Source organism: Marmota flaviventris, chromosome 8 (genome assembly GCF_047511675.1).
Source record: "Marmota flaviventris isolate mMarFla1 chromosome 8, mMarFla1.hap1, whole genome shotgun sequence".
Lineage (NCBI taxonomy): Eukaryota > Metazoa > Chordata > Mammalia > Rodentia > Sciuridae > Marmota > Marmota flaviventris.
In genome coordinates, this window is record NC_092505.1 from 58495050 (window position 1) to 58600630 (window position 105581).

At 41.2% G+C, this 105581-nt stretch overlaps 2 protein-coding genes across 2 annotated transcripts; one reads left to right on the plus strand and one right to left on the minus strand.

Annotated features, from left to right (window-relative positions):
• Window positions 1-24022: 24022 nt before the first annotated feature.
• On the plus strand, window positions 24023-79797 carry Fstl1 (follistatin like 1). Its single transcript, XM_027936141.2, has 11 exons — window positions 24023-24164; window positions 24309-24365; window positions 57842-57946; window positions 60547-60676; window positions 61483-61515; window positions 63075-63205; window positions 67244-67362; window positions 68648-68760; window positions 69060-69170; window positions 71738-71814; window positions 77161-79797. The coding sequence occupies exons 1-11, from the start codon at window positions 24162-24164 to the stop codon at window positions 77203-77205; spliced, it is 924 nt and encodes a 307-aa protein (XP_027791942.1). The 5' UTR covers window positions 24023-24161; the 3' UTR covers window positions 77206-79797.
• Window positions 79798-86820: 7023 nt separating this feature from the next.
• Window positions 86821-99935, minus strand: LOC117794764 (V-set domain-containing T-cell activation inhibitor 1-like). The gene is made up of 4 exons (XM_034636168.2): window positions 99884-99935; window positions 94475-94879; window positions 93274-93558; window positions 86821-86909 (listed from the first exon to the last, which is right to left on the minus strand). The coding sequence occupies exons 1-4, from the start codon at window positions 99933-99935 to the stop codon at window positions 86875-86877; spliced, it is 777 nt and encodes a 258-aa protein (XP_034492059.1). The 3' UTR covers window positions 86821-86874.
• Between the last annotated feature and the right edge of the window lie 5646 nt (window positions 99936-105581).

Here is a 105581-nt window from a genome sequence, read left to right on the forward strand (position 1 = left end):
TATGGCATAATGTTGGCCTGAGTTTCTTTACAATGTTGAGGTAAATTCCCTCTATCCCTATTTTTTCTAGAGTTTTAAACATGAATGGCTACTGTATTTTGTCAATTTTTTTCTTCACCTACTGAGATGATTATGTGATTTCACATAACTCTATTAATGTGGTAAATTACACGTAATTCTGTTTATGTGGTAAATTATATTTATTGATTTCTGTATGTTAAACCAAACTTTTATCCCTGGGATGAGACCTACTTGATCATGGTGCACTATTTAATGTGCTTTTGTATGCAGTTCACCAGTATTTTATTACAATTTTTTTCATCTATGTTAATCAAGAATATTGGCCTGAAGTTTTTTTTTTTTTTTCCTTAATGTGTCTTTGTCTGGTTTTAGTATCAGAGTGATACTGGTTTTAAACTTGGCAGTGTTCCTTCCTTTTCTAATTCAAGGAATAGTTTGAGGAGGATTAGGACTAGAATGCCCAGTCCAAGCATGATAGCCCTACAAGGCAGAAGCAGTGAGCTGATGCTGCACAATAAGCAATAATGCCTTCCTCCCTGACTTGTCAGGTGCCCACCTTGACCATCTGCTCCCACCTGTCCTGCCTTGGCATTCACAGAATCATCTACCTTTATTACTCCTCGTTGGAACAATGTGATTAGTTCTTTCTCTTAAATCAGAATCTATTCATGTTCTTTAACCACCTTCCCATCTACTCCATCCTACCCAAAAGGAACCTAGTTTCTGCTTCCCCCATAAAAGAGGACTATTAATCTGCTTATGTTTTCCTGTCTGTGTTTATTGCAACTTATTACTACAAAATTATTGGCTTAAAAATGCACGAATTTATTATCTTAAAATTCTGAAGTTCAAAAATCTAAAATTGATTTTAGATTTTTCTACATTGATTTCTTTCAGAACAATATATAAGAAGGGATGTTTTCCTGTTAAAGATTCTACTCAGATTCTATTCTCTGCCTTTTTCAGCTTCAAAAAACTGCCTGCATTCCTTGACTTGTGGCCCCTTCTGCCATCTCCAAGTCAACAGTGTAGTGTTTTCTGATCTCTCTCTCTTCTCTCTCTCCCCCTACCCTTTCCAACCTCTGCTTTCAGTGTCACATCTTCTACACTAATTTGGACACTACTGCCTTCCTCTTATAAGGACCTTGTGATTACATTAGGCTGATTGAGGAAAAAAAAAAACAGAATAATCTCATTTCAAGGTCCTTAATTTAATTATATCTGAAAATCCTTTTTTGCCATGTAACTTAACATACTCATAGGTGCTATAGTTTGAATATGGATAATGTCCCCCATAGGTCTGTGTATTTGTTAAGGGTTTGGTCACACAGGTAGCACTGGTGGGATGTGCTGTGGATCTAGAAGGTGGATCCTTATAAAAGGTCCTTAGGACACTGGGGTGTGCTCTTGAAAGGGATTGTGGGATCCTAGTCACTCTGCTTCCTTGCTATGATGTAAGCTATGTAATCTGCCATATTCTCCTATCAGGATGTGCCACCATTATCAGAGGCCCAAAGAATGGGCCACCCAGTGTATTAAGAATTGCAATGCAAAAAAATAATAATGTTACCTTAGATTAGGTAGAGGGAAGTGAAAGGAGAGGAAGTCAGGGGATGTGGGGATAAGAAAAATAGTAGAATGAAACAGACATTATTACTGTATGTATGTACGTGGCTGTATGACCAATGTGATTCTACAATATGTACACTCAGAAAAATGAGAAATTATATCCCATCTATGTATGATACATCAAAGTATATAAATGCATTCCAGCATTCCATTCTATTGTCATGTATACCTAATTAAAACAAATTAAGAAGAAAGAATAAAAAGTGTAAAAAAAAAAAAAAGAATGGGCCACCCAATCTTGGACTGTAAACACAGAACTAGAGGTTAAAATATCCCTTTTATCTTTCTAAGTTAATTGTCCTGGGTATTTCATCATGTAAAGCAGACTAATACAACAGGTTTGGGGAGTTAGGACATGGACATCTTTGGCAGAATATTATTTAGTCTACCAACCCCACTTTGTCATCTGTCAGTATTAAAATATCTAGAGGTTCTGAGATCCCTAGAATATGGGGACATTGTAATACTGGACTTTCTGGACTTTCATTTCCAATAAAATGAGGTTGGTTTAGGCCACCACAGTAGGTAACAGTGGTGATGATAGTGTGACTTTATATGACCACCCTTCCCCCAGTATATTTGACAATGTATAGAGACATATTAGTTGTCTCAAGTGGTAGTAATGATAGAGTACTACAGTGGGTAGAGGCCAGCGATGCTATCAAATATCTGAAAATGCACAGAACAATCCCCCGCACACACACAACAAGGTATTATCTGGCCCAAAATGTCACTAGTGCCTAGGCTGAGAAGCACTGAAGCAGACTGACAGGTGTTCAACAGACATGAGCAATGGGAATATGAGATTGGGGGGGATAGTTATGTAGACTGGGCCTACTGTGATGCAATCCTGAAATCAGTCAAAAGTCAAGAGGAAGACTTGGGTGGGACTCTCTAGAAACTTCCTTTGGACCCCCAATAAAACAAATGGACAGGTGGAGCATGCTGTCCCTTTCCTCTCTTTACACAGACCAGATTCCAGTGCTCAGGGAGACAGGATAGAAGCAAAGTCTCCCAACCATAAAATCTGTTAAGAATAAATTCCAGTCAGAACCAGTCAGTGTGGGTCAAGGTGACTCAGAGTTGCCTTGAATCTTTAGCATGTAATTATAATAGTAAAATCTTCCTTCCATAAAATAAGACCATGTGCAGAGGGGTCTTGAAAGTCTGATGAAATCCTGAAATCAGTCAAAAGTCAAGAGGAAGACTTGGTGGGACTCTCTAGAAACTTCCTTTGGACCCCCAATAAAACAAGTGGACAGGTGGAGCATCCTGTCCCTTTCCTCTCTGAGAGGACCTATTCTCTCTCTCTCTTTTTGTGAGTGTTCCCTTTTTCCTTTTCTTATCCTTCCTAATAAACTCATGCCTACTACTCTAAGCAACTTACTTGAAATCCTTTCAGTGTGATTGAAAAGAACTGGTGACTGAGTCACTTTGGTTCTGTGGATGGCCTTGCTCTGCAACAAGACCAACCCTACTCAAAGTGTGGCCCATCAAACAGCAGCCATGGCATGACCCAGAAGCAATTTACAGATTCAGAATCTCAGACTCCAGCCCAGAGCTACCGATAAGAGGATGCATTTTAACAAGATCCCCAGGCAATTCACATACATATTAATGTTTAAAATGAACCAGAGCAATGATTTTCAACCCAGGCTGCACCTTAGAATCACCTGAGGTGCTTTAAAAAAGACAGTAATGCCTGAGTTCTACCATAGACCAATTAAATCAGAACCTTGAGTGTTGGAAACCAGGCATTAACATCTGTTAAAAGCTTTCCAGATGATTCTATTATGCAACCAGGATTGAGAATCTCTGCCCTGTGATCTCCAAAGCTTTTCTACTCAAAATGTGGTTGATGGACAGACATATCAGAATCACCTAAAGATTTTTTAGAACTGCAGAATCAATCTTAAGTCCCACCCAAAACCCCCTGAACCAGAATCTGCATTTAACAAGATCCCCACGTGACTTATATTAAAGTTCAAGAAGCACTGCAGCTGAAAGTTATATTCATGCTTTAAAAATATCCCATTTCTTTTCAAAATATAAATGCAGGTTTTACTGAGGTCATTCACCATACCGTACATGGTGTAAACTATTCAAAACCTTTTCAAACAATGATCTTCTGTTCCTAAATACTGCATATTGCATGACTATATTTAGTAGTGCTTCTCATCGGTAAATCATTATACTCTAAGCATCTCACAACTTGTCAGTTTCCAAGAACAAGGCTTTCTAAACAAAATAACGTGGAAAAGCCACTCTCTCCTGAAAGGCAGGAGTATGGTTAGCAGTTAGAAATTCGTCCAAGACTTGCTTGGGAAAGTGGGTTCTGCCAAAGGAAAGGGAGAAATAAGTTACTGAACAAAGAGGCACGTCAGGAGGAAGCCTCAGTGGTACTATTTGAGGTAGACTGTGTTAACCCACCCTGGTCTTGTACCCTGGATGGTCTAGCTTAACTTTTACCCCACCCTAACTTGCTTATCTTTGAGGGACTGATGCCTATAGGACAGGAGTGCTCTTCTGGTGGGCTGGTAGAAACTGGTTGTATCTAAGATGGTTGCCAGAATGACCAGACAACCTACCTCTAACTTCACTGTAATGATGAATACACGAATATTCCTCCTGGTATTAGCCTATCCTTCCACCTTCCTTTTTTAACCCTATATCTAGAACCTCCTGACTCCCAATGGGTGGTAAGTTAGTTGTGAGTTTATCTCCCACTTCTCCTATACTTGGCCAAAAATAAAAAGTTTCTGCTGCTCAGTCTGTGCTGGGTCTTGTTATTGATTCCACAATTCTGCAGAACCAATATCCAGCTTTGGGGGTCAAACCCCCAGCATTGGGAAGTCAAAACTGGTAAAGGTTGCAGAAAGCTTGGAATGGAGGTATGGATTTCCACTGATCATCAATAAAACCCTTGTCAGTTAAGTCTCAGAGTATTGTAAGAAAACTCTATCCTTTCATCTAAACAGAGTAAAGAAAATAGAATGAACCAGGGGAAAAGGAGGAAATCCTGGTTCTATTTTCTCCTAAGAAATTTTTTTAAAAAGAGAGAGAAACAGAGAATTGGGCTTTCTATGTATTATCTAATTTAATATATGAAGTAATTTAATTACTATCAGCATTTTGTAGTATGAGGCTAAAAATTGAGGTTTTGAGAGATAAGCTACTTACTCAAGGAAACAGAGCTAGAAGTGGGTGACTAAAATTCAGTTTAATGTGTATTCATGATGGGTTGAATTATGCCCTACCCTACCACCACCAGCCCCCCCACCACCAGGGTTTATGTTGAAGTCCTAAGCTCTTGCATCTCAGAATGTGACTTTATTTGGAGATAGGGTCTTTACAGAATCAATCAAGTTGAAGTGAGATTGTTAGGGTGATCTCTGGAAGATTTTCTATTCAAAATGTGGTTGATGGACAGACATATCAGAATTGCCTAAAAAATTTTTAGAACTGCAGAATCAATCTTATGAAAAGGGGAAATTTGTAGAGAGACAGGTATAAAGGGAAGATAGCATGAAGAGACGAAGGGAGAAGATAGCCATTTACAAGACCCTCCCTCACAGCCCTCAGAAGGAGCCAACCCTGTGGACACCTTCATTTCAGACTTCTGGCCTCCAGAAACACCCGACAGCAAATGTCTGTCCAGGTAAAAGTGGAGGACTGAGGTAACACACGGAAGCAGCTGCCATCCCCAGAGCTAGGGAAGCCAAGAGAAGAGACCAGGCTTGTCAGCATCTGGGGGTTTAAAGGAGAGGGCCCTGCTGAGCAGGCACCCAGACTGGAGGGCTGCCTGTCTCCAAAGGGACACTCTGAGGTTGGCTCAGAGACATGGAAAAAATGGAAACCAGAACCACTTGTCATCACAGGAAGCTTTCCTGGATAACACTGAGAGGAAAGGAATGCAAAACAGTCCCCAAATCTCCTGCAGCCTTCCTGTTTCCTTTTCACATCCCCCATGGTCACAGCATCACAGGGAAGCAGCTGGCCAAGGAGAAATGAGGTTTGGTGCAATCCCTTTCTATAAAGGCCTAGGGGGTCTTCCTTTGAGAAGACCCTGTGCAAAACTCCTTCAGCTCCACTGCCAGTAGCCCTAGCATCTGACAAAGCTTACTTGAACCATCAGGTGTATTATTATTTCTTAAAATCTCACCACATTACTCTTCTTCTGAAAACCTTTAGTAACTCACAGTTGTCCACTTGTCCCCATTTTCTCTCACCCTTGGCCATGCCCTCAGCCCTGACCAGCCAGGATTCATGCCCTTCTCACTCTCCACGTTAGCAGGTCCACATACCCTTCTTAAGTCCTTTCTTCTGCCTGTCCCTTAATCTCAGCAGTTCAGATCATTTCCCCCAAGAAAACAGTCAGAATTCATCATCTCCTCTCCCCTCTTCTTCTAAATTTACCTCCATGACCCTAACTCTCCGCCTGCCCTGGGGAATAGTTTTCAGTCCTCTTGGTCAAGGCTAACTTCCCCCCTGTGTGTGCCTCAAACCTGATCCCTCCTGCTTCTTCTACTCAGCCTTGGGAGGTCTCCGGAGGATGGGAGAGGGTGGCGGATGCCAAGCAAGCCACGCTAGACGCGGGGTTGGAAGGTCCGGGATCAAGGGTGGCCTCTCCGCACCTGTTGGAGGAGACCTTACCCCATCCCACAGCCAGAACAGAGCCAGAGGACGGTGGCCATTAGCGCTGGCCCACAGCGCTAGATTTAGATTTAGATTCCTCTAAATTCCCTATGAGCTCTAAGAAACTGTGATCAATGCCAGATCTGCATATAGGAACAAGTGAGAAATTTAAGACACATTCTATTTATGCTAAAGTCTCTAAGCAGCATTGATGCTTTAAAAGTTCGTACTTGGGGGCATAGCTTAGTTGGTAGAGTGCTTGCCTTGCATGCACAAGGCCCTAGGTTCAATCCCCAGCACCACCAAAACATAAAGATAAAAAATAAATAAATAAAAGTTTGCACTTGATCTTTGTTATATTTCTGATTCCTTCATTGCAAGCATGTGATCACCAGTTTTTCTTTTTGCAATATGCAGCCAGATTCTTTTGACACTAACTCCACACTAGCCCAAAAATTGAACATTGAGGTGTTTTGTAAATAAATACAAACAGGCTTTATTCGAAAACTCAAAGGGCTCGCCTATGAATGAACTTTTGGTGTATGGTCTTTGCCATATCTGTTTTAGTGGATTGTAGATATCACTTGCTACCTCATATCCCTAAACTGTACTTGGATTTTGAGGTTGCTCCACCCAGTAGTTTCAAATAGATGAGATGTTACTATCCAGTAGTATCTTGGCAAGGGAAAACCGCCTACCTTTCCATGCCATGGGAAATTCTGGGATCTCTTTAAATCTCCAAATTAATGAACAACTCACTGACATATGTTGACCTCCATAGCTGTGGGTTCCACATACATGGATTCAACCAAAATTAGATCAAAAATCTAATTAGGGCTAAGCAGGAAGATCACATGTTCAAAGCCAGCCTGAGCAAATTAGTCCCAAAAAATAAAGTAAAAAGAGCTGGGAATGTAGTTCAGTGGTAGAGTGCTTGCTTAGCACTGGTTCAATCCCCAGTACTACAAAAAAGAAAAAAAAAATGTAGTTAGGCCTGTGATGGCTGTGTCTGTCCTGAACATATACAAACACTTTATTATTATTTCCTAAATAATAAAGTACAACAACTATTTACCTGGCAGTTACATTGCATTAGATATTGCTAAGCCATCTAGAATGTTTTAAAGTATACAGGAGGGTGTATGTAGGATATAATACAACTACTGTGCCTTTTTATGTAAAGGACTGGAGCATCCACGGATTTTGGTGTCCGTGGGAGTCCTGGAACTGATCCCCTGAGGATATGAAGGAACAACCTTGGAGTGGGAAAATATCCTCCATTGTGTTCTCCCCCTGCCCACTCTCGAGACCCCATATTTCATTTTACCTTTTGATTAATCTCTGACCTAGACCTGAGGTTGTCATTGCCTCAGGATAGTTCCTTTACAACAAAATGCAGATAAAAAAGAAGTTAGCTCTTTGCTTTTGGATTTCAAAATAAGCTTTGCAAGAAATAAAAGGATTTTGATACCCAAAAGCTGGCTTTGGATATCAAAGGCTAATACTCAAAAAGACTCAGGGCATAAAATCATGCTGTACTATACATTATTAAATTGTGAATCCTATGTTTCTAAAAGGGCCATATAGAAAGTCTCTTTTGTCGGGGTTTTTAGTCCTCATTCCCTCCCGACCTGCAGGAGAGATAGGGAGAACTCGCCCAGGGCCAGGACGAGCCAAAAAAGGAGAGGGCCCACTGACCTCCAGCACCCAGCCCTCCCTCACCGGAGGACAATCAGACACGTCAGGGAGACCAGTCAAGGCTGGAGCTCTTTATTGAGGAAGCACACACAGCTAATATAAGGCACAGGAGCCAATCAGGATAAGGGTCAGCAGGGTGAGGAGAGTTCACGTGAACACCCATTCTACAGGCAGTAAGGGGAGACATGAGCTGTCCACGAGGGCGGAAGGGTTCTGAGCCTATTCTAGAGGTGGTCCCAGGTACCGCCTTCTGGCTGATCGCCAGGCGCCATCTTAGCCATGTGTGGCCCCAAGACCAGGAAGTGAACATCTGCAAATTAGGTTTCCTTTTCTCCATTATAGGTTTCTATTTCTCTGATGTGACGCGCCCTACATCTTTGCTGGTTCTGGTTATTTTGTAATTTAAACAAACAAACAAACACAAACAAAAAAAGATGGGGCTGGGGTTGTGGCTCAGCAGTAGAGCACTTGCCTAGCATATTTGGGGCCCTGGGTTCGATCCTCAGCACCACATAAAAATAAAATAAAGGTATTTGTCCAACTACAACTAAAACAAAAAATTTTTTTTAAAAGATGTATTTATGGGCAGGTACTCTAATAAGTTTAAAAAGCTGTTTTAAAAATAACTGTGCTACAAATAGTAATTGAAAATTCTAAAAGATCTGTGATTCCAGGGCTGTGCAGGAGGAAAAGAAAAAAAAAAATAGTCACATGGGTCACTTGTGAAAGATCTTTGGCCCCTTTCCCCTCAAGCTGAGTTCAGCAAAGAGAGTGAATAGAAGCACTCTCAGAATTGTGTTGGGGAAATCTGAGCTCAGAGAGTGATAAGACTCCACCGCTATTGAATGACCTGGCCCCAGAGGAGGTACGGGCAGGGAGGCCAGAGGCTGCCTCAGAGCTTCCTGAATGCCTGGGCAGGTGGGCCAGGAGAGGCTCATGTTGAGAGCGAGAAGGACCAAAATGTGAGAGAGACATCTCTGCAGATTCTAAATATATTCACTGATGACTATCCAGGATTAGAGCTCATCCTCTCCACGGTACCCACTGAACCTTACCTCCAAAGGCAGGAAAACACTGAAGCCAGCAAGCAAACCTGGATTCTGTTAGCAGAAGGAAAGAATGCTGTGCCCTCACCCCACCCTCACCCCTCACCCCCCACCCTGTCCCGAACACAAGTCTATGGCCTGAGGAATATGTTCCCATGCTCCTAAGGTTGACCCCTTGAAAGCTATAAAATAAATTAAAAGTGATTCTTTCAGTTCACCTGTACTCCATGTGGCATACACACCAGTGATCAGTAGAAGCCCACAGTCTTTCACACTCTCTAGATAAGTCATTCATCCAATGTTATGGTTGGGCTCTAGAAGTGTTCCCTGAAAAGCTCGTGTTTGGGAAGCATCATCCCTAATACAGCAAGACTCAGGGGGAAAGATTTTGGATAATAGTAAGAGCTGAAATGTCATCAGTGGATTAATCCATTTGAAGGATTACTAACTGCAAGTAAGTAGTTTGTGGCTGAAGGAAGTAGGTTACTGGGGGTGTACCCTTGCTCCTGGATCCTCGAAATTTCTGTTTCCTGGCTGCCATGGGCTGAACAACTTTCATCTGCCATGTTCTTCTGCCATGACGTTCTGCCTTACTCAGGCCCAGAGCAATTGAGTCCACCAATCATGAACCGAAGCTGTGAACCAAAATAAAGTTGTTATTGTCAAGTATTTTGGTTACAGTGATGAAAAGCAGACTAATGCATCTACCACCCATACTTCACCAACTGAGGAGAAGGGTCCACTGTGTGCCTCAGTGCACGTGTAACAACAGGTTGGCAAGAATGTACTCAGAGCCCACTAGTTCCCAAGGACCTGAACTTGAGTGCAAGCTATCTTACGCAAAAATAATAATAATTAAAGAATGCATTAGAAGGATATCAGGGTATCTAATGGAACTCAAAAGTAGAAAGATGATTAAGAATCAACCCTGCTCTTCTCCCCAGGGGTCTTCAGCTCCCTCTCCTCTGCTGGTCTCTGTAGGGCTGCTTCTCCTATTTGTGTATCTGGCCAGTCCCACCACAGATTCACATACGGTTTCTCAGCTCGAAGTCGAGATGACTAGTGGCTGTGGAGCAAATTTCTAACTAAAAAAAAAAACCCAAAAAAACTATTTTTAAAATGATATTTCATTTTCCATTAAAAACTTTTCCCAACTTTAAAGTTTGTAAGCCAAAGAAAAGCTAAAAACCAGTACAATGGCTGGGAGTGTTGACACACACCTGTAATCCCAGTGTCTCGGGAGGCTGAGGCAGGAGGATTGCAAGTTCGTTGCCAGCCTCAGCAAAAGCGAGGCACTAAGCAACTCATTGAGACTCTGTCTCTAAATAAAATACAAAATAGGGCTGGGGATGTGGCTTAATGGCTGAGTGCTCCTGAGTTCAATCCCCTGTACTCCCCCCACAACACACACACAAACACACACACACACAAACACACACACACACAAAGTACAATGAACATTTGTACATCCTTTAGTTAGATTTATCAGTTAACACTCTTATGTTTCCTTTGTCTCTCTCTCTCTATCCTCTCTCTCCTTCTCTATATACTATATGGAGAGACATAGACATTTTTTCTAAACCATTTTAAAATAAAGTATAGATATCATGATATGTTATCTCCAATTTCTTCTTCCTATATCTCCTGAAAGCAAGAAAAATCCAGGAGAGAAAATTGGGCTGCCTCAAATACCAAAATGACTCTCCCTGGGTCAGGTATCCCTGGTCCAATGAGGGCGGTCAATCTCTCTGAGCAGAGGGCAGTTTTCAGAGAATAGCATAGCCTCCCAGGTTCTTGAAATGATGCTACTACTCCCTGACTATTTTTTTTTATCCCTTTTAGATTAAAAAGATATATACTGTACCATGTCAGGGACACTTGAGGTTGTCTATAAATAACTAAAATTGCAAAATTGAAACCCACAAATGTCAAAAGCTTACTATATTTTTAAAATGATCCAAATCTATTCCTGCTGAACATTTGTGAAACTTTCTGCTCTTGACCACTTTGAGTGGTGGTGTTCTGATCTTGGAAAGTTCAGGAATAAAATAAGCACATGAATAATTCAATACCCTTGAACAACTAAAATGATTAAATAGATAGTAGTAATTGAGTATTCAGTCTATGCTGAGCACTATACTAATTATTTTCATACATTATCCGATTCTCACAAAAACTCCTGTGTGATATTATTATTCTTGTTGTTTACATTGTGCAGAAGAAACTAAGGAGCAAAGAGCTTAGGTTGATGACCTAAGCACTTAGCACATTGCAAGGCTCTAGCAATCTTAAGCAAGATCCAGTATTCAAAAGCATAAACATGCCCTGATATGTAAGGAAGGTTTGCTTTCCTTTGCGGCTACACTAGGGAAGAAAACCTGAGCTCAGAACAACAAAGGATGGAAATGGCTCCAATACTATAACTGAATAGTCTCAGAAAACCCTTATCTCTTACCACAGGAAGCTCACTGGAGACTAATCATCACAGAGTAAGTACTCTTGTGCCATTGAGCACTATCTCTAAACAGTCCCAAGATACTGCAGGTTCAACTAAAAGGTCACAGGCCAGATTAAAAAAAAAAAAGAAGAAGCTCTCCTTTCCTGTGGGTGTCAGAGTCCAGGAGGGATGTTCTCACACACCCATTGTGTGTCCTGAGGGTCCTTTTACAGTGACACCCTGAGCTAAGCAGTACCCATCAAATACACTTTTAATTATCCTCACCCCTGCAGAGTCACAGAATATTGGCTCTTGAGTTATATTTAATCTTTTACTCTATAAATTTATATATAGCCAAACTCAGATTTTGCTTTGTGTTCTTGCACAGAGACAGGATTTGAATCTTGGTTCCCAGCGAGCCCTGCAGGATACTTCAGCTCAGTGCTTGAGTCTGGTTCAGGGCTTTTGGGATTCAAATTCTCAAAGGGTCTCTCAATTTCACAGTCCCTGCTGGCAGCTTCTTTAAGAGGAACCTTTGTTCCAGACCATGCTGGGTTCATCCCTCCTCAGGGTTGTATATGGAAAGGATGCCAGAGCCACATGGGAGGAGAGCATTACTCTTTTTCCTGATATCCACTTCATAGGAAGGGAAATGGTTCCAACATATTGAGCTTTTCCCATTGCCACTCCTAACATCCAATCACACATCTGTGTGATTTTTAAGGCTTTTCTTATACCTGCTTATGTTTTCTATTCCTTACAGGAGAGAATGTGTTCCAAACTTTCTTTTTGCAGTGTAAGATGTCACTTCCTCTGATCCTTCTCAACTATGTTCTTTCAAGTTTCCTTGGACGTCCTCTAGTACACCTATTCTCATTTTGGTTGCCAAGTCTCTTTGTGAAGGGAACATCTACCCCTATATTAGAAGGCTCTTTCAGGCTACTTGGAAAACACACTCCCATATTAGTGCAGGAAATGCATTCATTTCAAGGAATCCTGAAAATGTGAACCAGGTGGCATCATTTCTGTCTTAACCATAGCCTTCCAAAATTAAAGATCACAATGGTTTTCACAGGGACAATGATGAAATACTGTTCTCATTCAGCCTATCTCTGGTCTTCAACTTTAATTTTATTATATTGCAGTTTATTCTTCCAAAACAGTGGAATGGGTCAGCTTATCACCATCCTGTGGCACTCCCCTTATTGGTCTGACTTGGTGACTCTTGATCTCCATCTCCTACACCTATCAGTTTTTGACTCAAGAAGAAATTCCTTGGTCCTCACCTATGGCAAGATAAGCACACAGTATATGAATTCCACTCAGAAGACAGCTGGAGGCACAAGAGACGTTTAAGTCTTCAGAGTCCATCTCCTAATTAATATGTTGTAAATTCTGGTCTAAAATTTCAGAGTTGCTGTTAAAAAGAATGCCATGGCCACTGGTAAATTGTGAAGATAAAAATTCGAAAAGTTCCACTGTCACAGTGTGCAGAAAAGAGTTGACATAGCAGGCTCAAGACTGCTATGCTTAGAAAGCCCTGATTGCATTGTTAGCTTATGGTTAGGCTCAGGAAAATTGGATTTCAAGAGGGTTCCCATAATCCCAAGAACTGTTTGTGCAAATGCTATAGTTATGCTAACACTTGTTTTGCCTTGGGGAGTCTGGAATTTCTGGTCCATGGTGAAGGTGCCTTGAGCCCTGAGTCTCTCACAAGCTTTCCAGATAGTTGACACTTCATACATGGCCAACTTGTTGCTAGAGGAGTGAAGAGCATCCTGAGAGCCTGCAACGGGAGAAGACTCCAGAAGCTTGCATTTGGTTTCCTCTGGTCTTCCTCCCACTGCTTTTATCCCTCACAGATTTTGCTTTGTGTTCTTGCACTATAATAAGTTATAGCTAAGAGCACACCTATATACTGAATCCTATGAATCCTGATAGTGAACCACTTGTAGATGTGGTCTGGGGACCCCCAACACAGAGCCTATCAGATCCATAGATTTTTCATTCACATTAGGGTAGCATATTTCCTCAAATTAAAAAGCTATGGGTCTCTCCCCTGCAGAGATATTACCCCACCTTTTGCATACATTTTTTATAGCTATACATCATTATAGCTATTTAAGTCAGTAAGGTGAAAGAGCCAGCTTTCCTTGGAAGTAGCTATAAGTGACTAAAAATGTAATGAGGACAAAGAAGAGACAGGGGAGAGGGCAGAGCCAGGGGGAGGAGGCTGCCATCTGAAGGGCTTACTCTGAGTGGTGATTCAGCAGCTTAGTGGCAGGCTTTCTATATATCATGAAAAGCTGGTAAAAATGAGCTTTTTCTGCCACATCCACACATTTAATGAACCAAATCCTCCTACTGTATGACCTTTGTGTGCAGGTCAGTTCCTTGGAGCAGCTGCATTTATTCTCATCCATTTTTAGGTTTCACTGATGAATTAAAAATAATACCTGAGGATTTGAAAGAAGCCCTGTCATTGCTCAAAAGTGCTTGATTTACTCCCAGGGAGTTATCTCAGACCCCGAAAGAATCTCAGCCAGTGAGGATTTATGATAAATGTCAGCGATTATACTGATAATGGAGTGTTCCCCCGAAAGTAGGCAAGGGAAAGCATGTTCTTTTCAGTGGAGAAAAAGAGCATCAACTGCTTTCGACAAAGCCCAATGCTGGTACATCAGCGTCCTGCTTCTTCTCTGCAGAGTAGGAGCCGGGCAAAAGAAGAAAGGTTTTGGAGGGAGGGAGACTACATGGGGGAAAGAGAGGGAAACAAAACTGCCGGAGAATGAGGCAAAGCTTCCTTCAGCTGTGGGCCTCTGACCATGGAAACCCTGTCCCCAGGGGTCTTCTCAAGAGCCACAACCTAATGCTGCCAGTTATACTTCAGGGTGCCACTGAGGCCACCCTCTCAGCTGACCTGGGCCAGGCCCACTCTGGCAGGAACTTATAGAAGCTCCATCCTTGTGATCAAACAAGCAGCTTTTGCAACCCCCACATAAATTCCAAAGGCAATTGTTTACTCTTACATCTGAGTCTAGAGGAGGCAATAGTCAATGTCCTATGCTCAAGGACAAGTCTGTTATTCTTTTGCCCACAATCTTACATGTTCTCATGGTGTTCCAAATCTGGAAAAAAGCCCAAGACTCTGGCCTACTGCCTTGCTGTGGACATTGGTAGTGTCCGTCTACCCAGTGTCCCTTCTTGGAGAATTTCAAAACTACTGATGAGTATGCAGCTTGCTATGGGATGGTGTTATGACCCAAACACAGCTAACCACAGGACAATATGCTTTGTCCAAGGGTGGGCACACAACACAAGCAGGACCAATTAGAACCCTTCCCTGGAATGGACCCATGGGCCTCAGGAGAATAGAATCTCTCTTCTTGCTGGAGTTCCCAAGTCTAGAGGATGTAATTTGAGACTTGCACCAGTCATCTTCTCAGTCATATGGAGAAACAAAACAGCAGAATAAGCTTGAGAGTCGCGCGTGTGTGTGTGTGTGTGTGTGTGTGTGTGCGTGTGCGCGCACACGCACGTCAAAGAAACACTGACAGACTGATAGACAGACAGACAGCATTACCCTGCATTAGTTTCCTAGGGTTGCCACGACCTTGATGGCTTAAAACAACAGAAATTCATTTTCTCATTGTGCTGGAGGCCAGAAGCCAGATACCAAGGTTTCAGCAGGGCAGCACTCCCTCTGGAAGCTCCAGGGAGAATTCCTTCCTTGTCTGTTCCAGTTTCTGGTAGCTGCCCAAATTCCAGAGCTTTCCTTGGCTTGTGGCTGCGTCATCAAATCTCCAACTCCATCTTCACAGCCCCTTCTCCTCTGGGTGTCTCCTCTCCAGTTCTATCTGCATATAACCCCACTTTGCCTCTTTTGCTTTTAGGGCCCACCTGGATAATCCAGGAGAAGCTCCTCCACTGAAGAATCTTTAATTAATCACACCTTGGCTGTATTTACTCTTTTTCCATATAAGTTAATATATTTATAAGCTCCAGGAAGTGAGTATATCTTGGTGGGTGGTTTGGGGGGTTTGTTTGTGTGGGGGGGGTTGTTTCTTTGTTTGTTTTTGGCATCAGGGATTGAACTCATCCCCAGCCCTATTTCTTTATATATTTTATTTAGAGACAGGGTCTCACTGGGTTGCTGAAGGCCTCACTAAGTTGTTGAGGCTGGCTTTGAACTTGCAGTCCTCCTCCTCAGCCTCCCAAGCCACTAGATTACAGGTGTGCGCCACCATGCCTGGCTTGGTGGGCATTTTTTTAAGTCTACTACCAATCCCATTCGAGTTTTACTGAGCTCCTGCAGCTCCTCCTTCAGCCCCAGGAGCTGCCCCAGTCTCCTCACTAGTCAATAAATTTCCTCCTGGCGTAGGCTAGCATGCATTGACTCAGGGATGCATATTAAAGATGTCTTAAATATTACATGTTCCCATGTCTGCAGCAGGCTGGGCAATGGAAGAAAGAACATGGACAGAACATCTCCTCTTCTGCAACTGTTTGAGAAAATCACTTCCCCTTTCCAGCTCTGCTTTTTCAGAACCTTTACAAATATTTTTTTTAAAATATTTATTTATTTATTTATTTTAAGTGTAGATGGACACAACGCAATGCCTTTTATTTTTATGTGGTGCTGAGGATCGGATGAACCCGGGGCCCCGCCCATGCCCTACTGCTGAGCCACAATCCCAGCCCCACCTTTACAAATATTAAGTTTAAGGGATTAGTGCATTTGTTTATACTTCTTGTTTTAAACACTGTATAACAATATTTATTGCCTGATGATCCATTGAGATTGTGTCAAAAAAAAAAAAAACTAAGAGAACTAAAAAAACTAGGGCTAGATCAGGTTCAGCATGAGTTGAGGCTCTAATAATAATCCTGGTCTCCATCTTCTGGCTCTGCCTCTTCCAGTGTGGCATAATTCAGTCCCTGGGAGGAGGCCCCTTGCAGCTTCAGATTTATGTCATCTAGCACCCAGTACCAGAGAGGGTCAGCTTCCCTGATGGGTAGGACAAAAGTCTTGGAAGTGTATTTTATTAGCCCTTTTGGGCTGACTTCAATCAAATGCCTCCTCTGAACTAAGAATCACTGTGCCAAGGGATGAAATGCACTGATTGATTTATCCCGAGTCACTTCTTTACCTCTAGAATAGGGTAAAATACATGGACAAAGAGTAGAAGAGGAATGGTATTCTCAAAGGAAACTAGTGTCATTACCTGAAATGCAGGAAAGAATTCTGGACGAAAAAGGAATTGGTGTACTGCATATCATGACATTAAAAAATGCTATGAAGTCCGGGCTGGGAGTGTTATCAGTCAATGGCAAAGATGCATGCTTTGCATGTGCAAAGCCCTGGGTTCAATTCCAACACAAAAACAACAATAACAACAACAAACCTATAAAGTCCTTTTTCTATCAAGCTCATGATAAGTAGAGAGAGTAACATAAATCATAGTGTATGAATATAATGTGAAAGTTTATACTATCAATTTACAGAATTTTCTAAAATTAACTTTTAGGATATTGTGTGGGTCTAGGACCTTTAGCTAACAGAATAGGCTACATTAAGTTGCTCTAGCTACATCAATCAATTAATAAATATTTAGTAAATATTTCCCCAAGTAGCTGATGAAAGCATCTTGCCACAGATCTTCTCAATGATTAGTCAATATGTCATAATGAATGATTAATTAGCCATAATAAATACTGTAGACATCGTTTTCTGCCACAGTAATTTTCACGGTAACTTCCACTAAGAACAATAGATTAATATATCCATTACAAAACATAAAAAAACATGAAATAAACAGGATGTGGTGCCTCATGCCTGTAAGTCCAGTGACTATGAAGGCTGAGGCAGGAGGATCACAAGTTCAAGACTAGCCTGGACAACTTAGTAAGACCCTGCTCAAAATAAAAACTAAAAAGCACTGAGAATGTAACTCAGTGGTAGAATGCCTCCAGAGGCATTCAATCTCCAGGATGCTAAATTTTTTAAATTACAAAATTTTTTAAAAAGAAAATGAGGGCTGGGGATATGGCTCAGTTGGTAGAGTGCTTGCCTCGCATGCACAAGGCCCTGGGATCAAGCCCCAGCACCCCTGCCTGCCCCCTACAAAAGATGAATTAAAGATAAAATAATCAATGTTTTTAAAATACTTCTTTATTTTACTTATTAATGGTCCAAAAACTTGTTTATCTCATAGGAAAGATAAATTTAGTGAGTGTGATGGCATTACTTCATTTAGAAATTATTTGCTTAAAATTTGTGATAGAATATTGAGAGTCTGATTCTAGGTCCAGTTCATTTTGATATTTGGGTTTTTTTAATATTTATTTTTTAGTTTTCGGCGGACACAACATCTTTGTTTGTATGTGGTGCTGAGGATGGAACCCGGGCCACACGCATGCCAGGCGAGCGCGCAACCACTTGAGCCACATCCCCAGCCCTTGGTTTTATATATTTAAGAGCTTAATAAAAATAACTAATTGTTAGAGACTGCATTGCATGCCTCAAAAATTCGTACTTTGAAGCCCTAACTCCCAATGTTACTGTATTTGAGGACAGGAGGTAATTAAAGCTAAATTAAGTTGTAAGGATAGGGTCCTTATCAGGTAAGACCTGTGTTCTTATAAGAAGAGGAAGAGACATCCAAGAAAAAGCCACATGATGACCCAGAAGAGAGTCATGTGAGCCGAGGAGAGAGGTCTCAAGAAACTTAGTCTCTTGCTGGCACCTTGGTCTCCAGAACTGTGAACTAATAAATATGTTGTTTAAACCACCAGTCTAGGGTATTCTGTTAGGCAGCTCTGGAAGATGAATGCACTCACAAGCGCACACAGGTCTTGCTGGAAGATGTGTGCTATGGGTTCACTCAGAAAATTATGACCTCATTTTTCAGTCTCATTTTTTGGTCCTAGAAACCAGTTTTGCAAAGGTTTTGTTGAAATCTGACTAGTAAATTTACATCTGCCTTGTAAATCACTTATTCATCAATTTAAAGTTGTTGCATTTTTATATTTTAAAAAACGAGTAAATAAACCATTAGAACTCTTAGTTGGAAGATTTTTAAACAGGTTAGAATATTGTGCTGTTTTTCAAATGCGCATATATGAAAGGTTTATAGGTGCTACGCTTTTATTATTTTGAATAATAAAATCACTTAATGATAAAACAGTCCAAATTATCCAATTTCAAAATATTTTATCCACAACATTCTTGTCTTAACGAGCAATTATTTTATTATTCCTTAGTTTCATCACATTTCATCTTGAAGTGACAGATTGTGTGTGAATTTATTTTAATCTGATAGGAAGCATTCTGCTTGTTGTCACATAAAAAAGATAACAAATTGGGGACAGCTGTCTTTAGGTCAAACAATGATGCATATTTTCAAGTTTAGCAACATTTAAGACCTCTGTCTCAAAATCATCTTTGAGTCTTAATGAAATATAAAATATTTTGATTGTCATGCCCACATCATTATTAAGTATTACAAATATTCTGCTATATTTTAACTTATAAAACTTATTAACCACATCAATGACTTTCTGTAACATTATGTGCCCTCTGACCCCAGTGCCTTTGCTGCAGCAGTTCCTCCATGGATGGTGCAGTGAAGATTTCACATGTGAGCCTCACTGTGGAACCTTGCCCAAATCCTTCCACTCCTACGTGGCTTTACTTGCACCGTTCTTCCAGAAAATATTGTTTTCATTAAAGATGCAATGTATTATTAAGAATGTTTCTCTCTCAGTATACCCTTCCTAGGTTGCACACACACACACACACACACACACACACACACACAAAGCAATTCTTTGTGCATTTCATTATTGAAACAGAATTTAGCCAATATAATAATCTAAGGAACATTTAAGACATCTATATATTTATTCTATATACAGCAATCTCCCACATGGTGTCATTTGCTCTGGTACTTGTTTTATTTCATTTTCTGCTAATCTACAGCAATATATATAGTCATCCCTTGAAATCCTCAGTGATCGTTTCCAGGACACCCCTGAAGGTAACAAAATCCAAAGATGCTCAACTCCCATGTGTAAAATAGTGCAATATTTGCATATAACCTATTGTTATTATACTCCCCCCAAACACTTCAAATTATATCTAGATTACTTATAATACCCAATACAATGCAAATGCTATGTAAATAGTTGTTATGCTGTATTACTTAGGGAACAATGGCAAGGGGAAAAGTCTGTACATGCTTATAAAACACACAATTTTTTCCTGAATATTTTCTATTTGTGCTTAGCTGAATCCATGGATACAAAACACAAAATGTGTACCCACATTCTGCCATCATATTGTTCTTCATATACTATTTCCTATTAAAGCAGGAAAACAAATAGTTCCTCAACAGTATGTCTTTTGTCATTAAGAAACCTAAAATAAAGTCTCTAAACATTTAGTATTAAACTAAGTGAAATTTTCTAAAGTACTAAACTGAGTATTACATATACTCACCAAAAAGAAAAAAAAAAAGCAGGATTTGTCTTTATGTTCAGATACCTGGTTTTTAAAGGTTGTGGTTTTAACCAGTATTTCAAGGCATACAAGGGATTAAGCCATAACAATGACTGTGAATCTATGTTTTAAATAGTCATAATGTTACTTTTGAATTTTTTAATTGACTATGGTCAGATTTAATTGTCAATTGCTTTTATCATGTTAATGGAGCAGATGGTAAACTCTTTTCTGAAGTAGGAAATGTGTTAGTTAGCCCTTTCCTTACTATTAGAAAAAAGCTTTATCCTCAGTTATGGTTTTATAACTGAACTATTTTAAATCTAATTTAAAATAGATAGTATCATGTGTAAATCCACTGAAATGGGCACACTACAGCACACCACACCACAGTCTGTTAAAAGGACTAGCTGCTGTCATTCACTTTGTATGGAAGAATACCCACTCTCTCCTCATGGTGTTAGGAGAATGAGGTTTAACTCATGGCTGACATAGAAACCAAATATGAACACTGGAGTCAACTCATATTTGCAAAGCCAATTTCTACTTTTAGATAGGAAATAAGTAAAAATAGAAGTTCTAACTTTCTTTTCCCATGGCTTCTGGGGGCCCTTTACCCATCTTTGGAGAAGAATGAATTCACAGTAGAGGTTGTAGTGGACATTGGCTTCTTTTAGCATCCATTCCCTGCTTCTCCTGCCAACATCAGACTGAACTTCTTTTGGATGTTCCAAGGGTGGGTCCTCATTGGCTTAAGCCAGCCAATTGCTCCACCACAGTGATCAGTTTGGAGATGTCAAGAAACTCAATTTGGCCTTTTAAAATGCATACCTTGGCTAGCACTGACACATGCTTGGAATCCCAGGGACTCAGAGGTTGAAACAGGAGGATAGCTAGTTGGAAGCCAGTCTGGGCAATTTATTCAGACCCTGTTTCAAAATACAAAATAAAAAGGGTTAGGGATATAGCTCAATGGTGTTCAGTCCCCAATAGGGCAAAAGGAAAAAAAAAAAAAGTGTGTCTTATGACATTTGTAGCAGCTCCAGAAAAAGGCTCTTTCTCTCACCCAGATGAGACTAGTCTTGCTGTCAGTTACCACAATGAGAGAATAGACTTGGGATTGCAGGAACCACCCTGTAGAACTCAGGAATGCAATAACACTGCTGAAAGGTGGAAGCAAGAGATGGCAAGAAAGTGATCTCTGGTGACCTTATTTGAACTCCCAGATAAAGGCTTACCTAAATCCAGTCTTATCTCTGGACTGCTCAGCTACATGGGTCAATAAATTCTATTTGATCTCAGAGCCATTTATTGAAATTGGCTTCTCTGTCTGTCACTTGCAACCAAAGCTTCCCACTGATAACCCTACTCTGAATCAAGAACTATGTAAACAAGTGTTAAACATTGTACAACAGTATGCAATAAAAATGCCAAGCTGAAAAGCTGGATAACCAAATGTATAACCTTGCAAAAGTATCTAAATTTTTCAGAGCTTCAGTTCTCTTATTTGAAAATGGAACTAATAAAAAAAAAACCTTTTAGTTTATTGTGACAAATAAAATAAGACATGTTGAATGATTCTCAAGTACCTGGCACATATACAAACTGCTATTTAGATGCAAAAGAACAATGAAAAAATAATGGTCATCATTTACAGAGGCCTGCTACCCGCCTGGCATTTTTTATAATGTGTCTATTTAAATTTCACAATCCCTGAAGGGCGTTATCACTGCCATTTGTCACATGCAGAAAGCTAGGTTCTTAAGGAATTTGATGAAGGTCACCCAGCTAGCAAATGGCAGTGATAGGACTGAAAGTCAGGTTAGTTTGACTTCAAACCTTACATACTTTACACTTTGCCAAGTTTTGTCGAAAAAGGTGCTAGAGAGCAAAGAATTTGACTTGGGCTCTGAAAATAACAATAACAAAAGAGAATTTTAATATACAGAAAGAAGAATGCCAGTTTTTTTTCTTAAATTTTTAGTTATAGATGAACACAATACTTTTATTTTAATGTGGTACTGAGGATTGAATCCAGTGCCTCATACATTCTGGGCAAGTACTCTACCACTGAGCTATAACCCCAAACCAAGAATGCCAATTTTGAGGGGGAACAGTGCTAAATGAAGGGTGCAAAGTATTGTGATTGACAGAGGACAGAAACAAAACTTTATATACCATACTTCCCTCCTTTGATCCTAGCACAAGGATTAGGACAGTATATCTAGTGGGGATACATCTATTTCTTGCTCCTCTTATTTCCATGAGGAGTGAGCAGGAGGAAGTTTTCTGACTGGTGAAATCCAAAGTAGTCACGCATCCTCTATACTCTAAGTTTAGGAAGCAGGCCTGCCCCAGGAAGCAGTGTTTTCTGTTTTTTCATGCTGTGGGTTTAATACAAGTAGGCTTTCCAACTCTGCTTGTAACTCTGGGGTGAAGTACTAGTAGGCCTGTTGTCCCTGAAGCTCTATAGCCACCATTCCAACTTTCACCAGGAACAAAGCTGATATTTGCTCTCCAGTCAGTGTGACTCCTATAGCCATTGATGGATTTTGAATTTGCACGGGGAATCTGGGCATTATTTTGAAGCCTCCTAAATCCTCAACAGTAGGTACTCAGCAAACCTGGGTCAAAGAATATAAATTCAGAGGACAATGTAAAGACTAGACTAATTTGAGAAGAGGGAACATGTTGAAGTAGATGAAGAGAGGGTTAGGGTATACCAGGTAATGGGGGGTTCACAAGGAAAGAAGAAGTTTGGATCTGATGTAGGGTAAGAGTGCTTGCTGTAGGTTTTTAGTAAAGGAAAAACATGAGAAAGAGAATTTAAGCCAAGTAATGAGAAACTATGGCAATGTGTTGCAATGGAACTAGAAGAGTGGGTTGTTGGGGAGCAGCTGGAGCCAGAGGGCAACCAGAAGTGGTTTCTAGAATTTCTCAATAAGGGAAGATGAAGGTCTGGCCTAGGAAAGTGGGCATGTGGAAATAGGGAGTGGAGGGATGCATATGCGATCTCAATGGGAAAATTGCCAGGCTATGGTGACAACCAAGCTCTGGAATAAGGAGATATGTTTAGAAGGCAACCACTGAAGGAGGTAGATGAGCAGGCTCCAGAGCTGGTGGGAAGAGGGATTCAGCCTTGGGCAAGTTAAATCTGAGATGCCAAGTAGATTAGTTCTCCGCACTAGCCACGGGGACTCATGGCAGGAAAAGAAGCAGATTTAAGCGAGTGGGGAACACCTTCAAAGAGGTAAGAAACCTTTGAAGGCTGCTAGGAAGAAATTGGTGGATATCCAAGGCATGAGCAGGACAGTTATCTGTAATGACAGAAGGACAGGGACACAGGTGAGGCATGGGCTGAGAAGAGGAAGCAGACACGGCTCTTGGACCTGAGGGAAGGGCAGGAAAAGACTATCAGCAGATGCTGGACTCAGGATCTTTTCAGCAAAGCAGGGGACTGCACCCTCACCCTGCGATTGAACCCAGACCAGCCTTCCCTGCGCCGGCTGGTCTTTGGCCTCTGTACTCACTTCCTGATGCTCTGGCTACAGCGGCACCCTAGTCCCTGGGCTGAGGGGGCTCCTTTGTACCCCAATCCTCTCCCTTTCAGCAGTAGGGAGGCTCAGACTGCCTAGGCTGCAGGGCATCTTCTCCCCGGGGTTCCAGTCCGGGCCTAGACCGGGGCCCCCAACGGTACCGCCCACCTGGCCACCTCTGCAGCTCACGCCGCCGGCTGCGGCCCGGACTGCTGCAGGCCAGCCGCCCCTCCCGGGGGAGGGGTTTTGGCTCTCCTCGCCCCCCCTCCACCCCCCACCCTTTTCCCCTCTCGGCCTTTGTTGCAGCGTCCCTCGGGACAGCCCCCACTGCCTTCGCTTCAGCGTCCTGGGGGTCGGAGGGATGCCTGGCGAAGGGCCGTGCGGTGAGAAGGGTTTAGGCTGAGCCAGGACGCACGAGGGCTCCCCGCAGCCGGGGACGAGGGAAGGGAGGGGAGCTGGAGCCGCGGGGCCCGCTGCTGCAGAAGTGGGAGGAGAATGGGAGGAGCTGGGGGGCAGGCAGTCGGGGAAGGAGGGGTCTTAAGGGGCGGCGAGCCCAGGTCGAATTTCCTCGGAGGCTGCTGATCCGCGAAGCTCCCACCTTCGCTTTGAGCTCGTTGCAGCCGTTCTGTCCCGCGCCCTCCGGAGCCCCGGACCGGACCATGGTGAGCACGGAGTGCGGTGGCTCGACCCCTCCGGACGGCCTGGGGTGCCCGGGCGGAGGGGACGAGCCTGCGGGACCTGAAGAAGTTTCCCGGGTCGGCGCGGGGCCCGGCGCCTTCAGTCTCGCTCTCTTCTCTCTTCCTCAGATGTGGAAACACTGGCTTGCGCTCGCGTTCGTGGCCGTCGCCTGGGTCCACGCCGAGGTAGGTGAGGGGTCCAGGAGGTCGGAACGCGGGCCTCAGGCCAAGGGGCTCTGCGCGCCTGGCGGCCGGCGTGAGTCCTGGGATGCTGGCGGGGTGGGACTGGGAGTTTCCACACTTGCGGTGGAGTGGGGTGGGGCGAGGCTCCGGGGGCGCTCGGAGCAGAAATGCTACTCGCCAAACTTCAGTCTCAAAATCAGGATAAGTTTGGGCCATAAGCGAGAGCCCCACCGCGCCTAATATGGAGGGAGGGTGGGGTGGGGGAGAGAGCACGACTGGGCGGACTGGGACCGACGCGGCGACAGCAGCAGTCGAGTTCAAAAAGGCGCCCTGAGTTCTTCCCTTCACTTTAGAGGAAATTAAGAATAGTTCAGGACTTTTCCTTTCCAAGTCTGTCTTCCCCGGGGGGTGGGGGTCGGGGAATCAAAAGATTCCTCTTTCGGGGCAAAATAAATTTCTCTTTCTTCTTTATAAAGTGAAATTATGATTCCCTGAAAATTTATTTTTTTTCTTTTCAAAATGCCCTGGGATTTTGTTGTTGTTGTTGTTGTTATTATCTAGGCCATATAAGGGCATTTGAAAAATCTAAATTATTCTTTAAACTTACATTGCGCAAGTGTGAGAGATCCATGGCTCTGCCCTTTGGGGGCTCTGCGTTTCCAGTTAAGGCATTTCAGCTTTCTTTCTTTTTTTTTTTTTCCTGGTAATGTTTTCTTTTCAACTCCAGTGACCTTCCTGAGACACTACAAACAAACCAACAACGCTTCGCTCACAAGCCCCTCCATTAACTCAAAGGTTTATGGACAGAAAATAAACAATTCTAAATTCCCTGGGCTCTAGTCTCCAGAAAAGTGAGGTCAGAAACTAAACATTTGATAATTATGGCAGGAAATGTGGAAGGAATTAAAAAGCATGAGGGAGAAGAAATGGAATGCACATTACAAAAGAAATAGCTCCCTGGTGGGTGGTTTATACTCCCTTTTAGTTTTTTTTTCTTCATATTACAGTTTAACCCCACCCTTAGCATCACAGCCTGACTCTACTGCAGAATTCATAAATGCGTACAAAGTCTTCACGATTTAAAAAAAAATACACATTACTCTGAAGTCTCACTTAATTCACTACATTATTGGTTGATGTAGAAATACAAGCTGTTTTTACTCCCAATGAAACAAGAGTAGCTAATAATTATTAGATATCTACTATGAGTTGTAATAAAATTCCATTTTCATGGTATAGAAAGTGATTCAGGGAAGTTTACCTAATGCATCAGATGCCCTTGACTATTAATGCTAGCAATAGGATTTGAACCCAAGCTCCAGACCCACTTCCAAACATGAAGTCTTAGCATTTACCAAGTATTTTGTATACCAGACATTGGCTGTGTGTATTACTGCATCATTTCTTTTAGTTCCCCAAACCCTGTAAGATAGGTTTTGTTATTCCCATTTTACAGAGGAGGGAACATATTTAAGGAGACTTGCCCAGGGTCATATAACTGAGTAATAAAGAAGAAGGATCTGAACCCAGTTCCCTCTGCCTCTGGAGCCCACCTTCAACTCCTGGCCTGCTTCTCTTCCATTTCATTTTCCAGAGTTTAAATTTGAGGAATTATCCCTCTTCACTGGTAGATTTAGTCCTGATTAAAAAACACTCCTCCATCCCTTGCTGTAGCCCTCAAAGGACAGCCATAGTTCCGTGATGGATGAGGTGAATCCTGGGTTAGTTTTCCAGCAGGCTTAAGAATTGCCAGCTAGTGTGTGAAATGGCTCTGTGAACTGGAATGCAAATACGAGATGTGAGGAAGCTCTGAGTTCAGTCACCACAAGGCTGTGAGGCCCAAGGTCTGGGATCTATTCTAGGCAGCCTGTACTGTACACCCGCCTCCCCACCCCTCTGCAATGCAGAGAAAAGCTTAGCCCTGGTAGGAAGTTCCCCCAGCAGCAATTTCCTGCTGGAAGTAGAAGAGCATCCAGTATTCTCAGAATTCCTGGGCAAAATCTACAGGGAAAGAGGCAAAATGAGAAGTGCTGAGGCATGGAAATCGAAGGAGTTGGTACAGAAAGTTACAGTGAAGAATGAGGGGTTACATTTCATGACTCCAGTTTTTTAAGGATCATTACCTTTTAATCGAGTCAACCTTTGGTGCATGGCCCTAAAAGCTATATATGGCAAATTTTTAATCCATGTGTTCATAATGTACCTTTAATTATTAATGAAAAGGTAAATTAACCCTCTCCATAGAAGACTTTTACCTCAAATATATTTTAAGAATTATGTCTTGTAGTTAATGTGCTTACAGTAGAATTTTTTTCCCTTTAAGGACATTCAGCAAACACACTCAAGTATGGGATTTATAGACTTATTGGCAAGAATCCATTTTGGTAAACTTTAGATTAGTTAAAATTGTGCAAATATTGTTCAACTTTTTAAAAATGAAATTTAGAAAATAAAGTGAGGTTTCTCATTGCTTTTTGCACCAGGATTTAATACAAAGATTTAATTCAGCCTTTGAAAAAATAATATATTTATCTACAAATAATGTTTCTATTTGAAGAAGCCAAAGTTGTTGGAGTAATCCTTCAAAATTGGAGGTGTTCCAAGCTTGGGAAAAGGTGACTGTCATCGTTGTTAATATCTGGCTATGTAAATTCCATTTGGTTAGATTTGAGAAACTATTAACAGAGCACTTTAAGGAAAGAGTTACATTCTTCCCAGTGTTTTCCATTGTCTTTTTAAAATTATTTATTTATTTATTTATTTATTTTAGTTGTAGTTGGACACAATACCTTTATTCCATTTATTATTTATTTTTATGTAGTACTGAGGACTGAACCCAGGGCCCCGTGCGTGCTAGGCAGGCGCTCTACCACTGAGCCACAATCCCAGCCCCTTCCATTTTCTTTTACTTGGCATTTCCAAGTTGCTTTTTGATTGCTTCCTTTCTTACCTACTCTATCACCAGCATATTCCTTCAGCCAGCTGCCATCTGAATTCTGCCCCATTCACATGAGCAAACACCAATGTACTCTATAGAGTCCCTGCAAAAAAGACAGTGTTGAGTATGGCACATATCTCTAGATGTATATAATATTGCCATCTGGCCAGGGCAGGACATGGGGTGGAGGCCATGGCAGAGTGAGGGCTTCTATTAGCAACTACACAAAGCCTGTTCATTTTCTCTCTTCTATTCCCTTCCACTGGGTGTGACTACAGTTCCTTGAGAAGTGTTGGAGATGCAGGCATGGCAGGGAGAATCCGGATATTGGTTTGCCTACTCCATGAGTTGATGATCTCTGTCACTCTAGCATGGCAAGTTGAAGGAGACTCTGTGGCCCAACAAGACCATAAGGAGGACAGCCTTGGCAAGTGCCCAGGTGTTCCCCCACTTGCTGTTAGAGGTGGCCTCTGCTAGCATTGATTCCCAACATTTCAGGTCTAGAAATTCTTTATTGTGAACCATGCATCAAGGGAATAGATTTACAAATCAGATTGCTAATTCCAGTGAGAGACCCACATTTGACCTGGGAACTGTGAGTATATTACCTAAGAGAACAGTAAGGAGATGCAAGAACAATTCTACAGACAGATTAACTTCACTTAGTTCTTGACTGACCCCATTACAATACCATTAGGGTACTGTCCCTCAGAAGCCACACTTAACTTTCATTTATACCCTATTTGCATATAGCTAACCACTAGGGTTTTTTGTTGGTTGATGTGGGAGCTCCTCTACATTCTTAGATAGTCTCAGGTAGACCTAGAGTGTAACCTCCATCTACTGACTGCTACTTCTTGAAGCTTCAGCCAGTGTATTTGCTACTAAAATGATCTCTTCTTTACCTTTGGCAAATAAAGTTGTTGTAATGCTGAAGACCATCATTGGAAATTGGAATGTTAAAAACAGAACAGGTATACAACTAAAAAGCAAAAACAGAAGGGAAGTGCCCAGCAAATCAAGGCCCTGGCCATTGAGAATGTCTTTAAAAGGTGGACATATTGCCAGGCATGGTGGCGCAGGTCTGTAATCCCAGTGACTCAAGAGCTGAGGCAGGATTGCAAGTTTGAGGCTAGCCTCAGCAATTTAGTGAAACCCTAGCTCAAATTTTTTAAAAAGGCTGGGGATATAGCTCAATGGTAAAGCACCCCTGGGTTAAATCCCCAGTACCTCCACCCTCCAAAAGTGGACGTGTTACAATTCCTGTAAACATTTCTGGATTTGGTAACAGAAAGCAGGCTCCAGTTCCCAGTCTCCCAGGAGCAAGTTGGGGAAGAATTGTAAGGGGGAGAAATTAGAGGGTATGGGCTGCGGTGGACATAATGACTCCAGAGGAAATGTCCCAAAGAAGTCTGTTAGGCAGAACAACACATGCTTGCAAAAGAACAAAAAGTAAAGGACGAATAACAGTGGTCACATATGAGAATGGTTTCTTTTTCTTAATTGTCTTCAAATAACTGGACATCCAACAGAGCATTCCTAGCAGACATAGTGACACACTCCTGTACTCCCAGCTACTTAGGAGACTGAGGGGGGAGGATCATTTGAGCGATACCAACCTGGACAACACAATTAGCTTCTGTCTCAAACTAATACCAGATATTATAAGACTTAAAAAAATGAAATTAATATAGCTCATTTTGTAAGCCAGATGATTATTATCCTTGGAGGTCAAATGAATACTTTTTCCCAGTGTACGTGTTTCTGACCCTGGCTTTGGCAATTGTGCCTTCTCCAAGAGTGAGCCATGAACAGCACCGATCGTCCCTTCACTTTGCCCATCAGTTAGCGTTTCCTGCCACAGGCTGAGCATGCTATGCACACATGGTCTCTACCTGCGTGTTGCTTACAGTCTAGCAGTGGGCCAGGTTCTTTAAATGGTGGCAGCTACTGTGTCTATTACAAGGATATGGTGAATAAATATCCTTGTAATTCTTGTTGTTACATTAATGTAGAACTTCCCTTGATATTGGAAATTCTTTTACAGTTGTAAAACGGACACAAATCTTTAGGGTGTAGTTTGATGAACTTCTACATCTGCATATACCCAGGTGGTAGCCATCACCCAGTCAAGACAGAGGTAGCATTATCTTTATCAGCCCAGTCTCTTAATGTCTCAACACTTAGTCACACTTGGCAAGTTTTTAATCCATGCTTTAGCAATAGTGATCCTTTAATAATTGATGAAAAGGTAACTTAACCCTTTCTATGTGACTTGCAGTTTGCATTTTATTTTAAGCATTTAACTTGTAGTTAACCGTGCTTATAGTAGAAAATTGTTTTCTTTGTTAAGTACCAGGACAGACAGCAAATAGTTAAATGCAGTCTTCATTGATATGAATTTGATTTAGTAAACCTTAGGTCAGTTCTGGGGGAGCTTACTTGACTGATTTGTGAATGGATATGCTAGGGCTACTATAATCTACACTTAGAAACTAAGTTAAGGAAAGAAAGTCAAATCTTTCTATTTGACCGGTTTGCCCTGGTCATTATTACATTTAAGGAGACTGTACATAAGATATTAGTGATGTGATGTATGACAGCAAAAAACTTAGTACTGACTAAATATCCAGTGGGAGAGGGTGAAATAAACCATGGCATAGCCATGCGTGCCACTAAAAGTTGTGTTTACAAAATAGTATCTGTAGGGTTGGGATTATTCTTTGCTCTCATCTTTTCTATGTTCTCTTTTTATGGGTATACTTTATTTTCATGTTTTATCAGAAAATAACAACTTTTTATTTAAATAAAAGATTAGAGGGATAAATTCCTCTTAAAAAGAAAGGGATTCACAGAAATTCCCGTATTGTCAAGATACTGAATGAAATATCCAAAGAATAAAACTTCTAAGGATCGTTTTAGGAGAAGGGAGGGAGTGAGGTTTCATAATTAGCCACTATTGGTTCTAGAAGGGGGACCTTCTAGAGAAATGGATCAAGTCCATCAACAGAAGTATTCAATGAACTTATTGGATACTGTAGAAAATAAAAATAAATATCTCCGAATTCTATGACATGGCATAAACATAACATACACATCAACATTACCTCTCCCTTATCCATGACAGACAGTTCTAATCAATCATGAAGTTCTTTCCTACTGAACCTGGAACAGGTTTGAAAATCATACTCAGTAATGTTCGAGGTAGTTATAAGCAATCAGAGTCTGTCTGTGAAATAAAAGTTTTTTTGCCATTCCTGCTGGAAAAAAATCAGTCCATTGGACAAACATTGACAAATATTTAGCCAAAATTAGGATAATTAGAAGGCAGAATTCAGGTCTGTGTGAAACTGACAAAGACAACATGGGGTAATAGGTGACAGAATGCAGATTGGAAATGGATGAAAATCCCAGGAAAACTCTGCTTGCCAGTTTCTGGTCCAAGCTTCTGAGTTCTTTAGATGAATCTGAACACTTTGAATTAAGCCAAAACTTCTAATATTGGCCATCAACAAAAATAGGATAATGATAATTTTCTTGGCCGTTCCAGTGAAGGTTTGAACAGTCGCTGTTGCTAAGGCTTTGTAAGAGCTGCTGCTGTCATAGATAACAGCTCTGCATTAGCAGAGTCTGGCATTAACTTGCTAATAGGATGCTTTTGGGGTAGTTGAAATACAAAATATATCCCATAAATTTGCATTTTTTTGCTGTGGTTGAAGGATTTTCATGTAATTTCTTAATAGACTTTCTATATCCTCATTTGGAAGCCATCACCATTAAGCTATTCCCAGGATTACGACTAAATTTATGACCCCTAATGTGTCCCCTGAATAATCCCAGACACTATTTGTGACCAGTCAAGCTGTTGCCAGACAAGTCATAAGATACATGGAAGAAGCTGTGGTCTGTTTCAGGCCCAGATGTGTGTGTGTGTTTTCATGGGTTATTGGCTTGAGTTGATGTAGGGAGAGAGTCTGTCTTTCTCTACTCCTTGTTGTTTTCCAGATTTAAATCCTGTGTCTGAAGCAATATCTGTCTTTTCCCCAGTCTTTTATTCTACCCACAACAGTCGTTATTAAGTATAATTTATTAATCTCCTACAGAAGCATCTGACGTTATGCAAGTCGCTTTGCACATATCCTACCACTGGAATATTGTGGGATTAAAGGGCAATAACTTATGGTCCCTGTACTGCAGGAGCTGCCACCACTATAGCTACTGTACAGCTCAAATGGTTCCAGCCATTAAGGAACCAAATCTATGGCTTTGGTAGAAATTACTACTCCATTTTCCTCCTCTTTCTACTGGTTCAGGAAATCCTGAAATGCAGCGGTGGGATGGGTGATCCCTGACTTCTCAAAATTTCTGAGGCTCCACTTGGGCAGCTGGGGCCATTTTCAACCTCCACTTTGTTCACCCCATCAGTATATCCAGTAGGTGGCAGCTTTTTGCATGGGACTTTACCTGAAATTTTATCTGTCCCTAGGGTCTGATGTTTTTCCCTTGCTTCCCATTTTCATGACACTCAAACCTTCCTCTGAGTTCCTACCTTCATTATCTCGTTCTCACATCTGGATGTCTCAAAAAAAAAATTTTTTTTTTCTGTGCCAGTGTTTGAACCCAAGGTTTTGCACATGCTAGGCAAGTGCTCTACCACTGAGCTAAACCCCAGCCCCAAGTCTTTTATATGAACTTTGTTACTGAAAATTTCTATTATTAACTGCAATTAATTGTAAAGAATGAAAAAGTTCTTGACTTAGAAGTCCTGCTCTTACCCTTTCTGATGTCACCATTTTAAAATTACCTGATGTCTCTCAGACTTGTCCGGACATGAGACCTTGTGCAAAGTGACTTATCTTCCATGAGCTCACATTCCTCATCTATAAAATGGGAATGGTGCTGTTCTCTGCCTGTCTCTTCAGTTAGGTAATGGAAAGGGCTCCTTGACTGATGGTACATAAATCAACACCAAAAACAAAGTCCTGCTAGAGAGACAAAGTGCCTGTTGCCATTCCCTACTAGGCATCAAGGAAGAGTATTTTTTGGCTCTATAATGTCAACAAGAAAATTCTCACTTTACACAGAAATATCCATGAGTCATTACCTCTTATTGTACAGAGTATGCACTGGCTCAGGTTATTACTCCACTTACCTACTTATCCTTGAGAAGATGTAACATGTGATGGTTCAGCACTCAGACCTTGAAGCTAGAGAATCCTTGGGTTTAAATCCTAGTGCTGCCCTCACTGTCCATGCAGTATTGGGGAAGTTACTTAAAATCTCTGGCCTGTTTCACAGTCTATAAAATGGGATTAATACAAAGTATCTACCCCACAGATTAGTCATGAGAATCAAATAGCTGCTACATATAAAGCAGTTAAAAGTGAGTTTGGCCCATAGCCTGTTAGTTACTCCCATTCTGTAGCATCTCTACTAATAAGAACTCCAAAAGCCATTGGATGTGGGTGTATGAGAGAGCGAGCCATAGTATAAGGAATTCTCCTGCCTCTTTGATTTGCTCTCTCCAGGAGTTTAAGTATCTGTCTCCTTCTTTGTTAATCAAAGTTTTCAACTCTGCAGATATAATTATGTCAAAGTTATCACAAATGGCATATTTGTTGCTCAATTTAAGTTTTCATACGTTTTCCACATCTGGGACAATGGGACAAAATGGGTTAAAAAGAAAACTGGGCCATCAGGCATGGTGGCACATACCTGAAATCCCAGCAGCTCACGAATTTGAGGCAGGAGAATCACAAGTTCAAAGCCAGCCTGGGTAATTTAGTAAGCCCCTGTCTCAAAATAAGATTTAAAAATACTGATCTTGTTGTTCATGGTAGAGTGTTTGCCTAGTATGGTTCAGGCCCTGGATGTGATCCCCAGCACCACAAAAATAAATAAATAAAAAATAAATAGAAAATGGGGTATTTATTTCAGGGGACATTTTGATGTTCAATATTCATATAAGAAATGTTGCTTCTACTGAGACAGTCTTTTACCGAAACTTCTATGTAGTGTTTCCTCTGTAAGACCACAACTCTGTCCTTCCTCTAAGGAGAGGATTTCACCTCCATTGAGCATCTCCTATAGGCCATGGGACAAGACCCAGCATAGGTTCTCCCTGAGGCAGTAAATGAAGGGAAGGAACCAGAATGAGAAGAGGGAGAAAGGCGAAAGGAGAGGCATAAAACGCCTCTGGGATTTTTCCACATAGAGTTCTCTCTCCTGGGTTTCTCCTTACGTGTGGAGGTGACCACCAGATGTTGTAGATGGCCGTTTTCATATAGTCTTGCTGTAATCCCCACAGCATGGCCTGTTAGCTGGTGATAAGTCTTAAATTTTGGTTTTGGAAAATATGATCACACAAAGAAACAGGGCCCCTTGTTTTAACTGTCTCAAAATAAATACCAGCTACTCTTAAAGACAGAGTGGAAAGTATTCTGGAGCAGGCTGGGATTTGTTCCTTTAAGAATCAAGACTGTACCTTCTAGTGCTTTGTATACAAACCTGGAATCCTAATGGAAAGGCCCTGCCAGGGTGCAGCCAGTCCTGTCTCCAGCCTCTGGTGCCCACACCTCTCATCCCCAGGCCCTGGGTGATTCTCTTTGTTCTCCTCTTCATCTTTCTCCTTTTCCTTGGCTGCCCTTTTCTTTCTCATCTTCCTCTTCCTGCCTTTATAGAGAGGTTATCCTGAAGTGTCTGGGCTGCATTAGGAGCTGCCAAAATACCTATGAACCACCATGTTCACATTTATATAGAGACAGAATTGCACAAAGCCTTGCTTGATACTCTAGTTTGCATTAATCATCTGGGACAAAGTATATTTTCTCAAGATCTGCTCAGAAGAGCAAAGTGGAAGGTCTCACAGATCTGTTCTCTATCACTGAATTTATGCCAGTGACTAAGTCCTGAGCCTGTCCCCAAGGAGCTTTCAATTCAGTGGGATGCCAGATAGGGACACAGGCTCAGAGTGGTCTAAGTGAACAGTGTGAGAGCACAGAGCTGAGCACAGAAAGTCCTCCCAGAGGAATTGGCTATCAAACTGAGCTCTGAAAAATGACTAGTACTTAGCCAGACAGCAGGTAGAGAGAAAAAGCCATATCTTATTTTCTTCTTACATCCCGTTAAGTAGTTATTGCAATCTTAATTTTACCCATGAGGAAATAAATCGTGGCTCAGAGAATTCAATTAGTTACCCCAAATCAACTGCCTAGTAAGTGGCCTACTTAAAATTCCAAGATAAAAGCTCAGTGATTTAGGGCCACTGTACCTTATTTCTGAAAGTGACTTTGAAAATAAACCAAAAACTCTTGCTAGTAACATGGACTCTGGCCTTCAAGTTACATCAGTTGTTAAATGGCTTGAGTGCCGTGATTGAGAGTCAGGCCTGGTCATTCTGGCCACATGGATGTTGGTTCTCTCCATTTGGACTCACCTTTAGCTACTTCTCTGATGTATACTGGAGAGTAGTTGTTATGTCAGAGCATTTGCAGCTAATGGTCAGTGACTCAGGGGATGTTTTAAGGCAGTTTCTTTGTTCTTCAGATGTATTTACAACTGTTTCACATTAAATAAGACCAAATTGCAAAATGGCTCTAAAACTCCAGCCTAATTATTTAAAGTGTGATTGTAGACATTGTTTACTGCACATGTGTACAGTCAGCCCCACTCACCAGTGGAGGGGGTGAGTGGGGCTGACTCTGTCCTGCACTGGGCTCAGCAAGCCACATGCCCTAGTACAGGGCTTATCTGTCCAATCAGAGGAAAGGAGCCCCTTTTTCTAACTGATGTGCATAGCTCCTCAAACATTGAGTCATGTGATGCTTGCTGGACTCTAATGACCCTTTCTACAACTGTGTATTTTATAAATTGATATCATATATAGTGTTGGGGCTTCCATCAAAAGCCTATTCTTGGGGCTGGGCTTGTGGCTCAGTGGTAGAGCGCTTGCCTAGCCTGTGTGAGGCACTAGGTTCGATTCTCAGCACCACATATAAATAAATAAGATAAATCCATTGATAACTAAAAAATATCTTAAAAAAAGAAAGAAAAAAGAAAAAGCCTTCTCTTGGTATTTGTGACTCTTCTTTGTGGATAAGCCAGGATGATACAAATGGAAATTTTAAAATTGTGTTCTTTTAGCCCCACAGTGTGCTACTCTTGGCTGTTGCCCAGCTCAGTCTAGTTTGAGAACTGTGATTCCCCAGGAATGAAGAAAAGAGTTTCCAGCTCCCCTCTGATTTCTGGATTAGCAGAACTTCCCTTAGCACATAACTGAATTCCAGCCCCTGGGAAGAAATGTCTTAGACAGAGTGAACCCCCAGCCTGGAGCCTGTCGGAGGTTGTGTCATGTGTTTGCATTAGTTGAACAAAAAGTGAGCAAGCTTTCCGCCCTGGCCTCCCCTCCTCCCTGCTCGCCTCTCTGCTGGGAGAGGCCGGTTAACGTCTAGACAGTGTCTACTTGGCACTGTGCCTTTCTAGCACAATCTGCACAGAGCTGCTGCTCTGACTTTGCCTCTGCTGCTCTGACTTTGATTGCTTCTCCTCACTCATTTTCCTAGTTTTCTTGGTCAACCTTCAACTGTCTCAGAGGACTGGCATGAGGAAGTAGGAGAGGGAATTGATGAGCCTGCCAGGATTCAGCTGCCTTGAGATGTTTAGAGTCAAGAAGCAAGAGCAGTGTTGGCTGATGCCAGGGCTGAGATTAGATCCCTGATGGGAGCTGGCTTCAGACCGTTACTACTTATTGGCCAGAGAAGGACTGGGGCAAATAACCCAGGGCAGGCAGCAGCACCCCCAGCTACAAGCCTCATGCCATGCCGACTTGGGCAAGTCACCTGATCCTGTCTCAGAATAAAGGGTTAGAGTGGGTCTGAAACACAGCTTAGAAATCCTGCCCATCTGAAAGAAGGCAGACATTCTAGGCTATATTGTCAGAATATTCTACTTAATGGAATTAGGATATTTGATTAGCTCTTGTCTTAAATTACAGCCTAGGATGTAATAGTTGGAAAGAGAAGCTGGCCCAGGAATGAGAAAACAGAATGAATGAAAGCAGGCGGCCCTTCGGGTCCCTTACTTCCTCTGCGTGTACTGAGTGCAGTATAAACAGTACAGCATGTGGCACCTGAACACCAGGAATCCCAAATGCTGTTTACACTACAGAAAGGAATCACTTGATTTTCCACTTCAAAAGCCAGCTGCACAACACTGGGCAAGACGTGAGGGATGCTGGGTCCCCCTGGGTTGAGTGAAAGACAACCCAAAATCCAAAGTGTGCAATTCAAGATTTATTGAACTTATTCAAAAAACAAAAATTCCTTCCAACTTCAAATGTTCACGTTTTGTTTTAAAAATAATGATGCATTATTGCAAATACCTTACAAAAATAGCTGTCTGAAAATACTGAGTGAACTGTAATTTTGTTTTCTGGAATCCTCCTGGCTTCTTACCATGTTGCCTGACCAGGGTCTCCTACATGGTCTTCTGAACAGGTGTTGATAAAGTTCCTGTCTTGGTCCTCCCCTGGCCCTGATTTCCAAATCAGTTATAAGCTCTAATTACTATCCATGAGAACTGGTCTTGGCTTCTGATATCCACAGTTTAAATCAAGTGACTTGCTGGGGTGAACTCAGTAAGGAAGCAGAAACCAATACAGATGTTTTAGTCTTGTTGAACTGTTTGGTAGTTGCCTATGCTCCTGTTCCCAAATTCCACTAGATAATCCCAGGGTGCATGCCAACCATTGTTCCTGAATGGGAGTGGGGGGAACCCAGTTTTGCATATGTCTTTCCTAATAAGGGTATTTGTACAGATTAGAATTGATTCAAATTGGCTGTGTCCCAGAGTAGACTCTACCTGTGTGTGCATGTGTGTGTGTGATTACATACAAGGGAACGTACACATGCACGCACCCACACTGACTTAATCTTCACTGCTTGGAGAACTGGGCCATCTACCTATCTCTTCTCTAGTGGGTTGTCCTTCAAAACAAATTCTTAAGGACACTAGTGAGGAGAAGCGTGTGTATTATTAAATTTCTTTTAACTGTTCTATTTTAATTTAGTTTTGTTTATGTGTGAATTCTCTTAGACTGCCTGGATATCTTCCTAAGTTTAGACACACAGACCAGTGCTTGTTTTTATGATTTTTAAAGTTTGACTGTTAGTGAACTTAAAATGTATATTATTCATTTATTTTCTACCTCATTCCAAAAATAAAAACTATGTTTTCCCTCTTAAATCCCATGGTCAGACTCTCTTATTAGTCCTGTAAGGATAAGGCTAATTAAGTATATTTTCAGGAAGAAGGACCAAAGTTTGTGGCATAACATTTGTGACAGAGAAAAAGGAAATGGATGAGGAACTCCAAGACAGTCCTAAAGAATTCCTGATTGCTCTCACAGGGTACTTGGCTCATTGAAACTTTAGTGTGAAATTGATACATATGGAACTTCTATAGGAGCAGAAATAATCTAATCTAATCTAATAAAACAGAAATACAGATAGATGCCCCTCGGAGCACAGACTCAGACATACCCAAGTGCACTTTACTGCCAGAGCCCCAGTCTGGAGGGCCTAGGGTAGCTTCCTGTGGCTTCTTGGTAGCTCAGCCCAATTCACAAAAGCTACTTTGAGACAGAGGCAAGTGTATGCATACCATTCATTCACAAATGGTCAGAATACTGGCTCTCTTCTCTGAGGGCATCTTCACCCTGAATCTTTGCTATATGCTATAATTATGATATTCTAATTGGTGGGATGTTGGCTGCAAACAGAAGCAGAAAATTTGCCTGGTTCTAAGAACCTTTCGGGAATGTGTCCATTTGTGCTTTGCTCCTCTCTCCTCTAGTCTTTCCTCCTTGGTGTTTTCTGTTTTCTTTCCTTTTTTATCCTGTGTGGCCACGGCCTTGACCTTGCCCACAGCTGCATACAGAAAAGCAGATTTCCTGGTTTAGGTATTTAAGGGTAAAGCCTTCATTTTGTGCATTACTTGGTGTCTGCAAGAAGAGTAATTTTCTGAGTATTAAACAGAAGAGTAATTTTCTACTTGGCATCAAAAACTGGATAATGATCAAAGAAAACCCGAGCATGAGGAACACTCCAGGTGTGAGCTCGCTTTGGGTTTCCCAGTTTCCTTTCTTGGAGGATAGGCCTAGGAGAGGAGTGAGACTGGGAAGTGTTGAATAGAGGCCAGTCAAGCCTTTGCTAAAGGTTGAGTATAATACATCCAGTAGTCACTGCAGACTTGTTTCTTAATAAAATTCCCTAAACTACTCATGGGCCATGTTGTTTAAAGGACAGTTACAAAGTTAGCAGCTTTCTCATAGCAGAACAATTGAAAAAGTTTTCATGTTCATTTTCTACCATAACTTAATCTGGATAAGGTATACAAAAGTTAAATTACCATCCCACCTTTAGGCTGTTGGGTATCAAACTCAAGTATCCAAAGTTGAGGGTTGTTGTTTTGTTTATGCCCTATTTTAGGTGCTTTTCCCCCATTATCTCAATTACATTTTTCCCCCATTTTTGCTGGTACATTATCGTTGTACATACTGACAGGATTTGTTGTTCCATACTTGTACATCTACACGATACATAACATAACTTTATAATTTGGTTTTGGTAATTTTTTAAAATACAAAAATAAAGAAACCATGATGTGATATAAAATCCTCTAGGAACAACCAATGCTTGAGGTTCTTAACCCTACTGTGTTGGTCATTTTACAGCTTAGAACATCTCATTTTCCCTTGAAATTCCCCTTAGACATTTGATCAAACAGAAAGCTCTTTATTTCCTGCCTACTGAATTACAGTGTGGCTTAGAGAGAAGCCAGCTTCCTCCCCAGTGGCTGTGTCAGTTGGCTGATTGGGTTATTTTTCCAGGTAATGCTATCATTTTGCCCAGTATACATGACATTGTCATTGACCATAATTACTCATGTTACACTGTCCAAGGATGTAAAGACCTTCTCATTCCCTGGTGACTTGTTTAACCCCAGGAAAAAGTCTTCTCTCTGCCTGTGCTAGTAAGAGTGGTGAAATGAGTGTGTCTGTGCCTCTGTGTGTATGTGCGTGTGTGTTTGGCTGTTAGCTAGCTGAGTGCTGTTTTAGGCTCTAGACTGCCAGTCTATGGGTTCAGATGCGAAAGTAGACACATTCAGAACATCATGCTGTTCTCTTTAAAGGAAAAGCATAAATTAGGGATTTCTAAGGCTGAGAGTATTCAAAACATGAGTGATCACAAAGTGGTTCTTGCCCTAGAAATGGGTGAAATTAATAGGAGGCAGGAAAATAGCGCTGATGAGGACTTGTAGGAGGGAGGCCCTAATGCAGGTAGGAAACTCACTGTTAATTGTAGCAAGTTAAGCAAATGCAGATGAGATGATAAAGTTAAGAACGATTGATCTTAAATGCTTCCTGAGGATATACTTGAGTGAACACTGCTGAAGGGTATGAGCTAAAAAGATATATAACTGTTTGCAAAGTGAATAATATATGATTTATAAGTAAACTCACAAGAGAAATGATAATGTAAAGGCTGTAAATTAGAATAGCACCAATATATAGTCTGTCACCAGGAAGATGATGTATACAAAGAGCTCAGTTAATGGTAGTTACTATTCTTCTTGCTACTGCTTGAGTTCCAGGCAACAGTAGAACTACAGGAGAGAATAAAGAACCTAGACTGGTGTTGTGTATTGAGTGGTATTCATGTACATGCTGGGTTAAATGTTTTTTTCTGCAGGACTTTTCAGAGCCTTATAATATTCATGTACATTATTTTTGACTCTCTGGGAGGAAAGTTCAGTAAGCAATGTTTCCCAACCATTTCACCATGGAACACATTTAAAAATATAAATATTTCAATTCTGATCTTCTGTGTACCAGTAAGGACAGATTCCATAAGCAGAGTCTATTTACATCTGATCCTAGGCCTTGCTGAGCTCACTTCCTGAACTAATCCCATTTCATCATTTCATCAGGCATGCGGTTCATCCAGAGCCCAAGGCCATCCTGAGAGGAGAGCCTTCTGGGCCTGACTCCAGTTTGGGCCATCAGCATGACTCTGTCCATACCTGCCTACAGGCTGTTGAGTTTCAAACTCAAGTATCCAGGATTTCTTCTTTGACATTTCACTTTCCCTTCCCATACCCCAGTCCCTCAGCAAGTCTTGTGGGCATTAGTCTTAGATATGTCATCTCTCCATTGATTGCTGTCTGTCTCCATTACCCAAATACTCTAGTCCAAGCCACCATCGTGTCAGGCTGTTGCGGTAGCACCCTAGCTGTGTTTCCTTTTTCCCTCTTGTCTGTCTGCTCTCTGTTTCTCTACACAGTGGCCTGGGTAGTCTTGTAAAACACATCTGTTCCCTGGGTAAAACCCTCTCATGTTCCCTGTTGCACTAAGGATGAAGTACCACCTTCTCGGTACCGATGAGGCCCTGCACGCTCTGGTCCTTGCCCGCTTCTCCCAGCTAACCCCACACCTCTCTCCCCAGCAGACCTCAAGCCACAGCCACACTGGTGTTTTCCCTGTTCTTGGAACATAACAAATTTTACCCTGCTTCAGAATCTTTGCACTTTTCTTCTCTCTGTGACTGCTGTCATGCACTGGGGTTCAGCTCAAGAGCATTCCCTGACTACTCAACCTATAAAGATGCCTTGCTCCAAGATTTCTTCCATTTGTACTGTTTCCCTCCAAACTTTGCATAGTCTGCAGTGAACTTGGTTTTTTGTTTGTTTTTCACTGTTTTCTCTCTAGAATATATACTCCTTCAAAAAAAAGACCTTGTCTGTCTTCTTCACCCATAGGTCCCCAGCGTCTAGAACCTAGAACTGTGCTTAGTAAATATCTGTTGAATAAATTCACAGGCTAAATGGATTAATAATGAAGTCAGATGTCTCATATGAGAAGATGTGTAGTGCCTTATGCCTGCAGTCCATGTATCCTAGTCATCAGTCTGTATGCCAGATTCTGCAATTATAATGTATACTTGGGAAGATGGGTGACAACACTAGACTGTCAACATTTTGCTTAACCTTGGATATGGTAGTAATGCTGGGATTGCTTAATCAGACGCCTGAATCTTAATTCTTTCAGGTCTGGGTGAAATTGAATTTAAGATGGGGTTAACGGAGCCAGGCACAATGGTGCATGCCTGTAATCCCAGTGACTCAGGAAGCTGGAGGATAGCAAGTTCAAGGCCAGCCTCAGCAACTTAACAAGGCCCTCAGCAATTTAGTGAGACCTGCCTCAAAATAAAAAGGACTGGGGTTATAGCTCAGTGATAAAACACTCCTGGGTCATATCCCCCATACAAAAAAAAAAAGAGAGACAGACAGACAGACAGAAAAGGCAAGTTGAATGGTAAATATTTTTATTCTTCCCTTCCATGATCAGCAATTCTGATAAAACTGGGCACCATTCCCAGAGGGAAAATGTCCTAAGGAATACAAAGTAAAGCATTAAATTTTGTCGATGGTGATTCTTTGCCCAGAGCCACAACTCACTTTGTCTAATGACCTTTCCATTTGCTGAGAACCTTATTTTTTTTGGATCCTTCCTGTTCTTGCTGTCTTTCCCGTGTCATTTTAATAGCAACTATGGTGTCTCCAATGTGGGTAAGGAAAAAAATAAAAAGACATTTAATGTTGCTGAATTCATTCAATCAAATCTCAGAGAAATAACTTATTCCTAGGTAAGTTCCACAGTATAAAACAGTGATCAGTTTTCGGTAGAGTCCCTGAGAGCATACCACCCCACTCACCTGCCACATTAACTCTCCAAACTTTCTTACACTTGACCCATAGACCAAGTTCCCTGATTTACTTACTACAGCACATTGCTCTACTTTTCAGTGGAGTTGGGGGTCCCCATGGATAAAAGTAATTAAATATGTGGCACTTCTCCAGTGTTTAGTTAGTTTAAAAAAAAAGGATAGCAGTTTGAGAACTCTGTCACATAGTACTTGGGAGTATTTTTGCCACAAATGATAATCTGTTCATAGCAACTAAACTAGTAGATTTGGGAATAGAGTTTTCTGTTACCTTTTTGAACAGAAAAGGAGGTCTTTGTGCATTGTTGGTGCAGCTTGAGGGTCTCATGTGATTTTAATCTCTTCAAAAATAGGGGGTTTTGCTGCTGTGGAACAGAATACTTGGCAGTTGCTTATTGGTGGGCTTCCTGTCAGCTAAAGCCTGATTGGCCTGTACAACTAGGTTTTATAGCTTCTTTTCCAACACCCCCTCCCCCAGCTATAACATAACATCCCAAGGGCTCTAAGCAAAGAATGCATGGCAGGAATGTCTCAGGAAGAATAGAATGTGCATGTTTTCATTGACTTGAATCTCAAGGCACTAAATGTGAATGTGTAATGTTGAAAGCTGGCAGCAGCAAGAGAGTTAAAGTAGTTGAACCAAGAAAATGGGGGGGGAAAAACCCAAGTTTTTGAGAAAATATAGCCACCTCATTGCCAAATTAATCCATGGATATTTGTGCCAAATAAATAAATAAATAAAGTTAAGAGGCAGCACAAATATGTTCGGTTTAATTAACCCTTTGTCCTTGTTTCTGAGTTAACCCATGAAAAGTTGTAAAGGCAGGAAATGGCAAACACTTTTATCTTATAGAGACCAGAAGGTTGAAGTGTCTTGTTTGTGGGCATTGAAAGCAGAGCTAGAATGAGGCTTACATGCCCATGTCATCTGCCCGTTTACAAGGTGTTAGATAAGCCAGGTGTGGTGGCACACGCTTCTCAACCCAGTTACTCTGGAGGCTAAGATAGTAGTATCACAATTGGCCAGCCTGGGCAACATAGCAAGACCCTAGTAATTAAATAAATCACCAAGTACTAGATATTTCTTACTTCAATATTCCGGTCCCAGATATAACCCAGAATGCTGCCCTGCCTATAGTTTCTGATAATACCTGTTCCTTCAGTTATGTACACCACTTCTATGTCATTCCAAGTGAAAGAAAGTCTTACTCTTTCTATGCAAACTCTCCTCCTCTGATTCACATCAGAACAGGACTCACTGTTTAGAGCTGTTGAGAAGTCCAATTAAGATGTGCCCTAAGTATAATTGGATTCCAAAGACTAGGTATGAAAAAATGTATAAACTCTCTCAATAATACTGATTGCATGTTGAATAGTAATATTTTGGACATATTTGCTTAAATTATTAAAATTAACCTATTTATTTTGATTTTTAAAAACATGGCTACTAGGAAATTTTAACTTCTTTATGAAACTGGCATTCTGTTTCTGATGGATTGAGCAGTGCTAGACTGTTGTCATTTAACCATGCATTGCAGTTAGCCACATTTTGTCTTGCATTGTCTCTGTTAGATCATGGTATTCTGTTACTTGAAAATTCATGTATTTATATCCCCATCTCCTCACCTAAACTATAAGCTGTTAGAGACACAGCTTATTTGTCCTTGTTATTTTTTTTTTTTTTTTTTGTCCTTGTTATTTGTCCTTGAGCACCCAGCTTATGGCATGTTTGGTATTTTATTGTTTGATTGTTCTGTCTATTGCTTACTTGTTCAGAAGTGAGTTTAAGTGATAAGGAAATGTAGATTAATTTCTGTTTGGAGTGTTGCTTTTTTCCAAAGTAACTGATTTTATTTAGTTCCTAATTTGTTCCGGAAGATTACTGTTTCTCTAATTGCGCTATTAACATCCAGGGGGCTTGCAGAGGGTGCCAGAACTTCCTGACAACCAGTAAAGAGCCCAGCAAAGAGCACAGGTCTTAACATTGATGCCTACAGATCTCAAGGAACTTCTTTCTGTTCCCCTAAAAGCCTGGGGAAGTTCCAAATTCAGTGAAGATTTGCACCCCCCTTTCCAGGACCCATGTGGGTGTAGGTGAGGTAAATAAGTCATGTTGCTCAGTGGCTTCTAACCGTAAACCAAGGCACAGAAGTGGCCACCACCAGCCATGGCTGCCAGTAGTAACTGTCAGGAACTCCCATTTGATGACTAGGATTCCTGAAGTCTCCAAGAAAACACTAGAAGATGCACCCTGGGTGGGCCTGACCCTTTAAACATCCTACAATTTTGTGGGTGAACCATATGTTCATAATACGTAGGCTGGCTCTATTATGCCTAAAATACAGTCATTTCTGCTGGTCTCCTGGGAGTGTCTGACCTTCCTCTGCCTTTCCTGACCACAGGATCCTTGATCCACTGGTTTTGGTTCCTTTGTTAAGGAATGTGCAAAAATGGCACCTCTGTATTCAGAGGCAGATTTATTAAGTGTCACTGCTGGGAATGACCTCACTCCACTGACCACTTTACCACCATAAATGACTCACAGAGAACCATGTCCCTTTGGTGACAATGTGTGAAATGAATGTTTTTCTCTTTAGAGGAATAATCAAAGGGATTTATAATGATCAAAATCTAGATGCAAAGGTGCTCCCGTGTGCCCAGATTCCCTAGCTTCCCAGCAGCAGATGCCCTGAAAATTCTCATGTGACTGTTGAATCAAAAGAGATTAAGGTTATAGGGGGTAGCCCATGCTGCAAGTAGTAATTTCTTTGGGTTTCTCATTTCTAGCATTTTGGTTTTGGGTTTTGGTTTGTGGGTATCTAAACATGTATTTCCCACTGAAAAATCAGTCCCAAAATCTATGGCTGGTTTCTGGGAGCCCATATTCATTAGGTTAGAATTCTACTCTATAAAATAAAAATAACAGTTATTCCTAATTAATAAGGTGACCAGGTGTCTGTTTATGCCTTTTTTCCAAGTGTATCTATTTAAAAGTTTCCCTTTTACTTCCAAATGCCCAAGTTGGGATGATAAAATATATGGCTGAAGGCAACAATCACACATCTCTACCTCCTCTGTAGTACCATCCTTGCAGAAGAGCTGGGCTCCATGGTGATACAGAAATAATGCTTGCAGCCTCCCAAACCTTCAGACTCAGATTCAGAAAGCCCCTGGAAGCAGGCAGGGCCCAGATAATGAGATCATCTGCACAAACTCTCCTCCCAGGAGTTCCTGAATTTCTTCCTCTGGATGCTGCAGAAGGGAGCCCTTGATCTGCATTTGGAATTGCTCCAGGTGTAGAATGGGGAATGAGGAGGAACTAGACAGAGAGGGCCCGGGAGAGCCTGGAAATGGGCAAGCTGGAGGAACCAGCCATGAAGCCTGAGTGTGAGGGGTACCACCTGCCCCTGGCATTTCCTTGGAGGACTGTTCCTGGGGCTGCAGGTTTCCTCCCCTCTTTTTTCCTGGCCAGCTGTTGCCATGGCAACACAGTGTCTGAGAACTTCTAATTACATCTGTCTGCTTCTCCTAGAACCCTACGGAGCCACACATATGGAGACTTCATTTAGCCTGTAGTTTCTTGTTGAGTTTTAACCCCTTCTGCATTCTTGAGCTAGAGAATAATTGCCAGGATTCTGGAAACTTGACAGCTGCTTTGCAGCCATATTGCCCCCAAAGATTCCTGGAACTTTGGAGAGTCACTCTGCTCTACTGGGTCTCCCAGCTCCATTTTGTTCCAGTAATCCTGACTACACCCCCACACCCCCAACCCCCTGCCAAGCTCCTGACATTCTGTCAGAGGGCTTCAATCTTGTTTGGGCATCACGGTTCCTTGAATGTGCGGATCCCTGGGGAAATACCTTACCTGGGCACAGCTAAGGCCTTGCCTTGCCCTCACATCCACTTTTCAGTGTATTCCAGCTCCTCGCAAGGTCAGCCTAATGGATAGGGAAGGGCTTGGCCCCGAAGGTTCTGGGAGTGGAGGTGAGTGGAGCAAGGCAAGAAGCTTCTTTTCTGGTCTGAGGAGACTGACCAACCTGCCACCCTCAGTCTCATAGGACAATGTAGGCTCTGGGTCCTGAGTAGAGTTCACAGAAAATAGCTGCCTTGGATAATAACCCCATTTTCACTGTTTCTCTTGCCCTTTTCTCACTTCTCTTCATCTCTGCTTTCCCCATGTGTAGGTCACCAAGGAGACAGGCTACTCTTTGGCTTTCCAGCCTATACCCCAAAAGTCCCACCCAATTTTTGTCTTATTCTGAGTTACCTCACATCCCACATTACCTTATCTTTTTCACTTTCTTTCCTTCCATCAAATTCACATTCTTTCAACATGTCTCAGCTAGGTTATATATTAACTGTGGACAAAGAAAATGCTTGAAAGCCATTTCAGTCCCCTATTGCCCACTGTTCACCTCATCAACATCCCCCCCCACACACACCCCAATATATCTTTCTGTGGGTCTAAGACAGTCTCAAATTAGTGAATTCCAGGCTGAATATTTATGATCTGGCAGGGAAGGGTGGGGTCCTTAAGCTCTCCAGAAAGGCCCGTACCGGGAGGAAGCAGCCTTAGGAGAACAGCAGGCAGGGGCATCTTGCCTTCCTGTCCCCACCCCCAATCCCAGGGAAGTGTGGCTCAGTTTGCTCTTTTGTGCTTTCAACAAAGGCTGGTTGAGTGGCACAGGATGCTGCACTAGGACCTACGAAAGGACTCTTAAAATAATAGTCTTTGTCCTTATAGGTTAGCTGGAAAGACAGAATGTGACAATCAATTAAATTTTTTAAGTGATCAAAATGAGTTCATATAAAGAAAATCAAAGGTCAGAAAACAAAGGAGGAATTCATACCAACCTAAAAAAAGAAAAAATAGCCAGGATGGAATGGTATAACTGTAACTAAGCCTTGAAGGACGGGGAGAATTCAGGCAAGCCAGACTATAAATCAGACTTCCCAGATGGTAACATTAGTTTTTTTATTTGATCTTGTGGGACATTCTCTGCCCATGTGAAGGTTAAAGAAGCATCTAACAATACCTCATAGTGGTGACATTTTCAAAGGGTAATGAGTTCTCATTTCAAAATCTAGAAACTCAGGAGCCCTATACCCTTTACTTATTTTCTGCTTGCAACTGAAGTCTGCCGTGGCTACCTGCTCAGCTTGCAGACACCTCCCACAGTTCTCCATAGCCAGAGGCCCTGAGAAGTAGAGAGTTTTTGAAGATGAGGCCAAGGACTTTGAGGTCACATAAACAATGAAGTCACCCAGGAGAGAGGCAAAAGACTCGGAGCCATATGTTGAACAACTTGTTGAGTGCACCCAAGGAGATGCTGGTAGATGACAGTGTCAGGCAGCCAACTCAGTGCTAGGTCAATGGAGGACAGTAGCTTTGCTTTCAAGGTAGGAGCCATGTGCAAATTGCAGTAATGGAAAGGAGCCACAGATGTGGTGGAGGGGAAGCTGCCTAAGTTCTCTGAAACAGTGGACTCCTTTCCTAGCAGGGCAAAGTGGATGGAACAGAGAACTAGATTCCTCTGAGATCTGTCCATTTCTCATCTGCCTTCCACCACATGAAGCCCCTAATTCCTGCATTCCACTCAGAATTCTAAAGAATGAATCTTAATTGTTTCCGGGCATGGGAAGAATGGGGAGGTGGAGGGTTGACTTGCATGGGATGGAGTGCTTGGAACATGCAGGGGTGTTGGTCCAGATGTGTCAGGCTGCAGGGGGCACTTCTAAAACTGGCTGTCTGGAACTCTCCCACAGCTGCCCTAGAGCCTTCTCCCCCTCTGAGTTGAGGGTATTAGGATGTAGGTGTTGGGATTTTTTTTTTTTTTTAACTTTTGATCAGCCATTTTCCTTGAACTACATGTGGAAATAATTAGAGCATGAATGCTGAGTAAATGTGAGCTCTGGCAGCCCCAGACATACTTCAGTGACAGGTTCTTGGCAGGAATGGAGACTTGTGAATCTCCTGTGAATTTCCTTTAGGGATTCTCTCCTTTCTTTTCTTCCCTTTTTTCATGCAAGGCAAACACAAGTCGAATAAAACTTTAGCTCACCACGAGTGAAATCAGACCACTCAATTGGGGTCCAGTTACTGCTTCCCTGATTTCCTCTGCCGGGATCCAGGAGGGAATAAAAAGGCATTGTTTATGAATGTCCGTGGACTATAAGAACCAACTTTAATTCCCCCAGCAAAGCCCCTGAAACACCGTCAAGAGCTCTGTAGGTAACCAGTCTTTGTTTTTGCAGCGCTGGGGATTGAACACAAGAGTCTCACTCATGCTAGGCAAGCAACTCTATCACTGAACTACATCTCCTGCCCCATGAATTCAGTGTGAGGAACTTAGTTAACATCTACAAACTCTGCATTTTAGAGATGAGAAAACTGAGGCTCCAACTTTCCATAAGTCACACTGCACTTGAGGCAGAGACATGTCCAGGACCCCTCTCCAGCCTCCTGCATTAGTCTTTCTAAGTGCCTGTCTCTGGTCGAGCCTCTGCATTACTGTCTCAGACTTCAGTGGAGGTCTAAGAGCTTTTTTTCTTTCTTTCTTTTTTTCTATCTTTTTTTTTTTTTTTGGCTGTTTCATCCCAATGTTCACCAGTTTATTTCTCATGCAGTAGTGCAATGGTATTCATCATCAAGTCATTCATTCCTTGGAGCTCTCTAGACTAACTAGTCTTCTAGGTTTCTGAGTATTCCTCCTCTCCTTTCTTGGCTTCTGTGCCTTGAGCCCTCATTCAGTTGTGCAAGCTGTTAACTGCCCAAGGAGGTAAGTGCCTGAAATCCAACCAGCACTCTGCTTACCAAACCTTCTAACTTCACCTGGTGCCCCGGTTTTTTCTGGTTTGTACGGAGAACCCCTGTGAACTACAGGCAGTCTGTTCTCCTGCACGCACGCACGCACACACACACACACATACACACACATACATTCATTCTCTCTTCTCTCTCTCTATTGGGGGGGGGGTATTTTTAACTTGGAATTGAACCCAGTGGTGCTCTATCACTGAGCTACATCCCCAGCCCTTTTTCTTTTTTATTTTGGGACAGGATCTCATTAAGTTGCTGAGTCTCACTAAGTTGACCAGGCTGGCCTTGAACTTGTGATCCTCCTACCACAGCCTCCTAAGTTGCTGGGTATACAGGGGTAAATGCCCAATTCCTACTCTCTCTGTGCTGTCTGCTCATCCTTTCCATTCCTCTGCCCAGCTGCCCTCAGCCTTCTATCCACCATTTGCTTCTAAGCTCATTTGTTCCTTCGTCCCCATTTCTCATTCCTATACAGATGATATCTGGATGTGCATCTTTGGCCTTTATTTTCAACTGTCGTTGGGATGTGTATCCATAGACTCATTCAGACTTGACTCATTCCCGCCTGCCCCTCCCTCACTTGACCCTTCCCAAGACTCCATCTCTTACAAACACTCCTCTAAACCTCCAGGGAAGGAATCAAAGATCTTGAGCCAATTTGGATTTTTCAGTCTGAAAAGGCAAACACAGAGTCCATGTGACAGATTCTGTAAAATAAGAAGATAGTTAAGGTAAACAGCATTGTCCCTTTTGAAATCTGAACACAGCAATCTGTAGTAGGCACATAGTACATTATCATATAATGAGTAGATAATCAGGAGCATGTCGTATCCCATAAGATGTGATAGAGCTGGACCTGGAAATTAATACAAAGGAGAATTTTTATAAATTTTCTTTTGAGACAGGGCCTTGTTAAGTTGCCCAGACTGTCCCCAAATTTGCCATCCTCCTGCCTCAGCCTCCTAAGTTGCTGGGATTACAGGCATGCACCATTACACCAAGCAGACTTAAATAATTCTTAGTTGGCAAGTCCACAATGGGTGATTTGTACCTCAAAGCTAATCCTTCTGGTGTAATGCACCCCTTATTTTGATGTTGTGGAGCCCAGCCATGCTTTCCCAGAAGCACCTTGAATGTTGCTGTCACTGGCCACTGACAGACTAACTTGAATGGACCCCAAATGACATTTTTAATTTTTAAATGTTTTTGCTTAGGTTAACTTCAGTTACTTTACATAAACAAACAAGACTCCAAACTTATATGGCTAAGATGCCAAATCAAGAACCCTGTGCATGCCAGGCAAAAATGACACTTTAATGTGTGGAGACCACCGGAAGCTGCTGAAATATTTTAAGCCAGTGTGTGACTTCACAGAATCAGCAAGGAGGACAAACGGAGAAAGGCAAGACTGATGCAAAGAGTCCGGTTTTAAAATGCTTTTTAAATATCCAATTGAGAGAAAGATTTAGGCAAGCTTCTTCATGTTTTTCTATATACTTGCTGATTAGGTCAGATCTGCTTGAGTTCTGATTTATTCATTCATTTATACAAAGAAGAAAGAAAGGTATAGCTGATTCCTACAGGGGCTACAGACTCATGCCTCTACCCTTACTTTTCTTCCATGCGTTCTATTCAAAATTGTAACTGCTGCCATTAACTCCCCAACACTCCAGACCATCCTCTCCTGTTTTATTGTTCTTCATATCACATATCACCACCTCGCATAGCACACGTTTTACTTATCTGTTTCTCTCACTAAAATTGAAGTTTTTTGAGGATGGGTATGTGTGTCTGTTTTATTTACTGCTGTCTCCTCTGGGTTCAAGTAGCACCTGGCAGTTAGAGAATCCTTAAGAAATACACAGGGCTGCTGGGTTTGGTGAATACCTCTGTTATCCCAGAGATTTGGGAGACTGAGGCAGGAGGATTACAAGTTCAAGGCTAGCCTGGGTAACTTAGTGACAGGTAACTTAACTTGTCTCAAAACTAACTAACTAAATAAATACGAGCCATGGCTGTAGCTCAGTGTTAGAGGAGATTGCTTAGCATGCAGGAGGCCTTGAGTTCGATCCCCAACACTACAAAACAAAACTCTTCACTGGCTTACTAGTACTTCACTTCCGTCAACAAGTCCAGATTCTTAGCATGTTATTCCAGGTGAGCCCTTTACAACAGTCTTTGTCCCACCCTTTCCCCAATGTTCTTCAAATCTGAGCCATCCTTGGCTCCTTGAGCAAGACCTGGGCTTTCCTGGTTCTGGGCCTCTGCATCCACATTACTGCACTCTGGCCCTGCTCCTGCGGCACCATCTGGTAAACCGCTCAGCCTGTAGAGGCTTCCTTCCCACAGCACCAGCACCTCATCACTCAACTCTGTGGTGCCACAGATTATTTGGGCTTGTGCCTGCAGTGTCCCAGTGAGCTACAAACCTGACTGACCGTCAGAACCACCTGACAGTTTGTTTTCTTGCTAGAATCCAGGGCCCCACCCTAGACCTACAAAATCAGTCTCTGGAGGAGGAACCAGGGAATCTGTATTTTATAAAATTACTGGAGAAGATCAGACAGGGTTTAGGGGTGGGGATGAGGTCTTTGGCAGCTCAAAGACCACATCTTTGTGAAGCCTTCCAAGCCAGCCTCTAGTTTCTTTTTATTTTTAAACAGATTTATTAAAAAATATCGTTATCAATGAAATTTTTATACATTGAAAATATACAACTTGATGTTTTGGTATTTGTGTCCATTGTGAAACTATCACTCTAATCGAACTAATTGACACAATTTATTACCTCTACATACTTACCATTGTATGTGTAGAAGATGTTACTATTCTCTTAGCAGATTAGAAGTACCCATGTTAACTGTACCATCATAGATACTTCCGATTTGTAAGAAAATAGAATTTCTTATTTTGCATAATTGAAACTTTGTATCCCCAAACGACATTTAATGTAAAAACTGTTAATTGAGCATTTTCTCAGACAGGACCCATAGTGGGTCTGTGGGAAAGCCAAGGATGGAAGGCCTTTAGAATCTTCTTAAGGTAAACTATCTGTGCATAAAATATTCAATAAGGCTGAAACACACTGAAGGCCCAAAAGCCATTGTTAGAAAGGTCTTGTTTATGAATAAAATAATAGGGCAAGTGGAGACTTAGATTTACCATGATGCTAATTAAGCATCAGTTTTAGTTCTTTTACTTGCAAGGCCTCTTGCAGGGCCTTGTGCCCAATTTTGCATTCAAAGTTGTGTGCTTTTTTTTTTTCCTTACAGAGGGCCCCCAAATTGTTTAAGCTTCAGGCCTCACAAAACCTGGACCTTGAGCTGAGGGATTGGTTGTGAATACATTTAAGGGAGGGGCCCTTATGGTAGGGTTGGCACAAATGCAGTGTCTACTGCCAAGTGCATCAGAACTACTGCTAAAATCATCACACCTCTTTCCGCCTCTTTCCCTAGCTTATGCAGGATGCACGAACACATTCCTTTTTCAAGAAAAAGAGAGAGATTGAGCAAGTCACGTGGCACTCCAGCTAGATTCCCAGGGTCTGAAGCAATTTTACTCTTTCTTCTTGGCTTTCTCCGGCTTTATTACAGAGTTCCACTCCAGACCAGCTCTCTGGAAGCAGCCAGCATCCCACCCTAAGCACCACACCCCAGGGCCCCTGCCCCCACTCTCTCCAGTTCTGTGAATTCCTTTGTCCCCAGCTCCACAGTACTCTGTGTTTCTGAGGGGCCCTGATGTTCCTGTGAAGTTTCCATGACTAATTCTGGCAAAGCAAGGAGAGCTTTTCTCACGGCAACAAAGCCACTCTGTCACAGTATAGTGGCAAGTGGAGCCAGAATTCCACCATTCCACCTTGGCAAAATCAGGGCCTTTTTTTTTTTTTTTCCTTTTAAATAAAGTGGAAAGGAGGAAGAGGTTGGAGGGGGCAGAGCCGACCCAGTTCATGTTAGTGAAATGACAGTATATTAAGCTGACAGTTTTATGGCTTTGCTTTTATAAGCTTCCTCCCCTGCCAAAACATACTGTTCTTCTAGAAATTGTTTGACTTCAGAATACTTTCTTTTGAACATTCAAAGTATATTTTATGCTCAGACCTAATGCTGGTTGGTCCAGAGTCTCAGACACATGATCACCTCCACTGGTGATTTTGCAAATAATTTGCTTTTCCATTTGCTTGCAAACATAATTTCCTTTTTGTAAGACTTTGGATTCAAGATGATACCTTTCCTGGTTTTGAATCAAAAGCAGTTTAGTAGAAAGAAACTGGTGTTAAAGTCTGGAGGCCTAGGACTAGGACCTGGCTCTGCACTCTGCAGCTGTGAGATCTTGGACCAGTCACTTATGACTGTGAACCTCAGCTTTGTTTACATCACAGGATCTTAAATCTGGAAGAGCCTCCTGCCTGCCTATATTAAAAGGGCTTGAGAGTCAAAAATGGTAGTAACAAACACATATTCATCAAAATTGATGAATAATTATAAAGTATTATTATTTCCATGTAATAGCTGACAGTTGCTCAGAGAGAGTATTTTTCTGGTAAAAGAAATATTCCTGATCAATCTTTTACCAAAGGGAATCTGCAATGTGAAATTAACCTTAACCAAATCCTCAGAGCCCAGTTTTAACACATACCATGAAAACAACAGGGATGCAAGTCAGAAATGAAAGCATAAAGCTAGAACAACCTGAGAGTTCTCTGTTTTGGAGGCAAATATTTTGTTGATTTTTATCACTATATCTGGGTGCCCACACTTACAGAATATAACCCCTGCTCCCATGTAACCCATTGAATTCATGGATAAATTCAGACTTAGGTACCTATTAATGCTGTTATATAAATGGATCTGCCTATAGCCTCATGCCCGTAGAGAACATGCATGTGCCCAAGTGATTATCTGTACATAGGTGATATTCTTCTCCAGTATTGGGACCTAATTCCAAAAATTATTATGGCGATAAACCAGATAGTTCTGTTTCATTCATAAGAAGTGCATTGCACCCTGTGCCAGCCTTTGTAGCTATCCCCTGCCCCCATGGTTCCCTGCCTCCACCATACTTCATACAGGAACATCGAGGTTTAGGTCAGGTCAACCTGTGTTCTGTTTCTGAGCTCTTTCACTAGTTATGTGGCCTCCATATGTCACAGATTTTCTGCATCTCTTACATGGGACTCAGGTGGTAAGGACAGAATACCGCTCAGTTGTAGGTGCTGTGGTTAACATCAGGTGGGGTCTTATGAGCTTGTCGTTCCTGACTAGACTGCTGCCTTAGACCTACCAGGTTGCTCTGATTCCAGCTTCTCTCCATCCAGGCTGCCTTGCCCTTTAAACTAGAATTTCAGAATCGGAAAGGACTCGATACAAATTCACATTCCAAAACATCACATTCATCATGTCACCTGCTAGACCCAAACCTTCTAAAGGCCATTGCATGAGATCCACAGAGAGATCCTCAGATCAGCTGTTGAAACCCACACCACTCACCACCTCCCCTGCTGCCCCGCTCCATCATTGCTGTCTTCCTCACTTCTTTTCTGTCTCTCTCACCGTGACACTCCTCACCATGCAGCCATCACTGCCCATGAGCCTTTTCATTCAGTGTTTTTCCCAACTCAGGGTGATTTTCTCTCTGACTCAGAATTGGTCACTCAACAGATTAGTAAGGCCACCTTCCACCTTAAGAAACATTCTGGGAATCTTAGGGATGCACCTGACACTTTTGCTCCCATAGAAGATGGTGCTTGGAGAAGGGTTTTCAGTGGCACAAAGATGTGACCACTCTGGAGAAAAATTTCTTCGTTCTTGATTTTTTTTTTTTCTGCATTGAAGCCTGCCTGTGAACTGTGGAGGGCTTTGAGGGCTGCAGGGAAGACATTCCTTCCCAAATTGGCAGATTCTCCTGCCTACTCTTGTAGGGTGTCTGTCCTGTTTCCTCATCTCCTGCACCACTTTTCACTGGGAAAACAGCTGGGCAGAGCTGCAGGAGCCAAGACTACTTCTGCATTGCAGCTCTGGGCTGTGGAAGACAAAGAGAGAGATTGCCACCTATTGACAGACGTGTCACCTGCAAAGAGGAATGGTTGTATAACTGGTGGCCTCCCTCATCGCTGCAAACAGGACTCCGGGGTTGTTAGGCCCATTGCTTTTTGCCATTCCATCAGCCCTCCTTCTTTCAGTATTACTATTCCACTGTAAGCAAGGACAAGGAAGAATGGGGTCATGACAGCTGAAGGTGACAATGACAGCGTCTCAGTGGGAAAACTGAAAATAAATTACCCACTGTAGTAACAGCCATTTTCTGTTGTGCGGCAGACACTCTGCAGCCTGCAATATGTCTTATTCAGTCCTCACAACAACCCTCTGAGGATCTGTATTTCCATTTTATACATGAGGAAACTGAGGTTTAAAGAGAGTACCTTGTCCATGACCATGGCAAGGAAGGAACAGAGGTGGGATGTCGAGCTCCTCGACACTTTCTCCTTACACCTATTAATTACACAGTTTATATGCCCATTTAGTTTCCTTAACCTTAAGTCATCTGGACATGAAATAAGTCTAATATATAATAAATCATTTAGCAGGTATTTTATAAAGAGAAGCTATGTAGCTATGTATAAATAGAAGCTTGGTTATCTATTATCTGGAGATCTGGTTTGAATCCTAGCTCCTCTCATTTCTAACTTTGGGACCTTGGGCAAGTTATTTGACCATTCTGATCTTCAATGTCCTCATGTATAAAATGGATAATAATAATATACATGTTCTTGCAGGGTTGTCCACACAGTAAGATGAAGTTTTATAAAAAAAAAAAAAAAAAAAAAAACTCTTTGTAAATTTTAACTGTACTATTCAAGGGTGAGTCAAAGATATTGTCTCCAAATGGATTTTTGAAACTATTTTTGAAAAATGACTTGTACTGAATTCAATTTATAAGGAAAAACTTTTATTTTTAATCCTCACTAAAAACAATATATGATAAAAGGAGGCCCTGTAAGGGTCATCTGCTATTCTGCAGTCCTCTGTCAGATATTCCCATTAATCACACTTTGCATGGGCAGCTTGCTTTACTGTGATGCACTTCCAAATATATTATCTCGTTTCATCTTCATAGTATTTACTCCTATTTTACACATGAAGCTCAAAAAATTAAAGTGACTAGTTAGGGATGTGCAGCAAGCCAGAAGAGGTTTGTGGGTGTTTGCTTGTGGAACTATGTGCAGGTGTGTCCTTGAGTGCAGGCAATGTGTCTGAGCATGCTTTTTGTGTGTCTGAAGCACATGGGACACACCCACAGGGATTGGTACATCTAATGAAAGGGAGCGGGTGGGGAGAAGGGTATCCTGAGATTGTTTTTTTGTTGGTGGTGGTTTTTTAACACTGATCAGCAATAGCTTTTTCCTATTCCTTTTCGATATTGCATTACATTCCCAGGCAGAGTTCTCAGAAGAGGGGCCCTGTCAGGAGAATAGGCTTGATTTTATCAGCATTCCATGTTTAGAAACAACAGCTCCCTGGTCCACCTACTCCTCTGGGAATTACTTCCTCTTTTCTTCCTTGCTTGCCAGCTTTATTGAATTTGCCTTAGCAACATCCAAAAAAGAATTGGTTTAGCAACAGCATGTGAACCAATGAAATGTGAGCATGCAAATTACTTCTAGACCAATAGGAGACCTCTCCAAGACTGTCAAGCCCCCAAGTGGGGGGTGGGGTGGGGGAGAACAACCTGGAGTTTGTAGAACAGCCTCAGGGTGGCAGCAAACCAACTGGATTGGCCATGGGTCCCCAGCTTTCAAGCCTCTACTTTGTTTTCTTGCTTTTTTTTATTCATAAATATAACATATTTACCAGCTATAAAAGCCTTACTGTGGCCTGCAATATGGACTCTTGCCTTTACCACAGCTAGCCCTGTGACCCCAGCATGCCACCTGCCATCTTTATTGTCACAATCAGTGCCTTTGGTGACTGCCAACCTAGCCAGTCAGGAAGAAGGGCTGAAGAAATTTCATTCTCTTTAGTTTAATCACCTCTACTGCTGGGCTCAGTAGTGAGTGAGGTGGAGTTGGCTTTCTGCCACCAATGAATGGGAGGGAAGGAATGTGCCACCAACAGATTAGCTCCTGTCAGTACCCATCTGATCGGGACTCCTGACCAGCAAGGGACTTGAGGGGAGTTCTCTCTTTTGGGTGATTTGGCCCTCATATTCCTGAAGCCAAAGCAGACACGTATAGGGGACAAATATCAAATAACTCCATATTTCCATGGTTTAGCCATCTTTCTTTGTCTTTGAGATGATATTGTATTTGACACCACCTGATGAGGTTTTAGACTATGAGATGTTCATATTTCTTTTCAGTGTTCCTATCACTACCTGGCATAGTCTTTTCATCCTTTAAGAATCACTTGAGACGTCAAATCTTCAGAAAGTCCTATTTGATTTTTGCATTCCTCTGCTACCCTGCAGCTCCCTGGAACCCCTATTATTGTACTTTCATTACTATATATATGAATGTGTGTGTGTGTGTGTGTGTGTATATATATATATATATATATATATATTCATTCCTAAATGTCTCTTTCCATGAGAGTCATAGAGCTTCTTGAGAAAAAGGATTGTCCTTTGTATCTCCAGCCCTAAATGTAGTGTTGGCATACAATAGATGCTGGATAATCATTTTCTAAAGAAAGAAAGCATGAAAGAAAGTAATTCTTACTCATGGAGAAATAATCTTAAGGACTCAGAGATACCTGAGCCTAGGCCCAAGCAGTGCCAGGGAGTATGGTGCTGACTGTGGAGGATCAACTTTTGGCTGATCAAAACCCTTTAGCACCATGAGTTGCAACTCCAGACCAAAGTCCGAGCTTGAAAGATAATCACCACCATTGGCTGATCCTGTGATAGGCTTATCTCAGTAACATGGTTTCCTTTATTTGTCTTTTAGGAAGAACTAAGAAGCAAATCCAAAATCTGTGCCAATGTGTTCTGTGGAGCCGGCAGGGAATGTGCCGTCACAGAGAAGGGAGAGCCCACATGCCTCTGCATTGAGGTAGGTGCTTATGTCAGGAGCAGAATGACGGTGGCCAAGACCCGTGTGGCTGCCTTGCTGGAGCTGCCAATAAGCAGAGCAGTGCCAACAATTTCATTATCTTTATAAAAGTACACCTTGTCTACGTAAAAGGCATGTAGTATTTTTCCCCAGGGTTAAAAATCTGATGCATAGTTTTTAATGTAGAAGTTTTTCTTATAAAAAATATGTTTAGTTATATAAGAGCTTTTTAATTAAAAAATTGGCAATTGCTGGGTGCAATGGCACATACCTGTAATCCCAGCAGCTGGGGAAGCTGAGGCAGGAGTCTTGCAAGTTCAAAGCCAGCCTCAGTAACTTAGCAAATCCCTGAGCAACTTAGGGAGACCCTGTCTCAAAACAAACAATAAAGAAAACAAGCTAGGAATGTGTCTTAGGGCTTAGTGGTTAAGCAACTTTGGGTTCAACCCTGGAAACAAACAAACAAACAAAAAGCAATTGTTTTATTTAAGCCAAATAGTATAAACATTTATTCAGACATAAAATTAATAATCTTTCCTCAAAACTGTCCAATCCCATTAGTCTGAGATAACTGCTATTATCAGTTTTGTATTTATTGTTCCAGGGGGTTTTTGTGTGTGTGTGCTAATATAAACCTGTGTTTCCCCCTATTTTATGCAAAAATGAAATTACAATCCTTATAGATAAAAAGATATGTAATTTATATCTTGCATTCATCAATATATCATGGACAGCATTCCAGAACAGAACAGTTTTAACTCCTTTTAAAACTGATGCATAATATTTATTAATATAAAAGAACTAGGTTTATTAAATTATTTTTTCATAGATGGCCACGTAAGTGGTTCTTTGAGTTGCTTATCACCACAAACAATAACATTCTTGACAAATTTCCTTTCATGCTTCTCCCTTTGTTTCTGTAGGATCAAGCCACCAAGGCTCTAGGTCAAAAGATGTGCCAAGGTTTTTAAAATAGTGAACAGAAATGCAGGTTTTGCAATTTTGTTTTTAGATGACATCTAAAAAGCAAAGTGAGCCTTTGAAAGATAGTCAAAATTCTAGTAAATTCTCACTTCCAAGGTAGACATAAATACCTTGGATATGTGCTCTTTTTTTCCTCCCTCTGTCAAACCAACCTAAAACCTGGCAACCAGGTCTTTTCTCAAATAACTATATCAACTTAGTCCCCAGATTCAGGACCCTGATCCATTGCTGCAGAAAAGCAAGTTTCCCAACTTGGAAACCTAAAAACCTGATCCTACTGAGGATCTTTTTGCTGTGAGAGGTCCTCAATAGAAGTATACTGACTACAAAGTGATGGCATAAGCCCTGACTTAGGATCTGGAAGCCTCACGTCTAGTCTTGGCTTAGCCACATATAGTTGTGTGGTTTTGAGTGAACTAATTCCCACCAGATGCCATAAAGATAGTTTATATGTTTGTTTTCATCGACTCTTTCTTGTTACGGTCCCTTTATCAGGTCTAGGCTGAATTTGCTTTCCCCTTCTTCCTTTCTCCCTTCAAGAAACACAAAAGTCTAAAGAAACCAAGCTTGACTGTGGTCTTGGCAAAGCTTGACTGTGATCTTTGTCAGTAGGCAAAGCTGAACCTCGTTGCCAGATGAACCTTATTCCATATTCCTGTCCATAAGGATTTACTGTAGTCCCAACCCCAGCCTCACAACAGAGGTTGTGAAACTAGGAGGAAAACAAAGTGGTCCCCAAATACTAACAAAACAAGAGATCCCTATGATTAGTCCCTAAAAGAACTGAAATATGTGTGTGTGTGTGTGTGTGTGTGTCTGTGTGTTTCCCTACCCATCAGTCTCCATATTCCCAGCTCCGGCTGTTTTGGGTCATAAATTTTTGGAATTTTGAGAGATCTTAGATCTTCCAAAGATATTGAATGACTTTTTCCAAAGTAACAAAAAATCCAGATTCCTGACTCCCAATAAAATGTCCTTTCTGTTAATTCATTAATTAATCTGAGACTGGGTAATTTATAAATAACAGGAATTTAATTCTAACAGTTCTGGAGGCTGTGAAGTCCAGTTACAAATCACAAGTTGGTTTGAAGTCAGTGAGGACCTGGTCTCTACTTCCAAGGTGGCACTTTGAACATCCTCATCTTGAACATCCTCACCTAGCAAAAGGCAGAAGGGCAAAAGGGCCTAATGCTGTGTGAAGTCTCTTTTTATTAGGGCTTTAATCTCATTCATGAGGAAAGAACCCATGACCTAATCACCTCCTGAAGGCCTTGCCTTTAAAACTGTGGTTGCATTGGGGATTATGTTTCAACATGAATTTCGGAGAGGACACAAATATTTGAGCCATAGAAGCACATCCATTTCTTCACTGAATTGAAGAGATGACTCTGGATCAGGATGGACACAGAGGGCCATGAGGGACTGAGCATTGGAGTGCCTCCAGCATCAAGTTGGGTAGGATCACTGATGGCCATGCCTGAGGCTCTCTGTCCTACGGCGGCATCGAGGTTCCATCTATGCTGGTGGGGAGTTCCCTCACAAGATGACTTTGTGTGTGTGTAAGTGCATGTTAGTGCCCATAACCACACAAGCATCCTCCCGCGGGTCTATTTCAGCAATGCAAACCTCACAAGAGGCCTGTGTGTGGCAGTAATGGCAAGACCTACCTCAACCACTGTGAGCTGCATCGCGATGCCTGCCTTACTGGATCCAAAATCCAGGTTGATTATGATGGACACTGCAAGGGTAAGCATGCTGTCACCACTACATGGTAACTCTACCTGTGGAGAGACAGGGAAGGGTGGTGTATGGCCTGGCTGACCATATGACCTTTCTACCAAGGTCACTGCCACCCAAAGCTGAGAAGACCATCCAATTGGTTGGAGATGCACCCTCCTAACATTCAGGAGCCTGCTGGGTTTTATGGATTAGGCCCCAGGGGCCTTCCAGCATCTACCTGCAGCTAGAGAGTAGTTAAGGTGATCACATAAATATAATAATAAGAAGAAAGTCCTTAAAGGAATTCCACAACTTTTCAGAATGTATAAATTAAATTTAGGCACTTCCCAGCCCTGGTACTATTATGTTTCTTCTTTTTTGCACTCAAACCATTACCATTAGAGCAAAAGGGAAGGCATCCTGTGGTTGTTGCTAATTAGACACCAGCCCCCTGCCAAGCTATCGCCCTGCCCAGCCCTCCCAGTCTTGACCTCCCCTGGAGTAACAAGAAACTGTTTCTCAGGTGTTAAGTACCCAGTGTAGTCCCTGACCAGAATGTTTCTCCACGTGAATTCTCAAAATCCCAGGAAGCCTTCAACCCAACAGAAGGAGGTGTGAGATCAGGAGGGCAACCCAGTGGACCCAAAATGTCAAACAAAGCAGAAAAGAAAAGATCCCATCCTTGGACCCTGGAAGAAGGAAAAGATAATAATTTAAGACAAACTGATAGAAAGGCTACAAACAGCCCTCCTTGAGTGGGGCAGTTTTAATCCTAGAAATATGCAGAAATTTTCTTCACTTTATGTTAACATATTTTTCCCTTTGTCTTGCAGAGAAGAAATCTGTAAGTCCATCTGCCAGCCCAGGTGAGTGCCTGCTTTTTTCCTGCCATGTGCAGGCATCTCTGAGGAAATCTTGTGTTGCCTGATCCTGCTGAGCACACAAGCTCTTCGGTTTTCAGAACCTGTGACCCAGAACACAGCTCACAAAAGCTGCAAAACACTGCATTTTTGGGGGGTGCTTGCCGATTAAAGCAGCTGTTGGAGGTGGGGGGTGTTAGCTATTTTCCATTTTCACTTCATAGTGACACTGCGTGGACAGGAAGGCCACCAAGTCCTCTTTCCAACACTCTGTAAGCATGCTCATGTCACAGGCCTTTTGAGGGACAGGCCCTTCGAAAGTTGATAACTGAAAATGCCAGTAAGACTTCTGTGGTTTTTTTCTGTCTGGACAGATTAAAATCTTATCTTGAATTGTAGTTCCAGACTGCTTTAGCCCATGCTTTCTCCAGGTCCTCATAATATCCTTGAGAGGTAGATCTTACTGTAATGACCTCACAAAAGGAGAAATTGAGGCTGAGAGATTGAGTTTCTGCATTTCACACAGAATAGGAAGGGCATAGGAAGGGCAGGGTGAAGAAGAATGCCCACTTGTTCACATCCCTGGCTCCGTGCCCCCTTCACATCCCAACATATGTTGTCTTCCAGGAATTTCCTTCTGCCAAGGCTTTCTCTACTTTGTTTCCTCATCCACCCAACTCTGGATCCCACCTGTTGCTTCCACATGGCTTACAACAGCTGTCCAGAGCAGAGCTTTGACATGGCCCTTCCTTGGCCCTAGTTTTCTGTTGTTCATAAAAGAGGATGATACAGATGGTGTGGTGTGTGCCTGTGTGTGTATGTGTGTGTGTGTGTGAGAGAGAGAGAGAGAGAGTATTTGTGTGTGTGTTACTGGGAATTGAACCCAGAACCTAGAGCTTGGCACATGCTTGCCACATGCTAGGCAAGCACTCTACCTCTGAGCTAATCCCCTGCCCTTTTTATTTTGAGATAAGGTTAGCTCAGGCTAACCTTGAACTTGTGATCCTCCTGACTCAGCTTCCTGAGTCACTGGGATTACAGGTATGTAGCACTGCACTCAGCAAGGTGGTATAAAATTTTAAATGGGAGAAAGTTTTGATAGACCTGGTTGATAAAAACAGAGAAAAATCAGGAAAAAAAAAAAAGGAAAAGAAAATCAGAAAACTTGTAGCATAACAAATGATTATGCTTTCATGTATTCATGTGTTACTTTAGCTTATCTTTGAGCCAGAAGAGCTGCTCTGCTCATTGAGTTTTCCCCCTTTTTCTTCCTAAAGTTAATGAAAATGTTCTGTATTTTTCTGCTCTATTTTTCCTCACTTAAGCAGCTCTGTTTCAACATTTTCAATCTCAATCTTAATAAATGCTTTAGTGAGATTAGCCTGACTCCTGGTTAGACACTTTCTGGTTGTGAACCCTTGTGTGATAATCCTGTCCCACCAGGTGCTGTGGGGATTGGATGGGATGACTCAGAGTCTGGGCATTGTGCTCCCCAGGGAGCGGGTGTCAGATGACCCTGGGGTTCTCCCTCACCACCTGGCTTATCTCTCTCCTCTTTCCTGCAGTCGTTTGCTATCAGGCCAATCGAGATGAGCTTCGGCGTCGCATTATCCAGTGGCTGGAAGCTGAGATCATTCCAGACGGCTGGTTCTCTAAAGGCAGCAACTACAGTGAAATCCTAGACAAGTACTTTAAGGTAATCAGTGTTGTAGTCAGGACTGTTCAGGCCCAGAGAAGGGGAAGCTTCCTTCTCCCATTGCCTGCCCAGGAGGAAATATGCAGCTGCTTAGAGTTCCTGGGTGTTTTCATGTTGTCGACCATCCCACAAAGCCGTGGAATTGCCCTGTGACCCCCTGGATAAATGGGAGTCCAGCAGTCAACCTTCAGGATCAAGCACACACATGCCGCCCCCTTGGGGCAGTTAAACCAAAGTTCTTAGAGAGGCTGTCAGTGAGAAATATGCCCAAGCTCTGTCCGCTACCCTGTAAGACACCCACAGAGCTAGCTGCTGATACTTGGTACCTTCTGATCTCACCCAGACCTGAACCACTTCAACCTTTTACCTGCCCAGATTAACATTTCTCTGTCACTGACTTCATCATCCATAGCCCTGAGTTTCCTCATCTAAGAAGAGTTAATGGACTGGCAACTCATGGGTCAGAGATTCCTCATGAACCTCGGAAGTAACATCGCCCATCAGATTTACCTGAAGCAACTGAATTCTAATTAGGGTTGGGAAAGATGCTGGTTTCAAAGGGGAAAATGAAGGAGGAAATAGTATTTGGCAATATGTTGGACTACCTGAGCTCTCTCAGAGAGCCTGAAGGTTGATAGAAAGCAGTAAAGGGCACTCTTCCAGGTGATTGACAGGAACACAGACACACATAACAACATCACACTTAGAAGCACAGACACATATACACATGTGCAACAATAGATCAGATACACATACCACCCTCAGAAATGCACACATCACAGTGACAGGTACACACAGACACACACATTCCAGTACCCACATTCTCACAGAAGCACCAAAGCCCCCTTCACTTTATGACACAGATCTCTAGGTGGGTGCTTCACTTGCTTCCCAAGCCTGCTGTTCCTGGAGCTAATAAGCCATGACTTGGGAAAAGATTCAGATGCTCGAGGGACTACATGGCAGCTCTGAGGGCACCCAGCCCACTCAACACCAGTCTAGTCTATGGATTCTTATTTTTTAACTATTATTTTGGAGCCTACAGATGGAGAAATTTTGAGTTGAGTTAAAAGAGGTATTTGATCATTTAAGACTTCTCTTGTGTTACTGTTTTTAGATAGAAGCTTCTCTATGGCAGAGATTAAATCTCTCTGGATTCCAAGTTTTGGAGATCTCACCAAGATGAAAAAGCTTAGCTCTTCTCACTTTGTCCTCTCTCTCAGCTACTCCCACAGGACAGAACCCTTGGCAGGCGTGTTTCCTCTCCCATAGACAAACATGTCACATTGCTGAGCAGGAGAGTTGGACAGGAGCAAAAAGTAACTAAAAGAAAATGCTTTTTCCAAAGCCGAGGGAGTGGTTCCTGCAGGGCCTGTTGTGCACAGTGTCTTTGCCCTGTGATTGTAGCTGGAGCTGTGGGGCCCAGCAAGCTCCTTCCAGGGGGCCTCCTGGGACCTTGTAACTGTTTGCAGTTGCCCTTTGGTGGCACCCTGCCTCAGGCATCTCTGACATCTGCTATTCGATTTGATTCCCAAGAATCCAGGCCACACTGCCCCTTGACACATCTCCACCTCCTCACATCCCCAGCAGTAATACTCTTGCAGGCTCCCAGCTGAAAACCGCAAGGCCCCTTGAGAAAACAGCTTTTCTCTAGGGTGTTCTCCCAACTGAGTTTGACTGCTACTGCCAAACACAACGTTCCTCTTCCCAGACACACTGGCAGTGTTGGGTTGTTGTTGTTGTTGTTTTTTAATGATTATCAGAGGCCTATGTGGTCTTCTCAGGGAGACTCCCTCCTTTACTAGGTCAACAGCTGCTTGCTGACAGATCTGACACCTCCCAGAGACTGAATTGCTCTCAAGTCTCACTGGTATCCCTTACATCAAAATAGTGGAAAAGCAAATATAATCAGAATTTGAATAAAGCTAAAATCTGCCTTTCACCTCAACCAGTGGTTCACTCATTGTTTCTTAGGTGAAAGAATTACAGAATGGAGAAGGGAAGACCAGCAGGAAGTGTCTTTCTTGCCCATGTCACCCATACCCTGTGACTCCAGATTGACTCCTGGAGGCCAGGGCTGAAACTAGAGCCAGGCTTCTTGTCTCCCTGGGGTCATGTACCCATTGCCCCAGCTGCTGTGAGTGAGTCAACATCTGCCTCAACCCATCTGCTCTGAATAGTCTCCAAACTTAAAACCATGAGCCCCAAGCATGAGTCTCCAAACATTCATCTTCCTGCCTTTCTACAATCCAGCAGTCCCACAGAGGGAAAGTGTTGTTGTCTCGAATATAGAGCCATGAAGTACAGGCATACAGAGGGTCTATGTCTTTGTAACTGGTTGACTGAACAGAGGCCAAGTAAATTATGTTGGATTGTGGTTCCAGATCAAGATCCCACAGGCCTTTCATGCTATTTCTGGGGCAGATACCACACCTCTGTTCCTATGGATTCCACATACTCATCTGGCCTGTGGAGGCCCATCAGGGCCCTTATTAAGACTACATACAGAATGGAATGTCCCCTCAGCCTCAAGCCTGCCTCCTGATCCCAGTGATACTGAAATGTGTGTATACAGCACTGCCTTTTGAGAGCCTCTGGCCTGCAGTTGCCAGGTTCAAGGTGTCCACTGGGTCCCTCTAATAGTGAGTGTGCAGCCAATGTGGGATTCTTCCCCTCCCTATACATATTCTCTGTCTACCCAGCACATGCAACATTCGGACTCCAGAAAGTCCTTTGCTCTTAAGAATATTCCTGGCTAAGCTTATTTAATTATGCTCCCTTAATTAATTAAGACCTCACAGGTGAACTGCAGGGAAATTTCCTCAGGGAGAACATATAGTGAATAAGAGTATCTGAGATCTGCTCCTGGAAATCAGGACAAGAGTGATAACGAGGTCTAAGCAAGGGCCTCATAGTTGTTTTATATACACCTGTCATCGCACATGCCATGGATAGATTTATAACTTTAGATTGGAGCCCATGTGGCACATGGCAGTCATACAGTCAGTAGCTACATTTGTCCCTTCTGCCTAGAAACCTGGACAAACTTTCCTTCCAGAATTCCTTGTACCATCTGAGGAGCCACCTTGAAAGTAACATGGGATGCTGATTATTTCCCAGGTTAGCAGTATGAGGCAGCCCAGGGAAAGAATTTGAGAGTTAGGAAGGGAGTAACATTGGAACTAGTTAGAAGAGCAGCAGCATCCATTGTGGAATTTGATCAGAACCTTGAAACAGACTCCTTCATGCAGCTATGGCCTGGGCCTCTTGAGGTCTCAGTTTAGCATTTTACCATGAAGGGACAATGCCTGAGCTCACCACACCCTCTCCTTGCACTCATGGGATGTCATCTGGGTGGTCTGGACAGCCTGCGTGGAGTAGTCTCTGGACCTGTGCACACATCTGCAATGGGCCCTCAGGGATTAGGGTCTTTGCACCACCCTGCTGTGGTCAGTTATAGGTATGAGTGTGAAAGTTAGACCGTGAGATCATGGCAGGGAGGCTAGAATCATACAGCAAGACAGAGTTGTGTGATTCCCAAGGGAACTTGGAGGGTCACTTGTGTTGCTGCTCCAGAGCAGTGAGTTAAAAGCACTGAGGTTTCACAGCTGCTGATTTACTGTGTGCGACTTCACACCCTGCGGTTGTGTGTGCATCCAGGTTTGAGAATGTGGTGTGGTGGCTGGTCTGTCCCCAAGTTGAGAATGTCTGCAGGGTAGGTAGTTTTAGGGCTGGCACAGAGCACACTCAGGCACCCCAGGCTTTGGAGGCAGCTCAGGACTTCTGGCCAGTCTGCCTTCCTGAGGAGGGTCTGGACTGAAAGGCCTCCTGGTAGCTTTTATCCAGGTCTGTCACTTGCTTCCTTCTCTGGGTATACAGTGATCCAGCCTTTATTGCCATCGCTCTTTGGGACCAGGCCAGGAAGGACTGAAAGATGTCAAGAATGACATGAACCAGAGATGGGTCAGTCCAGGGGAGGCAATGATGGGATTGGGGCTCTACAAACCTTCCTGAAAATCTCTTCATACCCTTCTATAGAATTTTGATAATGGCGACTCTCGCCTGGATTCCAGTGAGTTCCTGAAATTTGTGGAGCAGAATGAAACTGCCATTAACATCACCACCTATGCAGACCAGGAGAACAACAAGCTGCTCAGGTGAGATGAAGCAGAACGCTGCCTACAAGAGGTGACTCGAGGCCCTTCCTACCTGTAAAGAGCCACCCATGCCAACATGAAGAAAAAATAGGAACTCTCTCCTGTTCTACTCTGTGAACATTATGAACTAATATATTAAGAACTAATATACTGATCAGATATGTTGATATTTGATCAAATAGTTAGTTTTAGGCCAGAACTTACAAGGAAAAAAGACTGGAATTTTAAATTATCAAGGTTGCATCAGAGCACAGTTGTTTCTGAATGATTTAGGTGATACTATATTGGTTAATTTTCTGAAGGAATTACATTGATTCAATCTAAAATAGCTTCACTGTTGATTAGACAGTCAGTGCTGTTTCACGTGATTGCTCTAATTGTTATAAATGTATATCCCTCTCCTTTTCTGGTATTATCCTAAAATAAATATTAAGAAAAATCAACATCCATGAAACTTCTAGTGTGGTTCCAGTACATCAGTAAGAATTAAAAATAGTAAAAGCTCCTCTCTTGTGTTCAAAAGAAGTGCAAAGCCCATCTTCTAGAAGGATTCTTCCTAAAAATAGTCTATGACCTTAAGGTATAGAATCTGCAAATCCTTCATATTTTGGTAACCTGAAGTCAGATAAGGTTTTACAGTTTCAGTGTTTGAAACTTAAAACATCCCAGCAAGAGAGCTGTCTTTCCTTTTTAGGTGAGAAACCAGGTTCAGAAATGTTGAATAACTAGCTCAAGACCATTTGGGTAGTAAATTAAGTCAATGCTTAAATCCAAGCCAGGGGTGGTATGAATGAATTGCAGTTCTATAAAACTCTTCTGAAAGATCTATTTCTAGAATGGTGATAGTGTGATTCTTGCTTGAATGCCATATTCTTTCAAATCCCATATTCTTCTCATGTCATCTGTCATCTCTTCTGTTTTGATTTTTTTGGTCCAATTGACTTGACAGTCACACCAGTGGGAAGGCAGTTGCTGGTGGAGGGTGTGCAGGTAGGGAAAACATCAATCAAAGTGGACAAAACCATTCACAAAACTTGAGTCATCTTGAGAACATTAGAACAAGTTTCAGTGATCCGGCATCCAGTTTAATAAACTGAAGGTTAGGTGCTTATAGGAGTCAGTCTGGGTGGTGCTTGAGACAGGTCAGTGTAGAAAGAAAACTGGTCAATGAACACTCCTCTCCCTGGCCTCCTGGAGGCCCCGGTTATATGTGAGCCTGGTTCTTCGCTGTCTTGGGTGTGAGGCGGAAGCCTTGCTGATGTGTTTCTCCTGTGTTTTGTTGCAGAGGACTCTGTGTCGATGCGCTCATTGAACTGTCCGATGAAAATGCCGACTGGAAACTCAGCTTCCAAGAGTTCCTCAAATGCCTCAACCCATCTTTCAACCCTCCTGAGAAGAGTATGCCTAACATAGAAATTGAGAGGGTTTTGGAGGCATTTGGGGGGAGCCAAGATAGAGAGGGTCGGTGGAATTCTGTAGAGCTGGCTGAGAAAATCCCTTTCCACAGTTCTAGACTGGGCCCCAGCCCATCATCTCCATGGTGCTGTAAAGGTCCAAAAGGGTCTCTGTTGAGTGAGGGTATCTGCTCAGCCATGGTGCCTCTGAGGGACAGGCAGGCCTTGTCAGGGAAAAGGGCAAGGTGCAGACTACAGCAAAACCTTCACAACCAAATTATTGTCTTATTTCTGGTCCAACAGAGTGCGCCCTGGAGGATGAAAGGTATGCAGATGGAGCCGAGACCGAGGTGGATTGTAACCGCTGTGTCTGTGCCTGTGGGAACTGGGTCTGCACAGCCATGACGTGTGATGGTGAGCTGTGCCCCTGGCAGAAATAAAGAGCAGCTGGAGGCATGGGAAAGAGGACATTGACTGGGAACAAGGAGCCCAAGCAGCGAGTAACAGACCCAAACTTGTAATGTCGGGGCTCCCAGGGGCAGCACTATAGGTGAAGTACTTGGCCCAGATGCATTAAGTTTGAAAATCACAGCTGAGCCTTCAAACAAGTGATGACTGAGACCAAGGCCACGTGTAAATGTTGATATGAGCTGGAATGATCATAATGAAAGCAAACGCCAATTTAGGACTATGTGCCAGGCATTCTTCTAAGCACTTAATCCTTGTGACACTTTAGGGAATACTATATATAAGACTGAGGTGATTGGAAGTCAAAATAACTCCTCATTTTAACTCCTAGTATTGCAAATACCTAGGGGGGGGGGGGGGCGGGAAATGAAAATATCTGTAGACCCTCATTGAACTATAGAATTAGGTAATCTAAAAAAATTTTTTTGAAATAATGTTGAAGTAGTTGAGACATGGGCAGGGAGGGATGGGGAGATAAAGATGTCAGAAAAAATTAGGGGGACAGAGCAGAGAGTAAAGGTTGTGTTAGAACCAATAGGGTCCCATCACAGTCCTGGGCTACAGTGATGGCAGAAATCAAGCCCTACCAAAGAACCGGGGACTATTCAATTTGGAGGCAAGGCAGAGAAGGGTGTTGAAGCCAGGTCTGGAATGGAATTGAATCACCTTAAGTTTGAGTAGAAAGGTCAGTTGGAACCAGACCCAAAAGTTACACTGGAGGGCGTGAACCTAAAATTATATTTTAAAAAGTTAGCTGAGGCAAGAAGAAGTGGATTGGTACCTAAAATTGTATCAGGAAGATTAGGTAAAATGGTGACTGGGAGGAGGAGCCCAAGGAGCTAGGAAGAGCTTCTCCTGGACGAGGAGCTGAGGAGCACCAACAGTATAATAAACAGAGGCTCACGCTGTCCATGGGATCACTAGCCTACCACTGCCCAGGACCAAGTCCATTTTCACTGTGGGCAGGAGACCAGCCTAATTCTAGGTAGGATCAGAGAGCAGGGAGAATACAGATATTTCAGCAATTTCTAGAAGTTGCTGGAAGTCAAGACCAAGCTGCAATAGCCAGAATACACACACAGTAGCTACTAAAGCCAGCAGAGAACATCTTAAAACAGCAACTGGGCCTGCCTCAACCAGGAAGCACCCTTTGCTTGTCTTCCCTTAACACCTTCAGTACATAACTGCTTTCATTCTGGATTTTGAAAGTTAGTCTTCCATTTCTAAGATGCAGGAGTCAGCATGCAGCTGGTTTATAGAACCCTAAGCATCATTGTCTGGATAAGCCCCATCACGTGTATCAGATAAAATTCAAATCATCCCCTCCATCATTTGCTTATTTCCATAGGCACACAGCTCTAGACTGCTTGTTCTCCCTCCCAGGAAGGCCCAATTCAGATCTCTGTTTGGGTATAAAAATATAATTCAGGGACTGGGAGCGTAATTCCGTGGTAGGGCTTTTGCCTAGAGTGTTTGAGGCCCAGCACATGTTCACTCCCCAGCACCACAAAAACTAAAGAGCAGTCCCAATGGTGGTACCGCAGGGATCTTAGCATGTCTTGATATGGAGGCCTGGGATCTAAGAGGAAATTATAGAGGCAGTGTTCAGAGGCATTTCTGGGGTAGTGCCTGAAAGTTAGCAAACTGGTATTAGGTCACAAATCCCAAAGAGAAAGCAAGCAGGACATCAAGATGTTGTAGACCCATGAAGCTAGGGCCAAGTGAAACTGCTGGGAGGGGCAGGTCAATGCCACTGCCTGGTGTTTCCTGATGGTAAACATTGTGATTGATACCCAGAAATTCCTGAGTCCCATCCCAAATGTACTGAATTAGAATCTGCAAAAAGAAGAGCTTGGGAACCTGTGTAGTTTTTTTTTTGTTTGTTTGTTTGTTTTGTTTTGTTTGTTCCTACACAAAATTGGGAAACATTACTAAATGTAGTGTTTATAACCCTGTCTGCACACCACAAGAGCCTCTTTAAAAAAATTACTGGTGCAAAGGCCCAACCTTACATAAATTAAATTTGAATCTCTGAAGATGAAAGCTAGGCTTTTTTTTTTTTTCCTTTTGTGGTGCTAGGGATCAAAAGCAAATGTGGGTCCTTGCTCGTACTAGGTAAGTGCTCTACCAATGAGCTCTCCCTCATCCAGCAATGATATATGTAAGTGTTCATCGGGGCATTTTGAGGATATGTAAGTGATTAAGAATCACTGCCCCAGAGGAATTTCCTGAGCCAGGACCCAGGTTCTCGACATAGCTTTTCTGCTAGACCAGTTGAAAGACGCTGGGAACAGAGGCCAGAGAATAGTTGGTAGATTTCTTGTTTGTAGTGTGTTACCTTGGAGATGTCAGTTGTATGAGACCCTGCATGGCTTCATACTCAAGAGAAATGTGAGCAATCTACTCTCCCTCCATAGGTTAAATGGTCGATGAGAACCCATAAGGTGGATCTTAGTGAATTCCTCACAGGCTTACCACAGCTGCCAATGTCTGAGCTTTGATTCTTTTTGCAGGAAAGAATCAGAAGGGGACCCAGACCCAGACAGAGGAGGAGGTGACCAGATATGTCCAGGAGCTCCAAAAGCACCAGGTGAGTGGTGGCCACTGTGTTGGTTCAGGTATTGCTGCTGCCTCCAGGCCCTTCTACCACTTAGTCACTGCCCACTGCCCCAGGAGACCAAGGAGACACACTTTGTTCAATACAGTAGATCCTGCATGATATCATTTCACATGCATTATCAAACTGGGATACAGTTTTTGATGAAGTCCTCTAAGAGCCCAGCAAGATCCAACAGATGTAAGTTACAACTTGGTGAGTGACTATGTAAGTAAGAATTGCTATTAGCAAGTGAGCATGATCTGAAGCAGTATTAGTGTTTCCTATCATGGCGTGCCCAGACCCAGTTTGAAAACTGCTCTTGGAGAGCAGGCTCCATAACTTGCTCATCGTTGTGCCCTTACATCTGGCACTGGGCCCGGTATGCAGTAGACACTCAGTGAGAAATGAGTGGATTCATACCTCAATAGAAAGGATCTAAGTTCAATACCATATGGTCAGAGAAGAACCTGTGATTGACAAAAATTCTCCTTCCTGGAGATTCAAAAGGTAGTAAATCAGAGGTCTGCTTAGACTGTATGTCAGTGTGTTGAAAGCCTCTTTAAGGAAAGCGCTCTTAGCAGAGTAGAGGTCCACTGAGGCACTGTGGCAATATTGGGTCCTGGGCCTGTCCTTCTACCACTGTGCTGTGTAGTCTTAACAGGATACTGCTCCTTGCATTATCTATCTGTTGACTAGATCTAATAATAGAAGCCTTCTCCCTGACGTTTGAGTTTTTAAGGAATATCACAGTCACAAAAGCTACTAAACCACTGAGATGAAATGTTTAACATGAGTAAAAAAAAAAAAATTACTATTGATAGTAATTGTTCATATTTACTGATCATTCTTTTTTTAATATTTTTTCAAATGTACATGAACACAATATCTTTATTTTGTTTATTTATTTTTATGTGGTGCTGAAGATCAAACCCAGGGTCTCTCACATGCGAGGCAAGCGCTCTACCACTGAGCCACAACCCCAGCCCCTTATTGATCATTCTTTACGTGCATTTTGACATTATTATCACCGATTGTGTCAAAATCTCTTGTCCATTGTTTAAGCAGAAGCTTCTAGTCTTTCTTTTCCTAATTTCACAAGTCTTGAGTGAGTACGTGAGTTCAACCAATTAAAAGGGAAGGAAAAACTTCACAGGAATTCCTTTCATCTAGTGTGGAGAAGTTACAGTGGAGTAACAGATGGTGGGGAGTGAATTACAGTAGCTAACATTTTTAATTTTCTCTGTCTTATGGGAATTTCTTCAGAAGCAGACACTGAGACAAGGACTCAAGTAGAGCGTTTATGTGGGAGGCAATCCCGTAAAACAGCAGAAGAGATGTAGGGAAATGCACTCAGGAAGGAAGCAATAAAGAGTGTATTCAGATCAGGCATGAAGATGCTCACCTATAATCCCTGCTACTTGGCAGGAGGACTGCAAGTTTGAGGCCAGCCTGAACAACTTAGGGAGACCAAAATAATAATAATAAAAAGAAGAATATCCAGGCAAGGCACTACAGGGGCACTAGGAACTTAATCCTATTGGGGAACTCCGGGAACTGAGTTACTGTGCCTGAGATGGGAGGAACTGGAGTATTTCTACAAAAACTCACATCAGCCATTGGCTGAGGGCTACCTGGGTTCATTAATTCCCTGGCATATCTGGCTACAGCACATGCAGGCAGTGTTAGGCTTCCAAAGCTAGAGAAAGCCCTCAGGCAGAGGTGCTGGTGTGGCAGTAAGAAGCCATGCCAGTTTCCACCAAAACAGATGAAGCAAGGGGCTGGGGATGGAAACTGACTGTGGCCAGTCAATGTGGCCAATGGTTTTTTTCTAATTATTTTTTTTTAAATTGAGGTATAATTCACATGTCATAAAATTTAGTGCTAAAAAATATGCAATTTAGTGGGTTTTAGTCTATTCAGTTCTCACCACTAATTCTAGGAAGTTTTCAGTATCCAAAAAGAAATCCTATAACTATTAGAAGTCATTCCACATTCTCTTCTCCCTCTGCCCTTGGCAACCACAAATCTACTTTCTGACTCTATAGATTTGATTTGCCTATTCTAGATATTTCATAAAAATAAAATCATTCACTACATGGTCTTTTATTTATTTATTTATTTTATGGGGGGTCTAATTCTTTAACTTGGGATAGTGTTTTCAAAGTTCATCCTTACAGCATGAATCAGTCCTTCATTCCTCTTTGTGGCTGAATACCATTGCACATATACCACATTTTGTATATCCATTCATCAGTTGATGGACGTTTAAGTCATTTTAATTTTGAGCCCTGATGAATGATGCTGCTGTGAATATTAATTGTACAAGCTTTTGTGTCAGTATATGTTTTCAAATTTTTTTATGAACATGTATGTTTTAGTCCGTTTTTTGACTTCTATGATTAAAAGGATCTGATCAGAACAACTATAGAAGAGGAAAAGTTTATTTGAGGGCTCATAGTTTCAGAGGTCATACTCTCTAGAAGGCTGGCTCCATTTCTCGGGATGTGTGGCAGAGGGAAGCAGCTCACATCATGGTGATCAAGAAGCAGAGAGAGAGACTCCACTTTCCAGATACAAATATATACACCAAAGCCACGCCCTAATTTCCACTGCCTCCAGCCATACCCCACCACTCAGTGAATCCCTATCAGGGGATTAATTCACTGATTGGGTTAAGACTCTCACAACCCAATCATCTTTCCTCTGAACTGTCTTGCATTGACTTACAGGTGAGGGTTTTTTTCTTGGCTCCTGCTTTTGGAGACTTCCCCAATCAAATAAATGAAGGCATTTGCCATCATCAGGATACCCAACAACTCACATCCAAACCATAATAATATTTTTTTAATTCTCTTATATACCTGAAAGTGCAATTGTTGAGTCATATGGTAACTCCATATTTAGGACTATTTTCCAAAGTGGCCACACCTCTGTACATTCTCATCAACAGTGTCCTAACTTCCTCACATCCTTGTCAGTATTTTCTGGTTGTTTTTTTTTTTTTCTTGTTTGTTTAATTTGGTTGTTTTTTTTTTTTTTTGTGGTTTTTTAATTGTTTGTTTGTTTTGTTTTGTTTTATTGTTACTAGGGATCAAACTCAGGGCCTTGGACACACTAGACAAGTTCTCTACCACTAAGCTATATCACCAGTCTTTTTCTTTTATTTTGAGACAGGGTCTTACTAAATTGCCTAGGCTGGTCTCACACTTATACTCCTCCTGTCTCAGCCTTCTGAGCAGCTGTGGATAGAGATGTGCACCACCACACATAGCTGTTATTGTTTTTATTTTAGCTTCGCTAGTGGAAGTGAAGTGGTATCTCATTGTGATTCTGATTTGTATTTCCCTAATGACTAGTGATGTTGGACATCTTCTTAAGTCCTCATTAACTGTGTGTATCTTCTTTGAGAAAAATGCCAGGCAGTGTTGTAAAAGCCAGTACTTTCTTATTCTCATTTTACTGTTGGAAGACATTGAGATACAGGTTTCACAGTATGCCCAAGAAAGTAGCACAGTTGAATTCAAGTTCAGACTGTCTACTTCCAGAAACTGTTGTTGCTCTTAACACTTCTCTGGGATTTGTGGGATTCAGAATATCAGTATCCTTTTATTTATCCTTAAAATGGAAATAATAAGATCTGATCTTGTTTCGTAGGAGTACAGATGGAGTCAGCTTTGAATTCAGTAAAGAACTCCTACTTACCAGAATTCAAATTCAGCATAAGAATGTATCTGTTGGGGGCTAAGGTTGTGGCTCAATGGTAGCGTGCTTGCCTAGCCTGTGTGAGGCACTGGGTTCGATTCTCAGAACCACATATAAATAAATAAAGTAAAGGTCCACTGACAATTAAAAACATTTTTAAAAAAAGAATGTATCTGTTGGGCTGGGATTGTGGCTCAGTAGTAGAGTGCTTGCCTCACATGCGTGGGGCACTGGGTTCAATTCTCAGGACTACATAAATAAATAAAATAAAGGTATTGTGTCCACCTACAATTAAAAATTTAGAAAAAAAATATTTTTTTTAAAAAAAAGAATGCATCTGTCAATAACAGCTGTATAAAGTCTTTTTTTTTTTAATTTTTTATTGTTGGTTGTTCAAAAACATTACATAGTTCTTGATATATCATATTTCACACTTTGATTCAAGTGGGTTATGAGCTCCCATTTTTACCCCATATACAGATTGCAGAATCACATCAGTTACACATCCATTGATTTACATATTGCCATACTAGTGTCTGTTGTGTTCTGCTGCCTTTCCTATCCTCTACTATCCCCCCTCCCCTCCCCTCCCCTCCCCTCTTCTCTCTCTGCCCCCTCTACTAACATTCATTTGTCCCCCTTGTATTATTTTTCCCTTTCCCCTCACTTCCTCTTGTATGTACTTTTGTATAACTCTGAGGGTCTCCTTCCATTTCCATGCAATTTCCCTTCTCTCTCCCTTTCCCTCCCACCTCTCATCCCTGTTTAATGTTAATCTTCTTCTCATGCTCTTCGACCTTACTCTGTTCTTAGTTACTCTCCTTATATCAAAGAAGACATTTGGCATTTGTTTTTTAGGGATTGGCTAGCTTCACTTAGCATAATCTGCTCTAATGCCATCCATTTCCCTGTAAATTCTATGATTTTGTCATTTTTTAATGCAGAGTAATACTCCATTGTGTATAAATGCCACATTTTTTTTATCCATTCATCTATTGAAGGGCATCTAGGTTGGTTCCACAGTCTTGCTATTGTGAATTGTGCTGCTATGAACATCGATGTAGCAGTGTCCCTGTAGCATGCTCTTTTTAGGTCTTTAGGGAATAGACCGAGAAGGGGAATAGCTGGGTCAAATGGTGGCTCCATTCCCAGCTTTCCAAGAAATCTCCATACTGCTTTCCAAATTGGCTGCACCAATTTGCAGTCCCACCAGCAATGTACAAGTGTACCCTTTTCCCCACATCCTCGCCAGCACTTGTTGTTGTTTGACTTCATAATGGCTGCCAATCTAACTGGAGTGAGATGGTATCTTAGGGTGGTTTTGATTTGCATTTCTCTGACTGCTAGAGATGGTGAGCATTTTTTCATGTACTTGTTGATTGATTGTATGTCCTCCTCTGAGAAGTGTCTGTTCAGGTCCTTGGCCCATTTGTTGATTGGGTTGTTTGTTCTCTTATTGTCTAATTTTTTGAGTTCTTTGTATACTCTGGATATTAGGGCTCTATCTGAAGTGTGAGGAGTAAAGATTTGTTCCCAGGATGTAGGCTCTCTATTGTATAAAGTCTTGAGACCCAGATAAATGCCAGTGATTTTTTTAATATTTCCCTGATGATTATTTTCTCTTACATCTCAAAGGAAACAGCTGAAAAGACCAAGAAGGTGAGCACTAAAGAGATCTAAGAAGAGGCACTTAGACACAGTGTCTGGAACCCAGCACCTTCTCTTCCACTCCAGCGCTGAGTCCAGTATACGCAAGTGTCTGCTAAAATCGCCAAATCACCAGTATTTGCTTATATAGCAATGAATTTTATTTTGTTTATTTGTTTTGCAATAAAGGAAGTGGGGGTGGCTGGCTAGTAGGGGAAGGGCCATAGCCTTCATTTCTAGGAGTACTTCCAGAGAAACTGTGCTCTGGGGCTAGAGGCAAGTAAAGAAACTGCATCAGGGTGGGGAGGGAGCAGACCCAGATCTGAAGCCTTTCTGAGTCCACCACAGCTGTGTGCAGACTGCAGGGAGAGACACGCAGTGCCAGAGAAGACTGAGCAGGCCGTCCCTGCAGGAGGACAGTGGAGAGGAACTCATTCTGCTTTCAGCCCATGCTGTTGCTACTGTCAGCATGACAGACCTCCAGCATCTCTGCTTCTCCATTGCCTTTAGATACACAACCACCCTGTTAGTTACTGTGTCCCGCAGGCTTGGATGGAGTTTCTGGGAGGGTATGCCCAAATGATGCAGATACTTGTATACTTCAAGCCCCGTAGAGACTTAACCAAATTTTTAAAATACTTTTTACCGAAGGTGCTATATCTCTGTCAAACACTTTTTTTTTTTTGGCAAGTTGACTTCATTCTTCAATTATTATCATTATATTATTGTTGTTGTTTTATAATATTTTATTTTCTTGACTAGATATTAAGCTTTTGTAATTATTTTCCAGTACTACCATTTCAGAGGTGGAAGGAGTTTGGGATGCTTCCTGGTACAGGAACTTCTGTAACCCAGACCCCCCAACCCCACCACATACTAGAGTAGATATACCCTACAGTGTCAGCACCTCTGGCTTCTAGCAGATCAGCTGTGTACCACAAAGGGCAGAAGTTTCCTCAGACAGAAGCCAGGGGATGAAGCGTCTTCATATAAAGCTTTCAAGATCCAAAAAGTTAATTTGTTTTCATTTATTCTGAGAAGTTCAGGCAAATCACTGTTTGAAAGGCTAGAGGCTTACAGTGCCTCCAACATGCTCATTGATCTACCATTAGCTAGCACAGTGATATGGCCCCAATCTCCTGTTACTGGGCCTCAGTTTCCTCAGTGAGCTGATAAGAATGCATTAACCTTTTGATCTGACAGATTTTGTGGTTCTGGTAATTGGTTCAGAGCCAGGTAGGTTCCTGTGATTTTCCTTCTTATGATAAACCTTATCAACAAGAAGAGTCAGATAGCCAAAAATAAGATGTCCAAGTTTGACCTCGGCCTGAATGACCCTTGCCAGCCCTCCATGGGAAAGTGTGCCCAGGAGGAGAGTGCAAGAGAGAGAACCACCCCTCTGTCTTCGGCTGTGCATGGCAAGGGCAATCTCTTGTTGGAGTCAGAAAGAGCTTTCCCTTTAGAGAAGAGAACAAAAGAAAGTTTGACATTTGAGGGGGTGAAAAACAGAGACGGAATTTTCAAACTGAACCTTGGGGAGAAGTCAGTTGTTCACAGTCAGTCCTGTGTCTGTGGCCTTGAATTATTATACCCGCTCATTACCCTGTTTTAGATGTGTTTGTCATAACAAGGTCAAATATTTGAAGTGAATTCTTTTGCAAAAATTAAATTACATATTATGTAGTTTGTATGCACAGGCAATTGTGAGAAAGTCTGCCAGAATTCCTTCTAAGTAGTTTTCCTTGTTCTCTTTGAAAGGGGAAAATTCCACTTCACTTCTAATTCTGCAAAAAAATTCTTTCATGTACCATCCCATTTAAAAAATACTTTGAACCTCCCCACCCCCTTGTGCAGTCTGAAATGCAGCTCCCTGTCCAAGTGCCTTGGAGAACTCACAGCAGCATGCCTTAACTAAAAGAAGTTTTGCCAGTTCTTGGACACAATGAGAGAGGGCAGGAGTCCTAGTTGGTTTAAAGCAAGAAGCCACAGTGTCTGTTCACTGGTCACATTTAGAACAATGATAACCATCCAAGACTCTACCCAACCCTGCAACATTGAATTCCCAAGAGCAAATCCACATTCCTCTTGAGTTCTGCTGCTCTGTGTAAATAGGGCAGCTGTTGTCTGCACCATGAGATCACATGATCTGAGGACCATTCATGGAAAAGCTGCTAAATAGCCTAGTTTGGGGAGTCTCACATAGAGCTTTGCATGGAACGAACATGCAGGATCAAATCAGGTTCAGTTCTTTCAGCCCTCTGAAAGCATTTAAGGCATAGCTGCAAGCTTTTTGGGCTTTCTGCGTGTGTGTGGTTTTATAAGCAGTGTCTGCTAAGATCCAGTGTCCATGGAAACCTTCCCACATGCTGTGACTCTGGACTATCACTGTTTTGGGAAAGCAGGGCTCTTCCACCAGCTAACAAGCCCATGTGAACCAGTCTGAATGTCTTTCCTTTAGCCTATGATTTAAATAGTCAAACTTCAGGAAACAATTAACAGGTTTGTTGCCTGTGTGTTTGTGAAAATGTATTTGTATTTAGTATGCTTCCATATTGCATTTAACTTGTTTTTGTAACTCCTGATTTTTTTTGGTTACTATTGATAAATAAAACAAATAAAATAATAGTTTTATTGGTTTCCTTCCCTTCAGTCAAGGCCAAATAAAATTGTGCAAACAAACAATAACCACTTTCCTCATAAAAGTAAACTTGAGTTTCAGGAACCTTTTTTAAAAAAGGTACTAAAGAGTCTGTCCTAAAGGCATCTTGGGTGTTTAGTGAAATAAGCCATACTCGAAAATCAAGGGTCAAATATTTTCTATTATGTAGAAGCTAGAGAGAAAAAAGGAATTAAAAGGAGGATCTCAGAAAAAGAGGGGGGAAATCAGTAGAATAGAAGCGTAGGACCAAGGGTAAGGGCAAAGGGGGAAGAAAGAGAAAAAATTGGGGAATGAAGTTGACCAAATTATGCTGTGTGCATATATGAATATATCACAATTTATTCCAATTTTATATATAACTATGATGTGCCAATTAAATAAATAAATTGAGAAAAGACATTTTGGGAATGCAGCTGGGAGGGAAAGTTTACTTGGGCTAGTAGGATGGTGGATGTGGATAGAGAGTGATGAGAAGTCAGGGAGTGACTTGGTCCATTCAGACTGCTATAACAAAATAGCTTAGACTGGGTAATATGTAAACAATTCATTGTTCAGTCTGGAGGTTGATAAGTCTAAAGGCATAGCAGTTTAGGTGTCTGATGATAGCTTGTTCTCTGCTTTAGACGGGACCTTCTTGTTGCACATGACAGAAGAGGTGAGCAAGCTCTTTTGAGCAAACTATTCAGCCCCTTTTTATAAGGGCATTAATCCCATTCCTGATGGTGGAGCTCCTGTGACCTAATCAGTTCCCAAAGATCCCGTCTCCTAATGCTATTGTATTGGGCATTAGTTTGCCACCTGTGAAAGTTGGTGGTGGGGACACAAACACTCAGAACATGGCAGGAAACATTCCTATATTGGGAAGAGATTAAACTAAAATGACTCTTAAAGGCCCTAGTGAGTCTTCTGAGACTGGATGGCATCTAATGAGGCTGACTACAGATAAAACTGTATAAGAAACCAAGAAAACTTGGGAAGGTGAAACAAGGAATCGTTGCTGGAAACGGGTTGCAATACCTTAATGACTTCCTTTATGCATACTCCCTTTGGGATCAATATTTCCAAGTGGACCAAATGCTGGTTGGTTAAATCATAAGTGGTTAAGACTTCTTTCTGCTCCTCCTTCAACACACATGAGCAATACTTGCTTTCCAACTTACCATTTTCATAACTATGATGCACTCCCCAGAACCACTAATTCTATCTTTCTAAAAGAACACATTTGATAAGTTTTAAAGTTTCTTAATATCACTTATATCTGTATAAACCTTGCTTCCCTAAAATTATAGCCAGGTAACCTTGATTGGATTTGGGAATTGTTCAAATGAGTGGGTGCCTGGTCATAATCATGTTAAATCCTGGCTGTCTTCACCCAACCTCCCATCAGGCTCTGAAACATTTTTCCTACTGTTACAGCATATGTAGGTTGAGAAAGTAAAAAAATATTAAAATAGAACAACATACTTCAGAAGATAAGTTTCCTATAATTAAAATTTAATATTATGAATTAGACAAGAATAAATAATATATAAGCATAAATTGCTTTAATTAGCATTAGTTTTTTGAGTAGCTGTATCAAGTTCTATAAGTCCTCCAATTATTTCTAAAATGAGGGGGAGGGGAGAGAAAAATAGAATATGAATGAGTGGATAAGATGTAAGCAGATGCTCTCAGTCCTGAAGCACATCTAACATGGATGTGGGATATGAAGACATTCATGGGCTACTGCTGCTGGGCTGGGGATTGTTTAATGGCATGGGGTAGGAAGAAAATGTTGCCGTGTAGTCTCCCTGTCAATTAAAAGGAATTTTTTTTTCTAATTATTTAATATGTTATACTTGAAAAAGTAGTATGCACACCTAGAAATAAAAAATCCCAAGTTGTATTGAAGAAAATATAACAAAATCATCTTCTTAGGGGACATATACATTCATAAATATACTTATAATTGCCAGTTGTCCTTCAAAGAGGTTGTATCAATAGACAGTTCCACCAAAAGGACATACATTAAGTGTTTCTATTTCCCTACATTTTTTGCAAACAGTTTTTTTTTTTTTTTGGCTACTAATAGAAGAAAAATGAAATTCCTTGTTGCTTTATTTTTAATTGGTTGATTATATTATTTATTTTGTAAGATTGAGCATCCTTCCATTAATTATTTCATTTCCTTTGCTCTGTTTGTTGTTGGCCTTTATTTTATTGATTTATGATTCATGTCAGTAGCCTTTTGTTATAAGTGTGGCAATTATTTTCCCCCTTTTGAATTTATTTATAGTATTCTTTGTCTTGTTGAAAGCTTCACTATTTATATAAACTAATTCATCCATCTTTTCCTCTCTAGCTTTAAGACAAAAAAACTTTAAACTCTGTGCCATTATTGAAGCCTAAGGACAGAAAACAGCCAGAGCAGAACTTTGAAGTCCTCAAAAAGAACAGAAAATGTCCACTCACGGGGATAAGAGTGGTGTGATGTAGTCATTGCCAGCGTTAGGGAGTGCATAAACTAAATCTACCATTACAACCCAGGGAATATTCCAGAACAGAGTATTCCAACTGGAATAAGCACAGTACAGAGGTGGATCCAAACTGAACTACAATTATTCTATTATCTATTAAGGGTGATTTCTATTTCTACAGTAAAGGCAAAATGGAGACTGAAATCAACACCATTTATGTTCATTTAGCAAATTATTTTGTGTCTCTACTATTTACCAGGCATTTTATTTCTTTTTTAATTTTTTTTTTTTAGTTGTAGATAGACACAATACCTTTATTTTATTTATTTATTTTTATGTGGTGCTGAGGATCAAACCCAGTGCCTCACGTGTGCTAGGCAAGCTCTGTACTACTGAGCCACAACCCCAGCCCTGTTCCAAGTATTTTCTAAGAGTTTATTGTGAGTGCTTGGACTCATCAGTGACCAGTGAAAAGAGATGATGATTTCTGCCTTGTGGAGTTTATGTGCTAGCAGGGACAGATAGATAATAGACATAATAAGTAGGTAAAATTTATGGTGGTATGTTAGAAGGTGATAAGGAGCACATTCAGCAGATAAGGAAGATTGAGAGAGTGCAGATGAGAAAGTGCCTCAGTTTGCAATTTTAAAAAAGGTGGTCAGGGGCTGGGGTTGTGGCTCAGTGACAGAGTGCTCACCTAGCATATGCGAGGCCCTGGGTTCAATCCTCAGCACCACATAAAAATAAATAAATAAATGTATTGTGTCCAATTACAACTAAAAAATAAATATTTTTTCAAAAATGGTGGTCAGGACAGGCCCCATTGAAAAGGTCAACAGAGACTTTAAGCAAAAGGAATTAGCTAGGTGATGTGGTGCCGGAATATCACTTGGGGGCTGAAGTGAAGATGGTGAGAGGTAGAAATAAGGACAAAGAAGTGGAGGACAAAGGACAAAGATGGAGCATGGTTAGGGATTGCGAGGAGAGGTCCTAAAAGGCTATGTAGGGACTTTAGCTTTTACTGAGTGAAATAAAAGCCTTTATGGGTTATTGTATGAGAATAAGTGGGGTAAACCATCAGTAGTTCTATTCTGCATGTGTGCCTAAACATTCTCAAAAACTGATACCTTATGAAAACCTGATTATACCATTCCTTGTGTGATGGCTCACTTAGCTATCTACCAGGTGGGTCCTATCAAGATTCTGATTCATAATGAGCAAAACCAAGCATTATTTAATTTATATTGTAGAGAGCTTTGGGTATGTAAATAACTTCTCTATTTTGTCAAGTAATTTTATATCTGTTAAAAAGAAATATGGATACATACACTGTTAACAGGTGAGACTTGGGAAGCCTAAATAGATGAAGGGAACATGTAGGATTGAACAGATTTTTTTGTGTGTGTGTTCTATGTGCCAGGCCCTGGGAAGGGGACTAGGATTACAACTGTAGTCAAACTCAATATCTTCTCTCAGGGAAATAGGTCAGTAGTCTATGTGGGAGCTTGTAATCATATTATAAGAACAAAGCACATATTATGAGAAAAGACCAGTGCTCTGGAATCAGAAACCATGGGAGAAATTTCTAACCTGAAATCTGAACAAGTAGAATTTCCCTAAAGTCTATTTAGTAGGAGCAGCAAATGCAGCGATCCAAAGATGTAGAAGAGTAAATAAGAGCTTGAAATCCAGACCTCGGTCTGAATCCCACTCTGTTATTTATGGTTGTACCACTGTGGGAAAATTAGATTCTCTGTGATTGTTTCCTCATTTATAAAAATGGAGATGATAGTAATTTGGAACCAGGTACTGCAGCACATGCCTGTTGTCCCAGCTACTTGAGAGACTGAGAGAGGAAGATTACTTAAGCCCAGGGGTTCAAGGCCAGCCTAGGCAACATAGACAAACCCCCATCTCAAAACACAGAAAGTATTTCAGAGGGCTATTATGAGAATTAAATGAAATAAATATATAAATTGGATTAAATAAAGTATTTTAAAAGTTTTCAAAGTGCCTGATAGGCTAAGCACAAAGCCTTTGTTTTTGTTGCTATCCTTTTCTACAAACTGAAGATAACAATAATGCATCATGACGCTGCCATACATGTTAAATAAAATGAATATGTAATGGCCCTGGCTGCTGATGAAAGCTTCATTATTTATATAAACTAACATATCCAGTAATTGCTCAAGTAATTTTTATATCTTTATATATTCTTTGTCTTTCATGAATGCCAGTCATTCTGAATTTCATGTTTCAACATCTTCATAATGGACCTACATTAGAACATGGTTCTAATTGTGATTGTTACTACACTGAGAGGCAATATAATGTAGTACTTAACAACCTGGCTTCCTGGGCTTAAACCCTGGCTCTTCTCTTACCTTTTATGTTTCTCAAAGTTATTTAGCCTCCCTATGCTTCAGTTTCTTCTTCAAAATGGCATAATAGTAACTACCTCATTTGTTTCTTTTTCTGAGGATGAAATAAGCTAATGTGTGTTAATTTTTTAAGTAGTTTCTGACACATGGAAAGTACTACGTAAGTGTCAAATATCATTATTTTTACCAATTGTTTTCACTGATTATGTATTCTATGAATTCTCACAATGACCCTGTGAAAAGATACTTTACAGATAAGGAACATGCAGTCCATAAAGTTTAGGAACTTGTCCAAGGCTTCACAACTAGCAAAGAACAAAGGATTCAATTCCAAGTATGCCCATTCTACCTTATCACAATATTTTCCTTTAAAGATTGTCACATTAACATGAACTATTAATTTCTATTCACTGTTCTTCATAATGTAATTGCTTAGCATATATAATTAATTTACACATTTCTTCATGTAGTTCTAACAACTGCCCCTCCTCTCACTTTGGTTTAAGCAAATATGTGAGTGAAACTCAGGCCAGGACTCTGAAGTCCCCTACAAAGGGATCCCCAACTCAACTTGGTCTCCCCAGTGATGCTGTATGTGGGAGTCATACCAGCTAGTTTGGATTCCCCTGTGATCTTTGGTGCATACCTCAAAGGTTTCTCATTGTGAAAATTTACCTTCAGAATGTAGACATCAGATATGTACAGCTACACAGATCTCTCTGGTGTGCCTCCTTCCTGTGGCATCCTATGTGAAGGTTTTAGAAGCAGTCATATGCTTTGCCCTGGTGAAATTATTTCATCACTGAATCCAAAGTTTCAAAAATCTTGAGTTTTAAGCCAATTAAAACTTCTGGTTCTGGGGCTGAGGTTGTGGTTCAGTGGTAGAATGCTCACCTAGTATACACGAGGCACTGCGTTCAATCCTCAGCACCACATAATGTAAAACAAAAATATTGTGTCCACCTAAAACTAAAAAATAATTAAAAAACAAAACTTCTGGTTCCTAGATAGTTTTCATTTCCCTTATTATCCCATGACCTTTTTCTCCTCTTTTCCATAACCCAAGCTCAATTCCTACATGCCAAACCGTTGGAAAGACATCCCAATCCCTTACCCAAAAAAGGAACAAAGCAGGATGCCCTAGCCTGTTTGTGCTGTTGTAATAAAATGCCATAGACTAGGTGGCTTATAAATAGCAGAAATGTATTGCTTACAGTTCTGGAGGACAGAAAGTCCAGGATTAAGATGCTGATGAACTTGGTATCTGGTAAGAGCCCCACTTCTGGTTTATAGATGCATCTTCTCATTGCATCTTCACATAATGGAAGGGAAGAGGGATCTTCCTTGAGCCTCTTTTATGAGAGTATTAATTTCATTCACAAGAACTCTAACCTAATAGCCTAATCACCTCCCAAAGCTCCACCTCCTAAAACCAATGTGAAGGATAGGATTTCAACAAATGAATTTGGAGAGACACAAAATAGGTGGATACAAGGCATAGAGATAGGAAGGAACAATGTGGAAGATGAGATATAATAATAATATAGACTCTAAAATCAACTGGACAAATCAAAAAATTTTAAAGGCTAGTTTCATCTTCTTGAATTTCCAAGATTTCTATGTCCTTTCTCCAATAATGCACAAATATTTAACAAATATATTAACAAATATAATAATCTTTATCCATAGTAATTTTTAGGAAGATGCCTCTTTCTCAGGTTCCCCTTTGTGTCAGCAAAGTGCCATGTAACATCATCAGCAAAAACAAAACAAAATCTGGCTTAGAGAAAACACAGAGCAGATTTTCTCTGCTCTGCACTCCCCAATAAGTCATCTGTCACTGAAGCACACACCATGAAATATACACAAAGTAGACAGTTCATCAAGCTTTTAATCCTCTTCATTTTGCACTTAAGATGTTTAATTTTACTCATGTGTTAACACATGACAGGCATGAGATCAAATAAAAGTAAATCTTAACAAAGCAGAGAAATTGAGATAAAGAAACAAGATTTCAACATACAGACATAAGAGAGGTAAAATATGGGAGCTCCTATAGGTTTACTCAATATGCAACCTCTGGACTTGCTACCTTCTTACTTTTTTCTATTTACGATAGGTAGGTATCTGAGACAAAAAGAATATCATAGGTGTCTCAGTGGCTAAAAGGCAAGATGAATCCTTGGGCAGATGTTGTTCAAATCTCTTAATAGAAGTCATATTCTTGAGGATATTTTCGCTCTGCAAAGAAAAAAAGAAGATATAAAGGAAACATTAAAGATAGGAGTTTTGTGTTAAAGGCAACTCTGTAGTCAGCTGTAAATGTATTTCTTAAAGTCACACAAGAAAGATAGTTGTAAACAATGAGTTCTTTGTTCTCCCTAAGAATGGTAGCCCTCTAAGGCTAAGAACCCTCTAAGGGTAGTTTCCTTAGGGAGAACTTACTCATCAATGTACAATTCTTCTTCACTTGTATAAGGAAATTCTGATTTATTCATTCTACAAATGTTGTTTGGAGAACAATTAAAGAATAGAAAAGGAAAGGAACTGACAAACTTAGAGAGAGGAAAGGAAAACAGAAGCAATATAGGTCCAGGATCTTAGCATGTGTCTATTAGGCCCAAGGGGCTGGGCCACTCAAAAGAGGAGCTGACTTCAGGTAAGCAAATCCTTTCAGTGTGGGAAGAAAATCATCTCCAGCAAGGAAAGACCACCGAGTCTGCTTGTTAGCTTGTGAGCCCAGTAGGGTGGAAGTTAGGAGAATATTTCTGATGTTCCTTAAGAAAAGAAATCAAGAGATTGGACATTTCCATGTCAAGGTTCTAAGTCATGTTGTATCTCTGGGTCCATAATGATAAGACTCAGGAGTTAAGAATTAACACCTATTCCAGAAGCCTACTGTATGTGAGGAGCCATAAAAGAGAAATAGGAAAACTTAATTCTTGGTAGTGAGAGAGTCACAGTTTTGTGACAAGATGAATAATGAATTCTAGCAGTGCAACAAATTTGAAGATGTGTTCAAGGTGCTATGAAGAGTGTGCTTTTCCCAGGGTAGTCACATTGCTCTCCTCCAGGATGCCAGTCTTATGCGAGCTACATGAATAGAGCACCCCTGAATTGTAATACAATCTGAGCTGCTCTATTTGGCTGACCTGCTTCTTATTCTCCAGTTTCCATGTCATACCCACAAGAATCAAAAGGGAGTCGAGGAACCTTAGAACTCTGTGTGACTCTATTCATACTCTCATCTCTTTCCCCTACAACGTTGACAGCTTTGCCATCACGGTCTGTCTCCAAACATCCACGTCTTCTATTGCATCCTTTTCCTTATATACATTTAACCACAAACAGCCCTAAGCCCCCTTGTTTACTCTTTATCTCATGGACCCTGAGTCACATATGACTCTGAATTTTCCTTTTCTGACCCCAACCTGAAATATTCCTAACTTATGAAACCCTTCTACTGCACCAGCTGGAATCTGCCTCACAAATCACCAGTAAATCCCTTCTATTCTACCTTTAATTAACATTTCCCTTACCTTCTTGCTCTAACTGAAACCTGGATCTCTTGTAAGGATACTTCTTTCTCTGTAATCTTTTCAAATGTGCTGGTTTTCTTTCCAACATCCTTCATACACTGGGGATATGTGAAACTTTGTTTCTCATTATGGCTTCCAGCTCATTCTCCCTCCTTCCTCTGTACAAAACCTCTACCTTAAAACTGAATGTCATTAGAATCTACCATTCCATGTTGCAGTCTTCTGTTGTCCCTCTTCCCTCTCTCACCATTCCATGATTTTAGCTGCTGGCTCTGGCAGGATCTCTATCACTAGTTCTTAATTCTTGGTGTCATTATCTAATATATGATCCACCCCTTGATCTCCTTTGGTCCTTGATCTCTTTTCCAGGGACGTTTTTCTATATCATAGCCACCTTCCCCATGGTTAGAACTTACGTTTTATCATTAGCAATAATCACAACCTCTCCCTTATCTCAACTGTAAGCATCTTGCTCTGTAACCACTGCCCTCCCCTTCTGTCTTTCTAACTCACTCTCTCTAGTACCCCCACTCTAACATTTTTTTTTTTACTGTAATGAACACCTAAAATCCAATGACCCTACACCATCCCCCACCCCCGTACTGGAGACTGAACTCAGTGCCTCACAAATGCTAAGCAAATGCTCCACCACTGAACTACACCCCCCAGCCCTTCTACCATGTTTCATTGTCCTTCATCCACTTTGCATCCTTCATCTTCCCTAACCCAGCTTAGATTCCAGGGCTGATCATAATAATCACTATTTAACACTCATCTGTCTCCCTTTGTCATGCATTCTTGGCAAAATTCCAACATCTGCTTAACCCAACTTACTTCCCATTATGTGTCCACACTCAAGCAGCTAAGTGAGGCTGCAGAAAACCACACCAACCATGTGTGTGTTTAATTTCATGACCATGGACCTCAAAAGTGCCTTTAATACTACCTAAGAAGCCTGTTATAGTTTTTAATTACTCTCTTAGATGCATATGTCATTCTTTCTCCTCAACATTGCCATCCCTAGTCTCAGGCTTAGCTGATGACTTGCACCCTATTTCACTAAGAAAATTGAAGCAACATAAGAGAATTTTTACATCCTCACACTACCATACTACCCACCTATCTGCATCCGGTCCCACATACTGTCTTATCTCCTTTTAAATAATCTTATCTAACACAAACCCTCCCTTATAATCTTATCTAACACAAACCCTCCTTTTAAATAATCTTATCTAACACAAACCCTTATCTAACTCCATCCCTCTACCTAACATAAGACATTACTCAGTCATTTCCCTCTTTTTTCTGCATCATCAGTTTACCCTTTCCATCTATTCATTATCAACATTCAGACATCTAAAAGAAAATTAAAAGTGAGACTCTAGAGCTTTTCCAGTAAGTACACATTTCTCCCCTGCTGTTCTGTGAAGCAAACTATCCTCCATGTTAGCACTCCAGTGATCTATTCTTGGCTTCAAATTTTATTCATACTTCTTCTCTCAATGATCTATTCTCAGTCCTCATCTTACTTACTACTCACCAGTAGCTTTCAACTCCATTGAACACTCTTTCCTCCCTGAAACTCTTTCTTCAGTTTCCAAGTGATGACGCTCTCCTAGTTTCCTGTCTACTTTACTGTCTCCTTCTTTTTATTCTCCTTCGCTGGTTTCACTCCATCTCTCTGACCTATGAATGTTGAGAGGGCCAAGGGCTCAGTTCCTGGACCTCTTCTTCTCTATCTATATCTACTCCCTTGAAGAGTCCATCTGAGCCTCATAATATGAAATATCATCCATAGATTGACAACTCCAAGGTTTATGTTTCAACTCTGGACCTCTCTCCTAAATTCTAATTTCATTTCAAACCACCTATTCAGCATTTCCCTTTTAATGTCTCAAATGGACATCTCCATATTTAAGATGTTCCAAAACAAACTCCAGGATTTCTTAATCACAATAAGTGGTGATTCTACTCTTTCATTTGCTCAGGGCAAAAGGCTTAGTCATCATTGAGTCCTCTTCCCTTCACACCCATCATTAATCTTTCAGTGAATCCAATTTGTTCTATCTTCAAAATTATATACATAGGGGCTGGAGTTGTGGCTCAGCAGTAGAGCTCTCGCCTAGCAGCTGCAAGGCCCTGGGTTCAATCCTCAGCACCACATAAAAAATTTAAAATAAAGGTATTGTGTCCAACTACAACTAAAAACAATATATATATATATATATATATATATATATAGAGAGAGAGAGAGAGAGAGAGAGAGAGCACGCTGGGGTTGTAGCTCAGTAGTAGAGCACTTGCCTAGCACATGTGAGGTACTAGGTTTGATTATCAGCAGGACACAAAAATAAATAAATAAATAAATAAAGGTATTTATTTTATTTACATCTACAACATATATATATATATATATATATGCATATATACGTATATGCATATATATTTGTATGTATGTATATACATAACCCAATCTCTTCTCACCATTCATATTATTAACACCTTGGATTAAACCACCATCTTTTTATTACCAGGATTATTATAATAATCTCCTAGCTGGTTACCCTGTCCCCACCCTTGCCTTTCTTGAGTCCATTCTCAGGAGTAGCTAGAAAAAAAATCTCTCTAAAACTTAGTCAGATCATTTCACTCCTGATCCAATAGCCTTGCATCTCTTCCCATACTAATAACAAAAACCAAAACCCTTACAATGGCCTATAAGGCACCACACAATCTAGCCTCCTGGTTGTTTTGTTGTTGTTTTTATAGTTGTTTAACAATCCAACTCTGGAACAGTTTTATTTTGTTTATTTATTTATTTTTATATAGTGCTGAGGATTGAATCCAGTGCCTCACACATGTGAGGCAAGTGCTCAATCACTGAGCTACAACCCCAGCCCCTCCTGTTATCTTTTGATCTTAACTCATACACTCTCAGGAACTCTATTCCAATCATTGGTCTTCTTGCTTTTCTTCCAATCCACCAGCCCTAGCCTTCTATGGGCCTGGTTCCCTCATTTCCTTCAAGTCTTTGTTAAATTTAACATCTCAATGAGACTTTCTCTGGATAGCCTATTTTACAACTCTCCCCTCGCCCCTCTTTTTAATCTGATTTCTCTCCTTAGTTTTTCTCTATATGACTATTCTCCATCTGATACACTATATCAATGTTTTACTTTATATTGAAATATAATACAGATACATAAAAGTGCATGCCAGTGTCCAGACCGATTAATTTTCAAAAACTGAGTACAATCATATAACCAGCACCCAGAACAAGAAACAGAATGTTACCAATACTCCAGGGTTACAATTAATTTTTCTTTTTTCCTTTTTTTATTTCATGTAAATGGACTCATACAGTGACATACTTTATATTTTAATCTGTTTATTTACTTTCTATTTCTCCTCACAACTAGTATATAAGTTTCACAAGGGCAGAGATTTGTTTTTTTCCATGCTGCATCTTTAATGCAGTTGAAGCCTAACAAATATCTGACCCATGAATGAATAAAATATTGAACAAATTGAAATAAGAGTAAGAATTAATAAGAGTTTAAAGTCTGAGCCAAATTTTGAAGGCAGGAGAAACTCATGAGGCAGTCCAAGAAAACAAAGGCTTTGTAAGAACATGGAGTCTGTACAAAGGCAATATGAAAAACGCATCCTAACCTAGAAACCATAGGCATCAGCAAGCTCAGAGCAATGAGCAATGGCAGCCTGCTGAGAAACAGTTGCTACGTGGCTAGAAAAACAAGCAGATGCCAGATCTCAAAGGCCTTATATAAATAAGTACATGAAAAGAGGTGAAGAAAAATAAAATACAGGGGCCTTTTAAGTATTTCTGGGACTGTTTTTTTCAAGGTGTTGAAATTTAAGGTGATAAAAAACAGGATTTCTTTGAAATCAATTCATTAATAACATATTCTGGTGTTCTCAGGAGATTCTGAGGCCCACTGTAATGTTCAAAGACCTCTAACAACTCCTGAGTATGTGGGAAAGCCTTAAAAGTCTCGGGGAATACGTAAGCCCCTCTTTGAAGGAAAGGCAACTGAAGTGTGAAATTTAAATGTATGAGTCTTCCTGATTATTCTTGTTTTACTGGACTAGGGCACGAGCAGGGAACTCTGTATTCCTCACCTGCTGGACATGGTCAGAAGAGATGGCACCCCAACCCTACAGGAAGGGATAGGACAGAAATGCTCTGGGTGTCTTCACCTAGGGCTCATGTCCTACATCAGTGGTTCTCAAACATGATTATGTGTCACAATGAGGTCTTGTTAAAGCAAACTTCGAGGCATAATCTGGAGTTTCTTATTCAGTAGGTTTTGGGTGGAACCTGAGCTGGTCTGGGGACAATATGTCGAGAACCACTCTCCTGCACAATGGTAGCCTCCTAACCAGGCAAGAAGTTTTTCAGTTTTTTCTTTCTGTTCTTCCAGAGAGGTTTAAATGCTCCTGAGCTTCACCTCCCCCAGGGTTGTCAGATAAAATTTAGAACACCCAGATAAATGTGAATTTCTTGTAAGTAACAATTATTTAGCATACATATGATATAACTTGTTGCTTATCTAAAATTCAAATTGTGTACTTCTTAGCTATGTTCTTAATTAAATCATTTACCTTCTGTAGAAGGGATACAGTGATAATAATTACCTTGCAGGGTTGAGCAAAGGACTTAAAATGATGTGTAAAGTAACAGGCACATGGTCAGAGGCTGATAAATGGCTGCCATGAGTACTCAGCCTGTCACATAATAAAACTGATGCTCTTAGCAGAGGAACAGAAGCCTTATAAATGGTAACAGCCACATCTATCAGGGTAAAAGCTGTCAGTCCCTGAAGGGTGGTCTTTTTTTTTTTTTTTTTTTTTTGAACCTAGAGAGACTTCCCTGCACTACCCTCTTTTGCTCGAGGCTACCAGCTTATGTTCCTGATTCTCCTTTAAATCCCCAAAGGGCCAGGAGTGTCTGATACATTTGTTATTTAGAAAGTATTAGTGAATTATGATTTTTTTTTTTACAGTGAAATGCAGTCTACTTTCCCTCTTCTTAAATTTGCACTTACTTGGGTACTTGCGGATGACTCTAAAGGGCTGGTTGTTCACATCTGTCTCTGTTATTTGGCAGACATATTTCTCATTTAATTTGACTGGGTATCTCAGGACAGAGAACACCCTATAGAAGCCATTTATCTGCTCCTCCAGGACCTCCACAGTACTATGGTTGCTCAGGTCCCGCTCTGCTCTGTCCATCCAAGTCACATTGGGTGTGAGGTACCACCCCTTAGAGACGCAGGTGGCCACGTCCTCATCATCAATCTTGTCAAACCGCACCTGGGGCATTTCAGAATCTAGTTGGAAAAAAACAACAAGACAATTAGTTTCTTGTTATTTCATCCCCAAGAGGCTCGAAGTGACAGAAATCTTACCCTCAGTTTTTACATTAACCCCCTATGAAGGCAACTCATCTTAAGGTTTACTGTAACTAAAATTTTACCTCAAGCATAAGAAGAGAAGAACAAGACACATGTATGCTCTTGCCTTCCAGATCTCGCCTACCACTGCTGCCTTTAATTTTGGAATCTTCCCTTCTTATGTGAGTTTATTCCAGGCTCTCCACTGACCTCAGAAGATAACAAATCACCACCACCACTTTCCCATCTCTTCCTACTTTTATCCTGGAAGAATTCTGCCATGCAGAACTCTCAATCCCCATGAGGTCTCTGGTAAGCAAAAGACAGCTGTCCATGTAATCTGGCAAAGGGTACCGACACCTGGGGCACAATGGAGATCCATTGATTCAGTCCAATTTACATTAATAGCAAGAGAAGTAAAGCCCAGAGAAGCTAAGGGAGCTGCTCAAACTAGAGTTGACCAAGTTCCAGAACTTGGGCCTTCTGCCTCCCAATGCAGACCTATTCTCACTAAATCACATATCAGATCTCAGGGTCTTCTCATATAGGACTATTATATCCTATCAAATTTGGGGTTTTAGTGTCACAAATTTGGAAAATTTGGGATTAGACCAGTGTTGTTGTTACTGTTGCTGTTTTGTTTGTACTGATGAATGAATAATGCACTTTTTGTTCAGAGCAATATTTTTAGCTTTGATAAATTGACATTCCAAGCCCTTAGATCCCGTGATAGGAATAAAATGAACCCTAAGTGGTTTGAGTAGAAGAGGGAAAGGGAGAATATCAGAAGAGAAAACTTACAGACGAACAGAGACAGAGCTTGAAATCAAATTCATCTGTTAAATTCCTTTACCTTCTACTATTAGCTTAATTGTACTTTCGCCTCTTCCATCTGGCGTGATGGCAGAGCACTTGTAGATAGCTTCATCCATGAAATCCACGTTTCTTAGTAGAAGTGATAGAGACCCCTCAGAAATTTCAGTCCGATCTACAGAGACTCTTCCCTCATACAAGGAGTTTTGATCTTCTAGTTGCTCTGTGTTATTGTGAAACTGGTAAACCAACTTGGAGTAAATTGCAAAGAAATCATAGTGTCTGAAAAAGCGGTAATATTCCTCATCATTCTCTACCTCGTATTCCTCTGTGATATCTTCTCTTTCCCAAGAAAACTCAAGATTTTCTGTGCCTTCCACAAAGGAGAAATGGCAGGAGAGGGTCACATCAGTGAATGGGTGGGCCCGCAACTCTTCTGGGGACACTGAGAATGTCAAAGAAGAAATGGGGTTAGTAAAGACTGATGACCACAGCATCAGGTAAGGCTCCAAAGCAGATCAAAGAAACCTCTTCTGCTATTTCAAGCAGAAAAGGATTTAGTACAGGGAACTAGATGGTTACAAAATAACTGGAAGGCTGGAGGAAAGAGACTAAAAGGGGCATGGATGTTGAGACCTGCAATGTGTTTGTTCTGTCCTCCCTGGCGTCATTCTAGGCTCAGAATGACACAGCACAGTTGGTCTGCCAGAGTTGCAGCTGCCTCTGCCTCATCAGGAAGCTGGTGAGTGAGAAAGATGTCTCTGCAGGTGGTGGCTTCAGAGCCAAATTGCACCTACCAGACTCACATTGGCAAAAGAAAGGATGCCTCATGCACTATAACCTTTCTCCCCACTTCGATCAGTTGTGAGTTTAATCCTTGCGCAAATGCAGCTGATTGGCAGAGCCTGTGTCACTCCCAAAACTCTGCCATAAAGCAATCTTGGAAATGTTGCTTTTTTCCCCCTCTAGCTTCAGTAATCCAAAAAGTCACTGGAAAGGCAGAAACAGAGATTCAGTAAATAAATCTGTGGGGATTGCTGCCATACACTATGTACACTCATAGAATCACAACATGAATTAGAATCCTGGTATGTTATAGCTGGAAAAAAGTTTAGAGGCTACCTACTTCAATGTTCTCAAACTGTTTTCCCCAGAACTCACCTTGGAATTTGCCACCAATGGCCAGATAAAAACTAAATCAGTGGTATTTCCAATCCCTTACTTCTTCAACCAGAACAATACCTATTTAATTTAGTTATAAATTTGGGCTCTCAAATCAGAATTCTTTCAAATATCTCTGCTACTAAAAGACAAAATTGATTCCAGGAAGCAAAGTCGGTCAAGGTCACATATTAAGATATCAGTAGCAGGGCTCTGGTTGTAGCTCAGTGATAGAGCACTCGCCTAGCACATGTGGGGCACTGGGCCGATCCTCAGCACCACGTAAATAAATAAATAAATACATAAAACAAGGGCTGGGGCTGTGGTTCAGTGGTGGAGCACTTGCCTTACATATGTGGGGTACTGGAGCACTGAGTTCAAGCACCATACAAAAATAAATAAATAAAATAAAGATATCGTGTCCATCCAAAACTAAAAGTATTTAAATAAATAAATAAAACAAAGATATTGTGTCCATCTATGACTAACAAAAATTAGTTGTCCATCTATAACTAAAAGAAAAAAAATGTCAGAAGCACTGAAGAAAAAAATAAGGTCTCTCAGGGTTTAAAAATATTCTTTAGGGGGCTGGGGCTGTAGCTCAGTGACAGAGCACTTGCCTAGCACTTGTGAGGCACAGGTTCGATCCTTGCACCATAAGAATAAGTAAATAAAATAAAAGCATTGTGTGCATCTAAAAAAAAAAATTAAATGACCTTTAGGGCACATGCCTGTAATCCCAGCAGCTTGGGAGGCAGGAGGATAGCAAGTTCAAGGCCAGCACTCAGCAACTTAGTGAGACCCTATGCAACTTAACAAAAGAGTCTGTCTCAAAATAAAAATAAAAATAAAAAGGGGCTGGAGATGTGGCTTAGTGGTTAAGCACCTTTGGGTTCAATTCCTGGTGAAAAAGAGAGAGAGAGAGAGAGAAAGAGAGAGAGAAAGACCTTTAGAGTTATGGCTACCAGGCTTTTTTTAAAGAGTGCTGAAGATCAAACCCAGATCCTCACAAATGTTAGTCAAGTGTTTACACTGAGCTATATCTCCAGCCCATTACCAAACTTTTAAGCCTATATGACTAATTAAATTACCAACTTGAGTAAGAGAATAATGAGGCTTAATTAAGCATTATGAAAGTAGGCACTCTAGTAAGAAAGGTATTTTTTTTTTCCTTCTAGAGATACTGTGCAGGTGACAAACAGTAGAAAGGAGAAAGAATCAGTCAATGTGAGCCTAAGGATGTTGTTTAATACAATAAGGTGAAAGAAATAGAATTAAAAATAAGTGAAGTACTAAGAGCAAATACAAATGATCAAAGTTAGTAGGCAAGGAAGCATCCAAAACATAAGCCTATCAAAGAGTAGGGGGGCAGACAGACAGCAAAGGATATTCCAGCTGAATAACAGTCTACAAGTTCCTTAGCAGTAGCCACATGGCTGTTGCTGGGATTACCCACATAATTAATGAAATATCATTCTGGGTGTGTCTGTGAATGTTTGGGGATCACAATAACATTGTATGGATAGACTGAGTAAAGCGGTTGCCCTTCCTCTGTGGGTGGCCCTCATCCAATCCAATTCCGGAAGAGAACCAAAAAAACAACAACAACAAAAAAAAAACCTGACCTTCCTATAAGAGGGAAGCCTTCCCACCTGAATGCCTGGTAGATCCTTTGCTGCCTTCAGGCTTGAAGTGAAACTTAAGCTCTTCTTGGGTCTCCAGACATTGGACTCAGACTAGAATTGTACCACTGGCTTTCCTGGGCCTCTAGCTGATGGCAGAACTGGGACTTTTCAGCTTCCACAAGCCAGTTCCTTACAATCCCCCCCCCGCCCCCCGCACCCGCAACACACACACACCTCTCTTTTATCCTGACTACATTCTACATTGGGTAGTTTTTTGTTGTTGTTGTTGTTGTTGGTTTTTTATGTTGTTGTTTTTTTAGGGTTTACAATGTGTTAAACATATGCTAAGAGCTTTTCTGGCCTTAATTCATTTAATCAGTATACTACATTGAGATAGGTACTATTATCATCCCCAATTTACTACTGAGAAAACCAAGGCATACTGAGGTGAAGTAAATTGCTTAAAGGCATACGACTTATGAAAAATAGACTGTGAATGAAACTCTAGAGTCTGACTCCAAAGTTTTCCATCTGAAACATGCTTTTTCATCTCCTAAAGTAGGCACTCAAAAAGTCTGATGAACAAATTAATGACTAATAAATGAATATAAAGAAAGGCAGGATGGAAAAAAGGAGGCAGAGAGAAACAGTTGTATGTTCCTTTATAAGGATAAATTTGAAAATTCAAAAACCAGGTGATTTCTTGCTCAAATTATTAATTTTTTCTGGCTGTGGTCATAATTTTTTTATGGTGTTTTAAAAATTCTGGTCTAGCTGGGCATCATGGCATATACCTGTAATCTCACTGACTTTGGAGGCTGAGGCAGGAGGATTGCAAGTTTGAGGCCACCCTCAGTAATTTAGCAAGACCCTGTCTTCTTAAAAAAGTAAAAAGGGATAGGGATGTAGCTCTGTGGTAGTACCCCCAAGTACCAGCCCCAGTATTAAAAAACTTAAATATAATTTTAGTCAATTTTATTTTAACTTTAATTAAAATCCTGGTCTGAAGAATTACAAATTCAAGTTCTAGTTCCAAGTAACCACTTACTAATCATTTGGCATCAGGCAAGTTACTTAATCTCTCTGGGTTAGTTTCCTCATATGAAATTAGAATAATAGAACCTGCCTCTGGGTTGTTATGAAATACCTTGGGATCTTAGGGACTGTTTTTATATTACAGGGTTCAATCAAGTTCCCAGAGGAAGAGAAGCGAGAGAGCAGATGGGTGGACACTTAGTATTCAATCTCTCACAAGAATATATAGTTTATTCATGAGAGGTCCTCCATTATAGCTTCTCAGGTCTACCCAGAAGGTCTTGCTACAGCTGTACCCTTTCTGGTCCCAGGGGAAAGAGTCTCAGATGCAGGAATCCAAAGATGCTAGCCAATGAATCAGGAAATGTGATCTATGGAGGCTGTAACAGGCAATACAAAAGCCAGCTTCTGAAGGCTGTGGCTGCAGGTGGGCCTACTTGAATCTAAATATCACCTTTGTTAATTTCATTCTGTTATTTCTAGATCATTGTGTCCTTAGCTTCCCAAGGCCTAAGAGTTGGAGGCAAAAGCTCAACAAAATCTAATAATGCAGGAAAACACTTTGAAAATTGTAGAAAGAAAACTGTTGGTGTCTGAAACGCCTGCTATAATACCAAGTACATATTGTTAGGTTGACAATATTGCTATAAAATATAAGATGCTATTAGAACTAATAAACACACCTTTGTCATTCTCATCTACATATATACTCATTCCTTTTATTTGTTCTTCCTGATGATGAATGATTGCCAACTCACCTTGCCTGACTGCCCCCTTACACACACACACACACACACACACACACACACATTAAGCAAAAGAAGAAAAGCAAGTAAATGTAGCCTGGTGGGCCAGGCCTTGCACTTTCTCCTGAATTATCTCAAACCTGAGGATGTCTTCGAGCTGCTGCCACCTGTAAAGACTGGCAGAACTGCTGAAGGTCCCTGAAAGAAGGCCCATGCCTGAAGCCTGTAAATGTTTGATCACTGTGTAGAGTAGTTATATTGTAAGGTTTGAATACCTAGTAACAGTTAAGAAATTTTTGCTTATAGACTTTTGGCTAGTGGAATTAAATTAACATTTCTAACATCTCTATCTTGTTCCATTACCACATTTTTGAAGAATTAAGTACAAAGTGTTACATAAACCCAGTGCTGACTGTTCATTCAGATTTTTCAGATCAGACCTGATTTCAAACACTCTGGATACTATAGTATTAATTGGCACTTGTCAGAGTCACTTGAAATGTTGGGAGTTTCTCAGTATAGGTGTGAATAAGGATAGTCATGCAGATATGGCCTCAAATGGACAGATTAAATTGGGGTGGGGGCTGGCAGTTGTTTAAAAAAAAAGTAGACTGGGTATGTAGCTCAGGGGTTCAATCCCCAATACTACAAAAAAAGGCGGAGGAAGAAGGAAGAACCAACAATAATGCCCTACAATATGTGCCTGTTACTCTCCCATCTGCTCTTCACCATTTCCTGCATAGCAAGTTATTTGCATTTCACAAAGTCGGAGGTTTGAAGTGATTAAGTCATTTGTCTGACTTTAATTTTTAAACCACTGTTTCCTCATTGTCATCAAGGCTATTTAAATATACCCACAACATTTTTTGAAAAAAGACTTACCTTTACCATAAAGAAGCAGAAGTAGGTTGACAGACACCAAAAAGAAACACATTCTGTGAGAAAAGAGAGAGAGAGAGAGAGAGAGAGAGAGAGAGAGAGAGAGAGGCAGAACATTTGTTTCACCTAAGAGTGTGGACTATCATTACCAGAGTCACATGCTGCTGGGTAGGATGAAGGGCCTCATGGGCACTACCTTCAGTCCCCATGACCACCAGGGCACACCTGGCAAACAGACACTTCCAGCACCTCAGTATTTCATGTGGGAATGTCATCTAAGCTCACTCCACTGATCCTGGGCAGGTTTGTTTTGCCATATGAACTTGGAACTTTATTTCTATAATAAGTAAATCTGTCTCTATAGATGTGCCACAGTTAAATTATTTGGATCCAAGGTCAGCCCTGAAGAGGATATTTGAGGGAACACTGACAGCATCCCAAGCAACGTTCACTGGCCTCTCTGGATGTTTCTGGGGCAAGTGGAGGTGGAGGAGTGATAACTACAGATACAGGTGTATCTGGGAAGTTAGGGACCAATATTTCCCAAACAGAAAAAAAAAAAAAAAAAACGTGACAACACTAAACAAGACTGCCCAGCCAAAGCTGCACTTTAATGGGAATGATTTTTAAGGGGCCTAGGACAGCTCTGGAATGGGGTGGGAGAAAGGACTCAGGGAACACTCACCTCCTTTGAGAAGCTCTAACCCAAATGCACAGCTACATGGAGGTAAAGCCACTGACACTTGTAAGCTGAAGCCAGCCTCCCTCTATGGCCTCATCTCCCATACTATACACTCCTCCAGTACCATTCCAATGTCACAGTGCTCTCCAAACCCAGGCATATCCTGCATCAGCATCACTACTACTCACTTATTCAAAAACTCTGCCCAAGTAGTCCTCTCGAAGCCCTTCCAATCCCATATCCTGTTAATCATTCCTTCTTTACCTTGAACATACTTTTATTATTGCGTGAATCACATTGTACACCAACGATTTTTTTGCATGTTCTTTTGTCCATTGTTATTTCAAAGAAAGAAAGGTGAGATCATCTTACCTTCTCAGCATATTTTCTTGCCTCTTCTTCTTCCTGTTATCTATTATGGACAGGGGGAAACCCCACCACAATCCTCCAAGTCTAGTCATAATAATAGCAACTGTATGTCAAATGCTTACTAAAGCCAAGTTTAATCTTCAAAATAAGACTATAAATAGGTACTATTATTATCTCCATTTTATATTTGAGGAAACTAAGGCAAAGAGAACATAACAGTTTCACCCAGGGGCACACAGAGTTAAAACTCCCACACTTTAGCTGAAGCATGTACATTCTCCCTAAGCTCTGTCCCAACAACCTCTGCACTTCATGCACACACTCCAGGGAGCCCCATCTCCCAGGGTGACCCATCAAAAGAACAGGAAGTTCATGGGCTGATTTAGCAGATGATTTTGTGGAATATTACAATAAGTTTCTTTCCTACGGGCCTGTTAGACCCTGGAAAATATATGATCTGTGGGTTGAATATTAACAAATACAGCAGTCTCAGAACAGGAGATAAAGGAGCAGTGCTTGCCAGCCAATGACCAAAGAAAGCATTTCTAGGATCAGTGGTACAAGTGTTTAAAGACTCTTTGGCAAATCTATATACACTAACGAGGAATATGAATAGTGTTTGAATTAATCTATTTATTTAGAGAATACCTCTCCATGGAAGGTATACTAAATTATTTTAAAGACATATCTAAACTAATACAAATTAAAGGTAATATGGCAGCTAGCAGCTACTAGAGTTATAGAAACTTAATTGAGAGAAGGACTACAGTCAAAGTAAAAAAAAAAAAAGGTGTAGGAATATGCCTTTCAACTCAATAAAATCTCATTATCTTTTTCCAAGATATAAAAGTTTTTCATCATTATGAAAAACAAAAATCCAAAGGCCTTTCGGATTCCCCCATCCCAGTCAGATATGATCTTTGCTCCTCTGCATTTCTACTGCATTTTTTACTGCTATGTAATATTCTCACTCATTTAATAAAGTTTACATGTAATGATCCTAATAGTAACACAGGTTTATTATAAATTCTTTTAAAAAAATAGAAAAAATAAAGAAGAATATTAAACCCACTTTTAATTCATCATTCAGAAGACCACTATTACCATTTTTGATTATACTTTCAGGCTTTTTGATGGGTATCTTTTTTTTTTTTTTTTTAAAGGTATTTTCTCTGTCTTTGTGTGATTATTTCATGCCAGCCCAGTTCACCTGAAGTGACTCTGACTGATTTAGTCGTGTATCAAGACACTTCTCATTATTTTTCTTGTTCAGAATGTTCCCAGAAAACCCTTGCATATTTATTCATTCATATGGATTTTTTTTTAAAGAGAGAGTGAGAGGGAGAGAGGTAGAGAGAGAGAGAATTTTTTTTTTTAATATTTATTTTTTAGTATTTGGCGGACACAACATCTTTGTTTGTATGTGGTGCTGAGGATCGAACCCGGGCCGCACGCATGCCAGGCGAGCGCGCTACCGCTTGAGCCACATCCCAGCCCGGGTATCTTTTTTAAAAAATCAATTTGTATATACAGTTTAGTGTTCAGTTTAATTTTCCTCATGACAGTATTTTGTGAGTATTTCTCCATAGTAAACATTATTATAATATGATCTACTTTGTCTTATGGTTATTTATTTGTACATCTCATCACCCCTATGAGGCTACAAGTTTCCTAAGGCAGAGCTAGGTCCTCCTCGCCTTTCATGTATCCATCATGGTGTTCCATACATTGTAGGTCCAATAAGTGTTTCTTGAATTAACTAAATTATATTGAATCTTGCATAAGATTCTTAAAAAGTTTCACTATATAACAGGAAAAATTAAAACAACAAAAGCCAAAAACATAAAAGACATTCATATGCTATTCAAGACAAGTATAAATTATGCAAATACAGAAAATTCCTGCCCTGTACCTGGGTCATGCCTTTAGGGCTTAAACCCTTTTCATCTCTGGCTTGCAGAAAAACAATGAACAGTCTATATACTAGCTCTAATGTGGTGACATAAGCATAAAGAACCAGGTACACAATTAGATACCTCAACATTTTTGTCACACTGTCATTCATCTGACTCTCCTGTTCACAATCATGGCTAATAATATCTCCCAAATAAATATTCCCTTTATGGAAAGAACTTACCTATATCACAGCTTGTCCCTCTGATTCAGTCAGGTGAGAAGCAAGTGAGGTGGAGTCAGGAGTCAATATGTCTTTGAAGGGATAGTTGTGTGACAGTCCTTAGGGAAAGGGTTTAGAGATAATGTTATTACCATTGCCTCAAACCCTTAGCAAACTGCTCCATGAGACATACGTCTAAAGCTATATTTGTAGGTGAAAAAAGGTATTACAATTTCAGAAGATAGGAACTAAACAAACAACATAATATTCAATGCTGGGAAATTATTCTGCAACCATTTTTTTAAAATTACATTCTTGAGGCATAATTAAATAACACGTGAAAATGCTTTCTACACAATTTTGGAAAAATCTGAAATATAAAATTTAATACACATATACACATATGTATGATTTCAACTTTGTGGAAAAAAATATGTGCATAGGAAAGGAAGAAAATACACCAAAATGTTAATAGTTTTTATTTCTGAAAAGTGAGATTGTGTATGATTTTAGTGTCCTTATTACATATCTCTAAATTCTGTACAGTAATTTTTTGTATTTAATTATAATAAATAATTTACAATTGTATAAATGAACTAATGGAAAATACAGATCTAATATACCTAATGGACAGGGAGGAAGGGTACAGGCAGGAGTATGCAAACAAGATTTGTTCTTTATTCTCTTCCTCTTATTGATAAGCATGGTTTGTGTCTCCTGTTGGAAGCCCTGTTAACCTTTAGGTTCAAGTTCAGTAGTGAGCAGTTCTACATTAGGGTTTCTTTCCATCTCCCATTCCCACAGCACATAGATTACTATCTGGATCTTAACTTGGTTGACATAATTCTGACACTTAACACAGACCAGGTGAACTGTAGATGAGGGTTTAAGGGAATACTTCTTTTGGTAAATCAACTTATTAGAATAGGGTGAATAAAATGCAGACAAGAATAATAGGCCCCCTTATGGGAACTGGCATCAGGATGTATTGTTTTTGTTTATCCCCTAGAGCATCTAGTACATTTTCTACCAAAATAACTGCAGAATGGAATGGAATGAAATAATTGTAATCAATTCATGTCACTTCTCAAACTCATGCTACAGGGCTTGAAGCTTGATGTACATTTGACTTTTACCCTGAGGCAAAAGAGGAACATACTGATTCAAACTCAGTATTAAGAAACCGTGAAGAGTACTTTGTACTTAGATATAAGTTTAATTCTATAGGTGCCACATTCTTCAGACTACCCCAAATCTTTACATGAGCTAATAAGGAGATGGGATTTGGTCCTCCTAGGAAAAGAATTGGAGATGATCCCTCATCTGGTACACATACCTTTCTCCATGGCCTAGACAAACCTATTGCCTCAAAGTTTATTGTTCCTCTTCTATACCACATCATACCAGTATACTTAAGATTTGGGGACAAAGTTACAATTTTAAATATTTTTTTTTCATTCTCCCAAGAATGACAAAACTTAGTGATTGTAACTACCAGCACTAAGCTTGGCTGCCAATCCAGACTACTAACTCTTTCTCAGACATATAATTTTCTCCTTGTTTTGGCCAATCTTTCTCAAGGAATGCCTTTCCTGCATAGCCTTTCTCTCATTGGTTAGGGGCTTGGGAAAAATAGACTGGGCAAGCCCTTGCTGTAGTGCTGGCCCGCCATCGCCATCACTGCTGTTGGAGTTGACCCTTGCACTGCTGCTGCAGTACAAATGTGACTTCCAACATTTTTATTTATCTTTCCCTTTTCTTTTCAAAGATATAACTACAGATCAGATACTAAGGACCTTTGTCACAAGCTATGCATGGGCTGTAGGTGTGAACTATTGTGCATAGTAGCCACTTGAGGGGATAGGCCTGGCATTTCGAGCTCCCTGTCAGGAAGTGATTACATGATGCACGTGTCCGTGTCCTCCCCCTCAACTCTGCCTAAGATCCCACACAGCACCTGAGATGGGTGTTACTTGCCAAGATGTCAATCAATCTGCTGACCACAGGACATCACGAAGCAAGACACCACCCTTGACACCTTATCTCTGCCTCAATGTCCCCGCTATAAAATAAAGAAACCTCGGGTTCAAACTCTCTTTTCCAGCGCTCTCTTTCCAGTGTGGAAGCTGACCCTTAAGGTCACAGAGCCTCCTGCAAACTACTCTCTGTGCTGTGTGATTTTTCACCCCTTTCTTAGTTTAATGTTGCAGCCAGCTCTTTTAAACCCAGTTGTCTCCTCTGCGTGTGTCATGGGTGAGAAACCTTCACTGATGTAGTTTTTGGAGGAAAATGGGTGGAGTGAAGCGTTGGGGGGGGTTGTGGGCGCACGCGTGTTTTGGGAGAAAATTTTCACTAATTACAGCAGGCCAAATGATCCTTTTTCTCTGAATTTTGATAATATTTGACTCTGTATGACAGTTACAAGTGCTACTTTATATTTTAGTTACTTTGGGTTAATTTTTAAAATAATTAATATACTAGACAATTTACCTAAAGTGTACAGTTAAGTGGGTTTTAGTGTAGTGATACAACCA

Excerpts from the sequence above, each read along its gene's own strand:
- LOC117794764 (XM_034636168.2), bottom strand. The coding sequence starts at position 99,935 with ATGTGTTTCTTTTTGGTGTCTGTCAACCTACTTCTGCTTCTTTATGGT. Across the intron at positions 94,880-99,883 it reads TCTGCTTCTTTATGGTAAAG|TGTCCCCAGAAGAGTTGCGG; the intron begins GTAAGTCTTTTT and ends TGACATTCTCAG. Across the intron at positions 93,559-94,474 it reads AATTAAGCTAATAGTAGAAG|ATTCTGAAATGCCCCAGGTG; the intron begins GTAAAGGAATTT and ends TTTTCCAACTAG.
- Fstl1 (XM_027936141.2), top strand. Across the intron at positions 67,363-68,647 it reads GAGAACAACAAGCTGCTCAG|AGGACTCTGTGTCGATGCGC; the intron begins GTGAGATGAAGC and ends GTTTTGTTGCAG. Across the intron at positions 71,815-77,160 it reads AGGAGCTCCAAAAGCACCAG|GAAACAGCTGAAAAGACCAA; the intron begins GTGAGTGGTGGC and ends TACATCTCAAAG.